General features: G+C 45.9%; 1 protein-coding gene across 2 annotated transcripts; it reads right to left on the bottom strand.

Annotated features, from left to right (window-relative positions):
• Positions 1-44,963: 44,963 nt before the first annotated feature.
• Positions 44,964-143,822, bottom strand: SMAD2 (SMAD family member 2). Of its 2 annotated transcripts, XM_068251392.1 has the most exons (11): positions 143,519-143,822; positions 106,950-107,224; positions 76,961-77,050; positions 67,333-67,526; positions 63,051-63,185; positions 59,587-59,661; positions 55,866-55,919; positions 53,354-53,566; positions 52,400-52,537; positions 48,009-48,153; positions 44,964-46,934 (listed from the first exon to the last, which is right to left on the bottom strand). In XM_068251392.1, the coding sequence occupies exons 2-11, from the start codon at positions 107,183-107,185 to the stop codon at positions 46,811-46,813; spliced, it is 1,404 nt and encodes a 467-aa protein (XP_068107493.1). In that variant the 5' UTR covers positions 107,186-107,224; positions 143,519-143,822; the 3' UTR covers positions 44,964-46,810. The 2 variants fall into 2 exon arrangements, with proteins under 2 accessions (XP_068107493.1, XP_068107501.1); XM_068251400.1 differs by lacking the exon at positions 76,961-77,050.
• Between the last annotated feature and the right edge of the window lie 357 nt (positions 143,823-144,179).

Here is a 144,179-nt window from a genome sequence, read left to right as displayed (position 1 = left end):
CCCCCCCCCCCCCTCTCAAATGTATAAGGTAGCCTTTGTGGGTCTCCCCACCAATAGAGTGGGGCCGAACCTCCGATTTTAGGTTCGCGAACCGAGTTTGCGAACTTCCGCGTAAGGTTCGGTTCGCGTAAAAGTTCACGAACCGCAATAGACTTCAATGGGGATGCGAACTTTGAAAAAAAAAATTATGCTGGCCACAAAAGTGATGGAAAAGATGTTTCAAGGGGTCTAACACCTGGACCCCCAGGTGGAGGAGTGGGATACATGCCAAAAGTCCCCGGGAAAAATCTGGATTTGACGCAAAGCAGCGTTTTAAGGGCAGAAATCACATTGAATGCTAAATGACAGACCTAAAGTGCTTTAAAACATCTTGCATGTGTATACATCAATCAGGTAGTGTAATTAAGGTACTGCTTCACACTGACACACCAAACTCACTGTGTAACGCACCGCAAACAGCTGTTTGTGTAGTGACGGCCGTGCTGGACTGGTGCGCACCATGGCGAGAGTGCAGGTTTTGGTGGCTTTACAGCCCATATGGTCGCCTGGCTGATGAACAGAACAGGTATGCAGTGGCGGGTTCACTGAACAGAACAGGTATGCAGTGGTGGGTTCACAGAACAGGTATGCAGTGGCAGGTTCACTGAACAGGTATACAGTGGCGGGTTCACTGAACACAACAGGTATGCAGTGGCGGGTTCACTGAACAGGAATACAGTGGCGGGTTCACTGAACAGAACAGGTATGCAGTGGCGGGTTCACTGAACAGTACAGGTATGCAGTGGCAGGTTCACTGAACAGGTATGCAGTGGTGGGTTCACTGAACAGGTATGCAGTGGTGGGTTCACTGAACAGGTATGCAGTGGTGGGTTCACTGAACAGGTATGCAGTGGTGGGTTCACAGAACAGGTATGCAGTGGTGGGTTCACAGAACAGGTATGCAGTGGCAGGTTCACTGAACAGGTATGCAGTGGTCAGTTCACTGAACAGGTATGCAGTGGTGGGTTCACTGAACAGGTATGCAGTGGTGGGTTCACAGTACAGGTATGCAGTGGTGAGTTCACAGTACAGGTATGCAGTGGTGGGTTCACAGAACAGGTATGCAGTGGCAGGTTCACTGAACAGGTATGCAGGTATCCAGTGGGCTCACTGAACAGAACAGGTATGGTGGGCTCACTGAACAGAACAGGTATGCAGCCAGGAACAAGCTAAGCCTAACTAATCTTTCCCTATGAGAGACAGTCTCCAGCAGCTCGCCCTACTCTCACTAACGCAGGCACACGAGTGAGCGTAATGGCCGCCGCTGCCTGCCTTTTATTAGGGGGGGGAGTGGCTCCAGGGGCTAGTGTAGCCTAATTGGCTACACTGGGCCTGCTGACTGTGATGTAGAGGGTCAAAGTTGACCCTCATGGTGCATTATGGGGCGAACCGAACTTCCGCAAAAGTTCGCCTGCGGGACGCGAACGCGAACCACTGAAGTTCGCATGGAACCGTTCGCAGGCGAACCGTTCGGCCCAACTCTACCCACCAAACCACCAATCAGTATTAGGTAACCTTTGTAGCCCCCTCCACACCTCTCCAGATACTATTAGGCAGTTTTGGGCCCCCCTCATCAGTACCCACCCACACGTTGTAGTATTAGGAAGCACTTTGGCCCACTCATCTCCTCCCCCCAGATAGCAGTATTTGATCACTTTTGGGCCCCTTATTTAGGACCCCCTGATAGTAGCATTAAATAGTTTTTGGGCTCCCTCATCGCCCCCCACCCAGATAAATGTATTAGAGAGCCAGAGGTGTAGTTCCACAATTAGTAGTATTGGGTAGTCCTGTAAATGTCTCCAGAAAGCCAGAGTCCCCCCCCCCCCCCCAAGTATATAGTATCAAGAGGTTTCTCCCGAGTATAGGCAACCAGTGATGATCCACCAGTATAGGTATACAGAGTTACGCTCTGAGTATCGGTAACCAGAGGTGCACCACCACCCAGTATTCACTAGCCACAGGTAGCTCCTCTGTATAGGCAACTCCCAGTATTTGGTAGCTAGAGAAGCCAGAAACCAGGAAACCTCCGATTCTCAAAATAATAATGTGTGCAGTGCGCACACCACAACCGCCACACTGAGCCACCATCCACAGGTGCGCTGCCCACAGTAAGCTGCCGCTGCACTAGGCCTCTGCCCGCAACTGCACTGCTCGCACTAAGCCACTGCCTACAGATGACCTTTGGTTGGTATATAGGATAACTCCCCAGTATGTGTCAGCTAGAGGGGCTCCCGTTATTAGGTAGCCACTTTCCCCTCAGTCAGGGCCGGATTTACCATAAGGCACTGTAGGCACATGCCTACAGGCACCTAATGATAGAAAGGAGGCTCACGCCCCTCCCGTAGTGCCTCTCTTCCTCCTTCCCTTTGTAGAGTCCTGATAAGAATGTAAACAAGAGGTTACTCACCCGGCTCTCAACATTCTGCTGCCAAGATCTCCCTTCCGTCTTGGCACCTCTAGCTACTTAATACTGAGGTTTCTCTAGCTACCTAATACTTGGGAACACCTCTAGCTACTTAATACTGAGCTAGCTAATGCTAAGGGGCACCTGTAGCTACCTATGACGGGTAAGGGAGAAGTGACAGGTCTCCCAGCCAGCACACTTGCGGTGCAGTTTGGTGGGGGTTTGTAGGTTCATAAAGGGCGGAGTCTAGGGTGCCAGGACATCTGTGCCTATAGGCTCCTGTGAGGTAAATCTGGGCCTGACCCCAGTAAAGGTAGCCAGATGCATACATACAGTATGGCTGTCAGTGAGTTGGGCGCAGGGCAAGTCAAATGACGGCTCTCCCTGCTGCTGCTAAACTCCCTTGTGGCGTTTAATACTATTCCCTCTCCAAGCTGTAGCAAGAGATGTAATTCGGGGTCTGTCAATCCCCAAATTATTCTTGCGCGGTGCGCATTATATCATTGCTACTATGACGGCGCCCAGCTTCGGCGATTGCGGCTGAATGCCAAAGTTACCTGCTTCGAGCCAGATGAGCCCTCAAGCAGGTCGTTCCCTCATTATAACCATATAGCACAGTATTAGTATGAGGTCACCAGAGGTAGTGGTTTGTTTCTGTTTACACTTTGACTTAAAGAGACTCTGTAACAACATTTTCAGCCTTAGTTCTTCTATCCTATAAGTTCCTTTGCCTGTTCTAATGTGCTCTGGCTTACTGCAGCTTTTCCTAATTGCACAGTGGCTGTGTTATCTCTGTTATATGATCTAATCTGTTTTCTTCTGTCGGCTCTGTCCGGTTAAGGCTGGAATGTGTGGAATGTGCAGGGCTGCTTGTGATTGGATAGAAGCGATACACACCCTCTGCAGGCCCCCTGCAGGCTCTGTATGACTCACACACTCTGCTTATGTGAGCCTATCACAAGCTGGTTAGTTTGTTTGTAAACACTGCCTAAAACTGTTAATTACAAGCCAGGATTGCAGCAGGGAGTGACAGAAACAGCACAGAGGGGCACAGGAGAACATAATGAATAGATTGGTATGCTTTTTGCTGTAAACATTTTAGAGTATAGATTCTCTTTAAAGTGAACCAGAGATGAAGCATCCTCATGTATTTTACCATAGAAATCAGTGGGAACATTAGAGAAAACATGTACCCTGCTCTCTGCTTCATCATCACTGCTAAAAGTGTCTGTTATCAGCTGTCATAAGAATCCCGGACTGAGCATTGAGTCTGCCTTTGCTATAATGACTCAGCAATAATGATTCCTGAGCAGAGCCAGCAGGGGGCAGGCTTGGACTTGAAAAGACACCAAAGAACACAGTCTCAGCTATAATCATTCTGTAGCAAAGCCAGACCAACTGCTTAGTCGGGATTCTTATCAGAGGTGATAACAGGCAAATTAAACAGAGAACAATGAAACAAAGAGCAGATTAGGTGTTTACTGTCATGTTCCCACTGATTTATAAGGTAAAATACAAGAGGGTGCTTCGTCTCTGGTTCTCTTTAAGTGTTCAAAAAAAAACATGACCAAAAAATCCAGACATAGCGGTAATTTAATTAACAGGAAGGAAGATTTGGGGGTTGGACTGACTTCTGAAGTAATGAGAAAACTATTGTCCTGTTGGCCTGAGCCTTTAATGGTGATAACATCTGCAGCGCTTGTCTAAATATCTGTGCTGTCTGGTCTGTACAGAATAGGTGAAAAATCTCTAATGGAGAGATTAGAGTTACGGCAGAGCTGTCATAACTGACTTTTATCAGGAGATTTGGGGAGGTTAGGGGGATGCGAAAAGGCTTAAGTGTCTTGTAATGCTGTTTTGTTGCTTGTTGGCGCTCCCCCTAAGTAATGTGCTATGCACAGCATAATGCATATGTCACGAATGGTGCCCAAATTCTGATCACTTCATGCAAAGGGTGTAAAGAGGAGCTCCGCTGAGCACTGAGGGTTTCCAAAACCACCACATTGCAGAAATGTCTGACTTCACTGTGTCAATAAACTGTGCTGTAAGGTTACAGTGCCGGAAAAAAGTACCGTATTTTTTGGAATATAAGACACTCCAGACTATAAGCCGCACCAAGGTTTATAGGACAAAAACCGGGGAAAAAACGAAGAATAGTAAACCTAGGCATATCTATAGTCAGGGGTGTCTTATGACCTTTTGCCCCGAACTGTCTCTAAGCTACTCTATCTAAGCTACACTAGCCAGCTACGCTACACTAATCCATGCTTCCCTACCAGCTAAACTACACTACACTACACTAACACAACACTGTACTGTACTAACACTACACTGTACTAACACTACCATAACACTACACTGTACTAACACTACTGTAACACTAAACTGTACTAGCACTACCGTAACACTAAACTGTACTAGCACTACCGTAACACTACACTGTACTAGCACTACCGTAACACTACACTATACTAACACTACCGTAACACTACACCGTACGGCAGTTGGCTGATGGTGTAATGGTTAAGGGCTCTGCCTCTGACACAGGAGACCTGGGTTCGAATCTCGGCTCTGCCTGTTCAGTAAGCCAGCACTAATTCAGTAGGAGACCTTTGGCAAGTCTCCCTTACACTGCTACTGCCAATAGAGCGCGCCCTAGTGGCTGCTGCTCTGCTCTGGCGCTTTGAGTCCGCAAGGAGAAAAGCGCAATATAAATGTTATTTGTCTTGTCTTGTCTTGTCTTGTCTACTAACACTACCGTAACACTACCCTGTACTAACACTACCATAACATTACCCTGTACTAACACTACCGTAACGCAACCCTGTACTAACACTACCGTAACACTACACTGTACCAATACTACCGTATCACTACACTGTACCAATACTACCGTAACACTACACTGTACCAATACTACTGTAACACTACACTGTACCAATACTACTGTAACACTACACTGTACCAATACTACTGTAACACTACACTGTACTAACACTACCGTAACACTACACTGTACTAACTCTACACTGTACTAACACTACTGTAACACTACACTGTACTAATACTACTGTAACACTACACTGTACTAACACTACCGTAACACTACACTGTACTAACATTACTATAACACTACACTGTACCAATACTACCGTAACACTACACTGTACCAATACTACCGTAACACTACACTGTACCAATACTACCGTAACACTACACTGTACCAATACTACTGTAACACTACACTGTACCAATACTACTGTAACACTACACTGTACTAACACTACCGTAACACTACACTGTACTAACTCTACACTGTACTAACACTACTGTAACACTACACTGTACTAATACTACTGTAACACTACACTGTACTAACGCTACTGTAACACTACACTGTACTAACACTACTGTACCACTACACTGTACTAATGCTACTGTAACACTACACTGTACTAACACTACTGTACCACTACACTGTACTAATGCTACTGTAACACTACACTGTACTAACACTACTGTACCACTACACTGTACTAATGCTACCGTAACACTACACTGTACTAATACTACTGTAACACTACACTACACTGTACTAACATTACTATAACACTACACTGTACTAACATTACTATAACACTACACTGTACTAACACTAAACTAACTCTTAACTATCACTTCCAAACTGCTCCTGATCCTGCCACCTCGCTCTGGTTCTATGAATGCCGACGCGATCCTCTTCTGTTCTTCTCATGCTGGAGATGTATGGGGACACAGCGGCCGCCTGCCCTCTGTACTTGTGTGGTACGTCCGCACTGTAACCCCAGCGGCGCACGTGCGTCAGGGTCACTCAGCGAGGGGGAGAGGAGCGGGGCCCTGGATGGGTAAGTACTCCCTGTGCCCTCTGCACTTCTGTTACTGTGTAATTTGGAATATATTTTTCTACCAGTTTTGGGGAAGAAAAGGTGCATCTTATATTCTGAAAATACGGTATTTGATCCTCTGCAGATTTTCCTGGTTTGCCCTCTGACCAAGAAATATGATGGTAATGGTAGGTATATTGTAGTTGTGAGAGACAGAATAACAACAAAAGAACCCTCGAAAACCCAGCGCCCCAAAATCAGTGCTTGATGAGCATCGTAACAAGTGAAATAAGTATATGGTCTCTAGGGATGAGCACAAATTTCACCCAATCGTAATTTTTCATCGTGATTCGCGATCATGATGCAAAATCGTAATGCGAAATTTTGGGGGACATTGTAATTAATTTCGTTTGTAAGTGTAATCAGAAACCACAATTTTGTGGGATTTTAAAAAATGCAAAGGAAAAATGGTTTGAAAACTCAAAAAATTTTAAAAGTGTACCAGAGATTAAAAATCTAAAGAATCGATACTTGTACGGGTCTTCCTCCAGCCCCATAAACGCGAGCGAGTCCCTCGCCGTCCTCCCGCGGTCTGGCGCTCAGCCGCGATCAGCCCTGGTAATAGGCACAGTCGGGATCAGTCTGGGGCTACTGCGCTACTGCACATGCCCAGTAGACCCGGACTGATGTGACTGAGCCAATTACCAGGGCTGATCGCGGCTGAACAGCAGACTGCGGAAGGAACGGCGAGGGACTCAACCGTGCTTATGGGGCTGGAGGAAGCCCAGAGTAAGTATCGATTCTTTAGAAATATCTGATCTCTGGTTTACTTTAAAAACATTTTTCTTTTGCATTTTTAAAATCTATTTTCTCAAAAACTTCAAGGTCATTTATTTCCACTGTTCTAATTAACATATGTTGTAATTTTGGTGATAATAGCATGTATGGGGGCATTGTTATCAACCGCTAAAGTCGGTACAAAATTACGCAAAAATTATGCGAAATTATTACTTTTTGATTGTCAAAATCATAATTACATATGGCCGTAACTGTGAATATTTTGCATAATCGTAATTAGCAGGTTACGATCTTCATTAATGATCCCTTATGGAAAGATGAGTTTCGTACTTGGTGGCAAAACCCTTTTTGGTAAATCATGCTTCTTGTATTTGGCCACCAGGTTTGCAGACATTTCAGGAGGGATTTTGGCCCACTCTATGTAGATCCTCTTTGAGTTAGTAAGGTTTTAAAGCTGATGATTGGAAACTCAAACCTTCAGTTCCCTTAACAGATTTTCTGTTGGATTAAGGTCTGCAGACTGGCTAGGCCCTCCAGGACCTTCATGTGCTTCTTCTTGAGCCACTGTGAGGAGTGGGATGGAGAGGTATGCTTGGAAGAACAAAGAGAAATCGAGAGCCCAATATGGTGTAATATTGTTAACCTCCTTGGCGGTATGGACACACGTCCATCACCGCCGGAGGCTGCCGCTCAGGCCCTGTTGGGCCGATTTGAGCAAAATAAAAAGCAGCACACGCAGCCGGCACTTTGCCAGCCGCGTGTGCTGCCTGATCGCCGCCGCTCTGCGGCGATCCGCCGCGAGCAGCGGCGAAAGAGGGTCCCCCCAGCCGCCCGAGCCCTGCGCAGCCGGAACAAACAGTTCCGGCCAGCGCTAAGGGCTGGATCGGAGGCGGCTGACGTCAGGATGTCGGCTGACGTCCATGACGTCACTCCGATCGTCGCTATGGTGACGAGGGAAGCAAAACAAGGAAGGCTGCTCATTGCGGCCTTCCTTGTTTATTCTGGGCGCCGGGGGCGATCAGAATGACGCTTCCGGAGCGCCCTCTAGTGGGCTTTCATGCAGCCAACTTTCAGTTGGCTGCATGAAACAGTTTTTTTTTTTATTAAAAAAACCCCCTCCCGCAGCCTCCCTGGCGATCTCAATAGAACGCCAGGGAGGTTAAGTTGGTCGTGGTTTAAAGCAAAAAATCTTAGATATACTCACAAACATGGGTTACCCATAGGCAACCACTTCAAGTGCAGGTGAGGAGTATTAGAACCTGACCCCACTCAGGTTTTTAAGATGTCGCTCTCTGTAGATAGGAAACTGGGTAGCACCCCTCCACCGAGGGTGGAATCAAGATTTCAGCAAAGCTTGGTGTACAGACTAGAGGCGCCAGAGTAGAATAAAAAACATCTAAAAAAGGGGGGATGTTCAGGTGGACTTACCTCCCTCAAAAATATAAAACTCAATTGAGTCACAATATATCAATACAAAAATGTTTTATTTAACTCCACTTAGTGCAACGCGTTTCGCAGGTGTGGTCCCGCTTCATCAGGCAAACAGGAGTATAACTCAATGGGTCTAAATGCAGAAGTGAGCGCCTCTCTCATAAACTGGGGTGGAGGGGTAGTTAAGTGTTAGATAAGGGCAGGGGTGCTGCTTGGCCCAGGCAAACTATGCATCCGCTTGAGGCCTCACCTGCAGTAGGGGCCTCCCATGCTTCCAGGGCCGGCCTCTCTGTATTACAGAGACCAGATTTTTCTGGCCCCAACCTGGGAGAGGGGGTGGATAGCTATACCAGGAGGACACCATGGCTACTTATACTGGAGGTGGTTACTTTTACTGGGGGGAACCGTGGCTAACGATACTGGGTGGTGCACCTTTTGCTACCTATATTGGAGGGCTACCTATTTTTTTGAGGGGGGTGGGTGGACACCTTTGGCTACCTATCATTTTGGGAGAAGGGGTGTCTGACTGAAGAAGGGGGGCCACAAATGATGCGCCGCTTGGAGCTACAAAATACAGAAGAGAATACAGAGTTCGTACTAAGAAAATAGAAAAACTGCTCTTCATGTTTCCAGACAATTTTAGGATGATATAGATTTTGCAGTTTAATGTTATTAAAAAAAATGTTTCTGCTTCAATCCTAAAATTGAAGCAGAAAGAGCATTAAACTACAAAATCACTTTGATGATAGTACAGACTTCACTACAGTTTTGATCAGTGTGAAAAGTAGGGATAATTTCTGGGAGGGCGGAGTTACTTTTGACATGGGTCACGTGACAGTGGCTCTGACACTGCAGCACCCCTTTTCCTTACTTCCTCCGCTTCTGTCACGATGAGCGTCGCGGCTGAGACACGGAACATCCAGCGTTCCCCCAGCCCTCTGTTTGTAAATCCCTGCCAGGCCGCAGCCTTCTAACATTACAGAATCCGCCAATAAACCAGTAACCGCGACCACACGGCGAATGGAAACATGCAGACGCCGCGGCCATTACTCTTCCACGCGCCTCTCCAGCCGCCGGGCCCCCCGATACGCAGTACTGCGAGTGCAAATAGATGTGCGGCCAGAGCGGTATTGACAGAGGCATGGATTCACTGAAACAAGCATGAATATTTCATGCGAGCCGGGCTTGGGCGAGGTCCTGCGGATGTAAATAAGTGCGGGGAACGTGATATTTACCCCACGCTGAATCATTCATGAGGCCTGAGGATTTAGAAAAGGCTAAATATGACTCTGTATTTACTATGGGTCATCTGCTGGGGTGAAGCTGGGAATGTTCTGCTCTAATGGGTGGTAACATAATACACTTCAGTAATGCAGCCGCTGTCTCGTGTCCCCAGCAGAGTCTGGCCTCTCTCGCTGCTCTGTCTGCGGAAGCTTCGCTCGTCTTCATAGTCATATGAAAGGACCACTATCGCCAACATTGTAAAAAGTAAAATATATATGTAAACACATACAAATAAGAAGTACATTTCTTTCAGAGCAAAATGAGTCATATATTACTTTTCTCCTATGTTGCTGTTACTTACAATAAGTAGTAGAAGTCTGACAGAACTGACAGGTTTTGGACTAGTCTATCTCCTCATGGGGGATTCTCAGGGTTTTCTGTATTTTCAAAAGCACTTAGTGAATGGCAGTTGCTCCATCCAACTGCCAGAATAGCGTGCAGCCAGCAGGGAGGCTGGCTAACATATTTGTATAAATCATTTTCAGGGAGTGCCTTTATAAAGAATAAAGGCCATGCTGAGAACCCCATCAAGAGGAGATGGGCTAGTCTAAAACCTGTCGGTTCTGTCAGATTTCTACTACCTACTGTAAGTGCCAGGAACATAGCAGAAAAGTAATTTATAGTTCCTGTTACTCTGGAAGAAACATACTTCTTATTTATATGTGATTACATGCATTTTAAATTTTCCAATTTTCTGGATAGTGGTCCTTTAACCAGCTGGGCGGTATGGACGAGCTCAGCTCGTCCAGTACCGCCGGAGCCTGCCGCTCAGGCCCTGCTGGGCCGATTTGGCTCAAATAAAAAGCAGCACACGCAGCCGGCACTTTGCCAGCCGCGTGTGCTGCCTGATTGCCGCTGCAGTGCGGCGATCCGCCGCATGCAGCGGCGAAAGAGGGTCCCCCCAGCCGCCTGAGCCCAGCGTAGCCGGAACAAAAAGTTCCGGCCAGCGCTAAGGGCTGGATCGGAGGCGTCTGACGTCAGGACGTCGGCTGACGTCCATGACGTCACTCCGCTCGTCGCCATGGCGACGAGGTAAGCGAAACACGGAAGGCCGCTCATTGCGGCCTTCCGTGTTATTTCTGGCCGCCGGAGGCGATCAGAAGATCGCCTCCGGAGCGCCCTCTAGTGGGCTTTCATGCAGCCAACTTTCAGTTGGCTGCATGAAATAGTTTTTTTTTTATTAAAAAAAAACCCTCCCGCAGCCTCCCTGGCGATCTTAATAGAACGCCAGGGTGGTTAACCTCCCTGGCGGTAAGCCCGTGCTGAGCACGGGCTATGCCGCCGGAAGGCACCGCTCAGGCCCCGCTGGGCCGATCTGCATAATTTCTTTTTGCTAAGTGCTAGCTGCGTGTGCAATCCGATCGCCGCCGCTACCCGCTGATCCGCCGCTATCCGTCGCAGCCCCTCCCCCAGACCCCGTGCGCTGCCTGGCTAATCAGTGCCAGGCAGCGCTGTGGGGTGGATCGGAGTCCCCTTTGACGTCACGACATCGATGATGTCGGTGACGTCACCCCGTCTGTCGCCATGGCGACGGGGGAAGCCCTCCAGGAGATCCCGTTCTTTGAACGGGATCTCCGGAGGCGATCGAAGGGGCTGGGGGGATGCCGCTGAGCAGCGGCTATCATGTAGCGAGACCTTGTCTCGCTACATGAATTTTTTTTTTTTTTTTTTAAATTAGCTTTGCTGCCCCCTGGCGGATTTTAGTAAACCGCCAGGAGGGTTAAAGGACAAGTGACCTCACAACCGAAACATGCAAAACCAGCCCCAAATGTGTTAGAAATACACTCGTCACAAGTAAATTGCAACACAATGAAAAAATGCACATAGCCACGAGGAATGGTCAGAAATGTTGATTTCCAATTGTGTGGAACGTCCAATTTCCGCCAATGGTGATGATCTATTCTGTGGATTTCAGATTTCTGATTCCCATGTAGTTTTTTTTTTTTGGGGGGGGGGTCATTTTTTGCATTCTCTGATTGGCCAAATACTTCTGAGTTGATTCTTCATTCCCTGATTGGTCCAATGCTTCCGAGTTCTATGATTGGGCTAAAATTACCGAGTTGCGGTAATGCAGTATTTCCGCAGAAATCCAATTTTCAATTTTCAATCGGAAATGCGAAAATGTTAATTCCTAAAATCTGAATGAGCGTCAGGGATGAGCGAAAATGCCAATATTCTTTTCATTTTCATGAAAATAATGTTAAAAGAAACCAGAGACGAACGCTTTGGCACAAAATAAACATATCCCCCGATAGATTTTACAAAATAAATGCTATACCTGGTATTTTCGCCGCTCTGGAGTGCTGCTTTTTGTGGGAGCTTTTCTTACTGTAACTCCATGCAAAACACAGTTCATCAGAAAAGGATATTATTTAGTGGGCTGTGTGCAAAATGAAATCACCATTTCTAAAAACCTCTTATGACTAACAAGTATAGATTTTAAAGAAAGTTTTTCAATATACCCTTACATTAGCAGCTCCTCCCAATCTCATCACAGCTCTCTGTGCTGCTGCAAATATACAGAACAGGAAAGCAGAGCCAGAAGGGGGCAGGCTTGGGCTTGAAAAAGACTTTAGAGAAGACAGACTCAGCTATAATGATTCCTGAGCAAAGCCAGACTGAATGCTCAGTCGGGCATTTTATCAGGGCTGAATAGAAGCAGGCTGAGCAGTGAAGGATGAAACAGAGAGCAGGGTGTTTTTTTCTCTAATGTTCCCACTGATATATATGGTAAATACATGAGGGTGCGTCGTCTCTGGTTCACTTTAACCATTCCTGCCGCCTGGACATGATTGTCACATCCAGGCGGCTGCTGCTGTGTTGCTCCCGCACGCCATCGCGTGCTTGCGCCTGTGCCGCCCCCCGAAGAGGGAGTGGAGTGCACAGATTAGTAGATTCGATGACAGCTTGCTGAGACTTGTTTGGAATGGCATCCTACTTCCTAAATAGCCTATCACCATCAACCTACCATCCGCCCCAAACCAAGATTACCTGTGTGGGGCGGATGTGACGCTCTGTGATATGACGTTCCCCCAGTATGCTGCTACACAATCCCCGGCTGTCATTCCTCCACCGGCAGAAGTGACTTTCATCTGTGAACAATAACCAACGCCATTCATTGGACCAGCTGCGATGACAGTGACATCACGCCAGACTTGCAGCCCTGTGTCAAGGGCTTAATGGTACCCTAGTGGCTGGCTGGCTGCCGTGCAGCTGCACTTCCTGCAGCTTGATGCGAATAGTTTGGTTGCACACAGGTGATTTGCTTTATATTGTAGATAGATGCAGAACCCACTCTTGCATAACTTTTCTCTTCCATGTACGAGCACTTCGTTCCATTGGGCATGCGAGTGTCCAGTCCACAGGTCCTTGTCCATGGCCACTCTGGTGACCATAAGAAACCTATGTGACTGGCGCTAGTGAAATAGGCATAGGGACCAAGCGCTGGAACAGGGCTGTAGGAGGACCCAGGAAGCCACAGGGACAACTATCCTGCACCACCTTCAACACCCTGTATGTCATTTGTTTTTTGCCGGACGCAGCGCAGTTTTATTTAAAAAAAAAGTAATTTTTTTTTTAATTTGTAAAAACGTACAGCTTTATTATACTGTAAAATGCCTGATATTCCAGGCCTTTCATACCGTGGATACAGTCAAATGTTAAGCTGGCCATACCTCAGGCGACTTGGCAGCTGGTCGACCATCCAATTCGATTATTATAATCGAATTGGATGAAAATCGGTGCCGCCAAGTGCATGCCCGACCGACAAAGTGACCAATTTCGGGACGGAAATTGGTTGGTCAGGTGCGCGGCAGGAATGGCAGCTGATTTCCCGACAATCGACTAAACCATCCTCCGCAATGCCGCTGTGCACCCCAATGTTTGCGTTCCCCTCCCGTGCCCTGTGTAATTGTATACATTACCTCTCTGTGGCCTCCGCTTGTCCCCCGCTGCTCCGGGCGCATTGTCCTCTTCTGCATACACGCACTCCCCACAAGGTTTCCTAGTAAGGGCCCTTACTAGGAGACCACGTGGGGCCTGTATGCAGAGGAGAAATGCCGGAAGCCTGCGGGGGATAAGCAGAGGCCACGGAGAGGTAATGTATACACAGCGGCGAGGGCCGATTCCATAAAATTGATTGGGAATAGGCCTGTGGTGTATGGGCAGCTGGCAGATCTCTCTCTTATCAGATTCGAAAAGAGAGAAATTTGTCTCTTGATCGAATCTGCCCATCATTGCTAGATGTATGGCTACCTTTAGTATGTAACATGCCATCTTTTTCCATGGCCTATGTTTTAGTACCTACAACCAACGTGTCATTAAAGCAGAAAAAAAATGTAAAGATTTTATATACAATCAATGAAATTAACGTTTTTAAGCATGATTTCACACAGTGGCTGCACATAACATTTTTTAGGCAGGTAAACATGGCCATTCTTAAAGGGAACCAGAGACGAAGCACCATTGTGTATTTTACCATATATACCAGTAAGAACATTAGAGAAAACACTTACCATGCTCTCTGTTTCATCCTCACTGTTAAAAGTGTTAGTTAACAGCTGTGATACGAATCCCGGACTGAGCATTCAGTCTGGATTTGCAGGGAATGATTAAAGCTGAGTCATTATAGCAGAGCCTCAAGGGGGCAGGCTTGGGCTTGAAAAGACACCAGAGAAGACAGACTCAGCTATAATCTTTCTGTAGCAAAGCTAGACTAAGTGCTCAGTCTGGGATTCTTATCAGAGGTGATAACAGTAAGATTAAACAGAGAACAATGAAACAAAAAGCAGATTAGGTGTTTACTGTCATGTTCCCACTGATTTATAAGGTAAAATACAAGAGGGTGCTTCATCTCTTGTTCAATTTAAGACCTTAATTTGAAAAATCTAAAAACTATATGTGATTTTTTTTTTTTGCATTTACTTATGAAAGACTCTGTGTGCAAAACGTATTTTTAAAAAAAAAACATTTCGCCCTAGATCCCCTCCGCTATGCCACCGTCCAGATTTTTGTATACTTTGTACACTTTTTTAAAACAAACTCTGGCTGCAGAGATGCCCTGAAGATATTTGATGTCCACTTGTGCAGGCCCAACCCAGCTTGTGTCAGAAGAGGAGTGTAGCTCCAATCACATTACCAACAAGCCCTTGTCAGTAACCTTTGGGGGGGTCCGTGAGAAGCAGTGAGGGACCACACGATGCTGATGGAAGGCTCATCAGGATCCAGACACTTCCCTCTTATTAGGTAAGTATTACAGACTGCCCACCAAGCACACAGTGAACCAGAACTCCTAGGAGTGTGTAAGGGGCTACAAAGGACCAAAAAGCCCTCTTACTAAAATGTTAAAGGGGAACTGAAGTGAGAGGTATACGGAGGCTGCCATATTTATTTCCTTTTAATCAATACCAGTTGCCTGGCAGCCCAGCTGGTCTATTTCCCTGCAGTAGTGTCTGAATAACACCAGAAACAAGCATGCAGCTAATCTTGTCAGATCTGACAATAATGTCAGAAACACTTGATCTACTGCATGCTTGTTCAGGGGTTATGGCTAAAAGTATTAGAGGCAGAGGATCAGAATAAGAGCCAGCTAACCGGTATTGCTTAGATGGAAATAAATATGGCAGCCTCCATATCCCTCTCGCTTCAGTTGTCCTTTAAGCAAAACAAAAGTTTGCCCTCTTAAAACAGAAGGTATTTGCGATAATTCAGGTTGGAGTGAGCATATGATTTCTCCCAATATGCATCTCTGCTGAATATGCAAATAATCCATAGGTATGTGATTTTGACCGAGCTTTGGCTCAGGTACATTTGAGGCCTGGAAGTCACTACAAAGCGCTATCTCTAATCGCAATCGCTAGTGTTTTTAATGAGCGTTTTTAAGAAATTTCATGAACGATTGCTGGCGATTTTGGTAGAGTTTTTAAAAAGTGTCAGCTTTTTGCCAGTGATCATGTAGCGATTAGCGTTTTTTTTTTATTCTGATTGGTCCTTTCAATTTTTATTTTTTTACAGTGTGCAGTAATGTAAAAACGCTAGCAAAATCGCTCTGTGTAGGTTTTGACAAGCGATTACGCCAGCATTTATATACTTTACATTGCAGAAACACGCTAATCGCTAAACGCTGTCCTGAGTTTGTGATTTAGGTAATCGCAATCGCTCCAGTGGAATTTGGCCCATCCATTAACATTAGCTGAGCGTTTAGGGAAATCGCTAGCGGTTTGAATCGCTCCCTAAACGCTCACAAAATCGCTCTAGTGGGTTTGAGCCCTACAAGAGGTCCAGTCCCACGGTTCCCCCCTAGAAAAAAAAAGATTATATTGAAGTTTACAAATAACTGAATTAGCCTGCAACTAAGCCAGACTGATATATTGTCCTTGGATGTTGGTCCTCTGCCACATCCGCCTGGAATTCTGCGTCCTCTGCCTTCCTCATCCCATCTCCCTTTGTCTGGGAATAGTTACACCTCGCAGTGGTTAGGATAGAGAGCAGCAGAACAATCCCGACCGCCGCTACATCTTGATCACGGGATGACTGATAATATTCCAGGAACGTATCTTTCAGTCCTCTGGTTTGATGACAAAGCACAGGCTCTATCACACATCCATTATCCGCCGCTCCCCCTCAGGCGAGTGCATCAATAACGTGCGCTCCTCCTGCAGCGCCGGCACCCCGGTACGGAGAGGACACTGCGGATAGCTGGTGGGCATGGGCAGAACCTCATTACAATCCCTGTTCTGGCGGCGCCTCGTGCGTGGCCACTGCTGTTCCGGCACAGGCTACACTCCGCCGTCTCGTGACCTTTAAAGGAGAACTTAAGTCAAAGCCAAAATCATCCGTTAAACTTACACGAGATCAGTTCCTGTCTAGTTGGAAACTCTTTGCTTTTTATGTGCCACTTCCAGAAATCCAAAAACTAACATTTTAACCACTTAAAGAGACTCTGTAACATGAAAAAGATCCCCTGGGGGGTACTCACCTCGGGTGGGGGAAGCCTCCGGATCCTAATGAGGCTTCCCACGCCGTCCTCCGTCCCTCAGGGGTCTCGCCGCAGCCCTCCGAACAGCCGGCGACTGTGCCGACTGTCAGTTCAATATTTACCTTTGCTGGTTCCAGCGGGGGCGCTGTGGCGGCTTTCCGTTCCGAACTACACGGAAATACCCGATCTCAGTCGGGTCCGCTCTACTGCGCAGGCGCAGGAAACTTGCGCCTGCGCAGTAGAGCAGATCCGACGGCGATCGGGTATTTCCGTGTAGTTCGGAGCCGACAGCCGTCAGAGCGCCTGCGCAGGAGCCAGGAAGGTAAATATTACGTCACCGCTGCCCGGACTCCACGGAGGGCTGCAGCGAGACCCCTGACGGATGGAGGACGGCGTGGGAAGCCTCATTAGGATCCGGAGGCTTCCCCCACCCGAGGTGAGTACCCCCCCAGGGGATCTTTTCATGTTACAGTTCCTCTTTAACTTAATTGGCGTGAACGTGGCGGCAGCTCCAGGACCACTCCATGTCGATTGGCGTAAATGGCCTGGAATGGGGATTGCAGGGGAGCGCGTGCGCATCCCCACTCTGATGACAGAGCTCTGCTCCGCCTTCAGCCTCCCAGCGGCGATCTAATAAGTCTGTACAGCGCTGCAATCTAAGGACACAGGCAAGCGATCCTCTGTGATAGGCTGCAGCCTATCATAGCCGATCGCTGTAATTGCTGACGGGGAAGGGAGGGAGGAAGAGGGAAATAAATATAAAAAACAATACAGAAATTTAACCACTTCACCACTGAGGGGTTTTACCCCCTGAGCACCAGAGCAATTTTCACCTTTCAGCGCTCCTTCCATTCATTAATCTATAACTTTATCATTACTTATCACAATGAAATGAACTATATCTTGTTTTTTTTCGCCACCAATTAGGCTTTCTTTAGGTGGGACATTATGCCAACAATTATTTTATTCTAAATGTGTTTTAATGGAAAAATAGGAAAAAATGTGGGAAAAAATGTATTATTTTTCAGTTTTCGGCCTTTATAGTTTTTACATAATGCATGCTACTGTAATTAAAACCCATGAACTTTATTTGCCCATTTGTCCCGGTTATAAAACCGTTTAAATTATGTCCCTATCACAATGTTTGGCGCCAATATTTTATTTGGAAATAAAAGTGCATTTTTTTCAGTTTTGCGTCCATCCCTAATTACAAGCCCATAAAGTAACAGTGTTATACCCTCTTGACATAAATATTTAAAAAGTTCAGTCCCTAAGGTAACTATTTATGTATCTTTTTAATTGTATTATATTTTTTTAACTACAAAAAAAATAATAATTGGGGAGTGTGGGAGGTAATGAGTTAATTTTTAATGCATAACTAATGTATTTGTATATGAAAAATGCTTTAGGGTGTAGTTTTACTATTTGGCCACAAGATGGCCACAGTGAGTTTTTGTTTATGCGACCTGCAAGCGTACAGGAAGTACGCTTGCAGGAAGTTCAGGGAGGATGGGCAACTTTTTTTTTCACAATGATCGTGCTGCTTCTCGTAGAGGGGGGGGGGGGGGGGGCTTAAATCAACAAACTGGAAAGGTTCTTCCCATCCATTGATCTCGGGGTGCGCGGACAGCGGCGGGATAGGCGTCAGGTACGGATGGATAGGCGTCAGGGTGGAAAAAGGGACGGAGAAATCCGTACCGCTGGGGGTAAAGTGGTTAATAACAAAAAAAATAAATATTTGTAAAAAAAAAAAATAAACACACTTGGGGGCGATCAGACCCCACCTTCTGTGCCGAGTTATGCAGCCCTGCAGCTAACCCTTAAAGCTGCAGTGGCCTATTTCTGTAAAAATGGCCTGGTCCTTAGGGGGGTTTAACACCACGGTCCTCAAGTGGCTAAGGACCACAGGCTTTACCCCCCGTGACCAGGCTATTTTTTTTACAAATTAGGCCACTGCAGCTTTAAAGGAGTTATCAGTGTAAAATGAATAAAATAAGTGCTACTTACCCGGGGCTTCCTCCAGCTCCCAGCATGTCCCTCGCCGCAGCTCTCCCCGCAGCAGCTCCCTCCCGGTCCCCGGAGATGACGTCAGGCCGACCTCCAGCTGTTAATCACTGCCACGTGGCCCGGAGCGGACTGCGCAGGCAAAGAATTACTGCGCAGTCCGCTTCGGCCCACATGGCGGTGATTGACAGTGCCGCTCGCGCAGGCGCAGTACAGGCCGACCTGGAGGTCGGCCTGACGTCATCGCCGGGGACCGGGAGGGAGCTGCTGCGAAGGATGTGCTGGAAGCCCCGGGTAAGTAGCACTTATTTTGTTCATTTACCTGATAACTCCTTTAAGGGCTCGCTGCTGTACAACTCAGCACACAAATGAGCCCCTCCCCCTTTTTCTGCCCACCAACAGAGCTTTTAGTTGGCGGGCTCTGATCACTGCTGGGATGTTTGTTTATTTTTATTTTTTGGGGGAATACATTTTTTATTTTACATCTCTCATATTTATATTTGATCCCATTTCGATGTTAAATTTGACAAAAAAAAATCTAATAAACCACTGTTCCCCGACGACATTCTATGATCATGATAGGTGTTTTTTTCCATGATTAAGCAATACCAGTTGCCTGGCCGTCTTGCTGATCCTCTGCCTCAATACTATTAGCCATAGCCCCTGAACAAGCATGCAGCGGATCAGATGTTTCTGACATTACTGTCAGATCTGACAGGATTAGCTGCATGCTTGTTTCTGGTGTGATTCAGATACTACTGCAACCAGATAGATCAGCAGGGCTGCCAGGCAACTGGTATTGTTTAAAAGGAAATAAATATGGCAGCTTCCATATTTTTCTCAATTCAGTTCCCCTTTAACCCCCTTGCCGTTCCAATTATGTCGGCAAGGGGGCGGCGCAGCACTTTAATTTTTTTTTTTTAAATCATGTAGCTAGCCTAGCTCTAGCTACATGATAGCCGCTGAGCAGCGGCATCCCCCCACCCACTCCGATCGCCTCCGGCGATCCGCACAAGCAGGAAATCCCATTCAGAACGGAATTTCCTGCTTGGCTTCCCCTGTCACCATGGCGACGATCGCGATGACGTCACCGACGTCATAGGGAGTCCCGATCCACCCTCAGCGCTGCCTGGCACTGATTGGCAAAGTGCTAGCTGCGTGTAGAAAAAAAAATAGTGAAAATCGGACCAGCAGGGCCAGAGCAATCCTCCTGTGCAGGTTACCCCGAGCTCAGCTCGGGATAACCGGCAAGAAGGTTAAGCAGGCTCACAGTAAGGGTTGAAAGGGTCGTACTTCCCCCGGGTCGGCACTGCTGTGCTTTTCCGTCTCCTCTCGTACATCCTGCTGGATGCACAGCCTGCGCTCAGCTTGGCATTCCCCCAGCCAGTTTGTCTCTGTCTTATTAGACATAATTAATGAAGCAATTGAACTTATTGGTTTCCTTGTGGTCCATCTAGGAAAAAAATGGCTTTTTCTTATTCAGTTTTAAATATAAAGATTTCAGCATCTGTTGCTTTTGTTTGATTAATAGACTGAATTTTTGAAGCCATCTGCTTCCGACAAAAAAAATGTACGCCGCCTTGCAGAGAATTTCGGATTGCTGGTTAAACATGTCAAGGACTGCAATACTTAAAAGGTCAGTTTTAAATGCATCTATTCTTATTTAAATTTATTCATGTGTACTTAAAGGGACTCCAAGCAGTGAATAAAAACAAAATCTGAACTTACCCGGGGCTTTCTCCAGCCCACCGTAGATCGGGAGGTCCCTCGGCGTCCTTCTGGCTCCTTTCCCGGTCCCTCCGCAGAAATGGCTCCCGTCGACACCGGGACCAAGTGCCGGGCTCTCTCTTTCTGAAAAATGACGTTAGTTGTCATCACAGCGGCCTAAGGCTCCCTGCACACTGCAAATCCGTTTTCTGATTCTGATTCCGATTCCGTTTCCGATTTTCTGGCCGTCCACAGTGTCCCCGCCTCTCTCTATCTCTACTTCCGCAACGACATCTTTGTTGGAACATTGGAGCTGGTGAGTCTTCTACTTCCGCTCGCTCTCTGCGAAGGATAGGAGGAGGGAGAGCTGTCTATAGGGAAGGAGGAGGGCACATATGGCTAGCTATAGGGATCAAGGGATACATTGACAGTGGAGGATATAATTATTTGACCCCTCACTGATTTTGTAAGTTTGTCCAATGACAAAGAAATGAAAAGTCTCAGAACAGTATCATTTCAATGGTAGGTTTATTTTAACAGTGGCAGATAGCACATCAAAAGGAAAATCGAAAAAAATAACCTTAAATAAAAGATAGCAACTGATTTGCATTTCATTGAGTGAAATAAGTTTTTGAACCCCTACCAACCATTAAGAGTTCTGGCTCCCACAGAGTGGTTAGACACTTCTACTCAATTAGTCACCCTCATTAAGGACACCTGTCTTAACTAGTCACCTGTATAAAAGACACCTGTCCACAGAATCAATCAATCAAGCAGACTCCAAACTCTCCAACATGGGAAAGACCAAAGAGCTGTCCAAGGATGTTAGAGACAAAATTGTAGACCTGCACAAGGCTGGAATGGGCTACAAAACCATTAGCAAGAAGCTGGGAGAGAAGGTGACAACTGTTGGTGCGATTTTTCGAAAATGGAAGGAGCACAAAATGACCATCAATCGACCTCACTCTGGGGCTCCATGCAAGATCTCACCTCATGGGGTCTCAATGGTTCTGAAAAAGGTGAAAAAGCATCCTAGAACTACATGGGAGGAGTTAGTGAATGACCTCAAATTAGCAGGGACCACAGTCACCAAGAAAACCATTGGAAAGACATTACACCGCAATGGATTAAAATCCTGCAGGGCTCGCAAGGTCCCCCTGCTCAAGAAGGCACATGTGCAGGCCCGTCTGAAGTTTGCCAATGAACACCTGAATGATTCTGTGAGTGACTGGGAGAAGGTGCTGTGGTCTGATGAGACCAAAATAGAGCTCTTTGGCATTAACTCAACTCGCTGTGTTTGGAGGAAGAAAAATGCTGCCTATGACCCCCAAAACACTGTCCCCACCGTCAAGCATGGGGGTGGAAACATTTTGCTTTGGGGGTGTTTTTCTGCTAAGGGCACAGGACAACTTAATCGCATTAACGGGAAAATGGACGGAGCCATGTATCGTGAAATCCTGAACTACAACCTCCTTCCTTCTGCCAGGAAACTGAAAATGGGTCGTGGATGGGTGTTCCAGCACGACAATGACCCAAAACATACAGCAAAGGCAACAAAGGAGTGGCTCAAGAAGCACATTAAGGTCATGGAGTGGCCTAGTCAGTCTCCGGACCTTAATCCAATAGAAAACCTATGGAGGGAGCTCAAGCTCAGAGTTGCACAGAGACAGCCTCGAAACCTTATGGATTTAGAGATGATCTGCAAAGAGGAGTGGACCAACATTCCTCCTAAAATGTGTGCAAACTTGGTCATCAATTACAAGAAACGTTTGACCTCTGTGCTTGCAAACAAGGGTTTTTCCACTAAGTATTAAGTCTTTTATTGTTAGAGGGTTCAAAAACTTATTTCACTCAATGAAATGCAAATCAGTTGCTATCTTTTATTTAAGGTTATTTTTTCGATTTTCCTTTTGATGTGCTATCTGCCACTGTTAAAATAAACCTACCATTGAAATGATACTGTTCTGAGACTTTTCATTTCTTTGTCATTGGACAAACTTACAAAATCAGTCAGGGGTCAAATAATTATTTCCTCCACTGTAGCTATCGACGGGGGGGGGGGGGGGGAAGGGCACAACTGCCTACCCAAAGGGGGGAAGGGAGTACAACTAGCCATCTATGGGGGAAGAAGGGAGCAGCATCTAGCTATCTAAATGGAGGAAGGGGGCACATCTGGCTATCTATGGGGGGAGGCATAGCTACACTAGTAATCTATGTGGAGGAACCACTTCTGGCTATGCATGGGGGGGGGGGGAGGGGAGCACATCTGGCTATCTATGGGGGGAGGCATAGCTACAGTAGTAATCTATGTGGAGGAACCACTTCTGGCTATGCATGGGGGGGGGGGGGGGAGGGGAGCACATCTGGCTATCTATGGGGGGAGGCATAGCTACAGTAGTAATCTATGTGGAGGAACCACTTCTGGCTATGCATGGGGGGGGGGGGGGGGGGGGGGAGGGGAGCACATTTGACTATCTAAATGGGGAAAAGGGGGCACATCTAAACAGGAAGGGCGAACAACATCTGGCTACCTACACTGCCATCTTCTGTGGAATGTGTACATTTGGCTCCACCCATGATCACGTCCACATTATTTTGCAAGGCCCTTGCATCAGGCCCTTTTTTGCCCATGTCTAACCAGAGGGGGCACAAAAACTCTGTTTTTCCCCTGGCGCTGAAAACCCTAGCTCCGCCTCTGTCCGGGTTTTATCTAAAGAAGTCTTGCTGTTTATGCTGCGTACCGCTGTTACCTATTGATGCCTATCAGGGTTGCTCGTAAACTACCCCAGCGCGAATCTATGCATCGTAGTACGCAACTACGCATCGTAGTTCGTAGGCGAAGTTTAAGAACTACACGTACGCATTTCCGCGTAGTCGTAGTCCTGCTATGCGTGGCTTCGCCCGTTACGCGTAGTTGACGTATGTATTGCAAAGTCAACTACGCGTGCGGTAACCATTTATATGGGTCATTGCGCATGCGCAGAAATTTTATTGCCCTTTATACGCATACAATTCCGCATTGGATGTTGGAATCTATGCTTATATTAGTTTGTGTATGCGCATAGTTAGCAGATTATTGCGGAAATTTTTCCGCATAAGGGCATAAGCGGTCGCATCAACTACGCTATGCAATACGTGAAGCTTGCGTATTTTAATGCGTAGTCTACAGTATGCTAATGTAGCGAAGTGGCTGATTTCGGAGCCGTAGATTGCGAAGCGTATTTGCGTAAAAATACGCGTAGTTCCAGCGTAGTGAAGTTGGCTGACTACGACCATCCCTGATGCCTATATTTTTTTGATTTAGTTTATTGTGCGTACTTCTTTTATATAGTCTTCCTCACAGGAAGTGCCTATGGCTGCGAAAGTGTAACAACTCTTGTGAATCAAAGGCAAATTAAGCGTACTAATGGCCTATTAATTCTCACAGCGACATCATATTTAACGAAGACTTATGAGATATGATCCAGATTTCGTCAAGTAACTTCCAGGGCCGTTATTTAAAAAAAGGAACACAGGAAACTAGGTCAGGAAATGGGGGTAACATTGTTTTAATAATTAGCAATTATGATTTTGGAATTATTAATTGCATGCTTCCCCGGCAGCGGCTCCCCCCCGGAGGATCGCAATGAGTACGGCTGGATGCCGGATCCGCCATGGCAAAAGAGCAAAAAATAGATAGGAGCGGCTTGAACTAGATGGGTTCAAGTAAATTACTACAGGGAGTTCTGTGAAACCTTTAATTAGTCTTGCTCTGCATTGGCATTGATTGGTCTGTAGTTCATTAGTTATTAACTAGTGTAGCTTTTAAAGTTCCCGAAGCCTGAGACTATGAATGACTTATCAGGGTAAACCACAAAACCAGTCTGTGCTTGGCCCATGAGGTTCCTGGGAGGGGCCACCATGCACAGGTCCTCTGCTGAGACAGCAGGAGCCCGGGGTGGGACCTCTACTCACACGTCTATTCTTAGTTCTAAGCCACGGCCCTTGAGGCTAATCCTTCCTCCATTACTGAGCCCTTACTGCTCCACTACCCATTGTGGGAGATCAGCAGCGCTGGTCACGTGTTCTTATCCTATAACGGCATTATAGGTTTTGCCAGTGTAACCATTCTTTTTAGCATGGTTGGGCAGTTAGTCAATGATGGTAGGCAGCAGGGGCGTAACTAGAGGGGAGCAGACCACAGGGTGGCCCAAAGCTGTGGGGGCCCCCAAATACTAACCTCCCCTTCCTCCGATACAGAGGACTGTACTTCAGATCGGGTGTTATTGTGGCTACACTTGTTATGGATGTGAAGATCATGATGGCCATACTTGTTATATGACCGTTATGAGATGGGCCTCCAGGCCGTGAAGGGCACCAAGGGGAGGGGTGAGAAACATTGGAGAAGCCCATCAGAGTTTCACTGGGTGACCCCATGAAGTGTAGTTACAACACTGCTAGGCAGATGACTCTGCACAGATGGACTTTCTATCTATCAAGAGTTATCTTGACTATTGAACCCCAGGTGAACTATGGCAGGTCATGACTTCTGGACTAAATAAAATGCTTGAGTCATTTATACATCCCTATGGACATGATTTCAGAGGGTTATTTGCAGTCTGCATTTACCAGATTTACCCTCTAGATTGTAAGCCTTCAGGCAGGGTCTTCCTCCTTATGTTTCCTTCCTACCTGTTCACACACCTCCTTTACCGTACACCAATCTTATGGATCTGAGTGAACTCAAGTTGCCTAATCTCAATGCTTCCAGCCAGTGACTGACTAATGGTGGCCACTAATGATCCAATATTTTTCATCCAATCTTACCAAATCTATGTAGTATAAGGGTAAACTGAGTGAATATACTGAATGGATACTTCAGGCAGTTACCTTATATTACATAGAAATGGTAAGATTGGATGAAAAAGATTGGATCATTAGTGGCCACCTTAAAGGGACACTTAAGCCAGTAATTAAAAATCAGTTTTACTTTCCTGGGGCTTTTAGCAGCCCCCTGCAGCCGTCCCGTGCCCTCGCAGTCATTCACGGAGCCTCCGGTCCCCGCCACCAGCTAGTTTTGTTTTCACAGACAGACCTGACAGGCCTGGCCATGCGTATTTTTCTTCATGTTCCCATCCGCAATACTGTCCTGCGCATGTGCAGGACGCTATTGAGGACAGGAACATGAAGAAGGAAACACGTGGCCAGGCCCGCACAGGCGCAGGAATCCCGCCGACTCCCTGTCAGCAAAAACTAAACTAGCTGGCGGTGGGGACCGGAGGCTCTGTGAGTGACTGCAAGGGCACGGGACGGCTGCAGGGGACTGGTAGAAGCCCCAGGCAAGTAAAACTGATTTTTTTTATTCCTGGCTTAAGTGTCCCTTTAAGCAGCATTACCTTGTATGCATACTGTGCTGTGTGATCTGGTTTTCTTGTATTCCTGTGTTGTCTTATTGCTGTATGTCACCCCTAAATATTGTCTGTAACCTTAACTAATGTACAGCGCTGCATAATATGTTGGCGCTTTATAAATAAAATAAATAAATACCAGTGGACAATCGGCCCATGGAGCCTTCAGTTGGAGATACTATTTGATGAGGCTGGTTAGAAGAGAGATATGGTTGTAAATGGATCAAAGACTAACCAACCATGAAGGGAACATAAACTTGGGGTTCTTAAAGAGGAAGCTTAACCCAGCATTGAACTTAATCCCAATCAGTAGCCAATACCCCCTTTCCTACCGAGAAATCTTAACCTTTCCTCAAATAAATCATCAGGGGAAGTCTGTGTGAAACCCTTTCCCCAGTGTGATCTCATGGCCATGGCAGTTTCCTGTCTGTGAACCTCATTGCATTGTGGGAGATAATAGCTGTTGCCAACTTCCAAGCAAGGGGGGGTGTGTGTGGGGTTTGCTAGAAGTAAATATGCTGACAGTGGATCAAACTACATGAACAAATCAAATGACATGGCTAGTATCAATCGTTTCTTGATTTCTCTTATTTTCTTAACTTCTCATTTTGCAATGTCTTTCATTTTACCCCCTGCTACTATTTTTCGGTAAGGTTCCTCAAACTCATGGTATGATCCATACCTCTTGGACAAAAAGATTTTTATTTTTTGTGTTTGAAATTTTTTTATTGAATTTTACAATTTTTTCAGGTGTAATAAAGCTGTAAACAGAGCCTAATAAAGTTTACAAACAGGGACAACATAGAGTTGAACAATTGCTTATTGTCATTGAAAGGTGACAGAATGGCAAGCTACACTAAATAAAACACTTAAAACAGAGTAGATTTAGAGGGGATATAACCATAATTTGCTGTAAGTATGCTCCAGAGGATTTTTTTTTAAGTTGTTCTTAGATTAGAATCTATATTTTGTGATCAGAGCCAGGACAAGGTCCTCCAGTACCCAAGGCTGAGAGACCAAAGTGCGCCCCTCCATCCCTCCCACCACAGCTGTCACACACTGATTGCTATTAGACTATCAGGCAGGCACCCAGGGCCCCAACACCTTAAAGCGGGAATATAACCCTGCATTTCAACTTTGCTCTAAAACATTATTTACAGCATATTATATGCAAAAAGCATTTTTTTTACTAGACCAGCATTGGAAGGGTTAAACACAGAGGTTTAAAGTTCCGTGGAGAGATATGCAGAAGTTCAGATTGTTACATTCTATTTAGTTATATGTATCTATTGAGAAATGTTACACACTCTTTGGCTGTCCTCCAACTCCTTCTCAGTCAGAGAGAGTGAGTCACATTCCACACTTAGATACATTTATGTAAACAAAATGCATCTATGTCAGCTTTGCGTCTGCAGAAATCTCCAGGAACTTTAAAGCACTGTGTAACCCTTCCAATGCTGGTCTAGTAAAAAAAAAAAATGCTGGTTGCATATAATATACTGTAAATAATGTTTTAGAGCAAAGTTGAAATGCAGGGTTATATTCCGCTTTAATCTCTAGTTATCTGGCCTGCAGTCACTGCCATGTATCCCCTTTTCCAAGTTCTCTCTGCTTCAAACACAATAGGGGAATGATAGCTGAGTGAGTTGTGCGTCCCTCCTACACTGCGCCCTGAGGCTGGAGCCTCTCTCGCCTTTGTCTTGGACCGGCCCTGGCTTTGTTAAATTAAGTTGTATTATTAGCAATGATAGTCTAAACTAGCATCATTGTAACTATGATATCTGAATAAAACTGAATTAAATGGTGGCTGCAGGATAACAGCATTTCGTATGTGGTGCCTTTTTCTGAAGTATTTTCATATAGACTTTGGTATTGTTTTGCCAGAAAATTTGGTGTGCATCATTGCATTTCATAGTTACGTTAAGAATCGTTGAAAGGAAATTTCTTTAAGACAAAGACATTAAATAGATACATTAGTTCTTCAGTTAAGTGTTACATTAAAAATATATGGAAAATAACCTATTTTGATATTGATTCTTGTAATGAAAATAAATAAATTTTCCTTTCTAAAAATGTAAAGAAAATGCCAAAAGAGTTTAAAAACTCCCAAAAATGTTTCTAAAACTGTGTTTAAAAAAACCAAAACTATTTAAACACATTCATTATTATTATTTAGTATTTATATAGCACCATCATCTGCAGTGTAGGGTTGTCACTTACCTGTCCTTCAGAGGGGCTAACAGTCTAGTCCCATAGTTATGTCTACAGTATGTAAGTATCATGTAGTGTATGTATCGTAGTCTAGGGCCAATTTTAGGGAGAAGCCAATTAACCAATCTGTATGTTTTTGGGATGTGGGAGGAAACCCACCCAGACATGGGGGAGACCATACAAACTCCTTGCAGATAGTGTCATGGCTTGGATTTGAACCAGGAAAAACAGAAAAAGGTAAACAGAGGATCCAATACATATCTCTCTTGTCTAGCTGGTCTACCTGATTAGCATTCTGTGTGATCGATTAGTATAAATGTCATAGTATTGGGTTTTTTAGTGAGCGTTTACCCATTGCAAAATCTCTCCTCTCCCCGATTTACATTCTGAAATTTATCACAGGTGGTGACATCTTTAGTTCTGCCAGGTGAACTGTACTGAGTGCTCGTTACTGAGAGTTCTATGCAGAGAGGGAGATGCTGTTTGCTTGGCAGTCGGAAAAAGCCGTTATTTCCCACAATGCAATGAGGATCCCAGACAGCAAACTGTCAGGACCTTGGTCATGACATCACACTGTGGGAGGAGTTTCATCACGGTATCAGCTATACAGATCTCCCCTGATGATCTATTCAAGAAAAGGTAAAGATTTCTATTGGGAAAAGGGGTAACAGCTACTGATTGGGATGAAGTTCAATCCTTGCTTAAAGAGACACTGAAGCGAAAAATATATATGATATAATGTATTGGTTGTGTACTATGAATAATTACTAGAAGATTAGCAGCAAAGAAAATATTCTCATATTTTTATTTGTAGGTATATAGTGTTTTTTCTAACATTGCATCGTTCTATAATATGTGCAGATTACACAACACTCAGCATTCAAAATGATTCTTTCAGAGCAGTCTGTGAACTAAGGACCTCTCCTCTGGCAGAGAAAAAGTAAAAAGTTCAGGAACAGTTGAGATAATAAAAGTCAGATAACAGCCCTCTCCACGACTAACTTAGTCGGAGAGCTTAATGGCTTTTTTTGCATAGAGATAACAACTGGAGTTTCTTAACTCTTCCTGTACTGGAAACAATTAGACTGATGTATCTGATCTTAATGTTTTATTTCTTAGCTGTACTACACATACAAATCATATTATAATTTTCAGTGTCTCTTTAAAGTGTCAATGTACTGAAGGATTCTGGGATTACCAGACGTGGTTGGGTTACAAGGGCAGAATCGTGTAGGCGGTCTCAGACTATACCGTGCAGCTCTCATCTGAGTCACGACCTCTACAGCCAGCAGGCTGACCAGTAATAGTCTGGGCTGTCTATCGAGGTAAATCCCGGCTCTCCCTCTTCTACAGCTCAAACACTCCTTCATTAAGTCGGCCACAGAAATAACTCACTTAATATATCTCGCATTTCCTCCCTGTAATTTACAAATGTACAACTCTATTATGCAGGACGAAGGAAAAAAAAAATATATACTTGGTTTCCGAAAGAGGAGTAGATTTAACACACTATCTTTTAAGAAAGCCATAAAGCTGGTTAAAAATTAATGGCACGCGTAACAAAGCAAAATTAATATTTAATCACTGCTTTTATGCAAAGGCCCTATAAGAAAAAAATAAATTAAACAAAATAAAAATAAAGAACGGAGCAAGAAAAAAAAAATGTTATGTTAAATTAATCCTGGTATTGAAGCAGTTAAGCTCCTGGCAGCGTGCAACTTCTAATAAACACTCAGCTAATTCTGTAGGAAAAACACTAATTAGAAAAGCAATAATAATTGGCGTAATTGTTGTAAATTACCCTCCTAGCAGAGGAGCTTCTTATATGATCGAATAGGCACAGCTGCTGCACAAGGTAAAAAAAAAAATAAAAAATTAAAACAAAACAATACAAAAACTTTCCTTTTTCTCTGCTGCCACCCAGAGGCGGAGGCCCAGTACTGCACCCAGGCAGAGGGTAATAAATATCCCGAGCTCTACTGTTGTGTAGCAGCACCCTCAGGTGAGCAGACAATTCAATTTAACATAAGAATGAATTGGGAGCATTTAAGAATTACAAGTTCAGATTACGCCAGCACAATTTCTTATATATGGCTGCAGCTAAATTAACAAAAGCCATACCGGCGCCGGCAAACGCTGGCAAACAAAGAGCAATTTCCAACACGCTCAAGGGGAAAAGGCTGATTGGTGCCATTTATTCTGCTGCACGAGAGTTCGGTTATCAAACACCTTGGCTACAATTTATTTTATGACGTTTTCCTATCTTTACGGACGTGTCTTTTTTATTGGGATGTGACTGAGTGCAGGTAATGAGGACCGTATGAACTTTCTGCTTCAGAGAGCAATTAAAGGAGAACTCCTTCAGTAGCCAGATTGGAACGAATTTGTGGGCCTGGGGGTAATAATTGGGGGTAGACTATTTGGACGCCCTATAGGCGCTAATGCAAGATATCGACTATTGGACCCCAAAAGCAGTAATTTGGGTGCTCGATAAATGGCCGGGCCTGTCCTACCGAAATTTCTCTTTTTGAGAATTGATTTGAAAAATATTGTTTTGAATATTATCATTTTGATTTTTTTTTTTTTTTTATTATTTTGTAATTTGTTTTGAGAATTATCATTTCAAAAATTATCACTTTGATATTTATCGTCTTTTACATTCTTTGCAGCAGAGGGAGGGGGTTTGAAGGTAAGGCATCAGGGAGGGGGGGGGGGTGTTTAAGGTTAGGCGTCAAGGAGGGAGGTTTTAGGGTTAGATATCAGTAAGGGGGGATATTAGGGTTAGGCACCACCAGGGGATGTCTTAGGGTTAGGCGTCAGGAAGGGAGGTTTTAGGGTTAGATATCAGGAAGGGGGGTTTTAGGGTTAGGCACCACCAGGGGGAGTCTTAGGGTTAGGCGTCAGGAAGGGAGGTTTTAGGGTTAGATATCAGGAAGGGGGGTATTAGGGTTAGGCATCAGTAGAGGAAGGGTTCTGTGTGAGAGTAGGGTTATGTTTAGTTGTAGCAAAATATCGGTGATATTTAACAATGTTTCACATTCCTCATATTTCTTCGTTTTCATTGTGATAAACGTTATTTTGCAATTTCCGCTTTACGCGGTGTCCTTTATAATATCTGCACATATTTATTATTCTATATTATTCTAATTCAGATAAAGATGAAGAAAACATATAATGTACGGTTTGCCACCCTTTCTTGAGTAGATTTACTGAGTTGGGATACTAGAGATGGAGGTCTATCCAACATCTCCTGGGCAGCACGGCGGCGTAGTGGTTAGCTCTCTCGCCTTGCAGCGCTGGGTCCCTGGTTCGAATCCCAGCCAGGGCACTATCTGCAAAGAGTTTGTATGTGTCTGCGTGGGTTTCCTCCGGGCACTCCGGTTTCCTCCCACATTCCAAAAACATACTGATACGTTAATTGGCTCCCCCTAAAAATTGGCTCTAGACTACAGTACGTACACTACATAATATAGACATATGGCAATGGTAGGGATTAGATTGTGAGCTCCTTTCAGGGACAGTTAGTGACAAGATATATATATATATACATTGTACAGCGCTGCGTAATATGTCGGCGCTATATAAATACTAAATAATAATAATCTCCTACTCTAATATACACATCTATAAGCACCAGACAAAACAAAATAAATGTATTTCATACTCATCCCATTACCCATCTACATTTCTTGGTGCTCTTTCCATAAGTGTCCAGTGTTATGTTTAGTGTATTTAGGCCGTACCGTAGGTTTACCTCTCTTGAATACAATGTTATGTGGAGACAGTAACCCGTATGTTATAGATCTCTGAAAACGTGACTATCGTCTACACTCCTATTTTGATAAGCCCTGCATATTTTTTTTATGGGATCTTCCAACTTTCATACTTGCTGCATATCAAAATTATGTATACTCAGCACAGTGGTGTAGTGGTTAGTGCTCTCGCCTTGCAGCGCTGGGTTCCTGGTTTGAATCCCAGCCAGGTCAACATCTTCAACGAGTTTGTATGTTCTCCCTGTGTCTACATAGATTTCCTTCAGGCTCTCCGGTTCCTCCCACATGCCAAAAACATACAGATAAGTTATTTGGCTTCCCCCTAAATTGGCCCTAGACTACGATACATGCATTACATGATATAGACATAGGACTATGGTAGGGACATTGTGAGCCCCTCTGAGGGACAGTTAGTGACAAGACAACATACTCTGTACAGCACTGCAGAAGATGGCGCTATATTAATACTAAATAATAATACTCTTATCTGGAGATCTTGCTATCTTACCGTGATATACCATGTGCATATTGAGTTTAATGACATGTTACTGTACACTAATTAACTTGCTTACTTTTTTTTCAATAAAAACAGCATGATAAAAAAAAATACAGAGAACCCCCCCCCCCCCCCCCCCCCCCAAATAAAACCCAGAAAACAAAAACTGACTGTCTGAACCACAAGTTTGTACTGCTCAATGCAACACTATGGCCCATCAATCCCCCCTCCTCCGACACTCCTGCAGAGACTTTGAGGGTAGGAACACACTAGGCAAAAACACTAGTGTTGCGGAAAATGCTCATAATGCATGTCCATGGGCCACATGAAAAAACGCATATGTTTGCATTCTGTAATGTGTGTTTTTGAAAACCATGGTCTTGCTGCATATTTTTCCAAACGCACAGAATGAAAGTCAATGGTGACCCACAGGTATTGCGTTTTGTATGCTTTTTTTGTAAAAATAAAAAAGTTTGATGTTTTTCTGCTTCCTTTTGACCGCTATGGAATTTGCATAAAATAATGCATACAAAATGCATATGTGATTTATATATGTGAACCACAAACGCAAGAAAACGCATGTGCGGAACAAAAACGCGAAAGCACATAAAATGCACTAAAACGCAAATGCAGCAAAACGCTACCTTTCCCGCACTGTCTTGTGGGTTCCTACCCTCAAACATGCCCAATCAAGAATTTTAATTGACAAACTGCACAAAGCTGAACTAATTGGCTATGTTGGAGCAATAGATTACTGGCAGAGTCAATCAAGAGAGATTGATGCGTGGACGGCCTGCTTTACTGACCTGCTGCTAATTCAACTAATATTTCCCGTGATGGGTATCTTTATAGCATTATACTGTACCTTTATTTCAGTCCAGTTACCCATCCCATTTTTTTATATACAGGATCTTCTCAAAAAATTAGCATATTGTGATAAAGTTCATTATTTTCTGTAATGTACTGATAAACATTAGACTTTCATATATTTTAGATTCATTACACACAACTGAAGTAGTTCAAGCCTTTTATTGTTATAATATTGATGATTTTGGCATACAGCTCATGAAAACCCAAAATTCCTCTCTCAAAAAATTAGCATATTTCATCTGACCAATAAAATAGAAGTGTTTTTAAAACAAAAAAAGTCAACCTTCAAATAATTATGTTCAGTTATGCACTCAATACTTGGCCGGGAATCCTTTTGCAGAAATGACTGCTTCAATGCGGCGTGGCATGGAGGCAATCAGCCTATGGCACTGCTCAGGTGTTATGGAGGCCCAGGATGCTTCGATAGGGGCCTTAAGCTCATCCAGAGTGTTGGGTCTTGCGTCTCTCAACTTTCTCTTCACAATATCCCACAGATTCTCTATGGGGTTCAGGTCAGGAGAGTTGGCAGGCCAATTGAGCACAGTAATACCATGGTCAGTAAACCATTTACCAGTGGTTTTGGCACTGTGAGCTGGTGCCAGGTTGTGCTGAAAAATGAAATCTTCATCTCCACAAAGCTTTTCAGCTGCTACATTTTTGGCTATTTTTAATACATGGAGGCGTTACTTACTTTACAAAGGATCACAATCCATTTTTATTTAAAATTTTACAAAGTGTCACAATATTTTTGGAAATATGAGGTGTAGTACAGTTAGTTTAATGTTGGTTAATTAATGTGAACATGAGGGAATTACAGTGTAATTTTAGATCTGATTGCTGCCATGTTCCAACTCCTATTTGAAAAGATTTTGGGGCTGCCTCTCTATTTAAAGGTCAGAGAGCCCCTCTTCCCTGCTGATCATATGGTAACTCTTGGGTCGGTTCACACGAACATTGAACCAGCGTTAACTGCGGAACTTGGTGCCTGCCGCTCAAGCGCTGTCCTTCAATAGAGATGGCCTGAACTGTTCGCCGGCGAGTAGTATTCTGCGAAAATCCGCTGTTTGCATTCGTGGTGAGCAGCAAACATTTGGCGTGTTCGATTCGCCCCCAATACATCATCATTGAGCTAAACTTTCACCCCCAACCTCACAGTCAGCAGACACATGGCAGCCAATCAGCTACCACTCCTTCCTGAACCCCCTATAAAAAAGCAGTTGCGGTGGCCATATTGGATTAATTCTCTGCTGGCTACTGACTGTTAGTGAGAGCAGGTTCAGACTTGCTACAGATAGGTCGGGAAAGCATTAGCTAGGCCTGCCTCCTTGTTCCTCACTTGCTGTGAAAGCACCCCAAACATCGGTCTCCTGTGTTTTTTTTTGTGTGTGACACTCCAAAGCCCACTGACACCCAGAGCTGTGTGCACACTACTGTTGTGGCCTCATTAAGATGCAGGGACAGAACCACTCCAGTGCATTATTCTTGCACTGTATACTGATAGTACTATAGTAACTCTCTGTGTAAGACACTCCACAGCCGTCTGACACCCAGAGCTGTGCATAATGTGATTTCTGACCTTTAGGGATTAAAACCCTTTGCGTCAACTCCGTAATTTTTGGTGGGACTTTTGGCATGGATCCCCCTCCGGTATGCCACAGTCCATGAGTTAGACCCCTTGAAACAACTTCTCCATCACTTTTGTGGCCAGAAACAGTCTTTGTAGGTTTTAACAGTCACCTGTCCATTGAAGTCTATGGCGGTTTGACAGATTCGCGGACATTTTTCAGAAGTTCACGTTCACCGTTGGCAAACGGAAAATTCTATGTTCGCAACATCTCTATCCTTCATATGAATGGACAGTGCTTTTGAAATCGTGGTACTGGCTTTTCCCCTCATCTGGCAAACGCCACACTCGATCCCATCATCTTGTTTGATCCTGGATACTGATCGGCTAACCACAGTGCTTCCTTGCCCTCCTACAGGGGTCTAAATGTGATGTTTTTACCGAAGGACTGGAACCAATGCCAACTGATTTCCTGCTTATTTGCAGAGAATCTTTTAGCATCGGCTAAACATGATGCTGCCAAAAGCCAATGTGAACCGAGACATACAGCCAGCAATAAAATCCCTCAAAAGGAGCCGATACTCATCTATACTTTCCAAAGATAAATTTAATGATCATCGTGAAAAGAAAAGTAATTTATGGCTCATTTTACTCTGAAAGAAATGTACTTATTTGTATGTGTATATATGTATTTTAATTTTTTTTTTAAGATAGTGGTCCTTTAAGTCTTTTTATTGGAATTGGTCTTTAAAAATAACACTCCCCAGTTCCTTGGAAAGGCTGGCCTGAACTTCCTCTTACAAATGCTCCTCAGATCACTGGCAAAGCTTTTAGCATGGCTGGTAGCTTTCTTCTGTCACTGCATTTAGAATTCTTACTTATTCATGAGCCCTTTTATTGAACAATGTTGTACGGTGAGTCCCCTTTCAGGTAGGATCTCAGTGAGCTCATTAACGGCCTTGTTTCCTCTTAGATTAAGATATATTTTTGGGATGGCTGCTTGTTACCAAAGACGCTCATCAAGTCCTCTCCATTTTCTCCGTAATTAGCTCTACTTGTGTCTCCCTCTACCAGCATTCTTCTCTCTCCGAAGGCCTTTGGCATTAGCAGACGCCCTTGTTCTTCTCGATCGGGAAGAGTGGAAAATTAATTTTGTGCTAATTAGCCGGGTTACCGCACCACGTCCCTTGCAAAGGTAGCGACTGAGGCAGCGTGCGCACGTCCAACAACTTGGCACTGGCCAAATTAAGAGAGCCAAGACAAAGACGCCAAGACCAGCTATTGTTTACCATGAAAGGTCAGGGGTAGAGCTTAACAATGTTCTGATTAAGTATTAATAAGTGATCACGGTCCCTTTTGTTGGACGTTAATTATTACTAGGAGACACACTTGGATGGACAAAAACATTTTGAGGTTTTCTTCTTCTCGAATGTCTGTTATTCTTTTGTCTGTAGAGTTCTTTTCTGTGTGGTCAGTATCTGGAGAACACCTTGTTTTTAATTTATCCTTGGAGTAAGGTTATCTTTGAGAAGGAGAGGGCCACCCACACTACTCCTCCACAGATACCTGCGTTGTAAGAGTCCTTTCAAAAGGGAGATTCATAAATATTGGATATGTAACTTTCGCCTTTCTTCAGGTATTTCAAAGGTGAACTCCACACCAGAGCGAACCAACGTGGCCATCCTTAAAACATGAGGGAGGCCAGAGCAAGAATTCTTAACACAGAAGGGGTTTTCTCCTCTTTTCTACAAAATATTTCTTCACCCAGCAGGTGAAAAAAATCTTAAAAAGTAGGTAAGAATAGTACAGGGATTAAAAAAATTGATTTGGGGCTACCATATTTTCATTGATAAGGGCCAGAAGTTTTGAGTCAGGATGATACCATTTAGGCCCAGTGCGCACCAAAAACCTCGAGCAGATGCAAAACGCTAGAGGGTTTTGAAGCTGATTTCAGAGCAATTCTAGGTATGTTTAGAGAGGTTTTCTAAACATGCCTAGCATTTTTTGGAGAATTTTTGTGTAGCAGATTTCATTATTGTTACAGTAAAAGGTGTTACTGAACAGCTACTGTAACAATAAACGCCTGGAAAACCGCTCTGATTTAGCATTTTTCAGAGCGGTTTTCCACTTTCCTATACTTTAACATTGAGGCAGAAACGCCTCAAATCTCAAAAATGCTGCAGCCCGAGTTTGCATTTGTGGAAAAAACGAACCACTCTAATGTGAACCATCCCATTCACTTTCATTAGCCAAGCGGTTTTCCCCCTGCAAGCGTTTTAAAAAATGCTCCAGAACGCTGTGGTGTGCACCAGCCCTTATTGAATAACTTAGAAGAATGTGTATGCATGATACAAGAAACAGTCTGACGTAGACTTCATAGCTGAAAGCTTACTGCTTTTCTTCTAAGTTGGCAAATAAATGGTATTATCCCGACTCAACACTTTTTGCATTTAGTGATGGCTAACATGGTACAACACTCTACTGCTTCTACTATGCTGACTGATAAGGGCCCTTTTCTCCTGAGTTATCTCCTAAGAGTTGGTGCAAAATTACTATCAAAATTATTTTGAGTATTCTCTTGCTTGCTGGTGGTTTAAAAGGCATTTTATGACAAAGTGTGAAAGCTTTGCCCAGGAGAAAAAAAATGAATTATTTGGGCAGGTGTGAAAACATCTCAAGTCTGTTTATTTACGATAGTTGTCAGAGCTGTATGTGATCATTTGTAAAGTGTAACAATATTTTTGGAAATAAGAATTGTAGTATATACCTGCAGTTAGTTTCACGTTAAAAAAAATGTGAACATGAGAGAACTCATTTGAACTTTTTTTTTTATCATCCTAACAAAGTTTTCATATGATTTGGTTGGTAGTTTTAGACAATGGGGCATTGTTTAACCACTTCAGCCTACAGGGTTGAGATTTTTTTTTACATCTGAGCAACTTTCACCTCCCATTCATTTGCCAATAACTTTAGCACTACTCATCACAATGAATTGATCTATATCTTGTTTTTTCCGCCACCAATTAGGCTTTCTGTGGGTGATACATTTTGCTGAGAATTAATTTATTGGAAATCCATTTTAACAGGAATATTAAGAAAGAAATGGAAAAAAAAAATCATTATTCCTCAGCTTTTGGCCATTAATACATGCTACCATAACTAAAACCTATGTACTTTATTTACCAATTTGTCCCGCTTATTACACCATTTAAATTATGTCCCTATCACAATGTATGGAGCCGATATTCAATTTGGAAATAAAGGTGCATTTTTTCAATTTGCGTCCATCACTATTTAGAAGCCCATAATTTAATAAATCATATTGATATACTCCTTTGACATGAATATTTAAAAAGTTTAGACCCTTAGGTAACTATTTATGTTTTTTGTTTTTTTTTTAATTTAAACTTGTATGTGGGTATTTTTTGGTGTGGGAGGTAAACAGGGGATTTTTCATGTTTAAAAATGATTTAATACAAAGTGTGTTTTTGGTGTAGTTTGCTATTTGGCCACAAGATGGCTATAGTCAAAAGGTCCTGGGAGCGATCTATCTCGCTCCCAGGAAGAAGAAAGAAGACCAGAGCTCAGAAAAGCCGCAGCGTCTGAAGAGACGCTGTCGGTTTTTCTCCGGGGGGGGGGCGATCAGTGAAAGGGATTTATAATCCCTTTCATTGATCGCTGGGCTAATGGCCAGCAGTGTGGGCGCGCACAGGGGGGGCGCGGGAGTGCGCGCGACCCGCAAGAGTGCGCGCAGCCTAACTGGACGAAAATTTTCGTCCAGTTAGGCTGAAGTGGTTAATCAGGATGGTCAACGCAATGCACATAATCCTGCATCAACTCGAAATGATTAGCCTCTCTTTGACCATCGCCAGGGCCGGCGCTACCATAGAGCCAAAGGGGGCAATCGCCCCAGGGCCCCATAGCTTGTAGGGGCCCCGAAGGTGTCTCCTCCCTTAATTGTTCCTCCCAGGGGCCTCTGCTGAGTCTTTGGAAGAGTAGTGTCTCACCTGTGCTGGTGGGCAGGTGAGATGCTGCACTGCCAAAGGGCCCAGGAGTGAAATTTGGCTGCTACAATGGGCCCCTAATGCCACTTTTTGGTCAGGGGGTGTCTGTTGGAGGGCCTCCGGGTTAATTTTGCCCTGGGGCCCCACTGTAACTAGAACTGGCCCTGACCATGCCTATTGTTTAATGCTAAAAATTGGGGCAAAAGAGCATTGTATTTTTTTTTTAATATAAAAATGAAAGTAAAAAAAAAAAAAAAAAAAATTGGCATAGCGATCCCCTTCTTTTAAATGACACCCGAGGTAAAAATAAACTAATTAAATAAACAAATAACTTAAATATTCGAGTTTTATTTTATATTTAAATCTACTTTTTAAGTTTTTACTGTTTTCTTTATTTTTTCAATATCACATTCATTGAAGTATGACAGAACTAAAATCTATGAACTATTGACCCTTTATCTCTTTCCTGCTCTCAGAAGCCATTTTCTGCTAGGAAAGTGTTTTATAGTTGTAATTTCTTATCAGTGAGGGGGACACTGTAGTCTGACCCAGACCTGACTCAGACAGGAAGTGGCACTTGCATACCTGATATTTAACTCTTTCAGGCAGAGAAAGAAAAAAAAAGGAGCACAGTATAGTTATATGTGTGCTAGGCACTGTACATACACGTCTATCTCATCATGTCACTTCAGGTATCCTGTTACAAAACCTGGTCAGGAGAGAACGGACTATCTCTTAAAGTACCAGCAAGTTTTTTTTTTTTTTTTTTTTAATTCTGTGGATTGTGCAATTCCTTACAGGCGTGTATTTGCAACCAGGGTCCAGTGTGCATGGACCCTCAATGTAATATATTTTTTATCTTGTTTGTGAAGTTTTTTGTTTTTTTTAATAAAGGGTAATCCCCTTTTGTGCAACAAACAAGCTTGATTGTGGTTTTACTTTGGTGGTGGCCACATATTACCTGGCTGTCCTGCTGATCTTCTGCCTCTAATACTTTTAGCCATAGACCCTGAACAAGCATGCAGCAGATCAGATGTTTCTGACATGGTCAGATCTGACAAGATTAGCTGCATGCTCGTTTCTGGTGTGATTCAAACACTACTGCAGCCAAATAGAGCAGCAGGGCTGGCAGGTAACTGGCATTGTTTAAAATTATATAAATATGGAAGCCTCCATATACCTCTCACTTCAGAGACAGTGGCAAGGATTGCAAGCTTTTATCTGTTACATTCCTTTGTGGACTGGGAACCTCTGGCTGCTTGTTGTATTCCATTCAGCGCTCATATTTTGCTATCTCTACAAGATATACATCTTTGCTAAACGAGGAACCAATCTGCTGCATGGGTGTGGCAGGATAGTTTGAACGATGGGTCGTTCTAATGGACTAGTACACATGTAAATAATCAATTCATGCAAAAAATAAATAAATAAATTCAAAAAATGCTTACATAGACTAATTACTTCCTTCTTCTTCACGCATACCCTGTGCACACAGAAGTTAAAGGGACCCTGAATCGAATAACATTATTTAAACTAAACACAATGTACCTACAAATGAATATTACATACTTACCTCACCATCAGTTCCTCTCAGAAGCTCATCATTTTCTTGTAAAAATGATTCCTTGCAGTTCTGACTAGATCTAGTCAGACTTGTCTCTCCAGATCCTATCCTCTGTATCAGTTGCTGGTAGTTATAACTGGTAGGACAACTAATGAGCAAGGTAATGTCCATGTTTCCCTATAGCTCAAGTTGACAATATTAAAGAGGAACTCCATTGAAAATGTAATAAAAAAAAAAAAAGTGCTTCAATTTTACAATAATTATGTATAAATTATTTAGTCAGTGTTTGCCCATTGTAAAATCTTTCCTCTCCCTGATTTACATTCTGAAATTTATTCCATGGTGACATTTTTACTGCTGGCAGGTGATGTAGCTGCTGCTTGCTGTTTTGACAGTTGGAAACAGCTGTAAACAGCTATTTCCAACAATGCAACAGGGTTCACAGACAGGAAACTGCCAGAAGTACCTCGGTACTCAGAGCTTCTTGTGGGAGGGGTTTCACCACATTATCAGCCATACAGCGCCCCCTGATGGTCTGTTTGTGAAAAGGAATAGATTTTGCATGTAAAAGGGGGTATCAGCTACTGATTAGGATAAAGTTCAATTCTTGGTCGGAGTTTCTCTTTAAGGTTTAACTGTGTGCTGACCCAGAAGCTGTTATAGGGTCATCTGCATTTTTAAAATGGAGGAAGGAGAATTCCCTAATCCGAAAGGACAAACAGGACACAGGAGAGGAGAAAGAAAGAAAGAGAAAGAAAAAGAAGAAAAAAAACGACTACATAGAAGGTAAGTATGATGTGTGTATGTTTATTTTCACTTTTATTTGTCAGCTCAGGTATGCTTTAAGAAGTATCTGATGATCTGATACACACCTTGAGGAAAAGACGATTGTCAGCAAAAATGAATGGAATGAATTTAACAGATTAAAAGACAAAATCTTTTTAGGTCTTGATATTTTTTTACAAAGATTATTGGAGCTAATGTGGTTGAGGTGACCCAAACCTTATAGGGAATCCGCTGCTTGCTTTTGCTGCTGAACAAGTCATTTTTACAAACAAACAAGTGTGTTAATGAATAAACTAATGTGTAAAAGTGCCTAGACCAGTGGTGGTTAACCTTGGCACTCCAGCTGTGGTGGAACTACAAGTCCCATGAGACATTGCAATACACTGACAGCTCTAAGCATAACTCTGGGAGGCAGAGGAGCAATGGGATTTGTAGTTGTCACAGCTGGAGTGCTAAAGTTAGCCATCATTGGCCTTGACGAATACAACTGCGGCTGTGCACATGCTCGCTCCCGGCTCCGGGAGCTTACTGTGCAGGCACAGTACGAAGCTTTCTCATACTGTGCCTGCGCAGTAAGCTCCCAGAGACGAGAGCGGGAGCTAGGACGCGCGCAGCCGCAGTTGTATTCATCTAGCTAGATAAATAATTGAACGGTGACGGCAGCGGGGAATGGAGGATCGTAGGACGACGGCGCGGACACATGACAGCTGCAGGGGGGCGGTAGAAGCACCAGGTAAGTTAGTTTTTGTTTTTTTAAAAAACCCCACAGAACCCGTTTAAAGAAGCCCCAGGAAAGTGTGGTACCCAAGATGTCTTTAAAGGTGAAAAGCTAAAAACAAAAACACACACACACACACATATGAAGAAAAATACGGTGTACCGTCTATGACCATGCATAGTATTACAGAGCACTAACTTTAATACTTTGGCACCATCTAGTGGTGGAAATATATACTGCTAACCAACATTTTGTTACACTGAATGTTTGACAGGGAGCACGCTTATCCTGCAGTCTCATTTTACTGACACTCTGCAGTTGCATTTGTCCTGAGCGATTTTCACGTTCATTTGCAACTTTCTTTGGATTGCGGCAAAACACATTGCAATTAGAAATGTACAAAAAAGCAGCCCGGGCACTGCCTCTTTAACTGCTTTAATGCACATAAAGTTTTGCCAACCTTTTCACAAAGACACATCCAGTAAGATACATATAATCAAACCTGGTGCCGATGTTTGTGCAGGGATGGGTGAGGGTGACCAGGTGATGACAGGACGGCACAAACCTACAACCCCCCCCCCCCCCAAGGTGTCCGTGTTCAGTTGAGTCTCACCAGTCCACTGGTGAAACTCCTAACCTCCACACTGCAGTGGAGAGTGTGGAGTCACTGCAGGTGCCTGTATCACGTCACCAGGCAATCCTAGTAATGACTGCCTGGTGTCACATGGTACAGGTCCTCGGGGTGACATCTGAGGCCAGGAGTCACACTAGCAGACCGGTGAGACTTTACACTGCACAAGAGCATCCAAAAACACTTTCACACTTGGGTGGAGAGGGGGGCCCGTCAGTCATCGTATCAAATGCCATTACTGCTGCGCACCCCATAAAGCACTTGGGACCTAGACTTTGGGGCACTGGGTATGAGGGTCCATTTGTTTTTATATCATCTCTCACAGCTACAATATACCTCCCATTACAATTATAGACTGGTCATGTCTTGGTCAGAGAGCAAACAAGCAAAATCAGCAGGGGATCAAATACTTCCTTCCCTCACTGTATGTGTAGTTGGTAAGGTTCCTGCTCGTGTAGTCTTCCGGATACCGTATTTTTCCAAGCTTGACCATTTCCGTATTTTTCAGACTATAAGACGCACTTTTTCTCCTCCAAAAGTGGGGAACAGTCCCTGCGTCTTCTAGTCCTGATACAGGGAGCCCCCGACTTACAATCGCCCGTGGATACAACCCGCCGCGATGTCGGAGACTCCCTGTACTGTCCCCAGTGTCCTGCTGTGCTCCCCATGTAAGGAAATTAGTGGTGGCAGCCGCGGGTATCACTCACCTGACCCAATGCCCACGGTGATCAGCTGCTGGCCTCCTGCGCTCTTCCCCTCTCCCTCTACTGTAACGAAGTGGCAGCAGCCGCAGGCATCACTCACCTCATCCTCGTAGCCCACATGATAAGCGGCTTGTCTCGCTCTCTCCTTCCCTCTAGTCATGGCCGCGTCTGTAATGACATGACCAGGAAGTACCGGCACTAGGGGGAAGGAGTGAGCAAGACAAGCGGCTGATCACACGCCGCTAAGGATGAGGTAAGTGATGCCTGCGGCTGCTGCCACTTCATTACAGTAGAGGGAGAGGGGAAGAGCGCAGGACAGCAGCTGATCACTGCGGGCATTGGGTCAGGTGAGTGATACCCGCGGCTGCCATCGCTAATTTCCTTAAATGGGGAGCACAGGACGACAATGGAGAAAACCAGGCACACCGAGGACGCCAGGACAGCAGCTGATCACCGCGGGCATTGGGTCAGGTGAGTGATACCCACGGCTGCCATCGCTAATTTCCTTAAATGGGGAGCACAGGACGACAATGGAGAAAACCAGGCACACCGAGGACGCCAGGACAGCAGCTGATCACCGCGGGAATCGGGTTAGGTGAGTGCTAGCGGGGGGACAGTAGGAAGACACAAAGTGAGACAGGAGGGGGACAGCAAGGAGGACAAGAGGAAGACCCCATAATTTGGCATCTACAAGATGCCCCTGAACCATAGGCGCACTAGGATTAGTATATCCCCCCCCCCGTTTTGTCCTCTAAACCTATGTGCGTCTTAAAGTCCAGAGCATCTAATAGTCCGAAGAATATGGTATTTTTAAAATAACAATTTTTACATTTTTGATCGAGTCCGTTACTAAATCGTTTTTTTCATATGATATAGGCCTAAGTTTTATATCATTCCAAAATCTATTTGCATTATTCTCACCGTTAAAATGGTGCCACATGCTGTTAATTTACAAACTAGATGTAGCCAAGCATGTAGCAGATATACTGAAGGCATGTATTGCTGTTCAAAATACAAACATTGGAACCCTTGAGGTATAGCTGGAAGCAAATAGACGTAATTTTGAAACTAAACAATGCACATTGCCTGGCTGTCCTGATGATCCGCTGCCTGTAATACTCCAAGTCATAAACCCTGAACAAGCATCAAGATCAGATGTTTCTAACCGAAGTCTGATTTTATTATATGTTTGCTTCAGGTGTGAGACTCAGACAGTACTGCAGCCAAAGAAATCAGCAGGATGCCAAGCAACTGGTATTGTAAAAAACAAAAAACAAATATGGCAGCCTCCATATTCTTCTCACTTCAGGTGTCTTAAGACATGGGTAGAAAGGCAGGAGTTGGAAGGAGGACAGAAGGTGGAAAACTGAGGCAGGCCAAGAGAGTTGGAAGCAAAAGCACAGAGGAAATATAGGGGTAGGAGGACATAAGTTGGAGGCAGGTTAGATGCCAATGGAGAAGTGCAGAGGCATCATAAGGGTGGAAAAGTTCCTTTATCAGGGGTACCTGGGTCAGTAGGAGGGATGACAGTTCGGAGTCAGAATCCTGTGATAGTCCGGTGGCCATCATCCCTTCACAGAGGATTGTGTAAACAATACTGACACAGCTATACACACCAGGCCTGTGGAGTCAGGAGGTCGAGGAGTAGGAGCAATTTTGGGTACCCGGAGTCGGTGGTTTCATAAACTGAGGAGTTCTGATACAAACAGCACCATACCAAATACACTGAGTAATAAAAACGACACCAAATGAGAATTAAACCTTTTTATTAGTGTATTCACATATTCGGCAATGCAACACGCACAAAGCTTATGTCAAGTTCACGAGTTCTACCAATACACCAATCTACTGGTAAAACTAGTTCACAAATGTTAAATGCTTTGCCAATTACGGTTTACAGTTTGGCTCTCTGCTTACCATCGAACGGTCTCGGAATCGCGTCTATGCACTACAGCAGGCGTCCTCAAGCTCCAGGTCTCGACGGCCCTCCACCGGAGATATCAAAATCGGGACCTTCGCCGAAATCTACACAGGCTTTTTTTTTTTATTTTTTTGGGGTAGGTAAAATATATATATATCGCCTGCTTCCGTTGAAGATACTCCTCCAAATATGTCCGGTGCAGGGGGGAGGAAAGGGGCGCGAGATAAACATGTAACCACTCTCCGCGAAACAGTCTAATGATTGAACAGCCTTAACACTGGCCCACAAGATTGTTCTGAAGCCAACGATGTCACTAGCTGTACTTACAAAGTACATCGCTAGTGTAGTCAATGCAGCCCAGGGGGAAAAGAAGGGAGATAAGAGAGGACGAGAAAGAGAGGGAGATAGAGAGAGAGACAAAGAGGAAGGGTAACCCAGCCACTCTCACGTTTATAAAAAACGACAAACAGCTACGGAACAAGTTTGTTAGTTAAGATGTACGCTTTCAAGTCAGAGTGCCCCCCTTTGTCTACACGACCTTTGACCCCCCGCCCGACCCTAAAACCGCAGACATCCGTAGAATAGAAATTCTAGATAATGTTTATAGGGTGCAGGATGTAGTGTCCAAGGGTTCACAATAACATGCACTTAAAATAATAATAATAACTGCCATCCTTCAAACAGTTTTATTCCAGAATCGCAATTTTTTTTTTGTACGTCTTGTAGAGGAGTTGGCTACCGCAGGCTTTGCCATTTTGCAAGTACAGAAGTCATTAATATATATAAAAAGTGGATTTTTTTTAATTTTTTTTTTTATTAAAACGGAGTCGCTGAGAGATGGACGACACAAGGGGAGGGAAAAAAAGAAAAAAAAAGTATAGCAAAAATTTCTAGGGCTGCAGAAAGTATAACAGAGCACGTAAGAGTGAGCAAGCATGCACTGTTATTAGGTAAACATATAAAATAGGCAACAACAAAATGAAAAAAATACAAATATGCTAAAGGAGAATAATAATGGCAAAAAAAAAAAAGGATAAAAGAAGCAGGCACCCTATTCGGTGTCTAAAAATGTATAACGGGCAGTGTTCTCCCCAGGCTCTTTTAGCCGGGTAGATTTGGTGACCACCCGGCTGTCATCGGCTCACCTCCTCCTATGCTGTAAGCAGAGTTGCCCTGCATTTTCATCTCGCCCCACCCGGCTGCTTTTTCATGCCACCCGGCTGGAAAAAAATTCTGGGGAGAACACTGACGGGGGGGAAAAAACGTAGTTACTACTACACATGACACGTAAAAAGAGGACCGATCATGTTATTGTTAAACCATTTGGACACGCCGCAGGATGCCCAATAATAATAAAACATTAAATGTCCTTTCCAACATCCCTTCCCACAGTAAGGAGTGATTAGACACTGTACTTTCTTCTATGGTATCAGAAATCGTCATCCAACAAGGTGCTTTAAGCTGATGGGACCTCAAGTGCTGTTTTCTCGGTATGTTTTTTTTTTCTTTTTGATTTATAAACAGTTCATGGGGACCACACACGAATACTATGGACAGACGAGCTGAATTAAGTCTGTTGCCGGGACTTTGCATTGAACCCACAGGTCGTACGAGGGGATTTTGAGGGGGTGTTTAAAAAAAAAAGAAGAAGAAAAATGATGAAAGTAGCCCCCGATTAGGACATGCTGGAGCAACGGACTGAAGGGGAACCCATCTGTGTCAACACTTTGTCCAGCCACTGTAAAGGTCCGTTCAGGTGCAGCTCGATCCAACAGGGAGTGCTCGTCACCGTCTGCCGCCTGGGAGAGAACAGGAGGGCGATGAGAGGAGGAACAGGAAGCGCATGCACTTTTTATTCTAAAGGATGGTGTAATAAAGTTGTGATTGTATTTATCTTTCAGTGTTAATGTTTGGCTATTCACTATGAGCAAACACTAGCATGCGCAGTTACTTGAATGTATATGTATACGATCTGCATTAGATCACACCTGAACTGATCAGCTAGGAAGGAGGTGGAGGAGAATAGGGCTGGATAACAATAGGAGGGGGCAGATGGACAGGATGTGGAGGATGGAGGGGCAGGAAAACAGGCTGTGGAAAGCAGGTGGGCAGGAAGAAAGGATGTGGAGAACATTGGGGGGGGGGGGGGGGAGCAGGATGACAGGATGTGGAAGAGAGGGGCAAGAGGACTTGATGTGGAAGGGGGGGAGGGGGAGGGACATGATGTGGAGGGGGGGGGAGAAGGAGGACAGGATGTGGGGGGGGAACAGGATGTGGGGGGCGGAGGAGGACAGGATGTGGAGGGGGGCAGACGGACAGGATGTAGAGAGTGAGGGACAGAGGGGCAGAAGAACAGGATGTGGAAAATGCGAGGGCAGGACGACAGAATGTGGAGAGTGGGGGGACAGGAGGACAGTATGTGAAGGGAAGGCAGGACGACAGGATGTGAAGGAGGGGGGCAGGAGGACAGAATGTGGAGAGTGGGGGGACAGGAGGACAGAATGTGGAGAATGATGGCAGGAGGACAGTATGTGGAGAGTGGGGGGGCAGGACGACAGGATGTGAAGGAGGGGGGCAGGAGGACAGAATGTGGAGAGTGGGGGGACAGGAGGACAGTATGTGGAGAATGGGGGCAGGAAGACAGGATGTGAAGGGGAGGCAGGAGGACATGATGTGCCAGATGGGAGGCAGGAGGATGTTGGTGGGGGGACGGGGACAGAAGGACAAGGTAGGGTGTAGGAGGACAGGAGGTGGAGGGGACAGGAGGACGGTGGTGGGGGGACAGAAGGACAAGGTAGGGGTGCTGGAGGGCAGGAGGTGGAGGCAGAAAGATGAGGGAAGACTGTACTAGACAGACAACTAGCATGATGTACCTGTATTCAGCACCCCAGCCTTTCACAAAGCTCATTCTGATGGTGCACATTCTGGTTAATTGGTAAACTGCTTCAAATCCCTGATTCACCGACTGAGCAAGGAGGGCAGCAAACTCTTGGTTATTAAAGATCTTCAGGTTGCAGCCTGCCAATGAACAAAGACACAGTTAGTGGTAAGGCAAATTTACATGCTTTTACAAAAAAATTGTGCAGGGAAGATCTTCACAAAGGGAAAGATCAGAACCAGTTGTACAGACAGCTGCCAGTGGAGAAGGAACCAGTGGTACAGACAGCTGCCAGTGGAGAAGGAATCAGTGGTACAGACAGCTGCCAGTGGAGAAGGAATCAGTGGTACAGACAGCTGCCAGTGGCGAAGGAACCAGTGGTGAAGACAGCTGCCACAGTAGGGAAGGATCAGAACCAGTGGTGCAGACAGCTGCCACAGTGGGGGAAGGATCAGAACCAGTGGAGCAGACAGCTGCCACAGTGGGGGAAGGATCAGAACCAGTAGTGCAGACAGCTGCCACAGTGGCGCAGGATCAGAACCAGTGGTGCAGGCAGCTGCCACAGTGGCGCAGGATCAGAACCAGTGGTGCAGACAGCTGCCACAGTGGGGGAAGGATCAGACCCAGTGGTGTAGACAGCTGCCACAGTGGGGGAAGGATCAGAACCAGGGGTGCAGACAGCTGCCACAGTGGAGGAGGAGAACCAGTGGTGCAGACAGCTGCCACAGTGGGGCAGGATCAGAACCAGTGGTGCAGACAGCCGCCACAGTGGGGAAGGATCAGAACCAGTGGTGCAGACAGCTGCCACAGTGGGGGAAGGATCAGAACCAGTGGTGCAGACAACTGCCACAGTGGGGGAAGGATCAGAACCAGTGGTGCAGACAGCTGCCACAGTGGGGGAAAGGATCAGAACCAGTGGTGCAGACAGCTGCCACAGTGGGGAAGGATCAGAACCAGTGGTGCAGACAGCTGCCACAGTGGGGCAGGATCAGAACCAGTGGTGCAGACAGCCGCCACAGTGGGGAAGGATCAGAACCAGTGGTGCAGACAGCTGCCACAGTGGGGGAAGGATCAGAACCAGTGGTGCAGACAACTGCCACAGTGGGGAAGGATCAGAACCAGGGGTGCAGACAGCCGCCACAGTGGGGAAGGATCAGAACCAGTGGTGCAGACAGCTGCCACAGTGGGGCAGGATCAGAACCAGTGGTGCAGACAGCTGCCACAGTGGGGAAGGATCAGAACCAGTGGTGCAGACAGCCGCCACAGTGGGGAAGGATCAGAACCAGTGGTGCAGACAGCTGCCACAGTGGGGAAGGATCAGAACCAGTGGTGCAGACAGCTGCCACAGTGGGGAAGGATCAGAACCAGTGGTGCTGACAGCTGCCACAGTGGGGGAAAGGATCAGAACCAGTGGTGCAGACAGCTGCCACAGTGGGGAAGGATCAGAACCAGTGGTGCAGACAGCTGCCACAGTGGGGAAGGATCAGAACCAGTGGTGTAGACAGCCGCCACAGTGGGAAAGGATCAGAACCAGTGGTGTAGACAGCCGCCACAGTGGGGACGGATCAGAACCAGTGGTGCAGACAGCCGCCACAGTGGGGACGGATCAGAACCAGTGGTGCAGACAGCTGCCACAGTGGGGAAGGATCAGAACCAGTGGTGTAGACAGCCGCCACAGTGGGGACGGATCAGAACCAGTGGTGCAGACAGCTGCCACAGTGGGGAAGGATCAGAACCAGTGGTGCAGACAGCTGCCACAGTGGGGAAGGATCAGAACCAGTGGTGCAGACAGCCGCCACAGTGGGGAAGGATCAGAACCAGTGGTACAGACAACTGCCACAGTGGGGAAGGATCAGTACCAGTGGAGCAGACAGCTGCCACAGTGGGGGAAGGTATTGTGTCCCCTGTAAACAATCCAGCAGGTGACAGTGATGGTCAATGTGATGTCTGGATAGACAGAATGTGTACACGACAAAGCTTTCCAGCCGAAGGGATCAGGACTCCATACTTTCACAGTTCAGGAGTCGAAGGACGCCTTGCTCTGCTATATCAGAGTGATGTAACTGTTGCTATGTGAGCATGATCCGCAGTGAACAACGGAGCAGATTTTCGCAGGAGGGAATCAATGGACTTGATCACAGATTGTCACTTAAAGCGAACGTAACCCCCGGGTTGATGGCATTGATACAGGGAGATGGATGCCCCGTATAGAAGCTAAGAAGCAGCAGCCCCCCCCATAAGCAAGTAAATCAACACTGTCAACACTGCCCCCCACAGAGCATACATAACTTATAACCCCCCCCCAAGGTGGCCACTAATGATCCAATCTTTTTCATCCAATTTTATATCTATGTAGTATAAGGGTTTGAGTGAATATATTGAATGGATAATTTAGGCAGTCCCTTATATAACATAGAAATGGTAAGATTGAATGAAAAAGATTGGATCATTAGTGGCCACAATTAGGGGAGCTTTGTTTTAAATATTTTGACGTAAGAGGTGCTCAGTTCCCTTTAAAGAAGAACTGTAGTGAAAATAATGAATAAAATTGCTTTTTTGTAGATTTAGTCAGTGTTTGCCCATTGCAAAATCTTTCCTCTCCCTGATTTACATTCTGCAATTTATCACTGGTGGAAACATCTTTAGTTCTGCCAGGTGATCTGTAAGGAATGTTCATTACTGAGCATTCTATGCACAGAGGGAGAGGCTGCTTTCTTGGCAGTTGGACAAAAGCCGTTATTTTCCACAATGCAACGAAGTTCAGGGCCATGGTCATGACATCACACTGTGGGAGGGGTTTCACCACAATATCAGCCATACAGACCCCTCTGCTGATCTATTGGAGATAAAGGTAAAGGTTTCTCATGGGAAAGGGACATCGGCTACTGATTTGGATGAAGTTCGATTCTGGGTTAGAGTTCCTCTTTAAAGATCTGCCATGCCAGTTCATTAAACGACCTCAGTGGACACATGTACACATGCTAGATTTTGAGCCAGCGTTATTAAAGTGGAACTGAAGATAAACAAAAACAAAGCATTTCACTTACCTGGGGCTTCTGCTTGCCCCTTGCAGCTGTCCTGTCCAGTGCCGGTCCTCAACGATCCTCCGTTCCCCAGCTAGTTTCATGCGCAGGCCGCGGCCGTTAACAAGGCTACGCGTGGCAGGGCTGCGCAGGCCTAGTGGCCCATCGACTTACATGTCGACCGAAGCGTAAGTAGCTAGTGGCAGGAGAATGGATGATGGTGGAGGACCGGCGCGGGACAGGGCGGCTGCACAGGGCTGGCAGAGGGCCCAGGTAAGTTAAAATCTTTTTTTTTTTTTTTTACTTTCAGTTCCGCTTTAAGTTGCTAAAATGACTCTGTAATTGGTTAGTTACTCTGAAATCTGCAACGGGGGTGACTGGAAAGAACTCTGAACATTCCCCTGTATTGAGTTTCAGGAGGACCACAAAATGGCATTTTAAACAGTACCAACATTTTGATCTCTTTATTACAAACCTATTATATTTTTCTCATGCTTGGTTAGGAAGCAATAAGGGTTGAAATAAAAACAAATTAAAATAAGTCACAGGCATGGGCAGTAGAAAGATGCAATAAGGCATGCAGTGACCAGCAGGAGCAGCAAAAACATCACAAGGCAGACAATGACCAGCAGAAAGATGACACAAGGCAGGCAGTGACCAGCAGGGGCAGCAGAAAGATGTCACAAGGCAGGTGGTGACCAGCAGGAAGAGGTCACAAGGCAGGCAGTGACCAGCAGGAAGAGGTCACAAGGCAGGCAGTGACCAGCAGGGGCAGCAGCAAGATATCACAAGGCAGGCAGTGACAAGTAGGGGCAGCAGAAAAATGACACGAGGCAGGCAGTGACCAGCAGGTGCAGCAGAAAGACAGGTTCAGCAGAAAGATGACAAGGCAGGCAGTGACCAGCAGAAAGATGACAAGGCAGGAAGTGATGAGTAAGTGCAACAAAAAAACGTCATGAGGCAAGGCCAGAAGAGAGGTCACAAGGCAGGAAGTGATGAGTGTATTCAGCAGAATACATGTCATGAGGCAGGAGTGACCAGCAGGGGCAGCAGAGAGTGGTCACAAGGTAGGCAGTGACCAGCAGGGGCAGCACAGAGTGGTCACAAGGTAGGCAGTGACCAGCAGGGGCAGCAGAGAGGGGTCACAAGGTAGGCAGTGACCAGCAGGGGCAGCACAGAGTGGTCACAAGGTAGGCAGTGACCAGCAGGGGCAGCACAGAGTGGTCACAAGGTAGGCAGTGACCAGCAGGGGCAGCAGAAAGCTGTTCCAATGGCGGGAATTGATGAGTATGTGCAGCAGATACATGTCATGAGGCAGGTGTGACCAGCAGGGGCAACAGAGAGGCAGCAAGGTAACGCTCACCTGGAGGGATCTTGCACACAGTCGCTGGATGCCATCCATACCGCTGGTTACAGTTTGGACTCTGGACAAAAATAGCACTATCGCTGAGGCACTCTGCAAACACTTCTCCCCCGATGTAATACAATCGCACTCCTCTTCCTGTGCAAACACATCACAAATTATCAAAAATCACCACTGGCAAAAAGGCATTATCAAAGTTAAACTGACTTTATCACATAAAATCAGGCAATCGCTAATAGCTTAAAAAGTGCCCTGAACACCAGTACACACATCTACGTACTAGAGCTCCCAGCATGCATTGTGGTCGAGAGTGCGCCCACAGGCGGATTCTTCAAAGGTAAGCACTGGTGCTCCCTGTATGAAGTATAGGTTTGCATTACTGACAGAAGGTGCCCACACATCTAGCAAATTTGGCTGCTGATGAACAACGCGACAGACCTCTACCTGATCGCGGAGAGATCTGTGGCCGACATAAACCACAGGCCAATTCCCTATCATTGCATGGAATCGGCCTAGTGACGCCACGCGCCCAGGTGCAATTTTCCAGCAACTATCTGGGGTGCATGTGTGTGAGGAAGTGTGCGAAGACAGAACCAGCGGCGGACACAGACAGGTAAACTATTCATGCACGGGGGGAGGGGCCGCCGTAACCATCGCACATCCGATTGAGCACGATGGCCCGAGATTTTGTAGCATGCCCAATCAATACATGCGATCAATTTTTGCACCCCGCCAACAAAAAGAACGATGCTTAACCTTAAACAATACCAATATACCCACCCAACCCATGCCTAATCATCCCCCCTTCCCAATACTTAACCCAACCCTCAATCAATGCCTAATCCTAATCACTCCCCCGCCCTATGCTTAATCCTAACCAACACCCCCTCCCTAACCCTCGTGCTGTTGTGGCATGGGGACAGGTCTGCTTTGTTACAGCTGAGATTACGTTACCTATATGACGCCTGGTCATTTCCACTGTGGCGTTCCGGTTCACGTTAGACAGCAAGCCTAAGCAGAACCTCTCGGAATTCGATGGGTCCGTGAAACCGTCTACAGTGAGCGAAGGCTGCGACGCGTGGAAAGTCTCTCCCACTCGCTGGTTTAGCTCGTAATAAGCTATTGAACACCAGAAGGCTGGCTCAGAATAAGTAACAGGCTGCAAGTCTGTGGAAGAAACAAACATTTGTTACTGAAATGGGAAAACAAACTTTAATTATGGCATCCTAAAGTAATAGTGTAACCAACTTGTCTATCAAGTAGAACTGCATGCTTTGACTATGCTGCTCAAATCTCATACAAGAAGGGTAAGAGACAGAAAGCCACTAGGATAGTGATGGCTAACCTAGGCACTCCAGCTGTGGTGGAACTTCAAGTTTCATGAGGCATTGCATTACTCTGACAGTTCTAAGCATAACTCGGGGAGGCAGAAGCATGATGAGATTTGTAGATGTCACAGCTGGAGTGCCAAGGTTAGCCATCACTGCACTAGAAGCTACAGGAAGGGTAGAAGACGGCACTGGAGGATCAGTAAGTATTATCAGCTGCAAACCCCGCCTGTGGCGGATGCAGGGGGCTTTGCTGTCATATGATCTTTAAACAACTATTTCCTTTCCAGAACGATAGGCAACAACATATAGCAAGAGTATAAATGAAGCTAAAACAGTGAGGTGCAGTCTATCTTTGATCTTTCATATTCTTCTCTATTTCTTGTCTTCTTGTTACTATCAAAAAGGAAAAAAACTTTCATCAAACCAATCTCCCCATCCATTCCCGGGACAACAAGATCAGTTAATCCTTTGCGTAGTTACATCCGCAGCTCCAGTGCTTTCCCCCTTTCCCTGTCAGTGACGATCGTCAGCACGCACACAGCTTATAAGCGGCATATGTGACTAAGCAAAATAATGTATGCTTTTAACTTAGCTATAGGGATAGCAGCGGTTCATGGATGATTGATGTGCATTAAGGCCAGGTTCACATTAGCTTTTTTTTCCCGGAACGTATACTGTACAAACGGAACAGATGTGAAAGGATCCAATGTTAACCTATGGATCCATTCACATGCGTCCGTTGGTACGGATACGAAAATTGCTGCAGGCCCTAATTTTCTGCCCAGCGGAAGAGATCCGGACAAAAATACTGCAGCATTGGGGGCAATAAGAAACGGATCATGAGCCGACGCGAACCTGAGCAACGGGAGGGTGAGGGAGGGTTAATACATACCAAATCTTCCGTAGCAGACGGAGGTAGAGTCTTCAGCCTTCTTCCGCGTCAAGTGACTACATGACATGCTGTGTAATCACAGCGGAAGAAGAGGAAGCCTCTACCGCCGGCTGCTGCAGAAGATAAGGTATGTATTTGCGGAGTGAAAACGGATCCGATCAATCATTGATCAGAATCGTTTTCACTATGTGAACGGGCCACGGACTGAACCATCCGGATCCAGTGAAGCGGAGAACGAATCGGCTCACCGGATCAGTTTGGCCTAAAATGCAGATGTGAACCGGGCCTAAAGCATTTGCATGCCAGTGTGCAGAGGGTTAACCGATTTGGCCGTTTTGTTGCCCACACTATCTTTGGCACCTTTCTTATAACTTATTTAAATGCCCTAACTTGAGGTGATGAGCCTGGATTCTGTGTTTTTTTTTTTTTCTCCTTCCTGTGACAAAATGCCACACAAATGATCACCCCACAGTGAGAGACGCTACACGGCTTTAGGACATGCCCAGCCACACCCTAATCCTGTCTACTAAATCGAATTAAAGTACTGTACACCTATAGCGGGATATGGAGGCTACCATATGTATAACCTTTCAAATCAAACCAGTTGCCTGGCTTCCTGCTGATCTTTCACGAAACAGTAGTGTTTGAAACAAGCATGCAGCTAATCCAGTCAAACTCAAGTCAGAAACATCTGATCTGCTGTATGCTTGTTCAGGGTCTATGGCTAAACGTTTTAGAGGCAGAAGATAAGCAGGACTGCTAGGCAATTTGACTAGTTTAAAAAGAAATAAATATGGCAGCCTCCATATTCCTCTCACTTTAGGTGTACTTTAAAGGAAACCTGAAACGTCTCTAATGGTTGTATTTATATTTACCTGGGGCTTTCTCCAGCCCCCAGAGGTGCATGGGATCCCTCCCAATCCTCTCAGTTGTCTCTTAATGCCACCTGGTAATCTGTCCAGCTAAGCCTGCACCCTTGCCGCGCTCCTGCCACCTTCTGCTAGGTGAAGAGACCACTCCCGTTCCCTTTATTACCCTGGGGGGGATTACAACACAACGGAGCGGCCACAGGACGTCGAGGGAGCTCACCCATCTTATGGGGCTGGAGGTAGCTTCGGGTAACATTCAATAGCCCCATCAATAGAGCCGTCTCAGGTCACTGGAAACAGAGGTCTGGTCTGCCTGCACTTACAGTGAGTCACATGGTGCAGCTACATGATGATAAAAACGAAGAAGGACTTACCCAGGCTGTGATTGACTGGAGAAAGTGTACTAGGAGAAAGCTCAGCTGGTGACCCTGTAATGACAAACACACATATTACCGGTCTGCTGTACAAAACAAGAACAGCAAACATGCTGCAGTCCACATAAAATGACAAGTCTCACAGTTTGGAAAGGCTTCTCAGTTGATGAATATTTATTGCTCTGTGAAAAAGTGCTGTTATTTTCTCTGAAAAAAGGCACTATAGTGATCTGCTGACTGCTTCCGTTATTAACAGGCCCTGAAATCAAAGGATACCCAAAGTGACATGATGAGATAGACATGTATACAGTATGTACAGTGCCTAGCACACAAATAAATAACTATGCTGTGTTCCTTTTTTCTTTCTCTGCCTGAAAGAGTTAAATATCAGGTATGTAAGTGGCTGACTCAGTCCTGACTCAGACAGGAAGTGACTTCAGTGTGACCCTCACTGATAAGAAATTACCATTTTTATCTCTTTCTTGCTCTCAGGAGCCATTTTCTGCTAGTAAAGTGTTTTATAGTTGGAATTTCTTATCAGTGAGGGTCACACTGTAGTCATTTCCTGTCTGAGTCAGGACTGAGTCAGCCACTTACATACCTGATATTTAACGCTTTCAGGCAGAGAAAGGAAAAAAAGGAACACAGCCTAGTTATTTGTGTGCTAGGCACTGTACATACACATGTCTATCTCATCATGTCACATGTCACCTCGGGCACCCTTTAAGGCTGCATTTTCACATGTGCATCCATGCGTTTTTCTGCAAAATGCACAGCAATGCAAGTAAATGGGTCCGTTTCCAGTATACCACGTGCATTTTGAGGGATGCAAGCCGCCAACATCAGTGATGCGAGTTTGCCTTCAAATCCCTGCAGCTGCACCACACACAGCTAGAGGGATTTGGGTGTGTGCTGTGGGAAACTGCATCATGCGGTTTCGAAATCTCGCTGGCATGCGATTAGGACCGCAAACCTATTAACAGAATACGCATTAGTAATGCAAATCTGATTTTCACAGAATGCCATCAACACAAGAGTAAAAACACATCATGCAAGACTATTGCATTTTTGCCAAGATTAAAAAAAAATCTAGTAGCAAATAGGTGAAGTTATAACGTTAATTAGCTATTGCTAAACTTACTATACTTGAAACTGGAAAAATGCATGCGAAAATTTGCATTAAAAAAAAAAGGTACACAAAATTGTACGAGTTTTTGCAATGCGGGTGAAAAAAAAAATAAAACACATTAGAAAACCCGCCAATTCCAGCAATATGGATTACTACACATGTGTGGAGATGCAGCCTAAAGGTTAATGCGCACAGTTGGCTGAACAGCCCATGGCGCGTACCTGGTGTTCTGCGGAGTCAAAGCACACAAACCGCGTCATTTTTAGCCATGTGTCTGCAGTAGACACATGATGCCATTCAGGGCTGTGGAGTCGGAGTCGAGGAGTCGGAGCAATTTTGGGCACCCGGAGTCGGAGTCGTGGTTTCATAAACTGAGTAGTCGGAGTCGGGTGATTTTTGTACAAAATCCATAGCCCTGTAAAATATTAGACTAAGGAGTCGGAGTCATTTTGGTTACCCGGAGTCGGAGTTGGAGTCGTGGTTTCATAAACTGAGGAGTCTGAGTTGGAGTCAGAAGATTTTTGTACCGACTCCACAGCCCTGATTCCCTTATCAGAGATGCTCAATGATTACAACTTGCATGCATCTTTTTTCCGTGCAATCAAATGAAAATCCTCTATTTCTGATCGGACCAACAGCAAGCTGCATACAACCTAAATGCAAATTGGAATTATCTGCATCTCTAGAGGTTACTGCACTATAGAAAACGTTAGCATGTTGAGATTTGATAAGACATATCAAAGGCGTCACATCTCCCCCCTTTCAAGTACTGGGGAAGGAATAATCAGCAAGACCATGACTAAAGCAATCCTCACTCGCTACTTGGAGAATACTGCGCACTGTAAACACGTTAGCATGAAACATCTAGTGGTGGTCACGGCCAACTCTCCACCCGTTCTGCTTGCAGCCGATTGGTGAAGGCACCACTGTCAAATTCCCTTGTCACAGAGCCCTGAGTGGAGCTTTAATGATGCAAAATAAACTGTCACCTAAACAGCAACTTTATTTCTAAACTACGAGTCCGCTACACATTAATGGGTAAAAAAAAGGGAACAGTAATGTTTATATACAGACACTAACTCTGCAGATGGGATTAAAGAGGAGCTGTGGTGAAAAGAACGTAAATATTTTTTTGAATATTCATATATAAATTATTTTGTTACATGCTTGCAAATTGTAAAATCTTTCCTCACCCCGAGTTACATTATGAAATTTATTACTGGTGGGGACATCTTTAGTCCTGGGAGGTGCATCTCTCCAGAATGGGGGTACTCACCTCGGGAGGGGGAAGCCTCAAGTTCCCAATGAGGCTTTCCCCTTCCCCTGTAGCTGCAGGCAGTCCAGCGCTGGCACCCCCGAAGTGTCCCGCAATCCTCCGACAAGCACCAATTTATTTACCTTCCCTGGCTCCAGCAGGGGCGCTGTTGCAGCTCTCCGCATGGAGATAGGTGAAAATAGCAGATTTCTGTCAGGTCCGCAGGAGACTTGCGCCTGTGCAGTAGAGCGGCCCGACAGCGTTTGGCTATTCCCGCCTATCTCCGAGGCGGAGAGCAGATACTGCGCCTGCGCTGGAGCGGGGAAGGTAAATATTTACATGCCCGCTGTTCGGGGAGCTTTATCGCCGCCGACGTGGTACCGAGGAGGATGGGGGAATAAGAATAAGAAGTGAACTGCTCGGAGAGGACGAGAGGAAGCCCCAGGTAAGTATAAATAAACCTTAGAATTATGTATCAGGTACACTTTAATCACTAACCAGATTCTCTTGAGCTTTCTCTGAAGAGAAATATTTTCTCATGTGGCTTACAAAATACATTTACAGCACTTGCCAAGTGAAAAAGTACTAAAAAATAGGTAAGATAAAGTAATAAGAAACAAAGCATCTGCGAACCCGGGATGGAAAAATAAAATAAAAAATGAACAAAGCCCATGGTGGACTAGATTGCCTCCTCCTTAGTGCCAAATACTAAAACCAGGAATCCCCCCCCCCCCCCCAACAGTAAGATGAGACACAGAATGGCGCAGGCGCAAGTTACAAACTATGCAAGCACAGCATAATAAACAGCCTAGGCTAAACATCACTGGGTGGGCGGAGTTACAGACCAATATACAGCAATACATAGCTATAGGTAATGTTTCTGATGTTAAAATCAGGACGATTACCGTAAATGTGGGTATACTGAATCATTCACTGCATTCTGCAATATGGCGTTACAGTTTCTCTTCAATATAGATTTCAAGCCATGCACCAAGTCATCATCACTAGATATAGCCAGTAAAGTACCCAGATGATGATGCAAAGGTTGGAAGTTTGACCGCTGCCCCCAGTGATTGGTCTATTCCAAACTGCATAACATTTGCAGAGCTTAGATTATAGGAATCCTTAGCATCTCCTTGTCGATCACTGGTCATTACTAATGTATGGAAAGACAGGCTAAATCTACCTTAGAGAAGGGGGAATACGTCCGCCGTGTGTAACTCAATGACGAGCCCATGCATAAAAGTATGGTGAAGTTGGAGGGAAAGAAGTTCAGTCTACAGAAGCAGAACAAAAGTGTAAGCACCGGTTCCTGAGGACATCTCAGCGTGCCGTACCTGTGTCCATGCTTTGGTTAAGTTGCTGATCGCTAGTCTCTCCATCTTCACTGATGTACCCAGGAGGCGGAGTTTCTGCAGAAAGAGAGCCATTATTACACATCATACAGCGGCCTGCTACACATAATTCAGCTGATCCATCAGTTTCATGGTTTGAATTGTAGAGCAAGATAAGCCCACTATCAGGTCGTAACTTAATAACTCCCGGACCAAGATTAAAGTGGACCTGAACTCTTGCACACGACAGAAGGAAAGCAGAGAAATGTACCCTGCATGTATTTAGAGAGTTTAGCCTGCCTAATTCACCCTCATCTGCAACTAATCACAAGTGTAATTTGATCTCTCAGTTGTGTCAGATGGCTGTCTCGGCAGAGCAGCTAATTTGTAAGTCCAGGCTGTTAACCCTATGCCTGCTTCCATGAAAGCATGTAGTAGACACACTGCAGATTTGTTGCAGGATTTGTAATGCCGTTTTCAGCCTTGCCAGTCCTCACTCAGTCTCCTCATTACACCATTGTCTGCTGTTCAAATTCCGGACTCTTAGGGCCCATTCATACTTGAGCGTTTTGCCGGCAATTTCGGCAAACCGCTCAAACGCTAGCGATTTTCAAAGCGCTAGTGTAATAAAAGTCTATGGTCCGATCTTACTTGGGCGATTTGCGCTAATTGCCGCAAATTGCCCAAAAATGCAAAACGCAAACGCGTTGCCTGCACCATTTTTAGTCGATATCCCGGCAATCGCGTTTCAGTGCTATAGAAGTGCTAAACGCGATCGTGGGGAAAAAATCGCCGCAGTGTTCAGTGAAATCGCGGAAAAATCACTCCCGCAAAAACCACGGGCATTTTATGAATGGGCCCTTAGGAAGGCTTCAGAAACCTGTGCATCCCTGAGTGCTTCCAAAGCTGGTTGCAGCAGAATTGCGCATGCGCCGTGCAGAGCCGCTCATCTTCAGAAGTACTCAGGGAAGCGGGAACGTCCAAAGCCTTCCCGGAAGCTTATTCCAGCATTCTAGACAGATTATTTCATTGGGGGGGGGAGCAGTGAAATGAGAGGGCAGAGACAGGACCAGAAAGGCTCTAAGGAATCCAGAGTGGTCAATATTCTTAGGGGGGTGTCTTTTTTTTTTTAACCACTTGAGGACCGTAGGCTTACACCCCCCCTAGTGACCGGGCTATTTTTCACAATTTAGGCCACTGCAGCTTTAAGGCCTTGTTGCAGGGCCGTACAACTCAGCACACACACAAGCGATACTCCCTCCCCCCCTTTTCTGCCCACCAACAGAGCTTTCTGTTGGTGGGCTCTGATCCTTGCCGCCCTGTTTGTTAAATTTTGCCATTTTTTCCCCTTTGATTTTTAACCCCTCCCTTCCACCCCCCACCAGCCAATCCTAGCGATCCTCTCTTATAGACATCAGTCTACGAGTGGGGATCGTTCTGCGAGTCTCCCCAGGGTACAGCAGAGTGCCACGGCTGTCCCCAGTACAGCGCTGTCTTAGATCGCAGCGCTATACAATGTAGACGGCGGTTTCACCGTCTAACAGGCTCCTAGGGGCGATCACCGCTGGAAGACTGATAACTGTGCAGAGATCAGTCATCCAAGCGGAGATGCACGCACATCGGGGCGCGCAATCTCCTTCAAGACCCCGCCCCAGGACCGATTGGTGTTGAACAGTCCTGGGGCTGCCGCTACGTCCACGCCACTTGGCATGGAGCGGTCGTTAAGTAGTTAATCTTAGTTCAGTTTTCCTTTAAAGCTAAGCTGAAGACTTAACGCAAAAACCATTTAAAAGGGCCTCATCAACAAAGGGTAAGATATTTGCGTTAGCACATATTTTCCAAAATGCCCATTTTATTTGCATAGAATATCTAGAAAAGTGTTGCTATTTATGGTCACTTAGGACAATGTAATAAAGAAATGGGATACCCTCAGTGGTGTCAGCCATCATTCTGCATCACCTTCTGTTTGAATGTGGCAGGTTCCGCCTCCCCAGCATATCACTCAGCTGTCCACCACATTACATGACCACAAGGGGAGGGTCTTCTGCCTGACATTGTAGAAATTCCTCCTGACGCTTAGCAACATCATTACTTCTCCCAGGTGGAGCAAGACAATGTTTTGTCATGCATTTTAAACAGCAGGTAAACTCTGATCATGTGCTTACACAAGTTCAAAGTTTCAATTGTTCAGGAATACTTAACCTCCTTGCCGGTTATCCAGAGCTCAGCTCGGGGTAACCTGCGCAGGAGGATTTCTCAGGCCCCGCTGGGCCGATTTGCATAATTTTTTTTATTGCGCGCAGCTAGCACTCTGCTAGCTGCGTGCATATTCCGATCGCCGCCGATTCGCCGCTACCCGCCCCCCCCCCCCCCTCCAGACCCCTTGCGCAGCCTGGTCAATCAATCAGTGCCAGGCTGCGCTGAGGGGTGGATCGGGATTCCCTTTGACGTCCATGACGTCGGTGACGTCATCTTGCCCCGTCACCATGGCGACCAGGGAAGCCCAGCAGGAAATCCCGTTCTGAACGGGATTTCCTGCTTACTCTGGAGGCGATCGGAGCGGCTGTGGGAAAACCGCTGTTCAGCGGCTATCATGTAGCAAGCTCTGGGCTCGCTACATGATTAAAAAAAATTATTTTTATTTTTATTTTTTTTTTATTTTTTTTACAAAAGTGCTATGCTGCCCCCTTGCCGTGGGAATTGGAACGGCAAGGGGGTTAAAAGGAACCCGAAGTGAGAAACCTATGGAGGCTGCCATAATTATTTCCTCTAACACAATACCAGTTGCCTGGCAGTCGTGCTGCTTAGGGGTCTAAATCACCATCCTGGAACAAGCATGCAGCTAATCTTGTCTGACAAATCTGACATCTGATCTGCATGCTTGTTTAGGGTCTATGGCTAAGTATATTACAGGTAGAGGATCTGCAGAACAGCCAGGCAGTTTGGATTAAGTAAATAAGGGTCAATGTAAAGCATACCTAAAGTGTTAAAAAAAAAAAATATATATATATAAAAAAATAAAGCAGCAGGGAGAGCCTTACTATTGCAGAAAAAAAAACCATACATATACAGTAAGTAGATAAATATTTACTCTACTTGCATAACATGTTTATTTTGTTTTTGTCTCCGCCCACATTTTGGTTATGGGGATAAAAAGTATCCTATATTGTATTCCAGGTAATGTACTATGTGTGTGCCAAATATCATTCCAATCTGTTCAGCCATTGTTGGTTGATTAACAAACATCCAAACGTTCCCATTTATATCAGTGAGATAAAAGAAAAATCATTTTCAGGCATTTTCCATCCTGACTGAAGCCAGCCCTGATGTCATTTCAATTTTACTGATGTTAGTGCACACTTACACAAACATGAATCCTAATCCCTCACCAAAAAAATATCAGCCTTCATTACATGAAGGTAAAAGTCACAGACTAGGAAATTGTTAAACCAATGTTTCCTCCTTACCTGGTATATAGTTGCTTTGGGGCTCGATGCCGGCTGGGAAGTTAGTGTTCTCCGGAATGGAATGCGTATAGTCATCGAGTGGCGGGAGTTCCGTTAAGATCTCCGTGTGCCGTGGCACCAATACTGGTGGTAAGACTGCAAGAAAGAAAAAGGCCAATTTAGAGTTGCGCCAACTTTAAGAAATCTACAAAATGACAATCTGCAGCACTTTAGAGTACACAGTCATATCACTGACTATCATCAGAGCTCTCAATCTAATCCCTACCATAGTCGTAGTCTAATGCCTACCATATTAGCATTAGTTAGTTATATAGCATTCCCATTAAAACACATTTAGAATAAAAATTCTTGCCATAATGTCCCACCTAAAGAAAGCCTAATTGGTGGCAAAAAAAAAGAAGATATAGTTCATTTCATTGCGAAGTAATAAAGTTAGAGACGAATGAATGGAAGGAGCGTTGAAAGGTGAAAATTGCTCTGGTGCTCAAGGGGTAAAACCGCTCAGTGGTGAAGTGGTTAAAAACCAGGATCTCGGTGGGGAGCTGCGGAAACGGCACAGAGGGACCCAGGAGCACATAATGAATAGAATGGTATGCTTTTTAGTGTAAGAATTTGAGAGTACAGATTCTCTTTATTGGGTTAGCTGAAACGCCGCTATCCCGCAGGAAAACATTCACCTCCAAATACCGGGGCAAAAATCCACTACTTACTTGGTCGTGGATTTTGCTGCCCGGGGAGGCAGAGCTTTGAGCTGCAGCTCTGACTCCATTCACGTCAATCTCTTGCGGATCTCCGCCTCCTCCCTGCCGCTCTCAGTGAAATACGACTAAGAGGGGCAGAGATCGGCGGGAGATGAGACACAAATGGAGGCAGAGCTAAAGCTCAAAGCTCTGCCTCCAACAGGAAGGAGCCCCGCAATTTGCCCCGGGCATTTCAGGGTGATTGAAGCCTCGTTTTGGATGCCCTAAAATTTTGTTGACGATTGTTACCATCAGGGCTGTGGAGTCGTTGTCGAGGAGTCGGCGCAATTTTGGGTACCCGTAGTCGGAAGTTTCATAAACTGAGGAGTCAGAGTTGGGGCTGGACGGTTTTTGTACCGACTCCACAGCCCTGGTTTTCATAACCTCTGAAAAAAGTGTGTTCTGGCATCCTCTAATACCTGGCCTCTACTGGTAAGCAATTGGACATCTTGAAAAACTGCTATATTTCACATTACAGCCTATGGCGGCGCATGGTATACTCACATTCCCAGCGCAGTTTTGCACTGTTACGCATATCTGCAGAAATGTCAACACTTATATATCTCCAGGTATGTCCACACTCAATACATGTCCAGGTTTTTGGGCAGCTGTTACAGACATGGCCTGGATGCGGCACTGTGGCTTCCTGTACTGCAGATGTGTAACTAATCTTTTTTATCTTACATAGTTTTGAAAAAATAAATAAATCTGTCCATCAATTTCAATCAGAAAACATGGTACAACACTGGCCTGCACCCTCACATATTCCAGTTGATCCAAAGGAAAGTGAAAAACTGCTGCTATCAAGGTTGCTCTCCACGGATAAATCACACTCGTGATTCAAATGAGCTCTAATTGCCGCAGCTGAGCAGCTAGATGCGGCGGGGTTAATTACCCACAATGCCGCTCTCTGCCCAGCGTTTCACAGGTGCAAGCGGTCGAATGGTCGCGTTGCAAGCCTCGCTATGGAGCAATGAGGAAGTGCTTCATAGCAAGGCTTGCAACGTTTCCATTCGGACGCTTGCACCTGTGAAACGCTGGGCGGAGAGCGGCATTGTGGGTAATTAACACCGCCGCATCTAGCCGCTTAGCTGCGGCAATAACAGCTAATTTGAATCACGAGTAGCCACCCTGGTTACTCGTGATTTATCTGTGGAGAGCAAACCTAGCTGCTATAGCATTGCAAGTTAAACACAGCATGCGCGGTAGTGCTGCATAGCTTGCAGTGCGGTCGCGATACCTTATAAGGAGCGTGCATACTTTCAAAAGGGCCGCCCGTAAATTAGCATTGCATGCCACGCAGCGCTACCACACATGCTGTATTTAACTGGCAGTGTTGGCTTTTGACTCGCGCTGCTATAGGGGTTTTTCACCTTCCAACTGGCATATGTGAGGGTGCAGCGCAAGTAAATGAATTAACCCCTTAGGGACTTGTGCTTTTTGTTGAAATTGTTGTGAATTGGAATATCTTTTTGTATGTTGCAGGTGAGGGTTACACCAGATCTCAGAGTTACAGGAAGGTATTGGGACCTGAACTCTTCCACAGAACAGAATGAAAACATAGATAATTGCACCCCTAATGTATTTAGAGAGTTTAGCCTGTCTAATTCCCCCTCATCTGTGACTAATCACAAGTGTAATTTGATCTCTCTTCTGTGTCAGCTAAGGAATCTTGGCAGCCTCAGCAGAGCAGCTAATTTGTAAACATGATGTTAACCCTATGTCTGCTTCCATGAAAGCAGGAAATAGACATGGCAGGATTTGTATCAGCTGTAACAAAGAAATCTTTTCCTTTGAAAGTTACTAGCTGATGAGCCGATGTTGCCCGGGTATGTATCTGGCTAACCCCACCACAAACACTTATTGACCAAGTTTGTGAGCTTTGGGCTCCTTGGCATCAATAATTTGTATTTTCCCATTGAAAATGGCTGTTTGTGGCTCCATCCCCTCTTCTGAAGTTGAACCCCAGTCACCCAATGACCAACTATACCAGGTTTGAGGCTTGTGCCATTAACAGGGCAAGAATGGCAGCAATTTAAATATTCCCCTTGAAAAGCAATAGGTGAATTTTTATTGGCTCTTGTAGGCTCCACACACTTTTATGAATATTTATCTCGGTCACCCAGTGACCAACTGTGTCAAGTTTGACAACCCTGCCATTAACAGTGTAAGAATGGCTGCAGTTTATATTTTCCCAGTGAAATTTGTATTTGGCTCTGCCCACTTTTTGTGACCTGGACACACAGTCACTCATTGAATTTGTAAGCTTTCAGGTTACTGGCATCAAAATTGTGTGAATGGAAGCAGTTTATCCAGCTGTAGTTGTAGGCTCCCCCCACTTTCCTGAATATTAATGCCAGTCACCAAGTGACCAAGTGTGCCAAGTTTGAAAACCCTGCGATCAACATTTTAAAAATGGCTACAGTTTAGATTTTCCCATTTAAAATGAATGGTTGAAATTTGATTGGCTGTTTAATGCTCCCCCCACTTTTCTTGGATTTGTAATTTCAGTCACCAAGTGACCAACTGTGTGAAGTGTGGGCAAGTGAGCAACTGTGCCAAGTTGTGACTTGAATGGGTAAAATCTGATTGACTGTTTGTAGCTCCGCCTAGGTGTGCAGTGGGGGCGTGAGACCCCCAGAACATATCCCAGGTAGTAAGGGATCTGTATACCAAGTTTCGTTCAAATCAGTCAAGGCGTTTGAGTGATCGCAGCGCGCACACATACAAACACACACTGTGTTGTTGCGTATCTTTCAGAGCAGAAAGGACGTTCAGAGATTCAGGTCTACTTTAATGTCACAGTGAAACAGAAATAAAGCTAGGTGTACATTGCTGGAAAATCATACAGTTCACCAGATTGGACCACAAGGGGCAAAAGGATGTCTACAGATTGAGTGTTCAGTATAGGATCCATTGGACATGTCCATTGTGTCCCTTGCAGTGCAAAGTCTCATCCTGCATGACATTTCCTGACAGCAGACTAACATCAGCCTGTCTCAGATAGCATGCAATGTCCGTTACAACAGACACCAACAGAGAGGTGTGAACAAATGAGACTGTCACAGTACAGGGTACAATGGATCTGCTGTGGCTGGCCTCGGCATGACCCTGGCAACTGTGGACGCAGGCTAAGGGTTGGACATAAGGTTGTTAAATTTGGGCCCTGGAGAAGGCAGTCTGGCAACAGGATGGGCAGAGTTTAAGGCAGGGGTGTCCAAGCGATTAGGCCAAGGGCCAGATCACTCTTTTTGAGAGTGCTAGGGGGGGCCAAAGTAGCAAAATCAAACCAAATTTTTGGTAGCCTCTGACTGGCCAACTTTGAGGGGGTCGCAGCTGCACGCTGGAGGCTCTCTGAGGATGACATGGGCACTGGATGACTCCAGGGGGCTGATTTTTTTTATTTGGCTTTAGTAACCCTTAGGAATTTGAAAAGTGGAAAAGTTTCAAGTTCCCGCAGTTCCCCTAAAACAAACAGGCAAACAGTAAAACACATAGATATAGCCCAAAACCATTGATTCAGCAGATTACCGCGGACTTACCGGGAGTCTCCACTCTCTGATAGTGATAAGGGTTGACGCAAACTTCGTCTTTCTTAAGGTTAAAAGCGTATTCACAATTTTCGATGGCCTTCAGCTCATGGTGACTGTGCAGGTCTGGCCAGCGCCAGAGGCGGCAGTATATGACGTGGGGTAACCCTTTACGGTGGGACACTTGAAGGCGACCGTCGAGAGACCTGGACAGCAGAAGGGTGGATAATTAAAAGAGAAAAATAAAATAAAGGTTTATCTCGTGGCTTTACAGTAAAACAGTAAACACTGAAGCAAGAGTTGGAAGGAACAAAACAGAGAAGAGGCCACTCCACTCGTTCCACTCACACACAAGAAGAGAGAGAGATTCTTCCACACCGTGGCTGAACAGGTTCCCAACACAAATGTTTACATTCACCATCAGTGGGAGTGCGGGAGAAGTGTGACAAGTGCATCCCCCGGTCCACCTATAGAAAGTCAGACGAGCAAGTAACTGCCCGCCTGCGGGTGCGCCAAGACTGCTGTGGGCACCCTGGTGATGACCAACCTCCAAAACAACCAATCGGCCGCGCTGGATATTCCTGTCGGATCCTTACGGTTTCTTGACCTAGATCGGTGCATAGAAAAATACTGGGCCATTAGTGTGCCAATTTTATGCCAGAAACTGAAGTTTAAATAATAATCACAATCTATCCGCCACGTCCCTCAAACACACCACCTGGGTGTCACCCTTGATTTGGCACTCTCCTTCTGCCCCCACATCCGGGATGTTTTCCACTACTTTAATCTTCACTACATTGCTGTAATTTGTTCCCACCTAACCACTGACATTGCCAAACTCCTGGCCCATGCTCTGGTCATCTCCCATCTGGACTACTGCAATGCCATACTTTCTGGACTTCCTGAGACAATACTCCGGCCCCCTACAATCTGTTCTGAACACAGCTGTCTGGCTCATTCACTATTTACACCGCTCTTCGGAAGTACCTACACTGACTCCCTGTCCACCTCAGAATTACATTAAAAACTGCTCTGCCTGGTATACAAATCCACCCATCATACCTCCCCTTTGTACAGGTCTAGGAATGTTCGCCCCTTGCATCACTTGCAAGGCTCCAGGACTTCTCCAAAGCTGCTCCTACTCTATGGAACTCCCCCCCTCTCCCCATCAGGCTTGTCCCCACCTTCAACTCATTCAAAGCAGGCCTTTAAAGGATACCACAACTGACATGTGGCAGAATGAGATAGACATGGGTATGTACAGTGCCTAGCACACAAATAACTATGCTGTGTTCCTTTTTTTTCTTTCTCTGCCTGAAAGAGGTAAATATCAGGTATGTAAGTGGCTGACTCAGTCCTGACTCAGACAGGAAGTGAGTACAGTGTGACCTTAACTGATAAGAAATTCCAACTACAAAACACTTTCCTAGAAGAAAATGGCTTCTGAGAGCAAGAAAGAGATAAAAAAGGGGAACATTCTTATCAGTGAGGGTCACACTGTAGTCACTTCCTGTCTGAGTCAGGACTGAGTCAGCCACTTACATACCTGATATTTACCTCTTTCAGGCAGAGAAAGAAAAAAAGGAACACAGCATAGTTATTTGTGTGCTAGGCACTGTACATACACATGTCTATCTCATTATGTCACACGTCACCTCGGGTATCCTTTAAGACCCATCTGCTCACCACTGCTTACCCACCATCTTCATAGTTCTAACCCCTCCTCGGAGTAAAAAGTCTCATGTCATGTCTGAGCTCTGCCGTGCTCACATGCGAGTGCGTGTGTGCGTGTGCGTGTAAAATGTCTGTCCACGAGAGTAGCTGCTGGCTGTGCATTCATCAAATTTAGCTACTCGTAAAAAAAAAAAAAAAAAAAAAAAAAATCTTAAAGCAAACATAAGAACCCAATGGAAACTGTTCAGATAAATTGAAATATATCCTTAAAGGACAACTGAAGCGAGAGGGACATGGAGGCTGCCATATTTATTTCCTTTTAAACAATACCAGTTGCCTGGCAGCCCTGCTGATCTATTCATCTGCAGTAGTGTCTGAATAACACCAGAAACAAGCATGCAGCTAATCTTGTCAGATCTGACATTAAATGTCAGAAAAACCTGATCTGCTGCAAGCTTATTTAGGAGCCATGGCTAAAAGTATTAGAGGCAGAGGATCAGCCAGGCAACTGGTATTGCTAAGGGCTCGTTTCCACTATAGCGAATCCGCACGCGGGCACTGCATGCGGATTCGCATACTCAATGTTAGTAGATGGGGCTGTTTCCACGTGTGCGGCGGCGGCGGCTTTCGGTGCGGGAAAAATCTGCACGACAGGGTCGTCAGATTTCGCGTGCGGCAGGAATGTGGGCGAACCGCCGCTAATGCATTCAATAGGGAAATCGCATGCGGCTTTGTCATGCGGATTTCCCCGCGATTTCGCATGAAAGGCAATGGAACTTTACACAGGCAGTGACATGGTTAAATTCGCCTGGCTCCTTGCCATGCGAAATCGCGGGGAAATCCGCATGGGGAAACGCAGCCGCATGCGATTTCTTCAGCGGTGGAATCCAGGCGATTCCGCACCGCTACAGTGGAAACGAGCCCTTAAAGTGAATGGGAACCGCATTTAAAAAAAAATGAGACAGATACTTACCCAAGGAGAGGGAAGGCTCTGGGTCCTATAGAGCCTTCCCGCTCCTCTTCTGGTCCCCTCGATCCGGTGCTGGCTCGCCCGGTAGCAGTATTTGACTAAATTAGTCAAATACTGCTTTACCCGGCCGAAGGAGGCTTCAGAAGTCTTCAGGGAGCCCGAGTGCTCCTGAAGAAGGGCGGCCCTGTATTGCACCTGCGCAAGCACGCTCTCCTGCATGCTCACGCCTGCGCAGTATGGAGCCGCAGGTCATCGGGAGGACACAGCTCCCAAAGACTTCCAAATACCCTTTCAGCGGGGGATTGAAACGGGGGGGGGGGAGACACCACAGGATAGAGAGCACCGAGAGAGGAGACGGAAGGCTCTATACAACCCAGAGCCTTCCCTCGCCTTAGGTAAGTATTTGCTTCATTTTTTTTAATTTTTTTATGCGGTTCCCATTTACTTTAAAGGAAAATAAATATGGCAGCCTCCACATACCTCTTACTTCAGTTGTCCTTTAAGGATTACCATATGAAAACGCCATAAAAACAAGTTTAAAGGCAGAGTAGAAGAAGAAGAAAAGGGGCTCTTAAGCCCCCCCCCACCCACCCCGCACCCCCCCCCCCCCCCCGTTTAGTCTTGGCACACACATGGAGTCTGATCAATAATATTGAGAGTCAATCAGTTGGAACACATTTAATATGAAGCGAATGACGCTGTACAGCTCAATGGCCAGAAGAGTCAGTGGCAGAGTAACAATTCTGTTTTGCACAGAGCAGTACAAAGCCACTGCATGGTAACAGTTCCAACTGACACTGATTAGATTACTACCTGAAATAGAGATTGGAGCAGGATCTATACTACAGTGTAGAACAGCAATCAAATTTACCCAATAGTAATACCAAGTGGTGACTGCTGACAGGTTCTCTTTAAACCAATCCTGTGTAGAGGGAAGCTTCTAGATGTTCCAGAGACTCCCCTTGTCCTCCTCTACCCCACTGTTGCTGGCTGGCACCCTTTTCTTCTTTGCGGCTGTGCTCTGGGAAGAGCACGACCGTACTGCGCATGCGCAAGTACAATCCACATGTGCCCATTAGAACGCAGTGACCTTGCATGAGCAGCTTGGAGTGACCCGGCAGGCACTATGGGTAGTCATGCATGCGCACTACAGCTGCGCTCGTACACAAGAGAGGAGCGTGAACATCCAATAAGCCCCTGTCCCGTATGCTTAGAGGGTTCCTAGCACTGGATCGTTGGGCTCGAGGAGGAGGAGGGAAGCCTTTAGGACTGTCCAGGAGATTGCCTCTACTGAGGTAAGTCTCTAAATTTATTTTTGCCCTGCTTTAGCTTCACATTTACGCCGGTTCACATTAGTGTTTTTTTCCAGGTCGGAGCCGGAATGTATACTGTACAAACGGAACAGATGTGAAAGGATCCAATGTTAACCTATGGATCCATTCACATGCATCCGTTGGTACGGATACGTTCCGGTCGCCGGACCGAAAAATTGCTGCAGGCCCTAATTTTCCGGACCGTTCTGCCCAGCGGAACGGATCCGGACAACTAATGCTGCAGCATTGGGGCAATGGGAAACGGAACGTTTCTACACACGAGTGAAGAAACGGACCGTTCCACAGGGGATAAGGGCATGGGCCACCGTGAACCTGAGTGGCGGGAGGGTGCAGCAGCCAGGCGGGTGGGTGAGGAAGGGTTTATACATACCTAATCTTCAGTAGCAGCCGGCAGTAGAGGCTTCCACTTTTCCGTGTCATGTGACTACATGACGTGTCATGTGACTAGTCACATGACATGCTGTGTAGTCACAGCGGAAGAAGACGGAAGCCTCTACCGCCGGCTGCTACTGAAGATTAGGTATGTATTTGCTGAGTGGAAACGGATCCGATCAATCATTGATCAGAATTGTTTTCACTGTGTGAACCGGGCCACGGACAGAGCCTTCCGGATCTGGTGAAGCGGAGACCGGATCCGCTCACCGAAATCTTTCGGCTCCAAGCGCAGATGTGAACCGGGCCTAAAAGGGAGCAGTCAAAAACCTAAAGCCTCATCCACGTGTTTTCATTCGTATTAAATTGTTATTAGTGCTGTTCAGCTATAGCAAAGTGTGCTGTTCTATGTTGAGGGAAGCAGGGCTGAGACAAATTGCTCTCAATGAATGCTGCACAGGCATGTGGCTTGGCTCCTAGCCAACCAGCGCGTTCATTCACTGGAAGGTTGACGTTTCTGCAGTAACAACAAGCATCAGCCAAGAGGTGTCCACACTGCTAGTATTTGCTAGAGGGGTGACCAGTGATGCCTAGGGACGCTTATACGCATTTTAGATTTTCAATTGAGACAATAATGAACTAATGCAGAGGAAAATCACACTAGACGAAAAATCAGCCGAGGCAGCCTATAACGACCTGCTAAAACCCAGTGTGTGTACAGCAGCTCTCATCCTCCCTCGGCCATCGATCCGCTTGGCAGGTGGAATCGGCCAAGCATCAAGACCACTGTTTCCTCCTATAACGGGGCTCCTGCGTGACGTCACTCAAGTGCTGCTCTATCAGCCCTCCGTCCTACTGCATATCAGCAGGACACGCAGACTGGTTTACATGCAGATAGCGTGCAGCTTGGCACGCAGCAAAACAAAAACTTTGCAGCTACTGAATTTGTTTGGTTCAGCTCCAAGCTGCATGATAGTTGCATGCAAGCTCAGAATATTTACATCTCATCTCAAATGGTATTTGTGATAATTTAGCTTTAAAGGACAAATGAAGAGAGAGGGATATGGAGGCTGCCATGTTTATTTCCTTTAAAGCAATACCAGTTGCCTGGCTATCCTGCTGATCCTCTTCCTCTAATACTTTCAGCCATAGACCCTGAACAAGCATGCAGCAGCAGATCAGATGTTTCTGCCATTATTCTCAGATCTGACAAGATTAGCTGCATGCTTGTTTCTGGTGCGATTCACTCAATACTGCAGCCAAATAGATCAGCAGGACTGCCAGGCAACTGGTATTGTTTAAAAGAAAATAAATATGGCAGCCTCCATATTCTTCTCATTTCAGTTGTCCTTTAAAGAGAAACCGTAACCTAGAATTGAACTTCATCCCAATCGGTAGCTGATACCCCCTTTCCCATGAGAGATATTTACCTTTTCACAAACGGATCACCGGGGGGAGGGAGTCTGTATGGCTGATATTGTGGCGAAACCCCTCCCACAGTGTGATGCCAGGACCATGGTTCTAACATCACACTGTGGGAGCCTTGTTGCATTGTAGGAAATAATAGCGCTTTACAACTGCCAAAAAAGCAGCATCTCCCTCCAGTGACATCACCTGCCAGCAGTAAAAATGTCACCATGTGATAAAATGTCAGAATGTAAATCAGGGAGAGGAAAGATTTGACAATGAGCAAACACTGACTAAATCCTGTATACATAATTATTGTAAAAATGCGTTTACATTACGTTATTTTCACTGGAGTTCCTCCTTAAGTGAGCAGCTGTGGTTTCCTACGATGCATCACTACTGAATATGCAATTCATCTCTTTATGCTCCTGAAGCCTGAATTACAACCAGAACTACTGATGTATAGCAAGCCTATAGCTTATACATCTTACAGAGCCACATCAGCTCTACATGCAGACAGTTTGCTTCTGACTTTCTACTCCTAATCACCGCCATGGCAGGGATTAACCACCCTGGTGTTCTATTAAGATCGCCAGGGCGGCTGCGGGAGGGTTTTTTTTTTCTAATTAAAAAAAAAAAACTATTCCATGCAGCCAACTGAAAGTTGGTTGCATGAAAGCCCACTAGAGGGCGCTCCGGACGCGTCGGCTATCAGAATTAACAAGGAAGGCCGCAATGCTTGTTTTGCTTACCTCGTCGCCATGGCGACGAGCGGAGTGACGTCATGGACGTCAGCCGCCTCCGATCCAGCCCTTAGCGCTGGCCGGAACTGTTTGTTCCGGCTACGCTGGGCTTGGGGAGGGGGGGCCCTCTTTCGCACGCTGCGGCGGCGATCAGGTAGCACGCGCGGCTGGCAAAGTGCCGGCTGCGTGTGCTCCTTTTTATTTCATGAAAATGGCGGTGATGGACGAGCTGAGCTCCACCATACCGCCCAGCAGGTTAAAGGACCACTATCGCGAAAATCTTCAAATTTACAATGCCTGTAAACACATTCAAAGAAGTACATTCTTCCAGAGTAAAACGAGCCATACATTACTTTACTCCTATGTTGCTGTCACTTACAGTAGGTAGTAGAAATCTGACATTACCAGGTTTTAGAGTAGCCCATCTCTTCATGGGGGGTCGGGTTCTCAGGGTTTTCTTTATTTATAAAAGCACTTAGAAAATGGAAGTTGCTCCGTCCCACTGCCAAAAAAGTGTGAAGCAAGCAGGGAGGCTGGCCAACATTTCTGAATAAATGCTTTTCAGGTAATGTCTTTATAAAGAATAAAGGCCATGCTGAGAATTCCCTAGGAAGAAATGGACTAGCCCAAAACATGTTGGTAATGTCAGATTTCTATGACTTACTGTGACAGCAGCATTGGAGAAAAGTAATGTATGGCTCATTTTACTCTGGAAGAAATGTACTTTTTATTTGTATGTGTTTACATGTATTTTACATTTTAAGACTTTCTTAATAGTGCTCCTTTAAAAGGAGTTATCAAGGTAAAAATGAACAAAATAAGCGCTACTTACCTAGGGCTTCCTCCAGCCCCAAGCTCCCAGCATGTCCCTTGCCACAGCTCCCTCCCGGTCCCCGGCGATGACGCGAGGCCGACCTCCAGGTACTGCACCTGCGCGAGCGCCGCTGTCAATCACCGCCACGTGGACCGGAGCGGACTGTGCAGGCGCTCCGATCCACGTGGCGGTGATTGACAGCGCTGCTCGCGCAGGCGCAGTACAGGCCGATCTGACGTCATCGCCGGGGACCGGGAGGGAGCTGCGGCGAACAGCTGGGCAAGGGACATGCTGGGAGCTTGGGGCTGAAGGAAGCCCCGGGTAAGTAGCGCTTATTTTGTTCATTTTGCCTTGATAACTCCTTTAACACAACTCTATGAATACCCAGATAGCTCATGGTGACCTAGAACCACCACCACCTCTGACAATGAAAGTTCAGACCATCAGTCATTTATCCTTTCAATGTCCCTGCTATTGAGTTTCCAACACTTCCTATCGTCATGAAAGCGGTCACTGCGACAGGAAGTGAAGGGATCGCCCCGAAGGAGATACAGGTCTAATAATACATATCCTGGGCACCAGACCATCCCTGCACTATCTAAAGCAAACTTCTTTGCCTTTCATCACTCACCATTTATAACAGAGCAAATAGCTAATGTATGCTGCTGCTACCATATTCCAATGGATCTGTCCGAGCTGCCCATTCAACAGATAACCTATTTCTTGCCTATGGGCAGGGAGGAGTCCAGACAACAAGCCATGCTAGTGTGAAGAGGAACAGTGTAGTCTGCTGGGCGGGAGAGGGCGGAGAGTATTAGCCAAAGGCACCTATGAGAAGTGTGGTGGGAGGAGTTCCGCTGGGGTTTTGCCTCAAATCTTACCTTTTTTGAAAAACTACAGAGTAACAAATCATCAACTGTTTTACTACAGTGGTCCTTTAACGCCTTCGTGGAAGTGGATATCTGAAGGCTGCGCATAGTTTCTGATCCTTCCGACCTTCATACTGTAGAGAGAAGCCCTGCAGGGATCATTCTGTTAGTTGCACACTTCAACAGCTTCCCATCACTTTTAAGAGATAAAAGATCATTTGTGCAGGGAACCATATTTACCACCTCCCCCGGAAAACAAACAAACAAACAAACAAACAAAAAAAACCACACGCACTCACACACACACACACTTGGCCGTAGACAGCTGAGAGGAGGAAATAAAAACAAAAAGTTAGAGAGATACTTTCGATATGTACGGTAGCAGCTGAGTTTATAGTAAGCATACAGAGAAGCTTCGGCAAACAGATGCTAGATCGTCATGCAAAAAAAACACAAAAGACCGCCAACAGCACTGAACATAAATGTAAGCAAGCCGCAAAGCAAGACTCCGATATACCTAAAATATTCACCACTGTGCAGAACCGCAAAAAAAAAGCAAGGTAATTCCCCACTGTACCCCTCTTTAACCTGGTCTACTCTGGCTTTGCCCTAAAACTTAGCACATATTTAAGAACCCACATTCTAGGCGTAGAAGCACACAACAACAAGATCAGCCAGAAAAAAATAATAAGGGGGGTATTTGAAGAAGAGGCACAGCAAAGAAAAATATAAAAAGCAACCTAAGATACTGAAATCTATATTTAAAAGACCTCCTTCCAAAACATTACAATACAAGGACTAGCTGCAAATGTCAATACACAAATGCAGATGTAAATGGTTATGAAATGAACAAAAACAGAGACAAAAAAAATGAACAGCAATAATAATTAAAAAAAAAACACAAACAAAAGCAAACAGCTAACACTGTTGGAAATTTGAAGTGCCGGACTTTGTCTTCCATACGATAAAATAACCGTGGAATGATGGGTTGAGTAAAAACAAAAATGCTAAGCTATACTTTGGGGTCTGCCGGTGTAGGCCGGGTAGGCAATCACCGGATTAAAAGCTTCCTTGTAGTCTGCACAAAGTGGTAACCGCCAATCAGGAGGCGGCAGTGACGTCAGCTAAGACGTGAGGGTGCGCTTTGCCTCCTTGCAGTGAACTGCAGGATCAATATGGCTGCAGGATCAATATGGTATAAAATGGCTGTCTCAACAGTGTGCAGAAGAAAGGCACCATTTGAACTATTTAATTGGTCAAAACCACAGCTAGAAAAAAATAAATAGAGAAGGAAGAAAGCACAAAGAAAATAAAAAATAATAACCATATACTAGAGGTCACATCGTTTTAGAAGAAGCATCCTGCGTCAACATTAAAAAGAAACCCCGCCTTTAAATCCAATCTCCTCCTCCTCCCCCCACCCTGAGGTCTAAGCAACAGATTTGCGGAATATTCACCTGGTTTGTTCAGAGAAGCTGTATAGGGCTGTGGTATCCCACTGATCTATGGTATTTGGTGTACTCAGTCCCCAAATCTCAGAGCAAGTGCTGTGCATAAATTGAAAAAACAAAAAAACAAAAAAAATTGATGTGAACATGGAAGCATGGTTACTTGATATACCATGAAGGTCAAAACATGGAGAAATGTACAGAGCACTTCCTTCACATATAAAGATACAAAGAATGGCATCGTTAGTGTAAAGGAAGGGGGTTAAATGGAAAATAAGGTGACTGAAAGCTATGACAATGTTGGAAAACGAAAATAAAAAATAAAGTAACAAAAAAAGCTAAACACACAGCGGTGCGAAGGGTTCACAGTGCTGTGAGGCTCTCGTCACCTCCTCTGAATGACAGCGGAAACATGACTGACACATGACAAGTTACAGGTCTGTTACAGCAACTGCACCCCAGGCATGAGACAGCAGGGGGCGCTGTGGTGAAAGAGGTAGGCAAGCTACATTATAGAAAATAGCAATAAAAGACTGGTCTGCACTCAGATCCACTGCGTCGGTGATCCTGCTTTCTAGAGAGCTCAGAAAATAGTCTACTGACTCTCAGTGCAAATAACTAGAAGATAAACTTCACCAGAGTGGCTCTCATAGTTACAGATTGCCCAGCAAGCTCATGGTGCGCCAGAACTCCTGGTGTGTGTAAGGGACTACAAAGGACCAAGAAGCTTACTAAAAATGCCATGCAAGAAGGCAAACTTCTGTTTTGCTTAGCCCTACTGCAGGGTTTATTTATTTTTTTAATTAGATTATTAATGCCTGTACCCCTGTATTAATGACTGCATTGGTCAAGTCCTCCATTCTGTGAGTAAAATCATCTTGGGTACCCCGTGATACATACATTTGTTAGGCTTACATCACAAGTATGTATACTGTAAGGGCCCGTTTCCACTTGTGCGGTGCGGAATCTCCTCCGATTCCGCGCTGATGAAATCGCATGCGGGCGCGATTCCGCATGTGTATTTTACAGCGAATTCGCATAGGTTAGTATTTATGCGATTTTAATCATGTCACTGCCTGTGTGATTTAACATTAGTTTCTATGCGAAATCGCGGTAAAATACGCATGCCAAAACCGCATGCGATTTCCCTATTAAATACATTAGCATAGCGGTGTGCGAATTCTGAGGGCTCTTCCGTGCAGATTTCTCCTGCACAGAAAAATGCTCAGGATTACTGACAAGTAGAAACAGGGCCATCCACTTGTATTGGCTTTGCGAATCCGCATGCGGACAACGCATGCGGATTCGCGATAGTGGAAACTGGCCCTTAATATTTCTTGCTGTTTGAATGAACTAATATACATTTGTACGTTCAGCTTTGTTTTGATTTTTTTTTTTTTTAATAAATCTCAAAACATAAAAGGGAGTCTGAAGCATAAAAAAAAAAAAACAAACGTAAAAAAACAAACAGATACTTACCTCTGAGTCCTACAGAGCCTTCCAATTCCTTTCCTCATCTTCTCATTCCCCTGCAGGCTTCCTCGTTAGCAGTCTCTGACCCACAGGTCGGAGACTGCTCCCTTTTGCTGCGGGTGGACTTCGGAAGTCTTCAGGAGCACTCAAGCACCCAAAGACTGCGCACACGCAAGTGTCCTCTCTCGCGCACACGCAAGTGTCCTCTCTCACGCACACGCAAGTGCCCTCTCTCACGCACACGCAAGTGCCCTCCCTCACGCACACGCAAGTGCCCTCCCTCACGCAAGTGCCCTCTCTCACGCACACGCAAGTGCCCTCTCTCACGCAAGTGCCCTCTCTCACGCAAGTGCCCTCTCTCACGCAAGTGCCCTCTCTCACGCAAGTGCCCTCTCTCACGCAAGTGCCCTCTCTCACGCAAGTGCCCTCTCTCACGCAAGTGCCCTCTCTCACGCAAGTGCCCTCTCTCACGCAAGTGCCCTCTCTCACGCAAGTGCCCTCTCTCACGCAAGTGCCCTCCCTCACGCAAGTGCCCTCCCTCACGCAAGTGCCCTCTCTCACGCACACGCAAGTGCCCTCTCTCACGCACACGCAAGTGCCCTCCCTCACGCACACGCAAGTGCCCTCTCTCACGCACACGCAAGTGCCCTCTCTCACGCACACGCAAGTGCCCTCCCTCACGCACACGCAAGTGCCCTCCCTCACGCACACGCAAGTGCCCTCCCTCACGCACACGCAAGTGCCCTCCCTCACGCACACGCAAGTGCCCTCCCTCACGCACACGCAAGTGCCCTCCCTCACGCACACGCAAGTGCCCTCCCTCACGCACACGCAAGTGCCCTCCCTCACGCACACGCAAGTGCCCTCCCTCACGCACACGCAAGTGCCCTCCCTCACGCACACGCAAGTGCCCTCCCTCACGCACACGCAAGTGCCCTCCCTCACGCACACGCAAGTGCCCTCTCTCACGCACACGCAAGTGCCCTCTCTCACGCACACGCAAGTGCCCTCTCTCACGCACACGCAAGTGCCCTCTCTCACGCACACGCAAGTGCCCTCTCACGCACACGCAAGTGCCCTCTCACGCACACGCAAGTGCCCTCTCACGCACACGCAAGTGCCCTCTCACGCACACGCAAGTGCCCTCTCTCACGAACTCTGGCTCCCGAAGACTTCCGAAACCTCCAGCGGTGGGAGAATTAAGCAGAGAAGCCTGTGGTGAATGAGGAGATGAGGAGAGGAACAGGAAAGCTTTATAGGACCCAGAGTCCTCCCTCTCATTAAGTATTTTTTTTTTATTATTATTATTAATACGCTTCAGATTTATTATAATATATTGTGATAGACTATGACAAGTTCAAGCACTCCCTGAGTCCATCTTAAATACTTCACCTGGGTATGCAAGCGTTGCGTATGTAGTGAGGTCATACATGCGCTTGGGTCCTTTTCCACTGCAAAACTTTGACCAATTTTGATGTGCGTTTTTTATGAGTTTGCATTTTTCTGATTGATTCTGAAGTGTTGTCTTGATTTTTAAAAATAGATACTAGTGGTTAAAGCAATACGCAAAAGCATTTCTATGCATTTTTCATGCGTTCCTATACTTTTCATTGAAATGCAAAACGCATCATAATCGCACAGACATGAGTTTGCCCTTAAAAAAAAACAAAACACGGAATGCAGCAGTGGAAAAGGCCACCCAAGATTCTTATTTTAAAAAGGCTGCACTTAAAGAGACTCCGTAACAAAAATTGCATCCTGTTTTTTATCATCCTACAAGTTCCAAAAGCTATTCTAATGTGTTCTGGCTTACTGCAGCACGTTCTACTATCACCATCTCTGTAATAAATCAACTTATCTCTCTCTTGTCAGACTTGTCAGGCCTGTGTCTGGAAGGCTGCCAAGTTCTTCAGTGTTGTGGTTCTGTGATGCATCTCCCCCCTCCAGGCCCCTCTCTGCACACTGCTGTGTGTTATTTAGATTAGTGCAGCTTCTCTCTGCTCTATTATCTTTTACAAGCTGGATAAATCCTCCTCTGAGCTGGCTGGGCTTTCACATACTGAGGAATTACATACAGGCAGAGCTGTCTGCATTCTGCAGGAAGAAACAGCCTGACACTTCAGTGGAAGATAGCTGCAGGGGGAAAGAAACACACAAATGATCTCTTGAGATTCAAAAGGAAGGGTGTATACAGCCTGCTTGTGTATGGAGGTATTTTCTATGTGTGGACATACTGTACATCAACCTACTTCCTGTTTTGGTGGCCATTTTGTTCGTTTATAAACAAACTTTCTAAAACTGTTTTTAACCACTTTTAATGCGGCGAGGAGCGGCGAAATTGTGACAGAGGGTAATAGGAGATGTCCCCTAACGCACTGGTATGTTTACTTTTGTGCGATTTTAACAATACAGATTCTCTTTAAGAATCAGCAGACGCATGCGTTTTTTTGGCAAAAACGCAGCTAGTGGAAAAGGGCCCTGAATTGGAGGAGGGGGTGGACGGCATTGGCCAGGGGTCTGTCGTGTATGTCGGTTGTTGCAATGTCCAATGCCATTACCGCTGCGTACTCGATTGAGCGCTCAAGATAATTTTTCAGCATGTTCAAATCTATCCTTTAAATTGTTTTCGCCCAGAAATCGGATGAAAAGGAGGGGGCTCAGGACGACCTCGTGGGCACAGAAGGACTCCAAGGGGCTGCAAGAAGCCCCAGGCAAGTAAAAAAATTTTTTTTCTGTGACTAATATTTCTTTAACTGACTCATTACACTGCAGGTTCTGCTTGTAACGACGGAATCCATTGCACCGAAGCACAACTGATGCGGTGTCAACTGTTTAGACACTTTGTATCACAGCGCTTTGGAGTGTGTAAAAACAGTGTCCTTTACAAAGCAGTGTTTGTATCCTTAGTGGTTTTACGTGTGTGCTGGACATGATCGAAGTACAGTTGCTTTTTTCTCTCCTAAAACTGGGGGTACCAGTTTTTGTGTTAATATCGTGAAAGATGGTTAAAGCGTACTTGACCACTTGGACAGCACACCACGAAAAAGTCTTTATTCCACATATAATTGCTGAAAAAATGTACTGCTGTGATCAGCAGCTGTGAATATACTGCAGGAGAGCTCTAAATCTCTGCCAAAGCAGCTCTCCTCATATAGTAAACACTAAGGCCACATACACACATCAGACCATAGTATTTTGAAAATGAAAGATCACAGACCAATTTTACCCCCCTTCCATGTAGTATGAGAGCCATCCGTACACAGTCTTTTCTATGGAGCTGAACTCCCCATCAGAAAAAAAAATCTTTGCAAGATTCTGCACACACAGGTGCTGTACAGACACAAAAGATCAGTATCTGCAAAAGATCTGTTCCTGCCAAAGATCCTTTCCTGCAAATTGCATTCATAGTCTATGAGATCTGCAGATCATCATACACACCTTGTTTAACTGACATTCACCTGCAGATCAGACAATCATCTGCAGATCTGAAAATCCATCCTGGTGGATCTGATCGGCAGATGAATGTCTGTTAAACAAGGTGTGTATGATGATCTGCAGATCTCATAGACTATGAATGCATTTTGCAGGAACAGATCTTTTGCAGGAACAGATCTTTTGCAGGAACAGATCTTTTGCAGGAACAGATCTTTTGAATGTCTACATCATCTTTGTGTGCAGCATCTTGCAAAGATTTCGGTCTGATGGGGAGTTCAGCTCCATAGAATAGACTGTGTAGGTATGGCTCTCATACTACACGGAAGGGGGTAAAATTGGTCTGTGATCTTTCATTTTCCAAAGACTATGGTCTGATGTGTGTATGAGCCTTTAGTCCTAACCCTTTCAGTGCCTTCTGCAGAAGTTAAACCAAGTTAAAACTTTTTTAGGATTCCCATAAATTGTAACGTGGACTTTCTCCCATACAAGTCATCATGCTAGTGGCTAATCTTTTAGAACAGATAGGAATTGCTCAGTTTAGTTGCACTTTAAGTCCACATTCCATTTATTTGCACTGAGACGTCAGGAAGACAATCTGTAGAAAAAAATTAGAACAGTTTTATGAAATAAAGATGGGAGAAAACATTCAGAAACCCCATAAGTCTGCAAACAATCACATAGGGAAAGTGAATACTCCGATAAGAAACCTGTGAGATTCTAAAGATGGCCATACATCTGTAGATTCGGCAACGGATCGGCTATCAGATTCGATTATTATTGAATCTGATGGAAAATCAGTGCTGCCAAGAGCATGCCCAACCGACAATTCAATCAATTCCAGGCCTGTTGTGCGGCAGTCACAGCGCGTGATAATATTGGACGAACACGACGGAACCCCCCGGCCACGCCCCCCCAATGTACATGTAACACGCGCTCAACATGGTTGCCAGCGTATTGCACGTGGGACGCGTGTGCGACACCACAACTAAGGAACAAGAGTGCAGAGACAGTGGCAGACGGGTAAAGTATGAATACACAGGTACCAGGGGGGTAACATGTACATTTGAGGGATGCGGTCAGTGGTGGCAGCAAGGCAGTGTCACTAGGACGATTACAGATGGATTTCATACTGCAACTGATAGGGAATCAGCCTGCAGTTTTTAGCAGCCAACAGATCTCTTTCCGATCAGAGAGAGATCTGTCTGTTGGTCGACTGGCCACCAAAATCGCTTGCTGTATGGCCACCTTAAGAGTAGCGCTATTCTGTACAGGCTGAAAGAAAATCATGTATGTTCTGATATAGGTTTATTTTATCAATGTGGTTTTATAACACTAAACAAGAGCTGGTGGCAAATTACATTAGAAAAGATTTCAATGAATTCACACTCTAGCTAGTCTGCAGTTACTATATAGATCTTACTGGTTAGATAGTCCACAAAGTGCAGGTAGCTGGGAACGGATTAAGAAAATAATTTACAATTGCATATATACTTTAGATGTAGTGCTGAAGTACATAACCTCCCAATTTCAAGGATGCCTGAACTGAGAGGGATATGGAGGCCGTCATATTAATTTCCAATATGGAGGCTGCTATATTTATTTCCATTTAACCAATACCAGTTGCCTGGTATCGCTTACAAGGAAACTGGTATTGCTTAAAAGCAGGGTTGTGGAGTCGGTACAAAAATCTTCCAACTCCTCAGTTTCTGAAACCACGACTCCAACGCCGACTCCGGGTACCCAAAATGGCTCCGACTCAGACTCCTCGACTCCAACTCCTTAGTCTAATACTTAACAGGGCTGTGGATTTTGTACAAAAATCATCCAACTCCGACTCCTCAGTTTATGAAATCCACGACTCCGACTCAGACTCCTCGACTCCAACTCCACAGCCCTGATTAAAAGGAAATAAATATGGCAGCCTCCATGTACCTCTCACTACAGTTGTCCTTTAAGCGGTGTTCAAGTGTACATAATAGCATTCTATAGATTAATGTCTGATGCAATGACACAACAGAACTACTCTGAACTGGCTGTGCCATAGGTTTCATCATGGTGCAAATCCCCCTAAAAAATACGCCCAGCGACACAGCCACCCATACAGAATAATGACCCGCTCTCTTCGCTATACCCGGTTCCCTTAAATTCCCTATAAATTCTCCTCAGTACACATAGGTGACATATTCAACATGGTGCTGACCTACCCCCTAGGTATGGCTTCCAGGCAATTTCCCTAACAGTGCCGGCTGTGATGACTGCACGCATGCACAGATCGAGAAAGGGTGGACTAGATGGAGGGAGCATGCGGCAGCCATACAACCTCTGGAGCAAAGTCGCGGACTAGATCTAGTCCGCCACAACCACAGAGGGAATTATCGGTTCGCAGAGCACTTCGGCAGGAAACAGAGGAAAGAGTCTGCTCCCGTACCCAGAGCACTGTATGGCCTCGGCCTCCACTGGTAACCTCAGGTACCCCTAGTGCTGAGAGCTGGCCTGTGCATATACCACTGGCAAACAGCAATGGTAGTTTAAAGAGAAACTCCAACCTAGAATTGAACTTTATCACAATCAGTAGCTGATACCCCTTTTACATGAGAAATATAATGATTTTCACAAACAGACCATCAGGGGGCGCTGTATGACTGATTTTGTGCTGAAAGCCCTCCCACAAGAAGCTCTGAGTACCGCGGTACTCTGGGCAAACTGCCACAATGTAACAATGTTCACAGACAGGAATTAGCTGTTTACAGCTGTCTCTAACAGCCAAAACAGCTAGGAGCAGCTACATAACCTGCCCACAGTAACAATGTCACCATGTAATAAATGTCAGAATGTGAATCTGGGAGAGGAAAGATTTTACAATGGGCAAACACTGACTAAATCATTTATACATAATTATGGTAAAAATGAAGCACTTTTTCTACTACATTATTTTCACTGGAGTTCCTATTTAAAACTTATCAGCCTTGTGAGCTTCAGGCAACTTTACTATTGAGTGAATATTTTTCTGGTGGAAACAGTAAGAGGACAAAAGTGGACATTAACTGTCTGTCTCATGAAAAAAGATTAAAAGCCATTTAGTTTTTATGGCTTCTGCAAGTGTATACTAAAAGCTTCAGGCCTGACTTCTGGTCACTTCTCTCTTTATACTATGGGCTCTGAACAGCTGCTGTCCAATTGTTAACCGTTTCTGTCAACAGGCTGAAGCGACTGGAGAATAGACTGCTGTGAATTCCCGTTCTGTGCATAGTTATGACACCACCAGGAAGATACCAGCTGCCATGTAGGCAACAAAAGAAAGCAGAAAAGAAACAGAGGATACACTTCTGTGAGAAGCATGATGGGTTACTTGGTGATGCAGATAATGCATACCTTAAAGTGAACCTCCGGACTAAAAATCTACTCAGCAGAACTGAAAAGGCTTGGTGTGTCTTTAACAGTTTCGCAGCATCAGAACTTTGTTTGTCTTACCAAAGCATCATTTTTAGCTGAATTTTTAACTAAGCTCCACCTATCAAAGAAAACTGCCCAGGCTTTTTTTCCCTGATGCTGTGCAAAGCATGATAGGATTTCCTATGTTGTTATTCACGTTGCCTAGCAACTGGGAGAGGTGATCAGCACACAGGACAGTTGGAACTGTATCTCATGCTCCCTGTCACCTCCTTTCAACCAAAAAGATGGCTGCCCTCGTGAAATCAAACATTTGCCTGTTCTTTTAAAACAGGGTGGGTAAGAGATTATATAACCTATCTATTTTAATTAATATAACTAATGTAACTTAACGACAGTATGTTTGTTTAGGCTGAAGGTCCTCTAAGCGTAACTTCGGGTATCATAATGAAATTGTCCCTATTTGTCTATGTGTTAATACACTGTTATATCTGAGTAATGCTATGACAGATAAACATATTCTTACCCATTTTTGGTTTATCCCTACCGGACCCCCCCCCCCCCCCACCCCCATCAGAAAATCAGCACTTTATGTCCTGCTGATTGGCTAATGTTGCAGTATGAGAAGCATCAATCCCACCTTCCCCATCCCATTCTCACTTGACTGACACCCCTCAGCACAATTATGGGTGGTGAAAACTATTGATCGGACAGGATCGAGAAGTGCCATGCTGTAGTTCAATCAATCTCACTATTATGAATGTGAAAGTTTGGATGTTTGTTACTCTATCACGCACCAATAGCTGAACAGATTTGAATGAAATTTGGCACACACGTAGTACATTACCTGGAAGAACATATAGGATACTTTTTATCCCCATAACCAAAAAGTGGGTGGAGACAAATACAAATTTCACTGGGAAAATGTAAACTGCAGCCATTATTGTTAATGGCAAGGTTCTCAAACTTTGCACAGTTGGTCACTGGGTGACTGGGATTAATATTCAGAAAAGTGGGTGGAGCCTACAAGAGCCAATCAAAATTTACCTATTAATTTTCAAGGGGAAACTTTAATTGCTGCCATTCTTGCACTGTTAATGGCACAAGCCTCAAACCTGGTACAGTTGGTTATTGGGTGACTGGGGTTCAATTTTAAAAAGGGGGTGAAGCCAGAAACAGCCAATGAGATTTGTTTCATTTCAATGCAAATTATTGATGCCAAAGACCACAAAGCTCACAACTAGGTCATTGAATAATTGTGTTAGAAAAAGTGGGCAGATCCAACACCAGCCAAATACATACCCGGGCAACGCCGGGCCATCAGCTAGTTTTTCATACATTTCCTGCTGTAATCTATATAAGGGCTGTTTCACACTGCAGACTATGATGGAGGGATTGTGCTGCACTTGCCAATCACCAGCGACTGGCAAAGCTCTGGTGCAGTGTCTCCCAATGGAGCATTCACACTGCAGACTATGATGGAGAGATTGTGCTGCACTTGCCAATCACCAGCGACTGGCAAAGCTCTGGTGCAGTGTCTCCCAATGGGAGCATTCACACTGCAGACTATGATGGAGAGATTGTGCTGCACTTGCCAATCACCAGCGATTGGTAAAGCTCTGGTGCAGTGTCTCCCAATGGGAGCATTCACACTGCAGACTATGATGGAGGGATTGTGCTGCACTTGCCAATCACCAGCGATTGGCAAAGCTCTGGTGCAGTGTCTCCCAATGGGAGCATTCACACTGCAGACTATGATGGAGGGATTGTGCTGCACTTGCCAATCACCAGCGATTGGCAAAGCTCTGGTGCAGTGTCTCCCAATGGGAGCATTCACACTGCAGACTATGATGGAGGGATTGTGCTGCACTTGCCAATCACCAGCGATTGGCAAAGCTCTGGTGCAGTGTCTCCCAATGGGAGCATTCACACTGCAGACTATGATGGAGGGATTGTGCTGCACTTGCCAATCACCAGCGATTGGTAAAGCTCTGGTGCAGTGTCTCCCAATGGGAGGCATTCACACTGCAGCGCTGGGATTGCAGAAACGCCACATGCAGCTTTTCGGGTTTGATAATCTTGTGATTCGGCTGTTGCCCCTGGTGTGAAACCGCTCTCAACAATTCCTGTAGAGCCTTGTGCAGTGACACACAACTCCAATAGCCGGGTCTCCGGTTACAGGCTCATTTCATTCCAACATAAGAACGGTTTTGATCAAAATGAATTCAAGTTATGTAATATAAATAAAAAAAAAAGAAAAGAAAGAAATACCTCTGCTAAGGTAGAGGCGCCGTGCAATCACCCTTAGGGCACCTGAGCAGCTACAGAGAGGAAAACAGCTCAGCCAAGCATTCCTATTACCGTTATAGAAAGAAAGGGGAGGGGGGGGGGGGGGTAGGTGCTGTACGAAGACACTTCAAAAAACAGCTCACCATGAAGGAATAGAAGGGAATGGACAAAGTTTTCCAACACAGCACTCAGCTGATGCAAAGACAGGACACTGTTGCCTGGTCCAGCGGGAAATAAACATACAAGCTGTCATTTTCTCAGTATCTGTAGTTCCCGTAAAGAAAATCTGTAAGGAAAAACGTCAGCTGGGGGTCCTCACCTCGGGTGGGGGAAGCCTCCGGATCCTATTGAGGCTTCCCCCGTCCTCCTCGGTCCCACGGTGGCGGCAAAAATCCTCCCGGAGCGGCGGCGATGTAAATATTTACCTCTGTGGCTTCAGCGCAGGCACAGTATCCGCTCTTCCCACGGAGATAGGCGGAAATAGCCAATCTCCGTCCGGCCGCTCTACTGCGCAGGCGCAAGTCTCCTGCGTCGGCGCAGTAGAGCGGACCCGATGGAGAGCGGCTATTTCCGCCTATCTCCGTCAGAAGAGCTGAAAGAGCGCCCCCGCTGGAGCCTGGAAAGGTAAATATTGAACAGGCTGTCGGGTCGCTGTTCGGAGGGCTGCAGCGAGACCCCCGTGGGACAGAGGACGGCGTGGGAAGCCTCATTAGGATCCTGAGGCTTCCCCCTCCTGAGGGGAGTACCCCCAGAGGACGTTTTTCTCATTACAGTGTCTCTTTAACCTCCCTGGCCGTTAATTTAATTTGCCAAATGGGCAAAAATCCTTTTTTTTTTTTTGTTTCATGTAAAGCTACCAGAGTGGTAGCTACATGAAACACCACTAGAGGGCGCATGTGGCCCTCTAGTGCGATCGTCGCCGACATCAATAGCAAACAGGGGAGCGCGTATATAACGCGTTCCCCTGTTTGGCTTCTCCTGTCGCCATGGCAACGATCGGCATGACGTCATGGACGTCCTGACGTCAGGCGCACTCGATCCAGCCCATAGCGCTGCCTGGAACTCATTGTTCCGGGCAGCGTAGGGCTCTGGCAGGGGGGGGGGGGGGGGGCCTCTTCCGCCGCTGCGTGCGGGCGATCGCTGCAAAGCAGCGGCGATCGAGCTGTGCGCGCGACTAGCAAAGTGCTGGCTACGCGCACAGCACTTTGAGAGGGGCGAATCGCCCCAACAGAGCCTGAGAAATCCTCCTGCGCGGCATAGCCCGGGCTCAGCTCGGGCTTACCGCCAGGGAGGTTAAAGGACACCTGAGGTGACATGACGAGATAGAAATGGGCATGTACAGTGCCTAGCACACAAATGAAAGAGTTAAATATCAGGTATGTAAGTTGCTGACTCAGTCCTGACTCAGACAGGAAGTGACTACAGTGTGACCCTCACTGATAAAAAATTCCGACTATAAAACACTTTCCTAGCAGAAAATGGCTTCTGAGAGCAGGAAAGATATAAAAAGGGTCAATAGTTCATAGATTTTAGCTTTGGCATACTTCAATGAATGTGTCTTTGAGCAAAAACAAAAACAGTTAAAACTTAAAAAGTAGATTTAAACAAAATAAAACTGTGGAATATATTGAAAAGTCATTTTTAGGAGAAGGAAGATAGATACAATTGTTTATTTTCGCCTCAGGTATCCTTTAAGGCCTTGTTCACATTCTAAATCACCAGCGCAATCGCAAGTGCTGAGCGCTTTTGTGGGCACTTTTTCCTGCACTTTCAGAGCAATTTGCAATTTTTAAAGCATTTTCTAATCATTTTTGTTAGGCGATTTGAGTTTCTCTTCCTGAAGACAAATCAAGTAGTGAACTCTGACCTGGAACTGAATGTAATTAATATACATTGTGAGCAAAAGTGCTCACAAAAACAGTTTTCAAAGCACTTTTTAGAGCGCTTAGCGATTTTCTTATACCTCGCATTGAAGCGCAAGCGCTCAGGAAATGGTGCAGGAGCCACGTTTGCGCTGAGAAAGAAAGCTCATCGCTTATGTGAGAACACTCCCCTAGAGCAACATTACACAAGCGCTCAGGAAATGGTGCAGGAGCCACGTTTGTGCTGAGAAAGAAAGCTCATCGCTTATGTGAGAACACTCACCTAGAGTAACATTACACAAGCGCTCAGGAAATGGTGCAGGAGCCACGTTTGCACTAAGAAAGAAAGCTCATCGCTTATGTGAGAACACTCCCATAGAGCAACATTACACAAGCGCTCAGGAAATGGTGCAGGAGCCACGTTTGCGCTGAGAAAGAAAGCTCATCACTTATGTGAGAACACTCCCATAGAGCAACATTACACAAGCGCTCAGGAAATGGTGCAGGAGCCACGTATGTGCTGAGAAAGAAAGCTCATCGCTTATGTGAGAACACTCACCTAGAGCAACATTACACAAGCGCTCAGGAAATGGTGCAGGAGCCACGTTTGTGCTGAGAAAGAAAGCTCATCGCTTATGTGAGAACACTCACCTAGAGCAACATTACACAAGCGCTCAGGAAATGGTGCAGGAGCCACGTTTGCACTAAGAAAGAAAGCTCATCACTTATGTGAGAACACTCCCATAGAGCAACATTACACAAGCGCTCAGGAAATGGTGCAGGAGCCACGTTTGCGCTGAGAAAGAAAGCTCATCGCTTATGTGAGAACACTCCCCTAGAGCAACATTACACAAGCGCTCAGGAAATGGTGCAGGAGCCACGTATGTGCTGAGAAAGAAAGCTCATCGCTTATGTGAGAACACTTCCATAGAGCAACATTACACAAGCGCTCAGGAAATGGTGCAGGAGCCACGTATGTGCTGAGAAAGAAAGCTCATCGCTTATGTGAGAACACTCCCATAGAGCAACATTACACAAGCGCTCAGGAAATGGTGCAGGAGCCACGTTTGCGCTGAGAAAGAAAGCTCATCGCTTATGTGAGAACACTCCCCTAGAGCAACATTACACAAGCGCTCAGGAAATGGTGCAGGAGCCACGTATGTGCTGAGAAAGAAAGCTCATCGCTTATGTGAGAACACTCACCTAGAGCAACATTACACAAGCGCTCAGGAAATGGTGCAGGAGCCACGTTTGTGCTGAGAAAGAAAGCTCATCACTTATGTGAGAACACTCACATAGAGCAACATTACACAAGCGCTCAGGAAATGGTGCAGGAGCCACGTTTGCGCTGAGAAAGAAAGCTCATCGCTTATGTGAGAACACTCCCATAGAGCAACATTACACAAGCGCTCAGGAAATGGTGCAGGAGCCACGTTTGTGCTGAGAAAGAAAGCTCATCGCTTATGTGAGAACACTTCCATAGAGCAACATTACACAAGCGCTCAGGAAATGGTGCAGGAGCCACGTTTGTGCTGAGAAAGAAAGCTCATCACTTATGTGAGAACACTCCCCTAGAGCAACATTACACAAGCGCTCAGGAAATGGTGCAGGAGCCACGTTTGCGCTGAGAAAGAAAGCTCATCGCTTATGTGAGAACACTCCCCTAGAGCAACATTACACAAGCGCTCAGGAAATGGTGCAGGAGCCACGTTTGCGCTGAGAAAGAAAGCTCATCGCTTATGTGAGAACACTCCCATAGAGCAACATTACACAAGCGCTCAGGAAATGGTGCAGGAGCCACGTTTGCGCTGAGAAAGAAAGCTCATCACTTATGTGAGAACACTCCCCTAGAGCAACATTACACAAGCGCTCAGGAAATGGTGCAGGAGCCACGTTTGTGCTGAGAAAGAAAGCTCATCGCTTATGTGAGAACACTCCCCTAGAGCAACATTACACAAGAGCTCAGGAAATGGTGCAGGAGCCACGTTTGCGCTGAGAAAGAAAGCTCATCGCTTATGTGAGAACACTCCCCTAGAGCAACATTACACAAGCGCTCAGGAAATGGTGCAGGAGCCACGTTTGTGCTGAGAAAGAAAGCTCATCGCTTATGTGAGAACACTTCCATAGAGCAACATTACACAAGCGCTCAGGAAATGGTGCAGGAGCCACGTTTGTGCTGAGAAAGAAAGCTCATCACTTATGTGAGAACACTCCCCTAGAGCAACATTACACAAGCGCTCAGGAAATGGTGCAGGAGCCACGTTTGTGCTGAGAAAGAAAGCTCATCGCTTATGTGAGAACACTCCCCTAGAGCAACATTACACAAGCGCTCAGGAAATGGTGCAGGAGCCACGTTTGTGCTGAGAAAGAAAGCTCATCGCTTATGTGAGAACACTCACATAGAGCAACATTACACAAGCGCTCAGGAAATGGTGCAGGAGCCACGTTTGTGCTGAGAAAGAAAGCTCATCGCTTATGTGAGAACACTCCCCTAGAGCAACATTACACAAGCGCTCAGGAAATGGTGCAGGAGCCACGTTTGTGCTGAGAAAGAAAGCTCATCGCTTATGTGAGAACACTTCCATAGAGCAACATTACACAAGCGCTCAGGAAATGGTGCAGGAGCCACGTTTGCGCTGAGAAAGAAAGCTCATCGCTTATGTGAGAACACTCCCCTAGAGCAACATTACACAAGCACTCAGGAAATGGTGCAGGAGCCACGTTTGCGCTGAGAAAGAAAGCTCATCGCTTATGTGAGAACCCTCCCCTAGAGCAACATTACACAAGCGCTCAGGAAATGGTGCAGGAGCCACGTTTGCGCTGAGAAAGAAAGCTCATCGCTTATGTGAGAACACTCACCACCTAGAGCAACATTACACAAGCGCTCAGGAAATGGTGCAGGAGCCACGTTTGCGCTGAGAAAGAAAGCTCATGGCTTATGTGAGAACACTCCCATAGAGCAACATTACACAAGCGCTCAGGAAATGGTGCAGGAGCCACGTTTGCGCTGAGAAAGAAAGCTCATCGCTTATGTGAGAACACTTCCATAGAGCAACATTACACAAGCGCTCAGGAAATGGTGCAGGAGCCACGTTTGTGCTGAGAAAGAAAGCTCATCGCTTATGTGAGAACACTCCCCTAGAGCAACATTACACAAGCGCTCAGGAAATGGTGCAGGAGCCACGTTTGTGCTGAGAAAGAAAGCTCATCGCTTATGTGAGAACACTCCCCTAGAGCAACATTACACAAGCGCTCAGGAAATGGTGCAGGAGCCACGTTTGTGCTGAGAAAGAAAGCTCATCACTTATGTGAGAACACTCCCCTAGAGCAACATTACACAAGCGCTCAGGAAATGGTGCAGGAGCCACGTTTGCGCTGAGAAAGAAAGCTCATGGCTTATGTGAGAACACTCACCTAGAGCAACATTACACAAGCGCTCAGGAAATGGTGCAGGAGCCACGTTTGTGCTGAGAAAGAAAGCTCATGGCTTATGTGAGAACACTCCCCTAGAGCAACATTACACAAGCGCTCAGGAAATGGTGCAGGAGCCACGTTTGCGCTGAGAAAGAAAGCTCATCGCTTATGCGAGAACACTCACATAGAGCAACATTACACAAGCACTCAGGAAATGGTGCAGGAGCCACGTTTGTGCTGAGAAAGAAAGCTCATCGCTTATGTGAGAACACTCCCCTAGAGCAACATTACACAAGCGCTTTTACAAATCGCCAGCACTTAAAACAAAACGAAAGCGTGCATAGGGCTTGATTCACTGAAGCGTGATAATTGCAGTTATTCACTGCTATCCAGCAGTTATCACGCAATCTGCCGTGCGCAGAGGTTTGCGCGCGAACGGCGTTACTACGCGTGATAAGCGAAGGCCTGCATGCGACCATGGGCACTTTTCACGTAAAAAGCTCCTGTGATCACGCACAAACCTTCGCTTATCACGCGAAGTACTGCACCGGGCCTCAAACTGTCGCCCAGGGTTCGAGTCCTAATCAAAAATGGATACATGGATTATAGCCGCCGGGAAACTTTGGCGCAGGGTAAGCCAAATGACGGCTCACACTGCTGTCGCTATAATTCTGGGAGGCGAAAACGACTATTCCCCATCTAAGTTATAGCAACACGGAGGAGGAAGTAATATAAGGTCCGGCAATCACCAGCACCTGAATTACACTGCTGCGCTGCCATAAACATAGCATTACATCTATGGCGGTGCCCAGGTCAGAGCGCATCACAAGGAAGGGCGAGCACGGAAATGACCTGTGTCGGACAAAAGTACGTGCGTGTACGCTCCTCCCATCTTGTACCAATAACGCCAAAGATTTATGGAGGTTCGGGGGACAGGAAGTAAGGAAAAGTTCTTTCAATGAGGGCTCAATAAAGAGCGCCTGCGTGACATCATGCAGCAGGCGGGGTAACAACGGGATCGGTGTAGCTGGGGTTGGGTAGTTGGAGGTTTCATAAACTGAGTCGTCGGATGATTTTTGAACCGACTCCACAGCCCTGTTTTTAAGGACAGCAGAGTTCTACTGAAAGGACTTTCTATCTGCCTGGAGCTCAGCTTTGCAGCACATACTTTCATAAGAGGCACAGGGAAGATACCACAATGACTGCCTTATGCAAATGTTAGGTCCGCGATTCCAAAGATGTTCCTTTAAGCCCCGAGTTAGTGATGTGGAACAAGCAGCCAAATCGGGAAACTCAGAACAGGTTAGAGGAAGTTTTCATCAATGCACTTGCTTCATATTAAAAATTGATTTTTTTTTTTTCAGTCAGGAGGAAAAGAGTTAACTTTGCTGCTCCATGTGCCCCCTCCACCATGCATAGTAGTGACAGTCATGTCTAGGAAAACTCATGGAAAAGCATGTGATTGGTTTCATCAGCTGATAGATTTGCAAAGCTCTGATCACATCCTGCTTTAGCACATGATCATGACTAGCAAATCAGAGACTAACATATCTATCACCTGACCAAGCTGATCACATGCTTCTCCCCAAGTTCTCCAAACATGACCATCACTGATCACTAGGCTGTACAGCCTCTGCCCTGTACTGTTGTCTGAGTGGGTCTGGATCCCTGGCAGGCGACAGTCCTTGTACTTGTGTATAGGGCTTTACCAGTGAGATGGGTAGCGGGTACTGTATTGCCTTAAGGGACAGTCTCTGCGATTCACCAACATCAGCATTTAATTGTGCTGCACAGATTATATACGCAAACCATTTACAGAACAAAAGTTAACAAAATCTACACAAAAACCTTGCCACTAATTGAGCTACTAACCGTTAAGCTGGCCATACACTGGCCCGATTTCCCGCCAATCGACAGCAGATTCGATCACTGGGATTGAAACTGCTGTCAAATCGGTCACGCAACACATCAATTTTCGATCTATTTCGGACCGAAATAGATCGGTCCCGTCGATCGCGCCTTGCGGAAAATTACCGTCGATTGCCGCGGGTAAGGAGCGCATCGCTAGCGGCGTACGACCGACGCAGGTATACATTACCTGAAGCTGGCTCCCGGCATCTTCTCCGCATCACCTCCCGACTCCCGGCTGGCATCTTCTCCGCATCAGCTTCCGCATCCCGGCTTCCAGCATAACTTCCTGTGTCACTGCAGTGACAGCGGAAGTACAAATAGAGGGCGCTCTATTTGAACTTCCGCTGTCACTGGAGTGACAGAAAGTTATGCCGGATGCGGAAGCTGATGCGGAGAAGATGCCCGCCGGGAGCCGATGCGGAGAAGATGCCCGGGACCAGGCTTCAGGTAATGTATGCGGGGGCCCGGGGGCGACAGCGGCAGCTCAGCAGATTGCGATCGGTTTCAGGCTGAAATCAATTCACAATCTGTTTGCAGTAAAGGCAGCCATACGATCCCGCTCTGATCAGATTTGATCAGAGAGGGATCTATCTGTTGGTTGAATCTGATGGCAAATCGACCAGTGTATGGCTACCTTAACTTGAAAACTGGTAACCTCTCTACAGGGTGCAAACCTATTGTTTGTCTCAAATCAAAGCAAACAACTGAAAAACACATGCCAGCCTTTTTCAGCACAAAGCTCAGATACCTTTTGTTTGTCAATCCAGCACAGCCATGTGATTTCCAGAGAAGGTCCAGCATTAGGCTGGAGATACTCAGAGAATATGTTAAAATGGCAGTGCAGAGGAGGGAATCCTGGGACATAAACACCACTGACTACTTTCCCATTACTCGAAAATAAACGTATTGTGAACCTATAAAGCACTGGCCACTTCTGCAGAGTCCATAGTCATGTCACTAATTTTCCAGAGGAGCTCACAATCTAATTCTTAACATTGTCAAACGTTCTGTTAGAGCAGGGCTTTTCAACCTTTTCACTAACAGTACCACTTTTATTGGCCGAAAATTTTCAAGTACCACCAGTGTTTCTGGGCAGAAGAGCGCCCCGGTCAGGCTCGGTTGTTTCTGCCGGAGCATGAGCAGAGAGCTTCTACTGCACATGCGCGCAGACCAACAAGCCCCAAGGAGATTTTCGGGGGTTCACAGCACTGGATACCCTCTGAGGAGGAAGGCCCTTTAGAATCCAGAGGCTTGCCCCTCCCGAGGTAGTGCCCCCCAGGGTCACTTTTTTCTTACAGGTACACTTTAGAAAAGGCGATGGCATATGGGAAGGTAGAAGCAGGAGGCATTGGTGGGGAAAAGGATCAAAATTAGATTGCTAGCCTACAGTATACCAGTTCCTCTCTCTTCCCCTCCTTCAATATAGGTAGCCTCCCCCCACCACCAGTGAGCTGCGCATTGACTCACAACAAAGTATGGCCCCTCTCACTCGCTGCGCTGACCTGCAGAATAGTGCAATCGTCAAATCAGTGGTAATTGAAGTATACATACAGTCACTGTGCACCATTTGCCGGACTGTCTCTAACACCACTGGCCTAAAGTATGCCACAAGGCAGCACAGTGAGGAGTGAGGGAGGGGAAGACAAACTTCGTGGAGGCAGGATGGGACCAGGACAAGCGGCAGGCGGGCAATTAAGTGGCAGGTAAACACGGCGTGCCCCACCTGGCCAAATACTACTTGCTGCAACCCCCCCTCAAAAAAAGCCACCGGAGCTGCAGCGAGGGCACAGGAAAGCTGCCAGGGGCTGGAGGATGCCCCTGGTAATTGTAGATTTTTGTTTTTTAATCTGCTTGGGACGTATCCTTTAAACAAAACCAGTTCCCTGCTGATCTTTTTGACTGCAGTAGTTTCTGAATCGCACACCTGAAATAAGGATGGAGATAATCTTTTCAGGTTTTTGTCAGAGACATTTGCTCTGAATGCTAGTTCAGGGGCTATGACTTCTATGGTATTAGAAGCAGAAGAGGAGTAGGACAGCCGGGTAATGAGCTGAAAAAAGGAAATAAATAGATCAGCCTCCATATCCCTCTAACCTTGGGTCTCCTTTAAAGGGAACCTAAACTGAGTAAAATGATTTAAAATAAACACATGACGTAGCTGGAAATGAATGTTACATATTAACCTCATCGTCAGTTCCGCTCAGAAGCTCACCGTTTTCTTCTTAGGCCTCGTTCACATCAGGGCCGTTTCTGTGCGCTTTTTACAGCGCACTGCCCTGTGCGATCAGCAAGGTATTTACTTTCCTATGTAACTAAATGTAGCTGGTTCACATCTATCCGCTGCGCTGAGCAGCGTTACAGAAACGTAGGGTTGCATGCATTTCTGTGCGTTGAGCTGGAAAGCGCACATCAATGCAAGTGAATGGGTGCGCTTTTTTAGCGCATAGAAGCGCGTACAAGCGCATAGAAGCGCATGCGTTTTTTACCCCTAATTGGAGAAAAAAATACATTTACATACAAAAACAAAGTTTTATTGACAACTGCTGCTGGTACAACAAGCAAAACGTGCTTTAAAGAAGCGCAGCGCAACGCACAGAAACGCGCACTAAAGCGCGCAGAAGCGCATGCGGTTTTTACCACGCGCTTTCACACGTTTTTCAGCGCAGCAGATGTGAACGAGGCCTTACAGTGATCCCTTCCAGTTCTGACAATATTTTGTCAGAACTGAAATATACCAGTTGCTGTCAGTTACAACTGAATGTGCAAGGTAATGTCCATGTTTTCCTATGGCTCAAGTGGGGTGATATTACAGTTTAACAGTGTGCTGACCAGGAAGCTGTTATGGGGTAATGGCCATTTTCAAAATGGAGGACAGAGAATTCCATTGATCACAGAGGACAAACAGGATGCAGGAGAGGAGAAAGATTAAGGAGTAGACTACACAGGAGTTAAGTATGACGTGTTAATGTTTATTTTGACTTTTCATTTTCAGTTCAGGTTCTCTTTAAGGGACTGAATGAAAGCTTTATCAGATTGCTGTATACAGGTACCAGATAAGTCCTGCTACCTTTCTGAGGTTTCAAAGATCAGCTTGTACACACAATAGTCTGTTTTTGTACGTTTCATTACCAGCGCCCATCATACCTAAAGGATAAAGGATAAACTTCGGTATTGAAGGTTTGCAAGGAAACCATCTACAGTTAGTCATTAACTGCATCACCTAAAGTGACTTTTGTTATCGATGAAACGTATGTTTTGGGATGTAAATATAGGATGGGCAGCGGACTAAGGGTTAGGGAAAGCTTACACGCCCCACTCTTACGTCAACCTCATAACGCATTTTCCAATCCGATCTGCCTCTCCTCGTTATTTCACGAGGTCTGAGTGACCTCTGCTATTTTTCAAATATTTGTGCAGCCTCAAAGCAAACAAAGCAGGTTTAATAGACGCGATTACACAACCAGGGACACACAAGGAGACAGTCAACAAGGCACGGATGACATTTTCGGGCAACGGGCCAAGCGTCATTAACCGACAGACTGGAATAGCTTTAATTCGTTCTCTATCGGATGCAATTATCCAGCAATGAGCATGTCTGCGATCTCCAGACGAGATATCAAGTGATACAACCAACACTCCGCATCTTTCAGATCCCCTTTCCTTGTGACATCAGCTGCAGCCACAATCTGAGCAGGCTTTCTGCTGATGCAAGGATTCTAGCAACCCCCGTGAAAGAGGAGAATGAAGGAAAAGACGGCTAATCAATGCGTATGAAGCAGAGACTGCTCTCGTCGCTCGCAGCCCGGGACTGGAAACGCCAGGTGCTACGCGGGGTCATGTCAGTCCTAAGTACTGCTTTCTCGGTTACCGGTAGAGAACTGCAGGACCAATTAGAGAAAAATGCAGATTACCAAGCGCCTGCTCAGACCCTAATCAGTAATTAACCTCCTTGCCGGTTATCCCGAGCTCAGCTCGGGGTAACCTGCGCAGGAGGATATCTCAGGCCCCGCTGGGCCGATTTGCATAATTTTTTTTTTTGTTACAAGCAGCTAGCACTTTGCTAGCTGCTTGTAACTTCCGATCGCCGTTGCTCGCCGCCGATCCGCCGCAATCCGCCGCGCCGAGTCGCTCCCCCCCGCCCCAGAGCCCTGCGCTGCCTGGCCAATCAGTGCCAGGCAGCGTTGAGGGGCGGATCGGGATTCCCTATGACGTCCCGACGTCCATGACGTCGGTGACGTCATCCCGCCCCGTCGCCATGGCGACCGGGGAAGCCCTGCAGGAAATCCCGTTCTCAACGGGATTCCCTGCATACTCTGATCGCCGAAGGCGATCGGAGTGGGTGGGGGGATGCCGCCGCTTAGCGGCTATCATGTAGCGAGCCCTTGGCTCGCTACATGATTTAAAAAAAAAAAAAAATTAAAAAAATGTGCGGCGCTGCCTCCTTGCCGGATTTTTTAGACCGGCAAGGAGGTTAAAGGACACTTGAGGTGAAAAACTAATGAAACAAACAATTGTATCTATCCCCCCCCCCCCCCCCCTCCTAAAAATGACCTTTTAAGATATTCCACAGTTTTACTTTACATTTAAATATTTTTTTTTTAAGCTTTTACTGTTTTATTGTTTTTTGCTCAATGACCCATTCATTGAAGTATGCTTGAGCTAAAATCTACACCAACTGCCAGTGCAAAGCTAGCCATTCACTCTCCTCATGTTAGAAGTATAACCTTTAAAAGTCCAACCAGCCAGGCCTGTGGGTGACTGCTAAGTCTGTCTCTCTGTTATACAAAAGTTGAAATAAATGTTCAAGCTTCGGCAAAAGCAAATGTAATCGTTGCTGACTAAAGCTCTCTGAGGCATGTGTCTTCACTCCGACCACTCCCTCTGCTGCACAGGTACATTGCCTTGGCAACAGATGAGTCACTTCAGCAGAAAAAATAAGGGGGGGGGGGAGGAGTGAAATGCACATGCCTCAGAGAGCTTCGGCCTGTAATGATTACATTTGCTAGTGACCAGAGATGAGCAAAGCTTCTCCTACTCTCTGCAGTGAAAAGGTTTTGTTTTTTTGTTTACACACAGGGAATGCTTGGTAATGTTCTTTTAAGTAACGAAGTAGTTACAGGAATATGTAAAGAAAAGAGAACCGAGAGCCCAATATAGTGTATTAAGTACCGGTAATGGATTTTTATTACATAGAGTACAACGATATACTCACAAATCAGGGTTACATCCAGGCAACCACTGTATAGGCAGGTGAGGAGATTATCCTGTCCTCACTCAGGGTTAAGAAGTTGCTCTCTGTAGTTAGGAAGAACAAGGGGTATCCCCCTCCACCAGGGGTGGATATTAGGTATAACGTAAACGAGGACAGAGGCTCCAAAAGAGTAAAAAATTATTAAAAGGTTTAAAAGTGCTTAGGAGGCAGTGGTGGACTTACCTCCTGCAAGCAGACACAGCAAGCTGTGTATTCAAAATAAAGTATATTTATTGGTACACTCCAGGGGGTAATCACAACGCGTTTCGCAGGCCTAAACCCACTTCATCAGGCAATAGTAAGTTGGAGCACACGAACAGTATGTCCGGGTAAAACCTGGCGCCTCATTGAGGCATTGTTGGTGGGCCTTGAGGACAGGCTTGGGGAACACTGCTTTAAGCCATAGACCCTGAACAAGCATGCAGCAGATCATGTGTTTCTTGTGTAATCCAGACACTACTGCAGTCAAATAGACCAGCAGGGCTGCCAGGCAACTGGTACTGTTTAACAGGCAGTCTCCATAGACCGCTTGCTACAGTTGTCCTTTAAGCAAACCTGCCTAAACCAAATTAATGCATAACTGGGCACTGCAATCAAAAGACATTCCATGTGATCGGCTTGTGGTATGAACAACGCAGCTCAAATACAGCAGACGGGCAAATGTAGAGGATGGTGTATTTAGAGTAGTCGTCGTCATCATCTTTAACCCCTTGCACACCAGCAGCGTCTGGCCCATTAAAAACTAGAAAGCATTGGTACCGCAAAACAGCGCTTACCGACCAATCGCCGCACATACCCACCGATCACGCCACTCCTCCATCCCCGCAGGCCCCCTCTCTGCCGTCGCTATAAAAGGCAGAGCTCTGTAAGCCGGCCAGGAGACTCTTTCATTGGCTCTTGACCGTATCCATCAATGTGAGCCAATGGGATCGCGCGGTCAGAAGCTGATGAAAGCGGCTCCTGACCGGCTCACAGAGCTCTGCCGTCATATAGCCAGTGAACGGCAGCAGAAAGACAGTGACGAGATCTGTGGGAGCGCGCGGCAGGCTAGTTGAAATCTACATCCTGTCAGAGCAGCGCAACTACCTGCAGGATGTAGATTTCCACTAACGCAGTATGGAAGCGGTTAATATGAATCAGTCATGTCAGACTGACCAAATAGGTCTGTTCATGGGCTTGGGTACACGCCATGCAATTTTCTCATCAGATCGACAAGCAACTGGTATTGTTTAACCACTTGCCGACCGCACGCTTATACCGTGCGTCGGCAAAGTGGCAGCTGCAGGACCAGCGACGCAGTACTGCGTCGCCAGCTGCAGGCTGATTAATCAGGAAGCGGCTGCTTCCTGTCAAATCACGGCGGGGGGCTCCGTGAATAGCCTGCGGGCCGCCGATGGCGGCTCGCAGGCTAAATGTAAACACAAGCGGAAATAATCCGCTTTGTTTACATTTGTACGGCGCTGCTGCGCAGCAGCGCCGTAAGGCAGATCGGCGATCCCCGGCCAATCAGCGGCCGGGGATCGCCGCCATGTGACAGGGGACGTCCTGCAGCCTCGATCACCGGGGGGGGGGGGGGGGGGAAGGTAGGAGAGGGAGGGGGGAATTTCGCCGCGGAGGAGGGCTTTGAGGTGCCCCCCCCCCGCCAGCCACACGCAGGCAGAAGAGATCAGACCCCCCCTGCACATCATCCCCATAGGGGGGAAAAAAGGGGGGCAATCTGATCTCTCTGCCTGCACCCTGATCTGTGCTGGGGGCTGCAGAGCCCACCCAGCACAGATCACTAAAAACCACGCTGGTCCTTAAGGGGGGGTAAAGGGTGGGTCATCAAGTGGTTAAAAGGAAATTGACAGTATTGGCCTATGGCCAGAAATCCATGCATTAGTATGTGTAGGAAAGCAACTTAGAGTATTAGTGGAAAAGCTAGAAGCATAACTCAATTTGTTGCAGTTAAAAAAAAAAAAAAATGCTGAAATCGATTGACAATCTGTTTGCAGTAAAGGCAGCCATACGATCCCTCTCTGATCAGATTCGATCAGAGAGGGGTTTATCTGTTGGCAAATCGACCAGTGTATGGCCATCTTACCAGAACTACCGCTGATCAGTGCATAGCCAGCAGAGACGGTCAAGGAGAATTTCATATAGACTGCATGCAGCTTGCAACCCGGCCAAAAAAAGTAAAAAAAAAAATAAAAAAAAAAAAAACTGGCCTAATTAAAATCTAAATTTGCTGCAATTACTGTCATCATATTCGATCATCTGGAATGGTGAGTACAACAAGAGTAAGGCTTTGTTCACAACTAAAATCAGGAAATCGATGCCAGCGATTTACTATTTTGTGGGCGATTTCTTTTTCTCCTCCCGGCGCTCAGGTGGGCGATGCGGTTTTTGTAAATCCCTTTTATAGGCGCTTTTGCAGAGCGATTGCATTTTCTCACTTCCTGATGTCAGTCAGGAAGTGAACTCTTTGAACCGGAAATGAATAAATACATCTATTCTTGAAATCGCCTAGGAAATCGCTATGCAAAGCGCTTTTTCAAGCGTTTTGCGATTCCCCTATACCTTACATTGTTGCAAAATGCCTCAAAAATGGTCCAGGCAACGCTTTGCTGAGCGGATCGGAAACAAACCACTCAGATGTGAACTCTCTCATAGGGAATCATTGCACTAGCGCTTTTAAGGGCTCTTTTCCACTATGAAATGCGTTCAATTTCCACCATACTCATAGTACAGCTCAATCGCATACAAAACGCGGCAGGACGACGATTGCGCTTTGACTAAAATCGCATCGCAATCGGATCGCACTAACGGAAATTGCTGCTGCAGTTTCCATTAGTTTAAAGTACCTTGCGATTTGCGATCAGAATAAAATCTCAAATCGCAGGGTAGTGGAAAAAGGCCCTCAGGGGGATTTTGAAAAATCGCCTGCGCTTGAAAAAAGGCCAAAAAACGCCCTTAGTGTGAATGAGCCCTAAAGGAGGATATAATGAATTTCCACTATACAAAAGTATATATTATGCAAAAATATTTTGGCCAAAGTTTTAATTCTAATTCTCTATATATGAAATAAGGCTGCTTGGATGGTTATGGGGCAGATCCTCTGCCTCTAAGGCCACATACACACATCAGACCATAGTCTTTTGAAAATGAAAGATCACAGACCAATCTTACCACCCTTCATGTAGTATGAGAGCCATACCTACACAGTCTATTCTATGGAGCTGAACTCCCCATCAGAAAAAAATCTTTGCAAGATGCTGCACACACAGATGCTGTACAGTCACAAAAGATCAGTATCTGCAAAAGATCTGTTACTGCCAAAAATCCTTTCCTGCAAATTGCAATTATAGTCTATGAGATCTGCAGATCATCATACACACCTTGTTTAACTGACATTCATCTGCAGATCAGATCCACAAGGATGGATTTTCAGATCTGCGGATGATTGCTTGATCTGCAGATGAATGTCAGTTAAATCATGTGTGTATGCTGATCTGCAGATCTCTTAGACTATCGTTGCAATTTGCAGGAATGGATTTTTGGCAGGAACTGATCTTTTGTGTCTGTACAGCATCTGTGTGTGCAGCATCTTGCAAAGATTTTTATCTTATGGGGAGTTCAGCTCCATAGAATAGACTGTGTAGATATGGCTCTCATACTACATGGAAGGGGGTAAGATTGGTCTGTGATCTTTCATTTTCCAAAGACTATAGTCTGATGTGTGTACGAGCCTTAAGGCCCCGTCACACTTGATTGTTATAGGATTGTACGTACCACAACGTTCCCAAAAGTTCTCACCGCATGTTACCGCTACGGTGTAACCATACAGAGCGCAGAACGCCACAGGAGGGGGGATTGGTGATTGGTCAGATTACCAGAGAGGATTGGAAAATAACAGTCTGAACAGAGGGGACAGCGAGGGGAACCACAAACCTCATGGGGCTGGAGGAAGCCCCAGGTAAAGTATGAATACACCCCTGTTGGCCATCTCAGGTACACTTTAAAGTGTATCCGAGGCAAACCATGGGTACAAAGCCACTTACTTGCCTAAGAAGAGGGAAGCCTCTGGATCCTATAGATCAGGGGTAGGGAAGCTATGGCTCTGGAGCCAGAGGTTGTTCTTCTGATGGCTGCATCTGGCTCACAGACAAATCAGTAGGGGGTTTATTCACTAAGCTACACTGATCAAGCAGCGCAGCTTAGTGTGGCAGCGCAAGTAACATTCTTAAAGTAGGAAAACTACTGCTGTAGCATGCACTACTAACTTACTCGCACTCCCTCCAAAACTAACGGCTGTTTCAATTTATCCCACTCTGCACTCTGTCAGGTCCAGTGACTTTGTAAGATGACATCCGCGCACTTTGATTGGCCCAATAGGCTGCCTGTCACTTGACAGGCAGCCTATTGGGCCAACGCGCGGGGATCACATTCTACAAAGTGAATCAACCCCACAAGTCAGCTAGCTAATTGTACAAGCTGTTAGTCGGTATTTCTCCTGTCTGGGAAATGGCTGATGTTGCTGAAACCCAAAAGAAGCTGAAGACGTGTGTGACACTTACACTGCCAGGCAGATCAACTGTACACACATACCATGGCAACAGGGACATGAGCCCTTTGCTGTGCATGTGCACTGTCCCAGTTTGAAGCATATTGTTTGGCTCTCAAAGATTTACATTTTAAAATATGGCATTTAAGGCTCTCTCGGGCAAAAAGGTTCCTGACCCCTGCTATAGAGGCTTCCCACACCGTTCTCCAGGCCCGTTGCCGAGCGTAGACCCTCCAAAGATTACCGACAAGGGCTTGTCAGTAGTATGATCTGGGTCGCACGCCTTTTCAAGCAGGAGCACAGTTGTGCTAAAGCCAGAGCCACTTGCGCACAAACATCTGTGCTACAGCGCAGGGGAGCTAGAAGAGCAGCAGGTCCCCAATCAGCTGGAGGGTCAGTGAGTGGTAACATGGAACTAGAGGAGGCCAAGGGAAGCCTCATTAGGATCCAGAGGCTTCTCTGTCCTTCGGCAAGTAAGTCTTTCTGAGCTTAGGCTTGGGTTCTCTTTCAAAAGGAGCTGTCAGCCATATTATCTGAGAAAACAAAACATATATAAAAGATACCCGAGGTGACATGTGATATGATGAGATAGACATGGGTGTGTACAGTGCCTGGCGCACAAATAACTATGCTGTGTTCCTTTTTTTTTTTCTTTCTCTGCCTTAAAGAGTTAAATATCAGGTATGTAAGTGGCTGACTCAGTCCCGACTCAGACAGGAAGTGATAAGAAATTTCAACTATAAACCACTTTGCTGGCAGAAAATGGCTTCCGAGAGCAGGAAAGAGATAAAAAGTGTCAATAATTCGTACATTTTAGCTCTGGCATACATCAATGAATGTGTCATTGAGCAAAAACAAAGCATTGGAACTTAAAAAGTAGATTTAGGCTTCTTGCACACAGGGACGTTACAGGCGCACGTTAGTGCAGCCTGTAACGCTCCCCCAACGCACAGCAATGTAACACAAGTGGGCTGTTCACACTGCCCACGATGCGTTACATTGTAACGCAGCAAAGTGCTGGATGCTGTGCGTTATGCGCGGCTAAGCCGCGTTAGACTGTTTGCACATGCTCAGTCATGTTGGGGAGGGGAGAGCGGCCGGGCACATGGCTAATTAATATTCACTGCACGTTGTGACGTGCAGTGTTTACTTCCTGGAGCGGCCGCTCTGTGCGGCGATTGGCCGGCGGGACCACGTGATGCCGCATGCGTCCAAGAGTGCGCATCACGGACGCCAGAGTGAGCTGCCCAACGCGGCTCACTCCGACGTCCACACCAGAGAGCACCAGGCGTTGCGTTAGGGGCACGTTATGTGCCCTATAACGTCCCCTAAACGCAACGTCCTGGTGTGTGACTAGCCTTAAATAAAATAAAACTGTGGAATATCTTAAAAAGTCATCTTTAGGAGAAGGACGATAGATACAATTGTTTATTTCATTTGTTTTCGCCTCGGGTGTCCTTTAAAGGAAACCAGAGATGAATGCTTTGGCACAAAATAATCTAAAAAAATAAATTTTACAAAAATGCGATTCCTGGTATTTTCACCGCTCTGGTGTGCAGTTTTTTTGTGTTTTTTTTTGTGTTTTTTACTAAAACTCCATGAAAAACACAGTTCATCAGAAAAGCATATTTAGTGGGCTGTGTGCAAAATGAAATCATCATTTCTAAAAACCTCTTATGACCAATATAGATAAAAAAAATGGCTCTTTCCTCTGCACCAGCAGCTCCTCCCATCTCATCACAGCTCTCTGTCATGCTGCAAATATACAGAACAGGAAAGCAAAGCCAGAAAGGGGGCAGAATTGGGCTTGAAAATACATCAGAGAAGACAGACTACGCTATAATGATTTCTGAGCAAAGCCAGACTGAATGTTCAGTTGGGGATTTTATCAGGGCTGATAATAAGCAGGCTGAGCAGTGAAGGATGAAACAGAGAGCAAAGTAGGTGTTTTCTCTAATGTTACCACTGATATATATGGTAAAATACATGAGGATGCTTCATCTCTGGTTCACTTTAAACCCTGAGAAGGGCTGCAGCCTGTGCATCTCTATGCCTAAAGTTAAGCACTGGACAGGACAGAGGACACAGTCCTTACACATAGCATATATATCTTATAAATAACACGTTAGAGTCGCTTTCAGCCAAGGCCACCTAAAGACAGCTAAAAACATGTCAAGCCCAACATCAGATAACACTTTTATTACCTTCATGGCCACACTGGTATAGAACACAACAGCTCATATACATCTGTAAGGTAAGCACAACACCCGGTCACATCAGCATGTTAGTAATGTAATTCAGGTTAGGATGTCTGGCCTGTACCACACACTGCCAGGGAGAGGGGGGGGTTAGTCAGCTGCACCACTAGACTGACGTACTGGCATACCGTCCTGACTGGCCAATGGCAGGACGGTGATGGGAGACATATACCTTGGGATTGTAATGCATTTGGTATTGCAGTTCTGTGTTGTGATGGCCTTCTCCAGCTCGTCGAGCTGTCCAGTTTTCTTCAGCTTCTTTACCAGGCTTTTCACCGCCTTTTCGCACCACTTCTCTTCCTGTCCGTTCTGCTCCCCGCCTCCAGCTCCGGTAGTGCCGCTGGCTGACTTCTTCCAGCCCAGGAGGCGCTTCACGACCGGTGGGGTGAAGGGTAGGATGGAGGACATAGTGCTGCAATTTTAAGGAGGAGAATATTCACGCCTGTCCTGAAAGAGACAGTGAGAGACATGAGAGAGTCACAAGGGGGAAGCAACCATAAAGGATACATTTACAATGTTATTCCAGAGTTACAGATTACCCAGCAAGCTCATGGTGAACCAGAACTCCTAGGAGTGTGTAAGGCCTCGTTTACATCTGGTGCGTTCAGAAACAAGCAAAAGCGCGATTAAAAAAAATGCATGCGTTGGTGCGCATTTTAGAGCACGTTTCAGTGCATTGCGTTTTTTTTTGTTTTTGTTTTTTTTAAAGGAGTCATCAGGGGGTTTTAACCACTTAGCAACCCTTGCCACGCTTATCTACGCCCCTTTAAAATTCACCTGGGGCACAGGGGCGTAGATAGGCAACTCCTGTTTGTTTTCCCGCTGTGAGCGTTCGTGTGCGCGATCGCGTGCACATGGATGCGCGGTCGCGTGCATGCGGATGTGCGGTCGCGATCGGCACCCGCTGGTCAACCAATCAAAGTGCTTACAAGTTTGAATAAGCACTGCCAAAGCCAATGGCAGTGCTCATTCATTCAGAATGTGTGTAAACATTGAATCAGTCACTATGCTGTTACAGTTACTGAGATCACTCGTGAGAGGATCTCAGATAACTAATACAGCATTAGTGACTGATCAGCATCAGTTAGGTTTTTTTTTAATAAATTTTACCCCCATTAACCCTTGCCTCCATAAAATGTTAAAATTGCTGTGGTTTTTAGGGGAAAAACCCTGTGGTAGAGAAGTGGTTAATAATAATAATAATAGTAAGTGCTACTTACCCGGGGCTTTGTCCTGCCCCAAGCTCCCAGCCTGTCCCTCGCTGCAGCTCCTCTGTGAGCCGTTCGCCTGTGAAGCTTCCCGGCGATGACGTCAGGCCGACCTGTACTGTGCCTGCGCGAGGCGCAATAGTTCTGCGCAGTACACTCTGGCCCACGTGGCAGTGATTGACAGCGCTGCTCGCACAGGCGCAGTACAGGCGGACTCCAGGTCGGCCTGATGCCATCGCCGTGGACCGGAAACCTCACAGGCGAACGGCTCACCGAGGATCTGCAGCGAGGGACTTGCTGGGAACTTGGGGCAGGACGAAGCCCCGGGTAAGTACCACTTATTGTTCTTAAAACCCCATGATGACTCCTTTAAGCATGTTTTGCGTATTGTAGCAGTTGTCAGTAAAGATTTGTTTTCATTTGAAAATGTGTGCATGGGCTTGTATGAGCTAAAAAACACAAACATTCACTTGCATTGTGCGCTTTACAGCTCAACGCACAGAGATGCATGCAACCAGGGCTGTGGAGTCGGAGTCGTGGAGTCGGGCAATTTTGGGTGCCTGGAGTCGGAGTCGGGAAAAAAATGCAGACTCCGACTCCTAATGAATTTGTAACTGTAATTAAAATAGAAAATATGATAAAATGTTCTATTTCTCAGATAATAGTCATTTAAAAATAATGTATAAAGTATATATACAGTAATCGCTGTGCTTAGTCCACAAAAATGAAATATACCAATCAAAATTAGTTACTTGTGCTGCTTCAATAAAGCAGTCCCCGTATTTTTAAGGTCAGATATACATATCTGATTGTGACTGTATATATGATGTGTACACAGGAAACTCTTATATATACTAAATAACATCTATGCTGTAAGAAAAAAGCCTGATGTGTAGCTGTGTCACTAATTTTGCATTGATGTTGGTTTATGCAAATGTATGTACTCCCTTTGCTGATGAAATCAAATAATTTGATATGTTGTTAAAATTTGGTTTGGCGACTACAAATTAAAGGGTAACTGAGACGGATGAAAAGTAAAGTTTTATACATACCTGGGGCTTCCTCCAGCCCCCTTCAGGCTAATCAGTCCCTCGCTGTCCTCCACCACCCGGATCTTCTGCTATGAGTCCTGGTAATTCAGCCAGTCAGCGCTGTCTGGCCGCATGCCGCTCCCACAGCCAGGAACATTCTGCACCTGCGCAATAGTGCTGCACAGGTGTAGTATGCTCCTGGCGGCGAAGTGTGTGCATGCGCACTACGCCCGACTGGCTCATGTACCTGGACTCATAGCAGAAGATCCAGGTGGTGGAGGAGGACAACGAGGGACTGATTATCCTGAAGGCGGCTGGAGGAAGCCCCAGGTCTGTAACTTTAATTTCATCTGTCTCAGGTTTACTTTGTTACACAGTAGTACTATACTCTACATATGCACTCCCCACAGAGCTGCAGGGAATCCACTGAGAATGCTGTGCACATTGAATACAGAGGTGTTGTCTGTTTACAATCTCCTCATTCCCCTGCAGAGTACCTGCACATCATTCTTACATGTACCCACACTTACATTGCCTAGGGCCTGATAGATGTTCTTTGTTCCGGTTTGTACCTTTTACATGTACTCTTACCAAGGACTAGTTTTCGTCTAAAGGGAATAAATATAGTAGTCTACATATCCTTCTCACTTCAGTTGTCTTGTAAAATTCCTAAGCGTTGGCAGTAAGAGATGAATTTCATGTTACATACTTTTAATCAACAAAATTGTAATATGCAAATTAGAGGAGTCGGAGGATTTTTGGACCGACTCCACAGCCCTGCATGCAACACTATGTGTTTGTAACACAGCTGAGCTCAGCGCAGCGCATAGATGTGAAACAGGCACATTCAATTCCATGGGAAAATCAATACCTTGCTGAACACAGGGCAGTGCGCTGTGAAAAGCGCACAGAAATGGCCCTGATGCTAACGAGGCCTAAGGGGCTACAAAGGACCAAAAATGCCATCTTACTAAAATGTTATGGAAAACAGAAGTTTACCTTCTTAAAACAGAAGGTATTTGCAATTATTCAGGTTGGAGTGAGCGTATGATGTCTCCCACAATGCATCACTGCTGAAATATGCAAGTTATCCATTGTTGTCCCTGTGAGCTAAACACACCTCCAGATCTACTAGAACACAATGATGTGTCAGCTTGTTAATTGTACAGAGTCACAATAATCCAACATACATACAGACTGTTTCAGGTTGGTTGATCATCAGTGCATGGCATGGATTATTCTGGCTCTATGGGGTAGGATTTCAAAAAATGTAATTAGCCAAGAGTCTGAACTAATGTACTCAAGAAGAGCAAACTTTGTATGCATATTTACAAACTGAAAAATCATAACCAAAGACTAAACCTACGTATAGATGCTAGGCTCTAATGGCGTCCCCGATATCGTATATTAATCGGGCATGCTAGATCTTTAGCAACAACAATCCCCCGATAAGTTTATTATTATTAAAGAGTAACTGTCGGGCATAAAAACAAAAATCTATTCTTTATTTGTATCTGGTAAACAAGTAATAAGGATGCTAACCAGGCGATCCAAAAGTTAAAATAACTATTACTTTTCTTGTTGATTAATTATCATTCCCCAGTTTACATGACTTATTTGGTACACACACCTCTGTTCCTATCTGATTGGCCAAAATTTCTCAGGCTTAAACAATGCACTTTCTATAGTGAAGGGTGGGCAAATCAGGCAGAGGAGACGGATATTACATCACGACTGGCTTCAAAATAGCCACAGTAAATATGGAAACTGTCTGGAATAGGATTCTTTACTTTTCCTTTATAAATTTCACAGGAATTATAACGTGGACAGTGCAATACATATGTTACGTATGTAGAGCAAGTATTTATCTACTTATATATTTGGTTTTTTTTTTCCTGAGATAGTATAGGTCCGTACACACGCCGGACTGCAGGCAACGATAGGTCCGTCATCACCTCCCGCTGGGTGGGCGTTCCAGCGACGGTCTGGCGTGTGTACAGTCTGTCTGCGGATTGATACGGCTGTTTCTTAACGATCAGAAACAGCCGTATCAGTCTGCAGAGAGACTGTACACACGCCGGACTGTCGCTGGAACGCCCACCCAGCGGGAGGCGACAACAGACCCGTTGTTGCCAGCAGTCTGGCGTGTGTACGGACCTTATGGCTGACAGCTCCTCTTTAATAAAGTACCAACATAAGCCGTGGCGTTGTACAAAGAAAACATGCGGTACATGATAATAAAGACAATTGTGTACATCAATATACAAAATAAAGAATCAGTAATCACAGTGAATAAAGCAACATGAATAAAATGCATAAGGCTCAGTTCACATTGAACAAAAAAAACAAAAAAACAGGCCAGCTAGGGCGTGAGCCCGATAAAGCAGTTGTGTCCGCTTATTAGCAATGCATCAATGAAAAGTGGACAGAAGCGGACACAACTGCATTATTGGGCTCAGACCCTTAGCAGAAGATAAAAGGAACAGACCCTAACGGAGGTGAACGGATCCTTTGTTACTCAATAGGATCTGTTCACATTGCTCCATTTGAGCACGTCCATTCCGCCCAAAGTATCGCAAAGTTTAGGCCTGCAGCGATTTCTCCGGATCAGTTTTCCATCTGTACCATTGTGAACCGGGCCTCAAAGATTCCAAGACACAAATGTATGCATTTCCCTTTAAACAATACCAGTTGCCTGGCAGCCCTGCTGATCTCTATGGCTGCAGTAGTGACTGAATCACACATCTGAAACAAGCATGCGGCTAATCCAGTGAGACTTCAGTCAGAATCATCTGATCTGCATGCTTGTAAAGGGGCTAGGGCTAAAGGCAGGACAGCCAGGCAATGTGCATTGTTTAAAAGGAAATAAATAGGTCAGCCTCCGTATCCCTCTTACTTCAGGTGTGCTTTAAAGAGGGACTGCAGAGAAAACAACAATGAATAATTGCTTATTTTTTCAAGGCTGTGGAGTCGGTAAAAAAATCCGACTCCTCAGTTTAGGATTGCACCGACGCCGACTCCGCATATTACAATCTTGTTGATTGAAAGTATGTAATATGAAATTCGTCTCTTAACTGCCAACGCTTAGGAATTTTAAAATACAACTGAAGTGTGAGGGATATGGAGACTGCCATATTTATTCCCTTTTAAACAATACCAGTTACCTTGCTATCCAGCTGATCTTCTGCCTCTAATGCTTTTAGTCATAGACTAAGGCCTCGTTCACATCATACGCGCTAATGCGCGCGTTTGGAAGCGTGGATGACGTGTTAACATGCAAGAACTGCAGAAGGGTAGGATCTTCTGCCTCTAATACTATTAGTCAGACTAAAACTAGTCCTTGGTAAGAGTACTTGTAAAAGGTACAAACAACATCTATCAGGCCGTAGGCAATGTAACTGTGGGTACATGTAAGAGTGATGTGCAGATACTCTGCAGGGGAATAAGGAGATTCTTCCTCTATTACACATTCTTCATGTACAATTTGAACCAGGTTTATGGGTGATAGACAACACCTCTGTGTTCAATGTGCACAACATTCTCAGTTGATTCCCTGCAGCTCTGTGGGGAGTGCATATGTTGAGTATAGTACTACTGTGTAACAAAGTAAACCTGAGACAGATGAAATTAAAGTTTTATACATACCTGGGGCTTCCTACAGCCCCCTTCAGGCTAATTAGTCCTTCGCTGTCCTTCTCCGCCACCTGGATCTTCTGCTGAGTCCAGGTACTTGAGCCAGTCGGGCGTAGTGCGCATGCACACACTCAGCCGCCGGGAGCGTACTACACCTGCGCTGCAGTATTGCGCAGGTGCAGAACACTCCTGGCTGCGGAAGCGGCACGTGGCCGGACTACGCTGACTGGCTGAATTACTGGGACTCATAGCAGAAGATCCAGGTGGTGGAGGAGGACAGCGAGGGACTGATTAGCTTGAAGGCGGATGGAGGAAGCTCCAGGTATGTATAAAAAAAAAAAAAAAAAAAAAAAACTTCTTTTCATCCGTCTCAAGTACCCTTTAATAATTCGTAGTCAATCCAAATTTTAACATATCAAATTATTTGATGTTATGAGCAAAGGGAGTACATACATTTGCATAAACCAACATCAGTGCATAATTATATCCATCTCATTGACCATCTCTATTAGGGCTCGTTTCCACTATAGCGAATCCGCATGCGGGCACTGCATGCGGATTCGCATAGTCAATGTAAGTGGATGGGGCTGTTTCCACGTGTGCGGCGACGTTTTTCGGTGCGGAAAAAATCTGCACGACAGGGTCGGCAAATTTCGCGTGCGGCAGGAATGCGGGTGAATTGCCGCTAATGCATTCAATAGGGAAATCGCATGCGGATTTCCCCGCGATTTCGCATGAAAGGCAATGGAATTTTACACAGGCAGTGACATGGTTAAATTCGCCTGGCTCCTTGCCATGCGAAATCGCATGCGAAATCGCGGGTAAATCCGCATGGGGAAACGCAGCCGCATGCGATTTCTTCAGCGGTGGAATCCAGGCGATTCCGCACCGCTACAGTGGAAACGAGCCCTTAGTGACACAGCTAGTGAGTGAGTGTCTTTAAAAATACAGGGACTGCTTTATTGAAGCAGCACAAGTAACTATTTTTTGATTGTTCATTTCATTTTTGTGGACTAAGCACAGCTATTACTGTATATATTAATTTATGAGGATTATTATCTGAGAAATAGAACATTTTATCATATTTACTATTTTAAATTCAGTTTAAATTCATTAGGAGTCGGAGCATTTTTTTTCCGACTCCAGGTACCCAAAATTGCTCCGACTCCGAAGCCCTGTATTTTTTTTTTTACAAGGTTTATTTATAGATTATTTAGTCAGCGTTTGCGCCTTGTAAAATCTTTCCTCAACCTGATTTATATTCTGAAATTTATCACTGGTGGCAACAGCTTTAGTTCTGGCAGCTGATCTGTACGGAATGTTAGTTACTGAGAGTTCTGTGCACAGAGGGAGATACTTGCTTGCTTGACAGTTGGAAAAAGGTGTTATTTCCTGCAATGCAATGAGGTTCACAAAAAGCAAACTGTCAGGACCCTGGTTATTACAACACGCTGTGGGAGGGGTTTCAACAGAATATCAGCCAAACAGATCTCCCGATCTATTTTAAAAAAAAAAAAGTAAAGATTTCTCATGGGAAAGGGGGTATCAGCTACAGATTGGGATGAAGTTCAATCCTTGGTTAAAAAGTTCCTATTTAAAGAGACCCCGAAGCGAGTCAAAAATCCATGTTTTTCACTTTTATTTATGTTAAGCGCTATAGCTAGTGCTAAAACACTGCATCCCCGCAGCAAAACAAGGGGTTTATACCCCCCTAATCAAAGGACAAAAATCCTCAACTTTCTTGGTCATGGATTTTGCTGCCCGGGGAGGCAGAGCTTTGAGCTACAGCTCTGCCCCATTCACATCAATCCACCGCGGATCTCCGCCTCTCCCCACCCCTCTCAGTGAAGTATAATTGAAAGGGGTGGGTTGAGGCAGCGATCAGCTGGGATTGATGCAACGGGAGGCAGAGCTACAGCCCTAAGCTCTGCCTCAATCAAGAAGCACTCCCTGCAATTAGCCCAGGGGATTTGGTGTGTATAAACCCCTAATTTTGCCACGGGGATGCAGCGTTTTAGCACTAGCTAAGGTGCTTAACATAAATAAAAAAGTTAAAAACGGATTTTAACTCACTTCAGTCTCTCTTTAAAGTGAACCTAAAGCGACAAAAAAAAAAATTAGATGAACTCACCTGGGGCTTCCCTCAGCCCCCTGCTGCCGATCGGTGCCCTCGCAGCTCCGCTCCGATGCCTCTGCACCCGCCGGCGAACACTTCCGGTTTGGCCGTCACCGGCCGACAGGCATGGGAACGCGAGTGATTGTTCGCGTTCCCAGCCTGTATATCGCCCCCTATGCCGCTATTGTCCCCTAGGCCGCAATAGCAGCATAGGGGGCGATATACAGGCTGGAAACGCGAACAATCACTCGCGTTCCCATGCCTGTCGGCCGGTGAAGGCCAAACCGGAAGTGTTCGCCGGCGGGTGCAGAGGCATCGGAGCGGAGCTGCAAGGGCACCGATCGGCTGCAGGGGGCTGAGGGAAGCCCCAGGTGAGTTCATATTTTTTTGTGTGGCTTTAGGTTCACTTTAAAGGGATGAAGTACTTGCAACTGGTATTTACGAACAAAAGTGCTAATATGATGACAATACAGTACGAAGAAGAACACACTGATGGGAACGAATGCCCAAAGTTGATATGATCTGCAGTATTATTTATCCGACGCTCAACTGCAGTATTGTTATTTCCAGGCTACCTCATGCAGTACCAGTGCAGGGAAAGAAAGAAAAACCACATTACACAGAACAGGCAATCATGTAATCAAAGCCTACAGGGGATGCAGTCCAGGAAGAGAGTGACTGAGAGCGGTCATTAAGTCGGGAATGTGTCAGAAAGCTGGGCTCTCATTGGCTGCACAGCCAGCACTACTCAGATGAACCGATGACCCAGACTGCCCTGAAATGTTCTACAGTGTAACCTGAGCTCTGGCAGCCTGGGCTTTGTAGCAATGCATCATGTAGAAGAAGCCTTGGGCACAGGCTGAGGAGATCAGCTCCCTGCAGACCACAACACAGCACAGAGAGACTTAACCAGCCTGCTCTCTGCAGCCATTCCGGGACTAGGAAAGTACAAGTACATATATATTATTTATAGCATATATTCCACGGCTCTATAGGGAGAACACACTGACTGCTCAAGTCTATCCTCCAGCCACATCTCCTGATACAGACAACTAACATTTACAGTGGTGTGAAAAACTATTTGCCCCCTTCCTGATTTCTTATTCTTTTGCATGTTTGTCACACTTAAATGTTTCTGCTCATCAAAAACCGTTAACTATTAGTCAAAGATAACATAATTGAACACAAAACACAGATTTAAATGATGGTTTTTATTATTTAGTGAGAAAAAAAAAAAAACTCAAAACCTACATGGCCCTGTGTGAAAAAGAAATTGCCCCCTGAACCTAATAACTGGTTGGGCCACCCTTAGCAGCAATAACTGCAATCAAGCGTTTGCGATAACTTGCAACGAGTCTTTTACAGCGCTCTGGAGGAATTTTGGCCCACTCATCTTTGCAGAATTGTTGTAATTCCTGTTTGAGGGTTTTCTAGCATGAACCGCCTTTTTAAGGTCATGCCACAACATCTCAATAGGATTCAGGTCAGGACTTTGACTAGGCCACTCCAAAGTCTTAATTTTGTTTTTCTTCAGCCAGAGGTGGATTTGCTGGTGTGTTTTGGGTCATTGTCCTGCTGCAGCACCCAAGATCACTTCAGCTTGAGTTGACGACAGATTGCCGGACATTCTCCTTCAGGATTTTTTGGTAGACAGTAGAATTCATGGCTCCATCTATCACAGCAAGCCTTCCAGGTTCTAAAGCAGCAAAACAACTACAGACCATCACACTACCACCACCATATTTTACTGTTGGCATGATGTTCTTTTGCTGAAATGCTGTGTTACTTCTACGGCAAATGTAACAGGACACGCACCTTCCAAAAAGTTCAACTTTCGTCTCGTCTGTCCACAAGGTATTTCCCCCAAAGTCTTGGCAATCATTGAGATGTTTTTTTTAGCAAAATTGAGATGAGCCTAAGGGCTAGAACCCACAAGAGCGGTTTTGTGAGCATTTCTGGAGCGATTCAAAACGCTAGCGTTTTGCAAAAACGCTCAGCTAATGTTAATGGATGGGGCAACTTCCACTGGAGCGTTTGCGATTCCTCAAATCGCAAACGCAGGACATGCAGCATTTTGGGAGCGTTAGTGCTTCAATGTAAAGTATATAAACGCTGGCTTAATCGCTCATTAAAACCTGCATGGAGCGATTTTGCTAGCGTTTTAACCTTACCACACACTGTAAAAAAATTAAAATTAATTGAAAGGACCAATCAGACTTTAAAATTCTAATCGCTACACAATCGCTGGCAAATTGATACACTTTGTACAATCACTTCCTAAAACGCTCATGAAACCGCTGACAAACTGCTCATACAAAATGCTAGCGCTTGCGATTAGCGATAGCGTTTTGCAGTCGGTTCCAGGCCTTAATGTTCTTTTTGCTTAAAAGTGGTTTGCGCCTTGGATATCTGCCATGCAGACCGTTTTTGCCCAGTCTCTTTCTTATGGTGGAGTCGTGAACACTGACCTTAATTGAGGCAAGTGAGGCCTGCAGTTCTTTAGATGTTGTCCTGGGGTCTTTTGTGGCTTCTCGGATGAGTTTTCTCTGCGCTCTTGGGGTAATTTTGGTCGGCCGGCCACTCCTGGGAAGGTTCATCACTGTTCCATGTTTTTGCCATTTGTGGATAATGGCTCTCACTGTGGTTCGCTGGAGACCCAAAGATTTAGAAATGGCTTTATAACCTTTACCAGACTGATAGATCTCAATTACTTTTGTTCTCATTTGGTCCTGAATTTCTTTGGATCTTGGCATGAGGTCTAGCTTTTGCGGTGCTTATGGTCTACTTCTCTGTGTCAGATAGCTCCTATTTAACCACTTGCCGACCAGTGGCTTTCTGGCTGATCTGTGCTGCGTAGGCTCTCCAGCCCGCAGCACAGATCAGGTTTTAGCCAGGGCGATCAGACTTACCCCCTTTTTTCCCCATTGGAGGGATGTCCTCCTGGGGGGGGGGTCTGATCGCCGCCGGCTCTCTTCGCTTTGCGGGGGGGGGGGGGCCTCTTCAAAGCCCCCCTCCGCCGCGTTTTCAGCGCTCCGTCCCTCTCCCTTCCCCTCTGAGCTGCGCAGGTCGGATATCTGTCCTGCGCATTGTAGGATAGGCTTCAGCCTATCAAATGACGGCGATCCCCGGCCAATCAGAGCCCGGGGATCGCCGATCTGCCCTACGGCGCTGCTGCGCAGCAGCGCCGTATGATGTAAACAGCGGGGATTTCTTCCCCGCGTGTTTACATTTTGCCGGCGAGCCGCGATCGGCGGCTCTCCGGCTGTTCACGGAGACGTTCGAGCGGCCGTTTCCATGGAAACTTGCAGACGACCAGTTTACGCCAATCGGCGTTAGCTGGTCGTCAAGAGGTTAAGTGATTTCTTGATTGAAACAGGTGTGACAGTAATCAGGTCTGGGGGTGACTACAGAAACTGATAAACCACAGTTAAGTTATTTTTTAACGAGGGGGGCAATCACTTTTTCACACAGGGCCATGTAGATTTGGAGGTTTTTTTTCCCCACTAAATAAAAACCATCATTTAAAACTGCATTTTGTGTTCAATTATGTTATCTTTGACTAATAGTTAACGTTTTTTTGATGAGCAGAAACATTTAAGTGTGACAAACATGCAAAAGAATAAGAAATCAGGAAGAGGGCAAATCGTTTTTCACATCACTGTATATTATGCTTTTCTCCTGGCAGATGCAAAGCGCCAGAGCTGCAGCCACTAGGGTGCTCTCAGTAGGCAGTAGCAGTGTTTGGGAGTCTTGACCAAGGACTCCTAACTGAAAAAGTTCTGGCTTACTGAGCAGGAAGGTTTGGAATCATACTGATGGCTAACACTGTACAACACTCTACTCTTACTAAACAGGAAGAGCCAAGATTCGAACCCAGGTCTCCTGTGTCAGAGGCAGAGCCCTTAAAGTGAACCCGAGGTGAGAGAGCTATGGAGGCTGCCATATTTATTTCCTTTTAAGCAAAACCAGTTGCCTGGCCGTTCTGCTGATCCTCTGCCTCTAATACTTTTAGCCATAGACCCTGAACAAGCATGCAGCAGATCAGAGGTTTCTGACATGGTCAGATCTGACAAGATTAGCTCCATGCTTGTTTCTGGTGTGATTCAGACGCAACTGGTATTGCATAACAGGAAATAAATATGGCAGCCTCCATATCACTCTTACCTCGGGTTCACTTTAACCATTACTCTCAACCAGCAATGGCATCTTAGGGTTGGGTTCACACTGGAGGTGAATGCGCTGCGTTGCTGATCACTGGTCATCAGCAAAGCACTAGATCAGGTTCACCTTATGAGGGTGTTCCCACATTAGCGTTTCGATTTTTAGAAAAATCTACATCTGGCTGCACATACCATTTTTAAGGGTAATTCAGCTTAAAAGATGCATGTTCCATTAAAAAGCAAAAAAAAAAAAAAAAAAATTGCAGTGCAAGATTGCAATGGTTAAACGCTTAGTGATTGCGTTTTGCAGTGTGAACTAAGCCTTACAGTGTAGTGCCTCAGTTAGCCATCTCTCACACACACATGCTAGATGGTTCTTGGCCAATCGGGACTGCTTTCGAAAATATAATTTTTTTTAGGAGTTCTAAAGCACTAATATCTTCAGCAGTGCTTTACAGAGAAAATGGTCTTGTCACTAACCCTGCCCCCTACCCAGCATGGTCGCGTGATACTGTGCATGCATGGTTCCACCTGTACGTCCAACAATCGCACTCCCATTGGCAGGAGCGTTCTGAGCATCTGATTTTTCTGAGGGGACAGCTGCACAATGGAGAAGGCCCCGCACCGTCCTCCCGCTCGGCCACGGTAACGGACTCAGTCGCATCAGTCCAGGTCTACTGCACATGCGTACAAGGTCCGCGCATGCGCAGAAGACCCAGACTGGACCCGATTGAGCCTGTTACCGAGGCTGATTGTGGCTGGCTGTGGGAGGACGGCGTGGGCCTCACACGTGCTTATGGGGCTGGAGGAAGCCCCGGGTAAGTATCCATTCTTTAGATGTGTTGATCTCTGCTACACTTTAAAGACGTGCTGAAAGAAGCTCCAGGTAAGGGCTTGTTCAGATTATAGGCGCTGCCGTGCACATTTTGGCAGCGCTTATAGTGTGCGACGCGCAAGAACGGTAGAATGGCATAGACAGCCCTTCTACCGTTATCATATCGCACTGCTGCATGCCATTTTCTGGAATCGCAGCGCAGCGCACTGTAGTGAAAGGGATCTGCAGTGCATAGTAGTGCAGATGGCGTGCAATCGCACAGCCATCTGCGCTGAATGATCTGAACGAGGCCTGAGTAAAAAGACCACTTTTTTGGTCCTAGATCAATTCCTTTCTCAGCATCTTTTCTACATGTACACCTTTAAAGAGACTCTGTAACATGAAAAAGATCCCCTGCGGGGTACTCACCTCGGGTGGGGGAAGCCTCCGGATCCTAATGAGGCTTCCCACGCCGTCCTCTGTTCCACGGGGGTCTCGCTGCAGCCCTCCGAACAGCCGGCGACAGGCCCGACTGTAATTTCAATATTTACCTTTGCTGGCTCCAGCGGGGGCGCTGTGGCTGCTTTCCTCTCCGAACTACCCGGAAATACCCAATCTCAGTCGGGTCCGCTCTACTGCGCAGGCGCCGGAAACTTGCGCCTGCGCAGTAGAGCAGACCCGACGGCGATCGGGTATTTCCGTGTAGTTCGGAGCCGACAGCCGTCAGAGCGCCTGCGCAGGAGCCAGGAAGGTAAATATTACGTCACGGCTGCACGGAGGGCTGCAGCGAGACCCCCGTGGGACAGAGGACGGCGTGGGAAGCCTCATTAGGATCCGGAGGCTTCCCCCACCCGAGGGGAGTACCCCCCAGGGGATTTTTTGAGGTTACAGATCCTCTTTAACACACAATCTCAATAACGTTTCTTCTTCTTTAAATAGTACAGCAGATTCTCTTAACTAATTATTCTACAAGGAAAAAAAAAAGTGAATGAGGTAATCTATGGAAACTTTTACTTCCTTGTGAATAAAAAAAACTTCAGCTGGCATTGCCACAAAACCAAAGAAAAAACTTTCGAAGAACAATAAAATGTACACAAAAATGCAAAAGGCAGCAAAGTCTAGGAGCCAATCATCAGTCTGCTTTCCTTTTTCTAACTGCATTAAACAGGAAGGAAACAGTGACAGCCAGAACTGTCCATATCAACAGCTTTCCTATAATGCACAGAGTGTAGCAGATAAACAACAAGAGAGTTTGATGGATTTCTGACTACAGAAAAAAATGGATGAGGCAAAATACAGTAAAATTCTAGAGGAAAACCTGCTTTCCCTCTCTCAGAAAGTGGCCAATGGGAAGAAGGTTCCACTTCCAACATGACAACAGCCCAAGTACACAACAAAACTGACCACAAAGCAGCTGAAAGCAAAATGGTAAATGTCCCTGTACGGCTTATACAGAGGCTAGACTTAACCCTTCCCTATTAACCCTATGCCCAAACTTTTTCGGCCATCGAGCTACTTTTAAAATACCCCCCCCCCCCCCCCCCCAGCATGCATAGACAGTCACAGTATTCTACCCCCCCCCCCCCCCCAATATCAAGTCTAGTGAATACATTACAAAAGCCTTCTCCCCTTCATTCACAGTATAATGAATCGCCCCTCCCTCCCTATCCCAGCAGTTAGGCAGTCCACAATCCTTCTCCCCCTTCAGACATACAAGCATAGCGAATAGCTTCAGAAACCTCCTAAAGCTATTTGCCCACATTACACTACCTCAAATGGCACGCAGCCAGGGGGGAGAAGATGCTGCGCATGCAGGCAGCCTGGAGGGGGAAGACGCACGGCTCTCAAGCAGCCTGGAGGGGAGGAGACCTGTCTCCTCATTGGCTCCTCTACCCTTTAGCCGCGCCTCTCCCCTCTTCTCCCTGATGCGAGCGGCAGCAAAATCTGACAGCCGCGGCTGCAGATTGACAGTACGCAGCCAGACGGCCGCGATCTACTCATCAGGTGGTCGCGATCGACCTATTGGGCACCCCTGCTTTAGATCAAAGTGCAGGCTCTATCTACTGCTGATGCGCCACATAATCTAAATATCTGGGCTGTCTGCTGCCAGATGTAGTCCGAAAAAGCAGCAGGCTTGGTGGATCCCGTTTGGTAGCAAGCTGCACCACGTAATAATGCAATTACGTTGGCAAAAAACAAGGTAGTGATACCGCATTCTACCATTAGGGGAGTGCTATAGCAATTATGCTGGCATGCATGCAATGAGGGCTCATGAGCTGTTATAGACATTAACAAAGAAAAAAAGTGGACTTTTACTTGAAGCCAAGCCCATTACCCATTCTTTGAACGTAAAACACAACATTGCAACATATTTTCTCAAAATAAAATACATACTTGTTCCAAAAATAGAAAGCCGCACAAAAAAAAGAAAACCCTCAATAGCGGTATGGTTATTTCTACCACACACCCTGCACCATGGCTGCGTCAAATGTCCCAAGCCGCAGGGCTGACAGCACCGTGAAGAAACTAGATGTTACAATGCGTCACATCAGCCCAGCTACCGCAACGAGCATTAACTGCGCAGGCGCAGAAGACTCCTGGCCACGGGAGCGCAACCAAGTAAACGCACAGCCAGGACCAAAAACGCCATTATCTTTTTTGTTTTCCTTTACTAACCCGTGGCAATCTCAAACACACGTGTGTGGTACCTCAAACAACGTCGTATGATCCGTCAATAAATTGAAAAATTGGAATGGAAGCACGCCATGAAATTATCGCAAATAAAGCACTTGCAGCCAGCATTACACTCAAAGTGAATCTGCAGTGAGAGATATATTGATGCTGACATATTTACTTAATTTTTAACAATAGAAGTTGCCAGGCTGTCCCTCTGATCCTATGGGCCAGATTTATCAAAGCATTAATAGTTTTTTCTTCCTAAATTGTTTTAACCAGCAGAGGAACTGTTTTGCATGATAAGAAGAAACTTCTTAAATCCTACATAATAGCAGCAGTTTAGCGTGGATTTCTAGAGCTGCACTACAGCTAAGAAAAGTGCAAAGCCATCCCTAAACTGCTGCAGATTAAGAAGTGATTAATAGCAGTTCTCCAGATGCAGCGCAGGCTAGGCATGATTTGTGAAGGGCTCCTCCCCCCTGCTACCAGGTGTCCTGGGAAGCTGTTCTGTGCTTAACCCTTCCAGTGCTGGGCATTGATGCAATACAAGACAAGACAAGACAAATAACATTTATATTGCGCTTTTCTCCTTGCGGACTTAAAGCGCCAGAGCAGAGCAGCAGCCACTAGGGCGCGCTCTATTGGCAGTAGCAGTGTAAGGGAGACTTGCCAAAGGTCTCCTACTGAATTAGTGCTGGCTTACTGAACAGGCAGAGCCGAGATTCGAACCCTGGTCTCCTGTGTCAGAGGCAGAGCCCTTAACCATTACACCATCAGCCAACAGATGTATTGGTTACCTCAGCAACAGCAATTCCCCTCACACACTGCACTGTCTGAGAAACCTTCCTAACAGTTTAAGAAGGAATCTGCACTAGTTAGTGATTTCTTAGGATGCCTGAGACAATTCTCCATGGATTTCTAAAAACCTACCAATATTTTGTCTCTTGATAAATGTCCCCTTATGTCCCTAATACTTTTAACCATAGCCCGTGAACAAACATGCAGATCAGGTGTTACTGACAAAAACCTGACAAGATTAGCTGCATGCTTGTTTCAGGTGTGTGATTCAGACACTACTGCAGCCAACAGGGCTGTCAGGCAGCTGGTATTGCTTAGAAGAAAATAAATATGTCAGCCTCCATATGGGATCTTGCTTAAAGTCAGCCATAAAAAAAAGAGAAAAAAAAAAATTGTGTGTAGTATGAACTTTTTTTTTATACAATTTGCAAATAAATGCCTCAACACTACGGACTGTAGGTTGCCAGTGGAGCTATATAAAACTTGAGTGTGACAGACTACTGGTACTTCAGCAAAACGCCAGACAGAGGCACTCGTGTGGCACAAGCTCAAGTATTCAAGCATCTCTTACTGAGGCACCAAAGGCCATTAACACTGCACAGAGGGGCTCGATCTGTTTCTTCTATCAATTACATCAAAATGTGGAACACAACACATTCTTGTGGCCAGGCACAATACCACACAAGGACGCCGATGACATTCCCAGTTGAGGTGCCTTAGCGAAAGACAAAAACAAGAACAGACTTGTGCTGTTCCTGGAAGAATGGCGTCCGCAGCATAATATAAGACATTCAATGCTCTGGAGTTCTGAAAACTGTCACAATGAGATCTCTGCTGTAAAGTTAAAATTTCGGGGTTATTGATAAGATTATGGCACACAAACTGACAATGTGCTCAATTCACCAAGCATTAGTGCATCCAGTAATGCAGAAAACAGCTGATTTTACCGAACTTGTCAAACATCAACTTACTAAGACCATTACCGCTAAGAAAAGCAAAATTACAGACTAGTGATGTCAATTACCAACTTGTGAGATATAAATACCTCAATAAATGTAAAAGAGTATAGAATTGGGGAAACCAAGTGAGAAGTTCGGTATTAAAGAGACTCTGAAGCGAGTCTAAATTCACGTTTTTAACTTCTATTTATGTTAAGCACGATAGCTAGCGCTAAACCGCCGCATCCCCGTGGCAAAACGAGGGGTTTATACCCCCCAAATGACAGGGCAAAATCCACAACTTTCTTGGTTGTGGATTTTGCTGCTCGTTGTGGATTTTGCTGCTCGTGGAGGCAGAGCTTTGAGCTGTAGCTCTGCCTCAGGCGCGTCAATCTGCCCGCGGATCTCCGCCTCTTCCCCGCCCCTCTCAGTGAAGGAAGACAGAGAGGGGCGGGGAGAGGCGGCGATCAGCTGCGATTGACTGGAAAGGAGGCAGAGCTACATACCTAAGCTCTTCCTCAAGCAGGAAGTGCGTCCCGCTACTAGACAAGGCATTTGGGGGGTATAAACCCCTCGTTTTGCTGTGGGGATGCGGCGGTTTAGCATTAGCTATAGTGCTTTACATAAATAGAAGTTAAAAGCGTGGATTTAGACACGCTTCAGCCTGGAGCTGTTGGTAACAAACAGCCATTTGGTAAACTGGACAGCCAATACGAGGAGCCACCCCAATGTTCTCCCCAGAATTTTTTCCAGCCGGGTGGCATGAAAAAGTAGCCGGGTGGGGCAACATGAGAGAATGCAGGGCCGTGCTTCTCTGCACAATTATGCTTACAGCATGGGTGGAGGCGAGCCGATAACAGCCGGGTGCTCACCAAAACTAGCCAGGTGGAGCACCCAGCTAAAAGGACCTGGTGAGAACACTGCCCCCATCCTACGCCTTACTTCATTGGTGCCAATACTCCCCCGGGGTGGGACATCAGGAATGTAATCCAGCCAAACAGTTCGGGAGCCCAGAGATTTCACTTCCGCCTCCTCCTGCCTTGCCATCACCAACTTCTCCCCCAGCAGCCCAGACTCATTCCCGTACAGCCCCGGGCTCGCCACACAGTACGGCTCTTTCTCCTGCAGGTTGCTATGCGAAGCCACTATGGCCAATAGGGCCGAAGTCTGGGCTGCACTAGTGCACAGGAAGAGAGGGGTGGAGGAGGCCAGCACCCTCAAGTCTGACACGGAAAAAAAAAAAAAATCTTTACTGCATGCGGCATTTCACCAGAAGCAACATTATTTCTGGCCAGTCTTTAGTGAACGGAGACCATTGTCCCAAAGTATGCAACCGCAAAAGATCTGGTCGTGTGGAAACAAATCAGCAGACATCGAAAACGGAACTAAAAAAACTTTCAACAAAACTGAACTGCAGATACTTGTTGCGTCATTCGGTATAAATCTTTATTTTTTTTTACTTAGGCCTCTTTCACAGTGGGACGTTGCGTTTCATGCGACGTTAAAGTCGCACAACGTGCTCCCAGCGCATGTAGGTTATGAAATTGGACGTTATTTTGCACTGTTTTATGTGTCTCTTGGTGCGCCGTTTTCATTGCATACTGATGGAACGAAATCGGCGCATGCGTTACATTTAAAAAAAATAAAAGTAAAAATTACTGAGCATGTGCAACACACAACGCAGAAAATGTATTGCTAAACACACAGCATGCTGCACCCTCTAAATATTGCTACACATTACACACAATGCAACGTGTGCATTGTGAATGTCGCACAGACTTTGTATTGCTGTGCGTTAGTCTGCGTTATAAATTTTTATAACGTGCGACTTTAACGTCCCACTGTGAAAGAGGCCTTAAAGTATAAATGCTATCCAAAAAAGTGGAGTTTTTTTCAGCAGATCTGATCACTGCTTAAACTCTGAACAGTCGCCCGAGGGATAGAGTCGCGATCCCCATGGGTGACAAGGTTGAAGCAGCATATTTGAGTGCCCGTTTGGAAATTTGAATGTTGCCATAAACCTCAATGATAATTGCAGCTATAGCGACAATTTGGGCACCACATATATAGCCAAAGCATAGTGAGGCCTGGGCCCCACAGCAGTTGTTTCTGCATCGATTTGTGCTTTCTAGGGAACGCTGGAGATTCCAAAACCGCTAGGCTAACGAAAGCCTATAGTGATTCTGCAGGAGCCATTGTGAGTTGTAGAAAAATAGCATGCAGCATTTTTTAGAACAATTTCATTCAGAGTTTGCAGGAACAAAAAATTACAGGGTTCTCTCCAGGCTCTTTTGGGGATTACCCGGCTGTCATCGGATCACCTCCTCATCCCCCTCCCCCCCCCCCCCCTATGCTGTAAGCAGAGCTGCACTGGCCCTGCATTGCCCCATCACACCTTATCCAGCTACTCTTTCATGCCAATCGGCATAAAAAAAAATTCTGAGAACACCGTTCCATGAAAGCACTGTTTTTAGTAGCAAATTTGCCCTTAAATGATCTCTAGTAGGCCTCAGGCATAATATCCAGGGGAAAAAAAGCTGACAGCATGGTGGGGGGGGGGGGAGGGAGGGGTTTGTGCATTCGTCCATCATTGACTGTGACCTTGGACAACGCATGCGTACATGCAAACATGCACATAAATATTACAGTGATATTTAGGCCATTGGAATGAGATCAGCAATGGTAGCCTCCATAATGCATGGTGTAACACAGTACAAGTGCAGAGCACTGCCGCCACTGGAGAGCGACCCGGGCAAACCTCAGGCCAGAGGACGTTCTGGGGCAAATTGAGGAGGATCCAGGCTGCTCAGAAGAATGGCAAGGGACCGATCAGCCTAGAGGGGGCTGGAGGAAGCTCCAGCTATGTATACATTTTTCCTTTTGCCCCATCTCAGGTTTACTTTTAACTACATTAGAGACATTAGACTAGGACTATGGCAGTAAGCACATCTGAGGACAGTCAGTGACATGACTATGTATTCTGTACAGTGCTGCAGAAGATGCCAGTGCTATATAAATATATAATAATAATATGGTAGGACATTAGACAGACTATGGCAGGATTAGACTGAGGTCCCCTGAGGACAGTCAGTGACATGACTATGTACGCTATAAAGTGCTGCAGAAGATGTCAGTGCTATATAAATACATAATAAATAATATGGTAGGGCCATTAGACTATAACTCAGGGCTGAAGCGTTGGAGTAATTTTGGGTACTTGGGAGTTGGAGGTTTCATAACCTGAGGAGTCGGATGATTTTTGTACCAAATCCACAGCCCTGGTAAGTATTAGACTAAAGAGTCAGAGTCTGAGCCATTTTGGGTACCTGGAGTCGGAGGTTTCATAAAATGAGTCGGAGTTGGGTGGTTTTTGTACCGACTCCACAGCCCTGCTATAACTGTGGTAGGGAGTAGATTGTGAGTTCCTCTGAGGACAGTCAGTGACAGGACTATGACAATGCTATATAAATATATAATTTTATTTTTCTGCTGGAGCAATGACTAACTGGCTTCTGGGATTTTGCACAGCCCAGACAAAGAACTCCAGAGTGGAAGTGAAATGGAGAAATACAAATTAAATGGCAATTCACCTGTGCAATCACCCGAGCGACAGAATACCCATCTCACACAGGGACGGAGAACGGTTAGGGGAACAAACAGTACAGACTCATTGATTGAGACTGGATCATTACTGCCAATAAGTTCCCTGGCCTGGAACAGGGGAGGGGAAATGTAAGGATGTAAACACCACAGTGGGAATAATGTTCTCCTCGCTCTCACCAGCATCTCACAGGGCGACTGCATAAAACAAACGTGACCCAGAGCTATGAGCACAACCATTTTCATCATCAACGATAAGATTTTTAGTGAATCATACTTTTCGATAAAATCATTTAAATTGAAAGGATTGTATTTAATTGATCCACACCACTAAAAAAAAAATCCAACTTGTGATCATATCTCCCCTAGTTATGATCACATCTACGAAAAAAAATTGCAAAGCAGACCAACCATTTATTTAAAGGCAACCCGAGGTGAGAGGGATACGGAGACTGCCATATTTATTTCTTTTAAATACCAGTTGCCTGGCAGTCCTGCTGATCCTGTGTGTCTAAGATTTAGCCACAGACCCTGAACAAGCATGTAGCATATCAGGTACACTGACTTAGCTGACTCAGGTTTTACTGGATTAGCCATATGCTTGTTCCAGGGTTTTGACTCAGATAATGTTTAGGCCAGAAGATCAACAGGACTGCCAAGCAACTGGAATTGTTTACAAAGAAATGAATATGGCAGCCTACAAATCCCTCACCTCAGGTTCCCTTTAACCACCTGGGCGTTACGCACGCCGGAGGGTTTGCAGCCAGGAGTCCCCATTATAATTTTGAGCAATCGGATAGTTCTAATATCTTCAGCTAGCACTAGGCTAGCTAGCAGTGGTGGTCGGAATCCTTAGATTACATCTGATCGCCCCCCCCAAATCGCCTGATAAATACATTACCCCCCTGGATCCATCGAACGCGCAGCCTTCCGACACATCTCCGGTCCTCTCTATGGGGAGGATCGAACATGACATCATGACGTCGGCGACGTCATGCACAGACCCGATCCTCCCCGACACATCTCCGGTCCTCTCTATGGGGAGGATCGAAAATGACATCATGACGTCGGCGACGTCATGCACAGACCCGATCCTCCCCATAGAGAGGACCGGAGATATGCCGGGAGGCTGCGCGATCGCTGGATCCAGTCTGGGTAATGTATTCATCGGCGATCAAATGTAATCTAAGGATACCGACCACCACTGCTCGATAACCTAATGCTAGCTGAAGATATTAGAACTATTCGATCGCTTAAAATTTTATTCTGCACAAGAAAAAGGGATGTGTGCTCAGACCAGTTAACTCCTGACTTAAATATTGGCTGCCTCAAGTCTGCTGACTAATTAAAAACGGCAAAGCGTTTGCATATTGCGTTCGCCTACCAGAATATGCAGGATCTAAACTATCCACCTGCGCTTCCTGCAGGAGTTGGCCCACGCAATATACATTGCATCTTAACAAGGGTGCCGTGTGTAGACCTCCTTGTACCCCATTAAAATTTTAATGGGGGACTCCTGGGGACACAGTCTCGGGCATACCGCTAAGGAGGTTAAAGGACAACTGAACTGAGGATGTGATATATATTTCCTTTTAAAGAAATACCAGTTGCCTGGCAGCACTGCTGGTCTATTTGGCTGCAGTAGTGTCTGGATCTCACCAGAAACAAGCATGCAGCTAATATTGTCATATCCTACCTAATAATCCTTGTGTTCTCCTCCTGCGTGTCCATGCTTTTGCATACCGCACATGTGCGGCAGGCGGGCGGACTTCAGAGCAGGAGGTGGACGGAGCCAGGCGGGCGTGTGAGGGCACGTGCGGTGGGCGTGTGAGGGCACGTGCGGTGGGCGTGTGAGGGCACGTGCGGTGGGCGTGTGAGGGCACGTGCGGTGGGCGCGCGCAGACATACGTAGCACGCGCATGCGGCGGGCGGGAGGGTTGTGAGGGTGGCCTTGAGCCTGTTATTGTAACGGGCTTAGATCCACTAGTTTGACAATAATCAGGGTCTACGGCTGAAAGTATAATGCTGGGAATACAGCAGGAGTTTTTATGGCACACAGATGGCTCAATTGTTGACAGGTCCGATCTGACTGATAGTTTTTCTGATCGATTTTCTCATAGAAGTGAATGGAAAGCGATCGGAAAAACAACCAGAAAATTGATCTGAGAATCGATCGGCCAGTAGATCTGCCGAAAAAAGTCATCATGTATTCCCATTAGAGGCAGAGAATCAGCAGGGCTGCCAGGTATTGCTTAAAAAGGAAATAAATATGGCAGCCTCCATATCCCTCTCACCTCGGGTTCACATTAAACCTGGTATACACATCCAATCTTGGTTGGCCAATTATAACACTTCCATGTAATATTAGAGGTTACCTGCACAATTTGTTTATAGTATTACAAATCTGTTGGCCTCATAGCATGTGCAGGTGGTAACATTTGCCAATTAAAATTGGATGTGTGTATGCACCCTTACAATCTAAGGAAGGGGAAGCAATACTGAAGTGAGGTTCAGCAAGACAAGACAGATAACATTTATATTGCGCTTTTCTTCTGGCAGACTCAAAGCGTCAGAGCTACAGCCACTAGGGTGCGCTCTGTAGGCAGTAGCAGTGTTCCTCACTGAATAGGTGCTGGCTTACTGAACAGGAAGAGCAGAGATTCAAACCTAGGTCTCCTGGGTCAGAGCCCTTAACTAGTACATTATCCAGCCACCAGCAAATGAGATACTGGTGTATGGAGAGGGAAGGCTCTGAACACCATAGAGCCTTCCTAGTCCTTTCCTGTGCTGTCCCACAGTGAATTTCTATGGCTTTGGGAGTCCTCAAGCACCTGAATGCTTCAAAAGACAGGTGCATCTATATTGCACATGCGCTGTATAGATCTGCTCCCCTTTGGAAGTACTTGGAGATAAATTGGTCCAAGCCTTTAAAGGGTTTATCGCCTTCCTCTGTCTTGTTGAACAGATCTTTTTGCAGCCAAAATTATGTTACTATGTAACCTTGATTGTACAATCTTACCACTTCTGTGTAATATACTACTAACTATAGCATCCATTCACAGTATATTCACTCAGTTTACCCTTCTACTACATAAGATTGTACAATTATGATTTTATCATTAGTGGGTACCGTTACAGCTATGGTTCTTCTATTGAAATGACCAAAACAGGGCACCTGCTACTTATCCATACCCCTCCCCCCTTTCCTCCCCAAGAACTGACCAGACTGCTCAACGGGGAGCCCACTAGTGTGTCTGTACAACAATCAGTCCTACACTTTCCCACCCCCACAAAAAAAGAAAAAAAAAATACACCTCAAAACATTTGGAGCTTCTGTCCATGGTTCTGTCCGAGTTTCCTAGGCCTAACATTTTGCACACTGCCGGGCAGTGCTGTTTCATGTCACACACAGAGATGCGTTGCTCAGTTTGCCTTGGTCCTGACTATCTGTTCGATATATGTTCAGATTCGCAATGTCCATTCTCAGAAGAAAAATAAAACCCAATCTGGAAGGACAGATCATCTCCGGCCAAAGATGAGGAGAGCGCTGTATAACCATGGTAACCTTTCAGCTGTGAATTCATTACTGTCGTGGCGCATGGAGTGAAACAGAACCAACAGACCCCGTTACAGCAGGCCTTACTCTGTAGATTCTATAGGCTAGCATACAGGTAATAGGTCAGCCATCGGTGTCCTTACACCCTTAAGCCTCATCTACACGGGTAGATGAGGCTCCGATCCGGCGGCTCGATTAGTCGCCAGATCGCCTCTTCTGCGTCCTCGCGCGTGCGCCGGATTCCATTCTCCGCCGGCGCCGCTTATCTTCCACTCGATTCCCTGCCATTGTCCCCTCGCGGGGAGCGAGCAGGGAATCGGCGGTGGGGAGATCCGTCCTGTCGGATCTTATCATTGATAAGGAACATCATCGCCGCCGCATCTACGCGTGTAGATGCGGCTTAACCACTTGAGGACTGCAGGGCTAAAGCCCCCTAGTGACCAGGCCATTTTTAGCAAAATTGGCCACTGCAGCTTTAAGGCCAAGCTGCAGGGCCGCACAACACAGCACACAAGTGATTTCCCCCCCCCCCTTTTCTCCCCACCAACAGAGCACTCTGTTGGTGGGATCTGATCGCTCCCCCCATGTTTATTTTTCTTTAAATAAATATTATTGTTTTGTTTTTTTTCTAAAAACCCCTGTTTCTTTAAATGTATTCCCTCCCTCCCTCCCCACAGCCGGCCAATTATGGCGATCGGCTGTCATAGGCTTCTGCCTATGACAGCCGATCGCTCTCTTGCCCCCCATGGGGACAGCCGTGTCACATGGCTGTCCCCAGTGCAGCGCTGCACCTAGTAAATAGACGGCGTGATCGCCATCTAACAGTCTCCCGAACGGCAATAGCCGCTCGGAGACTGAAGGCGGGGCGAAGCTCCGCCCTCCGTGCATGAGATGCGCGTGCGATCTCATGCAAAATAGAGCCCCAGGACTTTACGCCAATTGGCGTTAGGCGGTCCTGGGGCTGCCGCCGCGGCCACGCCTACTGGCGTGACTCGGGCGGCAGAAGGTTAAGGCCGGGTACACACCAGAGTGAATTAAACTAATTTTACATTACACTGATACAGCTGCTTGTTCGCACTTCAGAATTTAAACTATTTAACTGAAAATAAGAGTAGGAGACTCCAGAAAAGTCCCATTTACCATTAGTACTACACATACAGTTATTTGTTGCATGCTTTATTTTCAGTGCACATTTGCTTTAAAGTTTACCAGAGCTGTGGGAAAAGAAGATTTGATACTCACTGCAGCTTCCTCCAGCAGCATAAACACTTGTGAGTCCCACGCCACCCTCCCGCGGTTTGCCATTCAGCTGCGATCAGCCCCGGTATTAGGCTCAGTTGGGTCCAGACTGGGTCTTCTGCGCATGCGTGGCAGGTCTGTGCATGCGCAGAAGACCCAGACTAGACACGACTGAGCCTATTAGCGGGGCAGATGGCAGACCGCGGGGGACTCAGACGAGTTTATCATGCATAAGAAGCTGCAGGTGAGTATAAAATCTTTTTTTTACAGCTCTGGTACACTTTAAGGCAACAGGCACTGATACCAACTGTAAAAGTGCGTACACACCTGTTACTCAGGGATCGGTCAGGGCTGTGGAGTCGGTACAAAAATCCACCGACTCCGACTCCTCAGTTTAGGATTCCACCGACTCCGACTCCTCTAATTTGCATATTACAATCTTGTTGATTGAAAGTATGTAGCATGAAATTCGTCTCTTAACTGCCAACACTTAGGAATTTTAAAAGACAACTGAAGTGAGAAGGATAGGGAGACTACTATATTTATTCCCTTTAATCATAGACTAAAACTAGTCCTTGGTAAGAGTACTTGTAAAAGGTACAGGTCGGAACAAAGAACATCTATCAGGCCCTAGGCAATGTAACTGTGGGTACATGTAAGAGTGATGTGCAGGTACTCTGCAGGGGAATGAGGAGATTCTTCCTCTATTACACATTCTTCATGCACAATCTGAACAAGGTTTATGGTTGACAGACAACACCTCTGTGTTCAATGTGCACAGCATTCTCAGTGGATTCCCTGCAGCTCTGTGGGGAGTGCATATGTAGAGTATAGTACTACTGTGTAACAAAGTGAACTTGAGACAGATGAAATTAAAGTTTTATACATACCTGGGGCTTCCTCCAGCCCCCTTCAAGCTAATCAGTCCCTTGCTGTCCTCCTCCGCCACCTGGATCTTCTGCTATGAGTCCAGGTACTTGAGCCAGTCGGGCGTAGTGCGCATGCACACACTCCGTCGCCGGGAGCGTACTACACCTGCGCAGCACTACTGCGCAGGTGCAGAACGCTCCTGGCTGTGGAAGCGGCATGCGGCCGGACTGCGACAACTGGCTGAATTACCAGAGGAGGACAGCGAGGGACTGATTAGCCTGAAGGTGGCTGGAAGAAGCCCCAGGTATGTATAAAACTTTTCTTTTCATCCTTCTCAGGCACCATTTAATTCGTAGTCACCAAACCAAATTTTAACATATCAAATTATTTGATTTCATGAGCAAAGAGTACATTCGCATAAATCAGAATCAACGCAGAATTATTTCCATCTCATTGACCATCTCTATTAGTGACACGGCTACACATCAGGCTTTATACTTACAGCATAAATGTTATTTAGTATATATAAGAGATTCCTGTGAACACATCATATATACTGCACAGCCACAATCAGATGTGTGGACTAAGCACAGCTATTACTGTATGTATAAATTATTTATGATGACTTATCTGAAAAATAGAACATTTTATCATATTTTCTATTTTAATTACAGGTGAGCATTTTTTCCCCGACTCCAGGCACCCAAAATTGCCCCGACACTGACTCCACAGCCCTGGGATCGGTACCCAAAACCCTTGGGCAAGAGCGAGGGATACGGGGGGGGGGGGGGGGGGGGGGGGGTTGAGGGACATCGGAGCAGCACATGCGTTACGTCACATGGAAGGTGGGGGGAGTGTTCTGCGCAATGGAATTGGCTGTCGCAGGTATGAGCAGGTCTGAGCTGATCCATAGGGCAGATCACTTGATTGTTGTGAGCTTCTGTACACGCGCCTGATTATCAGCTGAGGTGGTCGCTATCAGCCACTTCAGCTGACTTTATTCAAGTGTGTGTATGAGGCTTAACTGTTCTGCAGCACATGTGTGTTGTGAGCAGGCATTGCTCCTCCCAGTCCCCACTCATTCAGGCAAGGCATAAGTCGTTATAGTAAACAATCGATAACTACATATCAATCGCTTACCACCTTGCACCACTTAAGATTAGATCTCAGCAAACATCTGTTCTAATATTGATTATCCCGCTGACGATGTTAGCTTTCTGCTACTACATGAAGGACAAAAGCTAATGAAACCGTTGCACTAGTGTCCTCTTCTCCATCTCCATTGGCCACCTGTTTCCCCCTGACCAGACAGCATGCAGGTTAGGTTACGAGACTACCTACATGCTGCCGGGTCACAGGAAGTGATGGGGACAGGACACAGGAAGTTGTGCATCGGTGGACAGGTGAGTGTGTTCCGCTGCCAACATTCTGCAGGGGCCCTGGGGAAACACTAGATGTGGGGAGACCTGCGTGGTCAGTTAGCCCTCTTCTGCTGCGGAGGCTGTCCAAAAGATTTAACTAATTTCAAGCTTAAATCTATTAAAAGTCAATTTGTGTGTGACACTAACAGACCACTCACTGATCAGATTTTAATTCAGATATCAGCGGAGCATAGTTTACTTGCATCTATTTATCAGGTATGCCCTGGCAGAGAAGACCGCCATGACACTAAAGGTGGCCATACATCTAGCGATGATGGGCAGATCAGATCAAGAGACAAAATTCTCTGATCGGAGATCTGTCAGCTGCCCATACATTGCAGGCCGATTCCAACACGAAATCATGCAGGAATTGGCCTAGCAACGCTGCTTCGTTGTCTCCAGTGCTGTACCTCCTAGTGTAAAGTGTGCCCCGCGCATGTATACTTTACTGTCACACACATGCCCATGTTACGCTAGCATGTGTGGTGCATGGACACCGACAGGTAAAGTACTCACGTACAGGTCACATTTTACACTAGGGCAGTGATCTGCAAACTTGCCTCTCCAGCTGTTAAGGAACTACAAATCCCACAATGCATTGCAGGAGTCTGAGCCACAGTCCTGATTCATAAAGGCAAATGCATTGTGGAACTTGTAGTTACTTACCAGCTGGAGGGCCGAGTTTGCAGATCACTGCACTAGGGAGCACAGAGCAGGAGGTTTCGTTGCTTGTCCAGATATCACACACTGCCACGCACCGGATTGAGCGCGGTGACCCAACTTCTTGCAGCCTGTCCGATCGATACATGCGAGCAATATCACATAAACAGCATGGTGCTTACCTTACTTTAGGCCAGGCATGGGCAAACTTGGCCCTCCAGCTGTTACGGAACTACAAGTCCCACAATGCATTGCAAGAGTCTGTCAGCCACAGTCAAGACTCAAAAGGCAAATGCATTGTGGGACTTGTAGTTCCGTAACAGCTGGAGGGCCAAGTTTGCCCATGCCTGCTTAAAGCCCAATCTACACGATACGATTCTTTATACGATTCGATTACGATTCTATTTACGATCCGATTAAATCCGACACGTCTGATCGGGATTCGATTCAATTCGATTTGCCATTGTTTTGCAATGGCGAATCGAATCCCGATCGGACGTGTCGGATTTAATCGGATCGTAAATAGAATCGTAATCGAATCGTATCGTGTAGATTGGGCTTTAGGCTAAGAGCAAAAAACAGATCTAGCTGATGAGCTGATGAAGCCCAGGAAAATGTATAACATGCAGTAAAAGAATTATCAGTACTATTTGCGCTACATGGCAGTAAAGAGGCTGACAAGGGCTACATTAGATTGCAAGCTGTTTAGTCTAAAGGCCATAGAACTTACTGACCCAGAGCTGGAAGGGGGAGGGAGATGTAAGAATGTAAACAGGAAGACGATTATTCTAACGCCTCAAACAGGCACGTCCTATACTCTCACCAGAATAGCTGCACATGCTAATGGCATAGGTAAGAGACAATTTGGAAAGCACACATCTAAGCAGCAGTCACACAAAATCCTGAAATCCTGCTAGGCTAAAGGAGCTTGCAGTCTAAAGGTACCGATACATTAAACTTTAAAGTGGACCTGAACTCAGAAATCCTCTCTGCTTTAAAAGATACACAACAGCATAATAACCTTTGAACAGAAAACATTTCTTTGTTACAGCTGATACGAATCCTAAAATAAATGTGCAGTTTCTACTTCCTGATTCATGGAAGCAGACATATTGTTTACAGCCTGTGCTTTCTAATGGGCTCATCTGCCATAGGCAGTCATGTGACACAGGAGAGGATCAAATTACAACTTGTGATTAGACACAAATGAGGGGAAATTAAACATGCTAAACTCTCTAAATACATACAGGGTGCCTTTCTCAATGTTTTCTGTCATGTGCAAGAGTTCAGGTCCACTTTAAAGGGGTTCTTTCGCGAAAAAAGTAGGCAGTTAAAAAATGTGACAGATGACAGGTTTTGGGCCAGTCCATCTTTTTAAGGGGGATTCTAAGGGCTTTCTTTGTTTTCAACAGCATTTCCTGAACAACAGTTGCAAAATCTAACTGACATAATAGTGTGCAAGTGATTAAGGAGGCCGGCTGGTATCTTGCTATTTTGGCAGTTAAACTGCTGTTCAGGAAATGCTGTTGAAAACAAAGAAAGCCCTGAGAATCCCCCTTAAAAAGATGGACTGGCCCATCTGTCACATTTTTTAACTGCCTACTTTTTTCGCGAAAGAACCCCTTTAAGGGCTTGTTTCCACTGTTGCGACGCGATTCGCCGGCATTCCGACGCTTGTAAAACGCTTGCGGATGCGTTTCTGCATGCGTTTTTACCCGCGATTTCGCATGGCAGGGTGCCATGCGAAATTAACCATGACACTGCCAGGGCAAAATAACATTGGAAAAGGTGCGAAATCGCACGCGAATCGCGGGTAAAAACGCATGTAAAAAACGCATGCGTTTTTACTATTAAATACATTAGCGGCGATTCGCACGGATTCCCGACGCAGGCGAAATCGTTGCCTCTTGTGCGTTTTTTCTCCGCAAAAAAAAACGCACAACGCCACCGCAGGAGTGGAAACAGCCCCATCCACTCACATTACATGTGCGAATCCGCATGCGTTGGACGCATGCGGATTCGCGATAGTGGGAACGAGCCCTAAAGGTGCCGATCCATCTAACAACGTATGGGCAGATCGATCAAGAGAGATCTCTTTCTGATTGAATATGATTAGGTCGAGATCCTGTCCATACAACATAGGCCGATTTCTGATCAATTTCAACATAACATCTCACACATGCTATATGCCAGTAGCCATGAGGTGCACCAATGCGGCAACGGAATATGTACGAGCCCCTTTGTCACTAGCGGCAGGTGACAGCAGACATGCAAAGTATTATAAAGGATACCTGAAGTGACATGTGACATGATGAGATAGACATGGGTATGCACAGTGCCAAGCACACATAACTATGCTGTGTTCCTTTCGCTGCCTGAAACAGTTAAATTTCAGGTATGTAAGTGGCTGAGTCAGGAAGTGACTACAGTGTGACTCTCACTGATAAGAAATGACAATTATAAAACACTTTCCTAGCAGAAAATGGCTTATGAGAGCAGGAAAGAGATAAAAAAGGTCAATAGTTCATAGATTTTAGGTCTGGCATACATCAATGAATGTGTCATTGAGCAAATACAATAAAACTTAAAAAGTAGATTTAAACATAAAATAAAACTGTGGCATAGCTTAAAAAGTCATTTTAGGAAAAGGAAGATAGATACTGGTGCTGGCTTGGTTGTGTTTCCCCCTGTAGCCAGATGTCCCCCCTTTAGTCAGCAGCCATTACTCACCGCCCAGGCTCCAGCAATGAACCGTTGTGGACCCCTCCACATAGAGACAGCAAGCTGTGTATCTGTACTATACTGATATGCTACTGTTCAAGAATAAACACAGCTATGCGTAATAGGTTGGCCCTATACAAAATAAATAATAAAAAAAGCAAGAGTAAACAAAACCAAACCACATATACCAGAGGATACCCAGTTAAAAAGAGCAAAAACCACTACAATAATTGTAAGGCCCCGTTCACACTGCACGCGTCTCCAGCCGCGTTTTGGAAACGCGTGCAGGAGGCCGACACGCACATCAGACAGTGCATAGAGTGCACTGTCTGATGTTCACACTGCATGTGTTCCGGACGCATGCTGCACGCATTTTTTGTAAAAACGCATGGCTGTCCCATTCACTTTTCAGTGATGGGATCAGCCACGCAACACACAAAAACGCGGATGGCGTGCGTTCGTACGCGTTGCGTTCCGCACGCATGGCCATCCGCGTTTGTGATGTGAACAGGGCCTAAAGGGTCAAAATTAACAGTTACACCAGCCAAACTCTGCCTCCTTAAAACTGAAGGTGCATGCAAGCCAGGTCAACATATGCAAGGAGTTTGTATGTTCTCCCAGTGTCTGTGTGGGTTTCCTCTGGGCACTCAGGTTTCCTCCCACAGCCAAAAAAACACATGGAGAAGTCAATTGGCTTACCCCTAAAATTGGCTCTAGACTACAATACACTACATGATGCATACATAGACATAAGACTATGGTAGGGATTGGATTGTGAGCTCCTCTGAGGGACAGTTAGTGACAAGACTATATACTCTGTACAGCGCTGCGGAGTATGTCGGCGCTATAAAAATACTAATAATAATGATAATGGTGCAAGTACTCAGGATTCACATAAGCAAGAAGTCACACACAAAATGCATCACTTTGGCACATCAAGTAAAAAGGCAAATCATTCCTTTGTGTCTCTGGAAAAAAAACAAAAAACAACAAGCAGCACATCCAGTACAACACTCCAGTAAGTTGCAAGTAGGAGTTACAAGGCTGGGAAGGAAGGGAAATGGATGAAAGCAAACAGTAATAGGGGATAGACATGTCAGGTCCAGTAGGCTGAGTAGTCTTCACTCTGCAATCAGTGAGACTGGAGCAGGGTGAGGGGGGAGGGGAGATGCAGGATGTAAACACTGCAAAGTAGGTGGATAATCAGAGAAACCCCTGAAGCTAACCAAAAAAGCCAAAATAATAGAAACTAGCAGAAGGTAAACACTAGTGACAAGGTGGAATTAGGTAAGCTGACCTATACTGAAGAGCTTGCACTCTAACGCAACCAGTAACAGTAGTAAGAACAGCTAAGTGTGCAAAGTAAGAAGCACACAGAAAGAGAAAATGTCAGCTGAAAAAAAAGTAAGACAGGTTGAACAAGTGTAAACAAACTGGTTCATGGACAGGGATGATCACCGAGGTTAATCATGCGTAATCACTGGTGATTCAAGTTAAGGTAGCCATTCACTTGTCGATTTGCCATCAGATCGACCAACCGATGGATCCCTATCTGATCAGTCAGGGATCGTATGGCTACCTTTACTGCAAACAGATTGTGAATCGATTTCAGCATGACACCGATCAAAATCTGTGGTGGTGCTGCCCCCCAAACACCCCCCCCCCCCCGACATACATTACCTGCTCCGGCCGGCGTGAGTCCCCGCTGTCTCTTCTCCGCTGGGTTCCGGACCGGCTGGCTCCACTTCTTTCTGTCTGGGGTAGTTTAAACAGCAGAGGGCGCTCTACTGTTTAAACTTCCTGCCGGGACAAGAAGTGAAGCCAGTCGGTCCGAAACCAGCGGAGAAGAAGACAGCGGTGACTCGAGCCGGCCAGAGCAGGTAATGTATTGCCGATGTATTGTGTTAGTAGTCGGGCATTCGACGCACTCCCAACCCACCGGTGATCGAGCAAAATCTTCGCCATGGACGGCTCGACGGGAACGATTGATTTCTGACGGAAATCTGTCAGCGTCTGCACAATGATTTCACAGCAGATTCGATCACAGTGATCGAATCTGCTGTATATCGGCGGGAAAATCGTTAAGTGTATGGGCCCCTTAAGGTTTAATTGCTGTGGGTCCGGGGCTAGTAACCCAAAAATGCCGCCGCCCGCCCTGCGCTTCAACGAACTTGCAAGCATCCTGGTCCGGCTTGAAGGAGGAAGTGCGCCATAGCGTGGCTTGAAACACAACCAACAGGCCGCTTGCAAGCTCGTTGACGCTTGTACCATTTGCTTCAATGCAAAGTATAGGGAAATCGCAAAGCGCTTGAAAAAGCGATTCTGTGAGTGCTTTTGCTCACAATGTACATTGAATACATTCTGTTCCAGGTCAAAGAGTTCACTTCCTGATTGTCTTCATGAAAAAACAAACAAAACAAAAAAAAAAACACTAAAAATCGCCAAAGGTGCTTAGAAAAGTTCAGCGCTTGCGATTTATAATACGAACAAGGTCTAAAAGACCATGCCTTCTGCAAAATAAATGCAGGGGTTTCTCGAGTTCCCAAAAAAAAAAAAAAAGTTTGCAAGTGTTCCTTGGGATCCAAAAGTTATTTGCAGGGTCCCTCCAGGGTAAAAATGTTGAGAAAGGCTGCTCTAAGCAAAATAAATAACACTCTAGCAATCAAGCAGGCTGGAGGAGTGCATATGCATGATGTAAGCACTAATGGGTGAGGGTCTATAACTGCTCCTCTAAACACAAGAGTTAGAGCACTAATGTAATAAAGGAAGACGAAGAGCTAGCACTCTAGTTCAATCAGGCAGGTTAAGGGGTTAGAGCAGTGGTCCTCAAACTAAGGCCTGCGGGCCGAATGCAGCCCGCCGAGGCTTTTTCACTGGCCCCCCCAAACAGAAAACGTATAACTTATAGATGCAGCCCACCATACCTTTAAATAACGGCGACACGCATACAGAATAGCAGTGCTGGCACCACCCATCCACATACTGTAGTCATTTGCTGGCTTCCAATTAAATTCTGCAACAGGTTGTCACCTGGGTATGCTTCACTGTCTGGAGCACAAAGACGTTCGAGCGCCGCATGACTGAATGGCTGCTGCTGGGAGTTCTCCTCCGGCCATGATTGGGGGGGAATCAATATCTAGATTCAATGTAGTTTTTCAACATCATTTTATGTATGTTGCGGTCCCCCGGCAGTCTGAAGTATGTTGACCCGGCCCTTGACCAAAAAAGTTTGGGAACCTCTGGATTAGAGTGATACAAAATGCAGTGTTCTCCCCAGAAATTTTTTCCAGCCGGGTGGCATGAAATAGTAGCCGGGTGGCATGAGAAAGTAGCCGGGTGGGTGAGATGAGAGAATGCAGGGCCAGGGCTTCCGTGAGCAATTATGCTTACAGAATAGGAGGAAGTGAGCTAATGACAGCCGGGTGCTCATCAAAACTAGCCGGGTGGAGCACCCGGCTAAAAGAGCCTGGGGAGAACACTGACAAAATGTAAACACTAGTGGGTTAGGGGGCTATGTTTGCTCCATTAAGCAGACAACCTTGCCCTCCTGTGTAATGAAGTGGGTTGGAGAGGGCAGATACAGGATGTAAACACACTAGTGGGTTAGGGACCGGCAGAACAGCCTGCTCTCTTGTGTAACTGGGCAGGTCAGGGGAAGAAAGATACAGCATGTATACACTAATAGGTAAGGGAACTATGGCTACTCGTCTTGACAGAAGAGCTAGTACTCTAGCTCCATCAGGCAACTATGAGCAGAAGTGATACTAAATGTAAACACAAGTGGGCTAGAGGTCTATGGTGCCTCTAGGCAGAAGGGTTTGCACTTTAGTGCAATCAAGGAGGCTAGAGAAGAGGTGATACTCCATGCAAACACCAGTGGGCTACAGGGAATCTAGGCAAAAGAGCTTGCACTTTAGTGCAATTAGGCAAGTTGGGGGAAAGGTGACACAGAATGTAAACAATAATGGGCTAGGGAACTATGTACCTCTAGGCAGAAGAGCTTGCACTCTAGTGCAATCAGACAGATTGAAAGAGAGATGATACAGAAAGTAAACACTTGTGGATTATGAGACTATGGTGCCTCTAGGCAGAAGAGCTTTCTCTCTAGTTCTATCACACAGGTTAGAGAGGTGATACAGAATGTAAACCCTACTGGGCTTATGGGACTAATTAGGCAGATTGGAGGAGAGGTGATACAGAAAGTAAACACTAGGGGATTATTTGTGGCCTCTATGCAAAAAAAGCTCGCACTCTACTTCCCTCAGGCAGGTTAGAGGAAGGAGAGGGGATACAGAATGTAAAGACTAGTGGGTTAGGGTACTATGTGGGACCTCTAGCTAGAAGAACATGCTCACAATCAGACAGGTTACAGGAGAAGTGATACAGAGAATAAAACACTAGTGGACTGCAAGGGGGGGGGGGGGGGGGGGGGGGTACTTCTAGGCAGAAGATCTTGCACTCTAGTTCCATCAGGCAAGTTTAAGACCAGGTGATACATAAAGTAAACACTAGTGGGCTAGGTGGACCCCTAGGCAGAAGAGCTTGCACTCTATTTCCATCAGGCAGGTTTGAGCAGGAGGTGATACAGAATGTAAACAATACTGGGCTAGGGGGACTTTGGGGTCATTAGGCAGGTTGGAGGAGAGGGGATACATAAAGTAAACACTAGTGGGTTATGAGACTATGGGACCTCTAGGCAGAAGAGCTTGCACTCTAGTTCCATCAGGCAGGTTAGGGGAGAGGTGACACACGATGTAAACACTAGTGGGTTATGGAATTGTGTGGTACCTCTAGATAGAAGAGCTTGCACTCTAGTTCCATCAGGCAGGTTGGAGGAGAAGAGATAGATGATGTAAACACTAGTGGGTTATGGGACAGTGGGGACACCAGGCAGAAGAGCTTGCACTCTAGTTCCATCAGGCAGGTTAGGGGACTCCAGGCAGAAGAGCTTGCACTCGAGTTCCATCAGGCAGGTTGGAGTAGAAGAGATAGATGATGTAAACACTAGTGGGTTATGGGACAGTGGGGACACCAAGCAGAAGAGCTTGCACTCTAGTGCCATCAGGCAGGTTAGGGGAGAGGTGGACACGATGTAAACACTAGTGGGTTATGGGACAGTGGGGACTCCAGGCAGAAGAGCTTGCACTTGTAATCAGTTAGGTTGGAGAAAAACGCAAAATGTAAACACAGATGAATATCACAACTAGCACAGTATAGCACTACAGTCCCCAGCATGCCCCGCCGCAGCCAGGAAGCATGCTGGGATTTGTGGTGCACGGGCCGCAGAGCGGGATTATTACCTGTAGGAGGGAGCTGGGCTCGCAGGAAGTCGCGTCGTCCTCCGGGGCCCTCTGAGGTGCGGCTCCGCTCACCCTCTCTCCCCCCTCTGCAGGCCGGAGAGGCCTAGAGGCGGCCGGGGAGGAGGAGGTGACGGGAAGACGCAGCGAGGACGAGGAGAAGGGAGGGGGCGCCCCGCTCTCCCGCAACACGCGCCGCTCTCTCCCCTTCCTATTTATTTTTCTTCTTCTTCTCCTTCTTCACCGCCGCCGCCGCACAAATCTCCTCACAGACCCCCGCCGCGCACGCAAGCCTTGCCCCGCCCCGCCGCCTCGGCCACTCACCACCATTGGCGCGTGGAAACCCATCCAGAGACGTCATTGGTCGTTCCACCCGTCCATCTCGGTTGCTCAAACCTGATAGGACGGCAGAATGCAATCCGACAATGCTATTGGCTGTTGAGACTGTCAATCCGAAAGGCCACGGCAACTTTTTTTTTGTCCTGACTCTACGTCAAGCCTTGCCGCCCGCCTCCTTTTCCACTATAGACATTTGATTGGTTGGTTTGCCTATCAGTCTTCTCACAGGCGGGGCGCCCAGACTCTCTGCTTCAACCACTCTGCACCCATTGGCGCATGACTGGCATACACAGGTGACGTGATTGGTCGAGTAGACGCTCCGTCT

Source organism: Hyperolius riggenbachi, chromosome 1, assembly GCF_040937935.1.
Source record: "Hyperolius riggenbachi isolate aHypRig1 chromosome 1, aHypRig1.pri, whole genome shotgun sequence".
Classification (NCBI taxonomy): domain Eukaryota; kingdom Metazoa; phylum Chordata; class Amphibia; order Anura; family Hyperoliidae; genus Hyperolius; species Hyperolius riggenbachi.
This window is presented reverse-complemented; position numbering and strand designations above follow the sequence as displayed.

Excerpts from the sequence above, each read along its gene's own strand:
- SMAD2 (XM_068251392.1), bottom strand. The coding sequence starts at position 107,185 with ATGTCCTCCATCCTACCCTTCACCCCACCGGTCGTGAAGCGCCTCCTG. Across the intron at positions 53,567-55,865 it reads TCCAGTCAATCACAGCCTGG|ACTTGCAGCCTGTTACTTAT; the intron begins GTAAGTCCTTCT and ends TTTCTTCCACAG. Across the intron at positions 48,154-52,399 it reads TGTGTGCAAGATCCCTCCAG|GCTGCAACCTGAAGATCTTT; the intron begins GTGAGCGTTACC and ends GTTCATTGGCAG.